The sequence below is a fragment of the Numenius arquata genome, chromosome Z, assembly GCF_964106895.1.
Source record: "Numenius arquata chromosome Z, bNumArq3.hap1.1, whole genome shotgun sequence".
Classification (NCBI taxonomy): Eukaryota; Metazoa; Chordata; class Aves; order Charadriiformes; family Scolopacidae; genus Numenius; species Numenius arquata.
In genome coordinates this window covers 48,680,237-48,824,415 of record NC_133616.1, presented here as the reverse complement: position 1 = coordinate 48,824,415, position 144,179 = coordinate 48,680,237, and the positions used below count along the sequence as shown (strand labels likewise).

Genomic DNA, 144,179 nt, shown 5'->3' with positions numbered 1-144,179 from the left:
ACGGGCACCAACTTCTCCTCCTTCTCCTGCCGTCGCCGCCGCCCTGCCCCCGCTGGGGCGGGGAGGAGGGGGCTGCGCCGACCCAGCTTGCCGCCGGGAAGGCGCCGAGGCGGGCGGGGGCCGGGCTGAGGGGAGCGCCGGCGGATCCCCGCAGGTAGGAGCGCCCAGCGGGGCGGGCCGGTCGCCGCTCGGGGACGGGGGAGGCCGTGGCGTCGGGGGAAGAAGCAGAAGGAGGAGGAAGAGGAGGAGGAGGAGGAGGCGGCGGAGGCGACGGCGGCGCCGCTGCTGCTGGTAGAGGCGGAGGCAGGGCAGTCGCCACCCGCGCCAGTGTCTGCCGTGCCGCCTCCCGCAAAGGTGGGTGCGGGGGCTGCCAGGGCAGCGGGAGGACACCCTGGAGGGGGTGGCGGCCGGTTTGGGGTCTGCTTCGCGGCGGGTGGTGCGGGCATACCTGCGGAGCGGGGTCTCCTGCCCGGCGGGGCCGAGCCCGCTGCTGGCTCCGCGGAGGGGACGCGGGCGGCGGCGGCCGGAGCAGGGCGGAGAGGAGGAGCCTCCCGCGGCAAACGAGCGAGGGCTGGCAGGTTTATCAACGTGCTTTTCCAGCTTCCCTCCCTTCCCCCCCTACCCTCCCCTCAGCCCCGCTGGCTCCGGCGGCAGCTCTCTGCCCGCGGCGGCTTCCGCAGGTGCGTCCCCGGGGCAGCGGGCCGGCGGCCGGGCCCCGCTCCGCGGTCGGCCCTGCCTGCACCTGCCGCGGCGGCGGAGCCGGGGCTCTCTGCGGGCGCGGTGAGGGCGGGTACGAGGCGATTTTTTCCCCAGCCCGGTCGTTTCCAAGCGGCAGCCCCGGTTGTCGTTTTCATGTGCCAGTACTCGAAGGGAGGCTGCTGCCTGCCTGGAACCGCTGTCCCGTACTCGACGAGCAGCAGGAGGCTGTGCTGGGTGCTTGCTGTTGGGAAACCGGCTGCGTATGTTTTGAAGAGCTGTTCCATGCGGTTCTATTTTTCAGCTGTCAGGAGAGTTTAAATCGGGTCTGCATAGAGGAGTGCTGCGTTTGCAAGGGATAGGTAAAGTATGACATGAGAGTTTTCCTGTTTGCCCTTCAGCTGTTCATAAGGGAATGCCTTGATTGTTCTGTGGAGGTGCGGTGCTGTTTGGCGGCGTTTTCTGCGTATAAGAAACCACACAGCGTCGGTGTTCAAGGGAGAAGGAATGAGTCGGTGAATGCAGTGATTGCAACTTTATTGTTGTAGCTGGTTACTCTTATGTGACTGCCATTAGCAGGGAGGGAAACAGGAGCTTGTTACTGCCCTGGTGTGGGAGAGTGTCTTACGGATCTGCAGGTTGAAGGGCTTTTTTATGTCTGCTCTTTGGTTTCACGCTGAAACATTTTCCTGCCTCCCTCTTGCCTCCTGTCTTTTATTACCACGTACCTCTTGCAAGGAGATACTTCAGCTGAAAAATGTGAAACATCACCTTTGAGTCTGTGACACCCAAGTATTTAGAATAGGCTCTGGAAATCAATGTAGTAGTAAAACTTCTTTTTAAAAAAAAAAACTATAATTCCTATAACAATTAGCCGTAGGCTGTTGATGGCTTTGTGACCATCAGGCTCAGAAATAGCTACTGATCTCATACTCCCTTTTGGATACCTATATGGAGGTTTTGTTAGAGATCTGTTTAATGACTCCTTTTATTAGGAGTATGAGCTGAGGCAGTTATGCAGTGCACCTAATGGAAGCCAGAGCTGCTGCCTGTGTGGATAGCAAATGCGGAGGCCGTGCTGGAGTGGGAGTATCATTTACAAATGTGGGTATTGTAAGAGAGAGAACTGAGTAGGGTGTAGGGCAAAGCCTTGCATGTACCATATTTCTTGCTGTGCCAGGGAAGTGTATGACTGCAGTGTGCTGTCTAGGGTAAGCAGGCTGTGGACAGGCACTCTGCATTCTTCCAGGTAGCAGAGATGAGGTGCAGGCAGCTCTTCTCCATTGAAAGCAAATGAATGGCTAGGGAATAGGTTTCTACATGTATGTTTGTCAAGGGGAAAAAAAAAAAAAGCTTTGTAATTGTGGAGCTGGATTGACAGATGAAGTCTGTCTCTACTGGGATCTCTTGGCCTACAGAGGAAATAATTTGCACCCTACACCCTCCCCTCCCCCTCCCCCCCCCCAAAGGAATTACTCTATGTACACTTTGTGATGGTCAGGGACTGCTACAGAGTCTGCTGACAAAAGCTGCTTGCAATCACACCTCTCAAAATAGGTCTATAGCTGTTTTGTGTTTGGTTGTTGCTTTTTTTTTTTTAATTTTTAAAGAGACAAAAGCCATTGTAGCTGATGGGGAGGGTTGTAGCTCCTTCCACAGAAAACAAAGCGTTGGATGTGAGTGGATTTATTTCAAAACTATAAGACTGGAGACTTTGTTTAATGTGCTGAGTTGCCCTCATGATTCAGGCCACCCTCCTCCCCCAGTATAAACAGCTGTTACATTAAACAGTTGATAACCTTTTGTTAACCTCTTCATGTTGGTACAGCTGTACCTTGCTGAAAGGGTATGGCGTTATACACCTTAGCGGTCTTGCAAGAAGGAGAGATGATGCGGATGCCATGGCGCTTCCCTTGCTGGCCTCCTGAGCTCCCGAGTTACCTGCTTGGTGCAGCCCCTTACTGGGGAGGAGCTGGAGATCTCTTGAGGGGTCTGTGATCTGATGGGTAGTTGGAGCATGCACTGTGATTGCTCTGCTGCACGCTCTCACACTCTCTCCCAGCCATCTTAGGGGTGTGTGTGTTTTGACTTAACATTTTGATGTTAAAATAGGTTGACTTAGATACTTTCTTGCAGTGAAGTAAGTGGAGGTCTCTTTCAGTCATGCCAAAATTAACTCTTGATCTGGGCTGCTAGCATTAGATTTAATACTTGCATATGCCCCCTAGTTTCCAAATGGTATTGGATAAATTGGTAGGTCGTTGTGCTTTAAGGATGACTTTCAAAGTGGGAGTGTCACTTAAATAAGTGGAAATAACTATGGTAGAAATGCTACAAGATTTTATGCTATCTCTGAACTCCTCAAATGTTTTGGTTTAGTTTTGTTTTCTCCAGGAATAAATGGAATCTCAAGCCACAGTTGTTGCAATAGGGATTTTGTGGATCATAAGGAAATAAAGTTTTTCCCCTGAATGTTTAGGGATGAGGTTTTTTATCCCGCTTTTTGCTGTGCAAAGGTATCTTGAAATGAGTAGTGACAGGGAAGGAAATTGCCAAGGTTGACTAACATTTCTTGTAAGCTTTCAGTGCTTGTAAGTATTGGATCTTGTAAATATTCATATTATTCTATGATGTAAACGAGTTGAAAAGTAGTTTTCTGGAGGTGCATGAAGTGTTATTCATGAATGGATGCTGATCTGCTACGCTTCCCACTAAACTGAGGTTTAATTACTTGTAGACATGATTGAGAGAAATTTTCACAATGTTTTAATCTTAGAAAAATGCACAAAACAGTAATATATTCCAGGTAGCATGTGACAATAAGGATGGACACTTAAAGGTGACAACAGAAAGAAGCAAAGAAGGTCATAAACTTCCCTGAGTTATCCTTTTAAGGTTCTTTTTTTTTTTTTACACCTATGTATAAATTACTGTGTTGGAAGTTTAAAATAAGAATTCGGATTTTCATTATTGTGGTAATATTCAACAGTTTTGGGGTGTTCTTTGTGCTTAATCCTTAGTTGCTATATGCCATGTTTAGTTAGCTGAAGAAAGGTGTGCCCAGTTGGGAGGTTGTATTATAAACAAGGATCTGGGAAGTGCTTTTGGCCATTTTATTTCATTTTTCTTTCCCTGAAGTTTTCCCCCTCCTCCCATCTCACTGGTCACTTCTCCAATAATAAAGCAGCATTTTAAAAGGCCTCCTTCATATGTCTTTGCATAGTCCTGTGCTTCAGTGTCTACGTAGATAGGTGAAGTGTATTAAAAAGAATGAGTAAAGCCCCACTTATTTTACTGGGGTCTTGAGATGCAGGAAGGTAAAGTAGCTGCAGAGTTGCTTTTTGGTTCAGCACACAAGTGGTTGTGTACCAAAGAGGAGCCTTTGAACGCCAAAAGGATGCTGCTGCAGCTGCCATTTGTAGAGTTAACTCACCTGTGTGTTTGTGTAACTGTACAGGCTGGGTGGAAGCTGTTTTAATTGTTTTCTTTCTGATATGAAGGTTTTGTCTTTGTTACTTGGATGAGTTAATGAAAGGAAAGAAAATGTTCCCACAACTGTTCAGTTACAAAGCAAAAAGTAGCACCTCATATTTCAAGCTAATATGTGCCATCTTGAATGGGGAGGTTACAGGTCTTGCTGTCCAGAACTGGATTAACCAGGTCTTGAATTTAGTTGTGTTCTGGCCAAAAAGCTTTTATGTTCTGTCTTTTATCCACCTGTAAAGTTCCAGGAATGCAAAAGGCTGCTCAGCTTTCTGGAGGTATTGCTGCAGCCTGCCTTTGCTGGAAGGGAGGTTAGTGCCTGTCCGAAGAAGGGTTTTGGGCTCCACTTCTGCTGACCTAGGGTGTCTGGAAGGCACTCAGTCCCCTCCTGCTCACCCCTTACACCAAGCTGTGCTGCGTTAGGCTTCCGGGTACCTGAACATGTTTCTGAAAATGGCGTGAGTAAATAAGAAAAAACTTATTTTTAGTATTGTTAGTGCTCTATTTTTTTTATGATGGGGTGGAGGAGGGAAAAAGCCAAAAAGCCTTTTTTCAATGAGGAGGCATGCATGGTGTTTGCAGTCCTGCGACTGAGATTTTTTGACAAGTGTTTAAAAGCACCAAACAGCAGCCTTCAAGCCTTCATTCTTACAATGCCTGAGGGGGAAACAAAACAGATGGCAAATTAATAAAAGCTTGGACTGTATATGTGAGCAGATAAGGAACTTTTCTAAGAACAATAAATAAAGTTAATTGAAGCCCACATATGAAGTTTAGAACAAGTTTGTTGGTTATCTAGAAATAATACTGATTTCCTGTCTTTCCCTCCTCTTCTACCTATTTCTTTTTCTTTCTGTTCATGTACAGCAGTGAACTTCTAATCCACCAAGCATTTTCTGCATTGATCCTCTTAAAAAATTAGTATTAGCCTATATATGAGGCAGGCCAAAGAGGATTGAACACTGTGCTGCAAAATTAGTACCCGTTGGCCTCATTGCAAGGACAGGCAGGTTCCCTCTCTGTGGAGGGTTCTTTTGGCACTGTGGTGCAGCAGGGGCTTGGGAGGAGAGTATGTGATGGAGCATTTCAAGGAGCTTGACTTGTGTGTTCCTGTGCGGGGTTGTGCGTGCTGAGCAGATGTGTAGGTGATGGAGCACTGATATGAGAGTGTCTAGGAAATGTATGTTAGCAGGCTGGGAAATCATGACATCCTTAATGCACCTGATTACTCAACTGAGCTGGGAGACAGAAGAGGATATGCAAAGCAGGGGAAAGTTTATGGAGACAGGCATTTCTGCTGGGAAAGTAGGCAGGAGAGTAGAAGCTTCTGCAAGCTCTGTTAGCTCTTTGCTGGTATGTAACAGATACCAACTGGTGTCTGGAAGCTAAAGCAGATCTGCTGCGACTGCAGCGAGGTGAGACAGAGTGGGGAGGCTGGTGTTCCCCTGTGCTTGAATATGGACAGATTTGCATGCATTGCAAGTGGCAGAGCGGGAGGAAAAGGGGGAAAAATGCATGAAATGTGATTATAGTTCTTGCTTTGTTCAAGAGTAGTTTCAAGGGCAGGCTTTAACTGTGCTTCCCCTGATATAAAGCAGGCATTCTTCTTGCCCCAAATAATTATTTTTTATATGTATGTGCTTGATTGTGCTTGATTTTTTTTTTTTTAAATAAACAAATGAATCTTTGTGAACTTTCTCTTAATATATATAAAGAGGTACATAGAAAAGCTGAGGCTATTTTTTTCAAAAAAGAATGTCTTCGTTATTTCCACTGAAAGAGAAAATGCATTATGATTGCTTTTTACTGGAAAAACAATGCAGGATGTGGGGAAGAGACCTAGAGATGTGGATGTTCTTGGATTTGTGTTTGAATTCTCGTTCAGTGCAAATTAGTGCATTCTGGGGAGAATGGAACTATACAGACTTCTTTTTTTAAAGGTAAGTGTGATATGAATTTATGTCTTAAACCAGGTAATTGAGATTATGCTTGGCTTTGCTTAGGTTTGTTGTGGTTAAACTCTCAAGTTTGAAATACTTCAGGAGGAACTAGCTGTCTCTTTCATTGTTTAGCATAAAATTGGCTGGGTAAAGTTTGTGCGAGGACATGTTGAACTTGGTAATTTATCTCTGTAAACTGTGTTATTGTACCTTCCTGGTTTGCAAGTCGTCTCTCCTGACAGTAGGAAAGAATGAACCAGCTATGCCTTGTGGTGTTGGAGACTGCCATGTGCACGTGGGCAACACTGGTTTGTTTGAGTTATAGTAACTTCTAAGAATGTACATTGATATTTTACAGATACCCTTCTCTGTGCTTTTACCTCATTCAGTAATGATTGAATTTATTCAGAAGATGTTTATTAAATCACATTGAAGAAATAAAATTCCGGTTGCTAACGCAAGCCTGTTCAGTGAAACCAGCTAAGATTCCTTCCACTAACTGGGAATGTAAGGAAGACAGAGTTTATGGGAAGATGCTATATCGTTTATTGGGCCAACTGGACCATTTGGTACAACTGGGAAAGTGATAGGAATATAGACAGGCTGTTGGAATATAGACAGGTAGTGTGAGCTGTGTGTAAATCTGTACTTAATTTGAATATGGTAAGAATTATCTACAAAGCATTTAAAAACCATGGAGTATTCTGCACACAGAAGTTAATAATCAGGGCCCTGACCTTGCTAGCAGGTTTGTGTGGGTGGGTTGGGGATGTGCCTGTACAGGTTTACCTGTAGGACAGGGGCCCTGCACAACCATGCTGTCATTACTTCTCAAAAAAAACCCCCAAAATCCAAACAAAAAAAAAAAATGCAGTAGTAAGAGGGCAGTAAAGCTTTAGTTTGTCCTTTTTATTATATATAGAAGTCTGCTGGAGCAGTGTTGTGCTAAAAGTTTTTTTTTTTCTCTCCCCCATCTCTGTTGTTTCTTTTAATGAAAAGTGTGTAAACCAGCCAGAGGCAAGAAATTACACATTCCTGTTTCCACAGAGCAATCGTATAATTACTAAGGATTTGCTAGAGATGCATATGTATGTGCACATAGATCCCCTTCCTGTTTGGGTGTGAATGTACCCTACCTGAAGAGTTCATTTGTCAGAAAATTAGTTGTCCATCAGAACTGTAGGTGTAAAGAAAATAAGTAACTTTGATAGAACTAATATCCACTCTCTCCGACAAGAACCCAAAACAACAACAACAACAAAAAAAAACCCTGCAAAGCCACTAAAAAGTACCTGACTTTTGCTAAGGAGTAAGAATTATTTTTTTTTCCTGTTAAAATCTAGTCATATTTAGATGAGAGAATGGCTGCCTTTTTCTTCTTGAAATTACTGGGATTGTTAAAAATCTACAGATACACGTTTAGATGCTTGGCCCTATTGAAATAAGCATATTATTCCGTTGGATCTGACTAGGTTTTTAATTGTGTTGGTGAAATCGATAAACTGTCTTGAAAGATCGTCCTGATTATCTGCTAGGTATGTGAGACATAATGGCCTTTTCATTTCACTTCTTTTGCACAGAAAGTAGTTGTGAGGGGTTGTATGATAAATATTAAAGACAGACCTTTTCATAGGCTTAACAGCTTTTTTCTCTGTGCAATTTTGTCTTCTCAAAGAATTAAAAAAACAAAAAGAAAGAACCAACTCATATGTATATGTTCACGGCATATTAATTCTTTAAAAATATTTGACTGGCTACTTTCAATGAGGGGGGATACTGCTGAAATAGTTTTGCCTTCAAATATGCAAATAAGTAATTCCAGGTATATCCTGAATCTCATATTTTATGTGTCTAAGGGATTTATTATTGCAAAGGCAGAGGGTGTGTGACATAAATCCCTGTTTCATAGAAACACATATGGCTGTGTAAATTAAATGTGTGTATTTGCTCACAGAATTAAGATGCTGATAATGAGGTGTTCTTAAGTGGTTGAATATGCCTATTTGGAATTGATTTTTTTTCTTTTTTTTTTTAAAAAAAAAAGGGATCTGCTTGCATGTGCCCTGAAATGGGCCCCCTACATGCATAAATTGATTGTGCCTCAAATGGTATATGCTAATACTCAGGAATTCTATGGAGGTTTAAAAACTTTGTCGTGCTTTAGTACTGACAGCCACCAGGGGAAAATGTAACCATTATTCAGAGCCTGTCTTCTGTTCTCTAATTTGATTGTTGACTTCTATGAGAGTTCAGTTCCTGTCGCTGCATGTCTGCCTCTGTTTTTCTTCATAACTATGTATTCATCTTCTGGAACAGGATGCAGATTTACTATATGTCAATTGCTTTAGAAGAAGAAATTTCTTGACAGATTATGAAATGATGCTTTTGATCAGGTGAAGCATCTGATGGCCTTTGCACTCTCTGGTTTCTGTTTAGTGTTTGTCGAGAAGGCTGTATGCACTGAAGATCAGTTTGCTGCTGTCTGAAGGATGGTGCCGAAATAGGTCTGGGAGTGTGTCCAGGACAAGGGGCGAGTGCAGCAGAAAATTCGTTGAGCAGGAGTGTTTAATGTTTGTCTGTGGAAGGTGAATGGAGTCAACTATGCTAATTTATGCAATAAATGGGCTTTCAGAGTCAAAGGTGTTAATGTGACCCTGTCATTACACGGTGCTTGGTGGTGAGGGGAGCTTTGAGGTTCCCACAGAGAGATCTTGGTCTGCATATTTCCATGGCAACTGCCATCACTTATATATTTATAGCCTTTGATTAAAGATACAAAAAGGAGGGGAAAACCTTTTAAACATTACAAATGTAAAGCTTTAACTAGATCCTTCATTTTAACAATATCCCTTATTTACATTCCTTGGAGTGTGGAGATTTTATAGGGAATGAAACTGTCCCTTCCCCATTTGGTAGACTTTTAGATGACATTTTGGGGCAAATGTGTTGTTCTGGAGATAGCTATATGACTTTGATCATAGTCACACTGACATCACTCTACCAATTTAGTTGCTATTTATTTACATTATTGTATTTTGTACCAAAATTATACTTGAAGTCTATTATGCAAGGAGATTTGTGTCTCTGCTAGAAGGGTTTCAGAAAAAAAGCTAACTCTCTGTTGAATAAAACTTACTTTTAAAGATGAGGAACGTGAGATGTACCCTAAATTATAGTCTCTTAAGCAGTTTAATGGCTGATGCACAAAAGTCTTATGCTAGTGGGGAGAGCCCGCTGTTCCTGCAGAAACTCAGGCTTGCCGTTGGCTTGCAAACTGTGTGGAAGAGCATGTTTATGCTTGGTGCATCTTCCCATCTCTCCCTCCTCTGCCCCTCCTGGGTGTTCTTGAAGGTATTTTACTTCATGCTGTGGTGGCCAGGTAGCGGTGCTGTGAAAAACGCTCTCTGTTCAGGTCAGGTATTACCACATCTAATGTAGTTTAAGTGGACAGGGCTGGCTATGGCTGCCAAAACAGAGAGTTTCATTGCTACAGATGTACTGTTCCATCTGAATTTCTAAGGCTGAACATACTGTATGGTTATTAGTAGCTTTATGTGCTGCTTCTGTTGGGACCACGAAGGGCCCTTCGTGCTGCTCTTGTATAAACTCTTAACATTCCTTGAGGAAGTTTTTAGTACTGAAAGACCTAGTTAGTTACTGTGAGAAGTTCATAATGACTATGCAAACACAACTGGAAAGTTATGTTACTGGGATATTTATAAGGATGTTCTCCATTGTAAAAGAGAAAGTAAAAAAGAAAACTTGGAGGAAAAATTAAAAGGCATTGTGAAATAATCGAGGCTAGCTATGAATATTGATGCTGTTCTTAATCCACACAATTTTGGGTTGGGAATGGTTTTCAAGTAGCTGTTGTGATATGAGTAAGTGCTTCTGGCTACCCTGTGAGATAAGAGAAATAACTGTTGCCTGCTTGGGATCTAAATATGTTTTTGAAAAGCAGCAGTATACAGAGGTCATCCTGATGGCATGCCTGTATGTCAAATGGACTTCTTGGCACAGTTACAGCATTCTCCATCATTTTCATGAATCAGAAAGGTGGGGGTTGGGATTAGTTAGTCTTTTTTTTTTTTTTTTTTTTCCTTCTCTTAATAGTCAGAGGATGAAGCATTGTTTTGGCAACTTTTCTTTTTAGCCAGAGTTAAACAACTGCATGTTAAGGCTGAAGCAACTATTGGATTGAGTTTCCTTACCACCTGGATACAAGACATGCTGCTACTGTATCCAGTTACACCCATGAAGAGGGTGGTCATTTGTCTTCTGATGGAAGAAGATGATCTGATGAAGATCATAAGAAGCTGATTCTCATGGCTACAAAGATAATCAAGGGAATGCAGCACCTCTTATGAGGAAAGGCTGAGAGATCTATTCCTGTTCAGCCTGGAGAGCAGAAGACTGAGACAGGATCTCATCAATGCTTATGAAAAATGGTGGGTGTCAAGAGGAGGGGCCAGACTCTTTTCAGTGGTGCCCAGCAACAGGACAAGAGGCAACGGGCAGAAACTGGAACACAGGAAATTCCATCTCAACATGAGGAAAAACAGCTTTACTTTGAGGGTGACAGAGCACTGAGACAGGCTGTCCAGAGAGGTTGTGGAGCCTACTACTCTGGAGATATTCAAGACCCACCTGGATGTGCACCTGTCCAGCCTGCTCTAGATGAACCTGCTTTGTCAGGGGAGTTGGACTAGATGACCTCTGAAGGTCCCTTGCAACCCCTACCATTCTGTGAATGCTCTCAGAGAAGTGCCAGAATCACAACCCTGCCTTTCTAAGGGGGTTTTGTTCTAGCGGTTACTTGCCAGAGAAGAAAACCAGTGAAGTTTTCGCCAGCTTCTGTGATGGGGTGGAAGAGCACTCCCATACCTGTCATACAGTGTAGGGAGTTGATTGGATCAGTGCTTGAAGAAAGAAAACCTTATTTGTTAGCTTGCTTCTTTATAATTTACAACTAAAATTTTAACCACTGTTTAGGGTCCTGGAAACTTGTTTTGGAGCTTTGTGAGGTTTTATATCCTGTTTCATCAATGAGAGAATAACAACAAGCAAACTCCAGATAAATAATATTATTGCAAACTTCCTAAAAGGCAGGCAGAGTTGTCAAAAATTAAGGATCTTGAAAGAGCATGTTGAAGTTTGACGATGGTTACGTAAAATGGGGGACAGGCCCTGATGATCTGAACACATGGCTCCAGTTGGAAAGGTGCTGCAGCAGCTCTGAACTTGAGCGTTCAGACCATGATGTCTGGGGAGTCTTGGCAGTCAGTTCATCCAGACCCTGAAGTGTTTGCCTGGGTAAAGCTCAGCTGGAATAGGTATGTACATAGGAGATAATATTATAGCCTTTGTTCAGAGTTTGCATGCTTTTATGTTGACTTCTGAAAAATGTTTTAGTGGTTTCACTAAGAGTGGCGTGGATTTGTAATGTAGTACTTTCATTGCAGCCAGTAGCACCGTGAACATGTTTATTTAGATTTCCATATAGGGTTGTGATTGCTGCAGTGACTTCAAAAGTTCTTCAGATGTGATCAAATAACTCCAGTAGGCTTTTTAGAGATCCTTTCTGTGGTGCTGAAAATCGTTTGTGATTACATGAGTTCAAGATGTTCAAGCCTTGAGTTTACACTTGACTTTATACGCTTTAAAATTGTGAATGTGGTGTTAATACTGAGATGCTACATTTAGTTTCCTGGCAACATGCGGTTACTTTTTTCTTTGCACATTGCCACCTGTGAGTGTGCCTTCCCTTAACAGACGGTGGAACTTTTGTTTAGGGTTAAAATTAATCAAATTTTGACAGTAAAGCCATAAACATTTTGTAGACCATACTATCTAATACTGGTATACGTTAATGTTCTTGTGGGAAGCATGAAAAAATAAAGTTTTATTGTTGACATACTGACAATAATGATGCCTACCAATTTCAGCATTCAAAGAGGAAAAATACAGAGTTCTGAGGCACTGTATTTGATGCAGTCCTGAGTAGTGTGCTCTAGGCAATCCTGCTTTAGCAGGGGAGTTGGACTAGATGATCTCTAGAGGTCCCTTCCAACTCTGACAATTCTGTGATTCTGTGATTTTTTTGAAAATGTATTGATGGAACTATTTGTACTATTGTGAACCAGAACAATGTCAGGTGGGTACTGCCTGTATTGGAACAAGCAACTTTATTGTTTCCTGAATCATCCTGACAATAGGAATGTGAAGGCCAAAACAATAATGCAATGGGAGGATTATTTCTTTTCACTCAAAGAGAAAGAGAAAAGCTGTAGCTAAAATTCAAATTAGTTTTAAACCTGGATGTTTCATTTCCTAAAGGAAAAAAAAAAAAAAGCAGTTGATAAAAACATACTTGATACTTTGCTTTTAAAGGCAAGTGTATTCCATGGGGCTTAGAATTCAGGATTCATTAAAACTAAAACCACTTTAGTCAAAATCTTGATATCAAACTGCTTACGTATTTACATGGGTAGAGCAAAGTTGGTATTTTAGTTAGTTTTTAGTGACTGGTTAGTATATGTAGGTTATGTAAATCAGGTTATACGTGTAGCATTTCTTGCACCTAGGACAAAGAAGAATTGTACATAAAGTTTGCTTTTTGGCTGCCTAAAATTCCCAATGCTGTCATGTACAACAAATGTACACATAGCCATCTGTTCTCTTTCCAAATGATGTGCTACAGATAGCCACATTGGCACAGATTTTCCAGACTCGTCACACTGAACCAACAGCAGGATGTGTGCCAGAGGGTTAAGTGTGCAGAATAAGAGGCAGGGCATGCAATATTCAGCACAGTGCCAGCAGTGTAACAATTGTCTTTTTTGGGGCTCTGTTATGCTTTCTAAAGTTTGTGCAACAATCGTTCAAAACCTTGGATTTATATTACGACTTTCAGTGCTTGGGTTTGTGGCAGAGGCAGGGAGCAGGAGGGTGAAAGCTGTTTGCTTTCATAAAATGCGCAGCAAAATGCAGAATTCAGCAGAGGATGTGTCCTGTTAGCCCAGCTGTCAGTCAGTGGGCTACTCATAGGAGTAAAGTACTGTGCTTGTCTCGGAATTGGGCTTTGTGGCGGGTGGATGTTGGAGTTCACTGAAACAGCTGAGTGTTAGCTGCAGTAGTTGTGAAACTCCTCTGCACTGTGGCTGTAATCCCCTGCTCAGCTCTTTGGCAGGAGGACAGGGCGATTTGGTCCAGAGCCTGAGGTCAGCAACTCAGGCTTTCAGATCTCGGAGAGACGTGTGAAACAGCCTGTCTCTGAAGTTGGTAAAGGGGAAGAAACTGTGATAGCAGTGAAGGTCAGTAAAGAAGCTTTACGTTTGTCGTGGCAATCTGTGGAGTCAAAAATGTGTTTGTGAGCTTTAATGTGTAGTGTGTAGTGTGTCATGTATGGGGGTCACATAGACATGCATTTTACAGGAATACGTTGATTAATCAAGGAAGTGGTCTAGTTGAACAGGAAACTCTTAAAAATGTGGGCTTTTCAGTAGCATTTCCCCATTTCACCTGTCTACTGAAATAATGCAGTTTTATTTGCTTCTTGACTTGAATGTTTTAAGCACTCAGCAAAACTTACTTGCAGCCAAGCTTTCTTTACTTTACATTGTTGCTGTGTTTTTTCCATTTCTTAAATTGCTTCGTGCCTATGATCATTTCAAGTATATAAAGCACTTCTTATTTTGGATTTCCCAAAGCAAGGATTGCTTTCTCCATTTTCAAAACTCCTTAATTTACTTTTAGTACCTAATTATAGTTGTTTTTCAAAGTTTGTGTGAAGAGGTTTAAAGATTTCTGTGTGACTGTGATGTGAATGACCAAAGGCAGTTTAGTCTTCTATAGTTGATGGAAATGTGAGCTTTGAAAAATGTTCAGGAAGCAGAGAAGAAAGCAACCAGAGATTTAACTGAATCTTTTGAGAGGTTGTGAAGGAGATTATGAAGGCTCCTGAAACTTTCATCCCAACAATCAAACATTGTCTAATATAGCCAAATTAGGTAGTTTCCTTTGTGTGGAAAGGAGAAGCTTGAGGGTTGGGAAAGGACAGGGTTTGTCCCTTCCTCAATTAATGATTTCCATTTCCTGAAAAATCTGAAGACCCTAGACTTAAGTGTAATTGATGGTTTTATGGTACTACCAGGGCTGTTGTATCCTGGTGGCATTTGAGGGCCTCAAGCAGAGCTTTGGTGTGTTAAAAGTTTATGATACATAAACATGTGTGGGAGACGCAGTCCTTTCCTAGGGAAGTTTATAGATAGTTCAAATCAAGGAGAAAGCCATGTGGATGGACAAGAAGCAGAATCTGGAAGAGCAGTTTAAAGATAACTTGTGTGGTCCTGCTGCATCCAGCCACTGAGCTGTGCCTTTGGCTGTTGTACCTGAAAATTACTTCCTGTGAGTCTTGCTGCAGTTACGGATCCCAAATGCACGGGAGAGAGAAAGGAGGCAGTAGCTGTTACTAGTGTATTGAACAAACTGCAAAATGAAATGGGTGTGAGGCAGGGAATATGAGCGTCAGCCACAGGTCTGAGCTGTCTGGCTGTGTGTCAAACTTCAAGAGCGGATAACTAGCAATGGCGGAGAGTTGGGAAGGACGGAAAACTGGATAAAAAGAAACAACAATCGGATTTCAGTGTCCTCAGAGAAAAGATGATTTTGGTGGCTCTTTGAGAATGAGGGTGGTGGGGAGACCTTATAATGGCCTTCCAGTGCCTGAAGCGGGCCTACAGGAGAGATGGGGAGGGACTCTTTGTGAAGGAGTGTAGTGATAGGATAAAGGGTAATGGTTTTAAATTGAGAGAGGGGAGATTGAGATTAGATACTAGAAAAATTCTTTACTCTGAGGGTGGTGAGACACTGGAACAGGTTGCCCAGAGAAGTTGTGGATGCCCCATCCCTGGAACCATTCAAGACCAGGCTGGATGGGGCTTTGAGCAACCTGTTCTAGTGGGAGGTGTCCCTGCCCATGGCAGGGGGGTTGGAACTCAATGATCTTTAAGATCCCTTCCAGCTCTAACCATTCTATGATTCTATGATCATATCTAGATTTTCTTTTTCAAGTAATGTGTGATGTGGGGAAGAGAAGATGACTTGTTTTGAAGAAACATACCTGTGCAATTTCTAGATGTTGATGTTTTGTTTTAGTGTGAAACTATATCATGTGTTACTGATCTGATGAAAGCTGAAATTTGGATTATTCAGGTTCACACATTTCCTTCTTGGTATACCCATTGCAAGTGTATTAGAAAAGCCCACATGCATGTTTTTTCCTCTCCATCTCTCCAATCTAGTTTTATTTTCTAAAGTATTTGTGCAGAGAGGTAAATTAATCCCATTTCGTAAATCTAGTGTAACTTTATTGGTATCCTTCCTCTACTAGGGCATGAGAACTTGCAAATTTACTGCTGCTTCTTACCATGTTCACCCTGTGATAAAAATTTGAAAATAACACAATTGATTATTGCTTGCTTATATGTATCTAGGTACACCAAAAGTGTTGTGAGTTCATTTCTACAAATGGATTTTCCCTGCGGTTTGTATGCAGGCTACACTGATCGATCCTTGGTGATAGCTGTATCGATAGCTTAGTCCTAATAGGCAGCTGGTGTAGTAGTGTGAAGTGGATTTTTGGAGGGCAGCCTTGTTGGAATATGGTTCTCATTAGCGGAGAGCATGACATTTTAAGTCATTTTAGTTCTTGCTGTTGCAGTAGTGCCTTGTGCAGACTCCAGGGGAAAGGTGGAAACGCCTTGCATCACTCAGCTGTCCTCCTGCTGATTAAGGAGTGACACTGTCTGAGATGCCTTTCGGAGGCAAGCAATTATTTTCAGCTGGAGAGATGTTAACCAAGAACTGAAGCCTTAGGGGAGGAAAGGGTGAGCAGGGCTGGAGACAGAGGGGGGCACTCACAAAACGTGTAGCATTTATTTTGCTGCTTCTAAGTATTGGTCTCTCTTTAGGAAGCTTTCACGACTTGCATGGTGAAGCGTTTAACGCTTGCATCTGACTGCATAGAGCTAAGTGTTCTCTGTTCTATATTCTTATTTTTACACTTGCTTAAATATAAAATGACTTGATATTAATTTGCATCCTGCTGTGTAGTTAGTGAGACCAGCACTGATGCTTTTTGTTCTTGCCACTCTTTTCAGATAGTATTGGCATTTTTGTTTTAATGTTGATCCAAAATCTAGTTTTAATCAGCAAAGGGCTTTATATCTAGCAGGCTACTGCCATGCAGTCATTATTTTTGTGGCAGCCTCATTACTTGATGACTAAATTCAGGCCATTGCCAACTGCTTAAGGCAACCTTTTGCTACGGTCTTTGTGAGAGAGTTGTGAGAACAGCCGTGCAGCTTGGGTTGCAGGTAAGAAATTAATTTTTTAGATGTTTTGTAAGACAGCATAAATTGAAAGCTCATTTAAAGGTTCTTTATCAAGTAAATTCATTGTTACAATAGGGAATAATTTAGTAGCAGCAGAAAATAATTGTCTTAACTTGCAAAATGATGTAATCTAGGCTCCAAATCAGAGGTGTCACTGTAGACTGACTGATCTCATCATATCACAGCTAACATTGAAGCTGTTTGAATTACTTAGCAGATTGGAACTTGAATCATATTGCCTATGTGGAGATTAATTGTAAATGATCTTATGTTTATGTGTACATTTGAGAGGGATCTCTTTTCTCTGGCTAGTCTTCTTAATTTCTATAATAGCCTTGGTCTAGCTTGAAAGTACTCAGACACACACACGTGAATGTCGTCCCCATGAACAGCAATGCCTGAGCAAGTGACACAGTGGTGTTGTGATACAAACTATTGGGAAGCTGTCTTTTTTGTTGTATATAAATTCTGTATGTTTCCTATTGTCATACGGCTGAAATACGAAGAATTAATGAAAAAACCCTTTGAGTGTATTGTGTAAATTGTTGCTGAACAGGCAGCTGCTTTGTTTACAATGAGTTTACAAAACTAGTTTAAAACTTGAGGTCTATTTTGAAGACTTTAAAGTGATCTGTATTAGTGTATGCAGAATAATCTGTGTTTATGTAAGTAACTGGCGGTTGAATATCAATATTTTTCTCCCAAAGAACAGCCATGCTGAAATGAGAAGAATAAATGATGGGCAGAAGGGACAGGGACAGATCCCAGTTGTGGTTGTGCTCTGGAAAGTATTACTAGGTTTTCTGGTTAAATCTAAATTTCTATTAAATCGTGATGATGCTTTTGTTTTTTATTAAAACTTAGGGTATGTGTTGCATAACTAGTATATGCTTTTTCTGGTTATGCTCTTTTTAAATTTAACTGTACCTTGATTATCAGCATCACTGAAGTTTGCTTGAATAAATGAGTGGGACTCACTCCACACAAATCCAAAATCAGTAGGATCTTGTTTGCAAATATGTGCAAAACAAACAAATTTGCTTTTTAGGAGACATCAAAATAATCTTTTATGCTTCTAAAAATTCTGTAAGTATAAGCAAGAGCCTCTCTGCATACTATTCCTTGGCATGAAGTACAACATTGGTCTTATCACTCTGAGCAGTTTTCTCCACAATGTGCCATTAATTTCAGAGAGTTAGGCCTAGCTAAGATGTAAAATTACTGAACAGAAAGTTGGTTCTGTTTTACCTCAAACCAGGACAGGGTTGCTTTGTGGTGACTAGGCATGTAGTGCTGTCTGAGGCTTGATGTGTTGAAATTACTTTTCCCATTTTACTATAAAAAAATAGATGTGTATATATATATTTATATCTGAGGAGATGAACAGCTAGCAGACACGGCAAGAGCTGAGGATGTAGAGTGCAGAATGGGGAAGGCTTTTACAGTAAGTGAGACCATGGTGTGGACGAAGAATTGGATACCTCACTTGAGGAAGATCACCTTTGTTGAGAAGGGAGTTTTTAATGCAAAATGTCATGACTGAGTAAATGGTGGCTGTGGGTGGAGGCACAGTGAGCGCACGATGGGTGCAGGCAGGAGAGCAGCATTTGGCTTGGAGGTGCTAGCTCCCTCAGAAAGAGTTCGCCATAACAGGGTTTTCTTGGTTTTGGTTTGGCTTTCAGGGCTGCTGGGAGATGAGATTTGTTTTCATGTGTGCAGTTTGCTTTTCTCTGCACTCAGCCTGAGTGATTCAAGGGGGTGGTCCCATCTATTGGCAGGAGATGTGTATGATACAGACCTGCTTTTCTCCTGAATGGCTGAAAACTAACACATGGCATAATTTTGGGGAAAGGTACAGTTCATATTTCTGATCCAGAGTAGCTGTCTTTTGTGTCTCCCTCTTCGGTTGGTGCTGCTCTCCCCATTTTCTCTCTGGGTATGTAGCTGTGTCTGCTTTTTCCTTTTTCTCTTTTTTTTTTTTCTTAAGCTAATCAGATGCCACGTGACTGTCTTGTGTAACTCACTCTTTCTAGGGCCTGGTGTATTAATGCAATTACCTCAGTACAGATTACCCTGCCTTTGCTTTTGTACCTGTCCCTGACGTAATTAGTTTTCTCCTGAGCTGTGCAGGCTCTGGAAGCCAGGGGCAAAGGTTCCAGTGTTGCAGGGCAGCTCAGCAGGTCCTCTGCCCACGTAGTAGTGGTGGCTGCTGCCCTGGGAGCCTCGCTGGGGCTCCTGTCTGCTGTTGGTGGGCTCTTCTCCCTGCCTGCTGATGGGCTGTCTGCCATCAAGCCTTCGCAAAGAGACCTGCTGGGCTGCCCAGGGCGTCAAGGGGGAAACCACAAGGGGAGGTACCCTTCCCCTGCTTCTCTCTTTTTACACGAAGCATGTTTTGCTGGAGCTTTTTTTTTTTTTTTTAACAAGCCCTCATATTTGCAAAGTATTTTTTGTGATGCAATTTTCATTTGTGTACTGAGAATTACTGCTTTTTGGTGGCAGAGTTGTGCTGGAAGTGTAAGCTGAAGAAATGTAGCTGCAGATTTGGAGTGGACAGTGTTCAGATTTCCTTTCTTCATTTTTCTGTCGAGAGCTAAATGGTTAAAACAATGAAGAGTTGATTATGTTGTTTTCTTATTAATGAAATGTGGCTAATCAAGTAGTTGGCAACTGCTGTAAGAGAGGCTGAATGGAAGAGGGAAATATCAAAGATCACTTTTATGACTTTGCTTTGTATACGAGCTTTTTAGCGTAGTGCAGTAAAATGTAGCAATTTCAGCAGTTCAGAAAGATCCTGACAGTTTCACATTGTGTTAACAAAGTAGCTATTATTCTCTTGGTTATTGCTGTTTGCCTTCATCAGTGTAAAATAAGGTCCACAAGAACTTGCTGTGAAATTTAACAATCTCTTTTGAAAGAGTCACAAGCATTTGGGATTAGCCCGGCACTGTTTCAAGCAGCAAGGACAAGGACCAGATGGGGGTATATAGCACAACATGCCAGAGCAGGAGCCAGTGGTGCATGCTGGCTTTCGCAGTTAAAATGTTTTGTAAAAATAATGCTGACAAAGTCGTCCCAGTGTGTTAGCTTCCAGGGATGCAATCATTGGGGAGGGCTGCCTTGGCTGAAGTGCCACATTTTGTGTGGCCTCTGGGAGAGCTGTGGCATAACCAAATACAAAATGAAGAAGCTTGTTTTTAAGAGCTTTATGGGGCTTTGGGTGATAGCCTCGTGATTGTGAAATTAAGTTACGTGGAAAACAGAAATCTGCAGTTTGAATCTTACAACGGGGGGGAATTTTTCAAAAAGCTCAATAAGAGAGCTTTAAGTGCTAAGACAAAGTAAAATGAGTGCATAAGCTGACTTTCATGCCTGTTACATTTTCTCCTTTTATATTAAAAGTTGCTTTAAACTTTAAAGGCATCGGTCAATTAAAATGTCTGTACCTTTCAAAAATGTTTTTTTTTTAATAAATATAATTACATTACTTTATTAATATGTATTATAGTACCAAGCATATACTATATAATAATATATATTATTATAAGTAATTATAGTAATTACATTATTAATAGTGTAAATACAAATTTTCTTGTCTGGAAATATAGTGGAGGACAGGATCCTGAAGGGCCCTATTTGCTTGAAGTTCAGATGTTACTCTGAGGACACATGAGGAACTTTGAGAAGAAATAACAGGTTATACCTGTTTCTTTGATTTGAGAAGCTACTAATTACAAGCTCAGGAATCTTACAGCTCTTATTATAGGATCTGCCTTCTTGCTTGGCGTTTGTGGATGACAGAAGCAGACAAGGTATTTCAGGAAGTAGTCAAGGATGGAGAAGGAAGGCTGCTTGAGCTCAGTGCCAACTGCTCAAGTTTTGTGCATCTTTCTAGGTGATGGGTATTAATTATTTCTTAAGGGACCACCTGTGCCTTCAGAGGCTCAAGGCCTGCAGGGGTCCTGAGGAGTATGTTTAACTGTATGTTAAGAGTAGTGCTTCCGTACCAGGCAGTCCTACTCTGCTTGAGAATTAGCAGTCTTGTGGAGGGAAAGACTGTCTGGGTAAGAAAGATCCTTATGTTGTGCTGGCATATGCTGTTGGCTTCGCCCTAGTAGATGATTTCCAGAGCAATGGATTCTGCTAGTGTATTTTCAATAACACTTGCGTCTTCATCAGGTTATTAACAGTGGGAGCGCAAATGCTCTAGTGGAATGATAATTTGGGCAGAGATGTGTGGTACCAAGAGGAATGAGAGTTCCTCCAAACCATGTTGCTACCACAGGCAAAACACCATATACTGCTGCTCTCCTTTTGCTCCAGGTCGTCCCAGACAGTTTCAGATCCTGTCTCAAGTTTTAAGAGAAAGTTTTCTGAGGTCTGGTATGTGGGCAGAACACACAATCTCTTGAGGCTGAAGTTTAGTTTCCCGATAATTTGATTTTTAAAGTCTTTTGCTTTTCTAGCCTACGATGAGATTTTTCTCCATGTGGGATTTCTCATGAAGGCTCTGAATTAACCATGTGCAATTTGGGGAGTTCTCATTGTGCCTACATTCAGCTGATGTTCTGTCAGTGTACTTACATTGTAATTTATATTGTTTTATAATTGCTGTTTGTGAATTGTAGCTGCACTATGCTAGAGGTTATCTAGAAATTGAGAAGTAAATGGTGTAGTACAATGTAAGCATAGAGTATGAAATGTGTACTGAGACACTGCCTTTGCACTACTGTGAAATGTCTCTCAGTTAAATACACACAAATATGCAGAGAGAACGTTTGTAATAATGCCATGCAAAGTTGAAGGAGTTAATACAGAGAACTTCTATTGAAATGATTCATGGTAAATAAGAGCAGGCTTACAGGAGTGTGGCTTTGTGACAGAAGCTTTTTAAAATCTAGGTGAGATTTTTCAAAGTTGTGTATACAACGAAAGAGAAATTAAGAAGATTTCTTCAAAGGAATTTTCAGATGGATGACTGAGTCGAGCTTTACTCCATAATGACTAGACATCGTATTTCCAAAGCACGTATGTACTGGTGCCTGGGTTCAGCTTACAACTTGGTTATGGGTTGGGTAGTGTCATAATGAGAAAAATCTGTGTTGTAATGATGAATCCTTTTTTTTTTTCTTTTGGTGGAAAAATAGATAAATGTATTCAATAGAGCCAGAAGACTGAATGGCTGCCTTGATCTCTCTCCGAGGCATATGCATGAACTCTTCCTGAGCACTGCATGGGATTGTGAGGTTTCCTCTTTTTAAGGGCGTAGCAGTTAGAGCAGCAGGCAGTTGAGTGGATTGCTGCACTGAAAAAGAGGCTGCGCTGCAGAGGCATGCATGTTACTGTTGCAGCCGTGCTGCTGGTTTCACTGCTTCTGGATCTTGTAGCTACAGCTGCATTGTTGACATACTCAGCAAAAATGTAGAAAGTTAGGAACAGTCTTGGTAAAGTCAGGCAAACATCCGGGGGAAAACAGTTGTCTTGTATCATTCCACAATTAAGGCAGCTGCCTGTCCCTTCAGTGCCCTCTCTCTTGCCTGAGACAGAGGGTGGTGAGGCGGGGTGGTAAATTTCAGCTTCTCAGAGGTGAGAAGATAACCTGATAAAAAAAGTAACCTGGTAGTTCCCTGAAGAAAAGCAAATTAACGATGTTACCTTAGCTCCTCAGTAACATCTGGAATGATTGGGTGAAACTCTGTATCAAGCCCTGGAGTTTGTCCACTATTCTCATTTTCCCCATCCATAAAATGGATCTCTCCTCATCTTGTTTCTAATGATTGCAAATCCCCCATGTCATCTTATTACCAATGGTTAATTACTCTCTGCCTTGAGAGTCTGCACATTTTATTGTTGATCTTCAGTTTCTGGCTGCTGGATCTTTTCAGTACTTTACTAAATGAAAGACTGTGCTATTCAATATCACATTGTCCTATAACCATAAGCTGTAAGTTGCTTGCATGTTGCTTAGACTTTAAGTGGGGTTTTTTCTTAAGCAAATGGTTTACTGTTGAAATTGTTGATCTCTGTGTTCAGAGAGATCTATAAATGTCTGTTGTTTGTACTGTTAAAATTCCAGAATATAGTGTTTCAAAGCTGGAAGTCTCCAAATATTGTAAAATGAGATTATAAAAAAAGAATAAATGACTGAGCAAAATCTGTAATAAATCTAGATTATTTTTTTTTCTGTTGGCTTATTAAATGTTTTAAATACAATGCTATGTAGCTCACCACCTGAAAGCACAGCCCTAGAACAATCAACCTGATGATTTGGTTTTAGGTAAATAATTAATTTTTCTTCTTTATCTGACTGAGAGGTCTGGAGGGAAGGATGTTATTGAGTGAACTAGTTAAATAATCTAGGCTCTTTACCCTGTAACTAATATTAATGCCAAATAACTCTGGGACTTAATTTGTTTTTACTTTGTGTGCATAGAGTGCTGTAGTAGTTGCATGCTATATTAAACATCAAAACAGTGTTTAAATACAGGTGGAGTAGGAATTTCTTTACCAGCAAGAGCAGCAAAACTTGAAACTCCTTGTTCAATTGTTTGTTGGTAAGTGTACCCGAACCTGTGAGCTGGAGCCATGTGGTCTGCTGCCTCTCCTCCTGGTAAAAATAAAAGGAACATGTGCCTTTAGCAAACTTGGCCCCCAAACTCTGCTTTAAGTCATACTTTTGCTAGCAAGTGGGAGGGGGGAGTGTTTTAAAGAAAAAAAAAAAAAAGTGCCAAGGGGAACAGCAATTGACCTGTCATGGGCAGCTGGGGCTGGAGGCAGTGCAGTTGACGGGGTATTTGGTCGTTGGAGTCAGGATTAGAGTCCTCAAAGACGTGAGGTGGGGCAAAAGCTGCTTGGTGCATCACATGAAGGTATGCTTTGGCAGTGAAGCCGAAGGCCTAATTCTGGAGCAATAACCTTTTATTAAGTTTTTCTAGAATATTTATTTTCCATAGGGAACAGTTGCTTTGCTTCCAATTGCAGTGTTTTTTGGTTTTAATTTATCTTACCTTGAAGTGTGTTTCTGAACCTGGAACCAACCTTGGTTACTTCTTGAAAAGCTTCGCAGAGAATTATGTATAAAATCAGTTTAGGAGTAATAAACTATTCCTAGCAGTTATATGAAACTGGTAATGCAGATGATGCTGACTTGCAGTGGAAACATGCGCTCCCATATTTATACCCTTAACTCCATGGTGCTGATGTGCTTAGGTGGTGATTCTGATGAGATGTACATATGCAGTCTCAAGTGTCTTCCTTCACGGTAGCTTTTTGTGGCATACAGTCTGTTTTTCAGTGCAATTTACCTCGATGTCTACTCAAGCAGGGTTTTTTGTTGAAAACGGTATTTTAGCTATCTTATTGTAAGGTTTACAAAGCAGTTGCATTCAATTGATCACATTGAAGTGCTCACCCCTCCCTGCTTGCACACACTCTGCCCGTGAAATGTGTTAATCCCCTCCTGCCCTCACCCCATTGAAGAAGCCAGATACATTTCCTTTTGCATTAGTTAGGCCTTCTGGGAAATACATGCAGGAATAAAAGGCTTTTCTATAGCCTTTTCTCCCTCAGGAATGCATATAAATGAGCTCCTTGGATCTGGCCCACAAACTTGAGACTTGATTTTAGGGGAAAAAAAAATAATCTATAACCCTGTGTACATATTACTGAGAGAGTCCTAATTACAAATTGAGATAGTTACAGGATCTCATAAGATCTCATGGTACTGTAAAAAAAACCCCAAAACTAAAACAAAAAAAAACCCAAACATGGTCCTTATTTGCAATCTGTATGTTGTGCTGAGGTTTGTTTCCAAAGCAGGTATTTAAAGCTCTGTGACCCTTTAGAAGTTTTGTGACCCTTGTTTGTCCTTCATCTTTATTAGCAGTGTGTATGTACCCAGACAGCCTAGGTAGAAGAGGCTTATTTTGTTTACAAAGATTACTCAAGTGTGGTGATAGTTTCTCAACTACCAGTAGTACTCAGACATTTTATCTTGGCTATAGCAAGAAGTGGGCCCTTTGCCTTGGGATAACTGTTTGTTAGTTTCTAGTTACAGATGCTTGAAAACCCATGAGAAAAGGTACTGCAGGTTTTTACAGTAATGTTGATATATTGATAATTGATATCACTACTGTACCACAGGCAGAAGGACCAAGCTGAGCTTGGTGTAGTCTCTACCCCACTGTGCACTGGAACTTACAGGAATGCCTGCAGCTTGGGGTGGGCTGACCGTAACATTATGAAGGACCCTGAGCTTTGAGCTACCTATGCATCTCCATGGCTCTTGGGGCTCATAGGTGCTGAGTCTTCCTAAGAAAGACCTTGTGAGGAGCTAGCCTGGAGTTAGCCATGGGGGCATAGTGGGTCCTGCCAGGGTAGGGGGAATACACAGTGATGTGATGGCTTAGGCCCGTGGCCTGTCCATGTCACTGGTCATATGCTGGTGTCCATGCTTTCCTCTTCCCACCTAAAACAGATGTAAGCATGGTTTGAGGCATGAGAAGCATCAACGCAAGCCCTTAATTGGCAGGACAGTGTGGTTGTTCCAAACATATGCTTGACTGTGGGTTTATCTTTGCCACAGGCAAAAATAGAGTTGCCTTTTTCTCTGCCATGATTATATGTGTTATTTGAATGTAGCTTGAAAATTGCACAAGAAAACTGTTTTATTGTGAATATATATGCAAATACTGAATTCACGGCTTGCTCATTAGAGTAACGAGAGAGCAGTAGTGGTGGTGTTTTACATTGTTCAGGTGGTAATCGCATTCATGGACGCTTGTGCTTCTTGGTGTATCATTGCCATTGTGTATGCCAGAAAAGCCAGCCTAAAATTTTTTATCCAATTCCCACTCCATCTCACTGTGCTAATGCAACCTCTCCAGAAGTGGTGGTGCAGCTGCTTGGAGGCCTGATACATCAGTGCTGCTTTCTGTATAATTGCCTGTGCAGTATGGCCCCACCAGCAGTGAAGCAGCACCACTACAGCGGCAGGAGATGCTTCAGCTGGTTTTGCCAGCAGGGGGAGTGTTGGTGAAACAGTGGTGTGATCCATGCTGTGGTGAGCTGGAGCATGAAAATGGGCATCAACAAATTAGGAATGAGTCTGACTTGACTGAAGTGACAGTTTCTTTCAGTTGATAAAAATATTTCATAAATACAAGCTTTCTTTCAGTTGTTACCTAGTGTGGAATTGTAGGTCATGTTCCTTGGCAGCCACTAAAGGAGAAAATTATTTTAATTTTCCCTGAAGTGAGAGATTATGATCTCTGTGATGACAGGTTGTCAGGTTATTTTTTTTTCTCCCCCAGGTTTTAGGGTGGAATTCCAGGGCACAAGGTGTAGGAGACCTATTGCACAATGTCCTCCTCCTTTTGATGCTGATGTCTTTGCCTTACAGCTCGGTGATCTCTGCTCCTTGACTTCTGTTATCACCTGGTTTAATAACGGCATCTAGCACCCTAGTATTTCCTGCTGATAGTTTCTTAGAGCAGGCTGCCTGTTTTGTTTTCTCTCCAATTTTAATTTCAGGTTAGCAATTGATCTTGTTTGTTCAAGCACAGATTTTTGCCCTCTTCTTTTCTCTCAGTAAGTAGCATTTTGTTCTGCAGGCTGTCTTGGTTTAAAAAAGGACCTTCATCATAGAGGAGGACTCTCCATAAGGTGAGCGGAATGGTGTAATCTGGTCCATAGGCTTTTGAGTACGCAGTCCAACACTGACTAGCTTGCTGCAATTAATTGCTTTGCTACCAGTGAATTGGGGGGTATTTACCATCTTTGTGTTGTTGTTGGTGGGGCAGTGCTTTTTCACAGCTCAGATTCTGCTGCTTAAGTAGTTTCCCCAAGATTTAATATGCTGCTTCCAACCTATATTTTTTAATTATGTTGAGCAAGTTGCTGAATTTAATAGGGAATAGTCATTCAGTAATGACTTTGCAGGCAGTAGGCAGTGGTTTGCTACAAAACTATCATGCTTTACTCACTCTTGTGTGACAGTCGCCATGAAGTTTGTTGGTCCAGCTGACTTAACACCAGACTACTTCTTAGGTGAGAAGGCTGAAAACAGAAGTTCTTGTTTTAATTTGAAAACTGTTAACTTTCTGTGGACTGATACTTTTCGTAGAATTGCATAGTAGATAAGTATCATGTGGTTAGTCTTACTTGGGAGCATTGTTTTCTTTTGAATGGCGGAAAAATTCTAAGAAAAATGTGTTAGAAACCACAGCTGTGTAATGATGGAGGGCGTTAATCTACTCCTTGAGTTGAAGTTTTTATTTTTAGGTATACAGAAACCTTACTGTATCAAAACTTGCATCATAGGGACAGGGTGGTGTGCAGCTTCTTCACTTTAGTCATCTTCTTGAAGGGATGCTATAGGCATGATGAGTCTTGAATCTATTTGTTGAAGAGTGTCTGGAGAATGAAGTGTACTTAATCAAATGGAGTATGTAACTCCTAATTTGCTAGGTTTGTATTCTTTAGACTGGTTTTATTTCAAGTAATATGTGTCTGTGGAATAGGTTTTGGGAATGAGGAATGTACCTCCTCTTTTTACAAGGGGTACAGCATTATTTTGTGTTTATGGGTCAGAAGAATGTGTAGATCAGCTGGTTTTCTGCAAAGCTGGAACTGGGTAACAGTTTGGGGGTTTTTAGTTGTGGTTTGTGGTTGGTTTGTTTTTGCCTTTTGGGTTTTTTTTGCCTTTTTTTTTAAATTCTAGTTAAAGTGTTTGTCAGTCAGGTTCTAGGTGAAAAACTTAGGCAAGAGTTTAGAGGTATAAAATGGGAATTGGTAAAAGCTGTCTTATGTGCCTTAAGAAAAGAGGGTTGACCCTTAACATGAAACAAATTGATCAGTTAATGAATTCAGCATTGATAAGATGCCTTTTAAGAGTCCGGAAATTCAGTTGCGTGGTTGAACATTGAACAAAGCTCCTTTTTAAAATAATAAAACTGCCTGATACTGTGCCTCTAGATGATGGTTGTATATCTCCTTCCTTCTTCTGCAAGGTATTTTAATGTCTGTCGCATAGGGAACCTAGCTGTTGCAACAGTGTTGGCCAGTGGGTAGTGGCTCAGAGTGGCCAGAGTCCTCTGGGGCAGCTAAAGGCTGATTGGGGATGTGAGTTGCAATGAAGATCCACAGAGAATCCTCTTTGACCCAGACTCTTCACTGAACCGAAACATAGCAGGGCATCCATTACAGAGGGAATAATTACTGCTGTGATGGCAGGGTCTTCAAGTTTGTATCATCTGAGGATTTTTTTTGAAGAGCTTGTATTTCATTTTCTTTCTAAATTAGGTGTGGTTTTATTTACCCTTCCTGTGTTTGACAGTGACTCTTCTTTTTAATATCTTGGTGCTATTTTTTTGTCCCACCTTGTAAGTATGTGGAGTCCTGATGTAGCAATGCCTGCCTGGTGCCCATTGGGCTGGCCTCTGTGGCCTTTCTGCCCTTCTCGCAGGCATGGAGGGTTGGGGAGGAGCAGCCACCAGCCCTTGCCTGCCTGTGGGTGCTGTGCCACTGCAGCGCTGTCTCTCTGTAGTGATGGCCTTTGTGAAGCGCTGCTGGAGCCAAACGAGGCCAGAACGAACCTGCTGTGACGGAGGATGGGCAGCAGGCATGTTGTTTTTCTTTCCCCATGGTTAATGATTGAGAGAGGTGTAGTGCTGCCACAGGTCCTCTCAGCACCATGACAGAAATGGCCTCCCTTTCTATTAACTTATGCCTCATACCAAGTTTTTACAGGTCACAGTGTTTCCCTTGTCATGAGCGCTGACTGGCTTGACAGTTTCCTTCCGGCTCCCCCCACAGCTTCCCTCAGGCTGCCACCGCCTGCCAGAGGGAACAAGCCCTGAAAGTCTGGGAAGATGCCTTCTCGGAGGATATGTGTTTGGTATCAGGTGGTGACAGGGCTTGCTGTGAGAGTTGGGCTCTGTTGCTTTTGGGTAATGGTGCCATTAATGAGGTTTTCTCCTCTGTAAAAAGTATTCTTTTTCCAAACAGACGTGTGTTTTCTGAATGGTAACTTTTGCCATCTGGGCCATCAGATTTCTGCTGTTTGCTGGGCTCACTTACAACGCAGCATTGTATTGGATTTTATTTCTGCATTTCCCATTTTGGTGTTGCCGAGCTTTTTCCTGAAATCCTTTGGGTTCTGCAGTCTATTTTTTAAGTAGCTATTTTTACCTGTATTATTGAGGAGCTACCAGAGTAGATATGGTAGCCACTACCTTAAATCCCCATGGTCACTGCTTTCCTGATGCACTGGAGTAGCAAACTGAGAGGACATCAGTTACTTCTTAATAAGTCAAATTCTAAACAAAAATGGTCCCTCAGACCAGAAAGCCAACTGGTGGAAAACACAATGGCCTTTCTCTTCTGTCCTTGTTGTCACCACTCTGTTTTCCTCCCTGTGCCAGGGAGGCAGGTTGAAGGGAAGTATGTGTATTCCTCCCAGGTTGAAGGGAAGTATGTGTATTCCTCCCAGGTTGAAGGGAAGTATGTGTATTCCTCCCAGGTTGAAGGGAAGTATGTGTATTCCTCCCAGGTTGAAAGGAAGTATGTGTATTCCTCCCAGGTTGAAAGGAAGTATGTGTATTCCTCCCAGGTTGAAGGGAAGTATGTGTATTCATGGTATCTCAAGGTTGTGGGGCAAGAAGAATCTGTTGTGACTGTCTTGGTAGCTTATCCCATGTCCTTAATTAGGCAGAAGGATTTCTGTTTCTTGACTTACCCACATGAAGTGGTGTACCTAGAGTCAAAAAAATTATGCAGAAGTGCCCTAAACCTACTTTTTGCTTTCCCACCCTAGGAGCGCTCTTTTCTCCTTCCAGTATCTTGTTTGCCTGTGGACAAGTGCAGGACCTCCAAGTCTGGAGGGTTGATAAGTGCTAGAAAATATGCTTATAGCACGACAAATTCAAGAAGCACTACCTGTGTAGCTTTCCAAAGAAAAGGTAATGGCCATAAATTGACGAATACAAATAATGGGGAGGAGAAATTTAGTTGACTCCTCATGAGGTACTTAGGACCCTGATATTTGGAAGCTGAAGGCAGGCATTTCAGGCCAGTAATAAAGCACACTTGCGTAACGGAAAACTGGTCATGCAGAGAAAAAACTGTGTCTGCAAGAGGCTGTGTGTTGAGGACTGTCTCCTTTTCTAAGAGCAGACTTTCACTTCAGCTAACTTATGGTGAGGTTTAGCAGCCTCTGTTACCAGGAGCGCAAACCAATTTTCAGTTGCAACTTTTTGGCTTTGTAGCTGCACGTTTTTTCTGTGTGTATTTTCCGTCCTATAAATGCTTAACGTGTATTAATTTTTCTTTGCTGTTTTGTTTCATTGCTTACAGGCTTCTCTCCCTCTGGTTCATAGCTGTTGTGTTACTTGCATCTGTTTCAGCTCCATGCATTATTTCATCTGTATCCTAATTTAGAAGCAGAGATGGTTGAAGTAACAGAAATGGTGGTACTTGGGAGAATTACAGTTTACAGCTACTGTTCTAACTTCTTTTCGTTTATTTTGAAGATAACATTAAAACAAGGTTCATAAAAAGTAATGAAATTTAAGTCACTGTTTATAGTCTTCACTTGTCATTTTCACAAGACTATCACTTACAGGCACTTGACATCAGCCAACCCAGATCCATATTGCTAATTGAAAAACATTTTCTCCATATATGAATTCCTAAATCATGTGGGCTCATTACATAACCTGACACTAGCAGGGTATGATAGAATAAATCAATACCATTAGAGGCCCTTTACTTGTCTTACTCTGTTACTTATTTTTGTTCAGAGATTTCTTTCTTTGCTTGTTTCTGAAGCTTTGGACATTCTTTCATCTGTTTTGGCCTTCTTGAGAAAATTGGGATGCAAGTATTTGTTTTGCTCTTTTGAGTTGGTCTTCACATTATGCCAGCTGTGATTGCTATTTATAGTTAGTGTGGTTGATAAAACATCACAGTATAGAAACAATAATGATATGAATATGAATCTATTTTGGTTTTTAAATGTGTTGAACAAATTCATGGAATACCACAAGTTCAAAATTCCCCTTACATTCCTTTATGCAGCAAACCTCCTTAGCTGCTTCTTTGGGCAAGTGTTCTGCAACTTCTTGTTATGTCTATTTTTAATTGAAGAATAACTCTGTCCAATCACAAATGTTTTGGAAGAAGTGGATATGTTGTTTTTTGAGACATTTGTCTCATATTCAAATGTCAAAATGTCGTATTGTATTTATATGTTTGAAAACTTGCAAAAGAACACTAAATGTGACAACTTGGGAGGAGAGAAGGACAGTAAACTGTCCTTCTTTGGGAAGCATTTTGTGCTATCTTTTCTAGCTAATGATAGTGGCTAAGTGATACAATGTTGAACTTAAAAAAACTGATAGCACCTATGAAAGGGTGCTGTTCGGTGAAAAATTGAAAATTGTAATGGAAAGCTTTCCTTTTTACTTGTTGCAGTGAAAGATCTTTTTTTACTGTTGAGGTTGTTGTTGACAAGCAATGCTACCTGCAGAAGTTCAATCCTTGTTGACTGTACAGCAATCACCTTTTGTTCTGCAGTTGAACATGTAAAGGAAAGACTAACATTGGTTTCATTATGTGATGGCTTCTGAATGTGCTGTCGCCTGATGGGCAAAGAAGTGTCAGCTTTAATGAACATTCTTTTAGTACGGTTTGTTTGTTTGAACTGTGCTAGCAGGCCCATTGCTCAGTGATACACTAACCTACACGAATATTTAGTCCTCTGCCTTAGAAACCTTTCAGACTGGTGTATGAATTGCAACATCAGAAATCTGTTGATAGGCAGAAAAGTTATGCTTACGCCAGTAGCTGTGAATTATGATTTATCTGCTCTGAAGTTCCACTTTTGAGTGACAGGTTTAGCCTCCAGCTCTTCTGAGAGGGAAGTGAATGGGTGCCATCCACCCTTAGACAGAACGGTTTAATCCCAGGCCTCCTCGTTCTACTTCTCAAGATGGTCATACTGACATAAATTGATCTAGTAACTGTAATGCTTTCTCTTTGGGAATCCCTGGTGCAGTACATTTATAGTGAGGTAGACATACCTTTTAGAATGAAGTATCACGTAATTCACTACTCAGGGGTGCATAGCATGAAAAGCAAAGGTTAATGAAATGCTTGTGTGTGAAGGTCTCAGTTCTATGTTAACTTTTTCTCTGGTAGCTTTAAGCTTTCCTGGCTTTAGCTTTTGGTAGAAAGCAATGCTTTCTGTCTGCTCCTTTGTCATGGCTATACCATGTGTCTTGGTCAGTCCATCACTGTTCATTGATCTGGACAGGGCAGCTATTGATTACTCATTTCACTACCTGTTTCTCTAGCAGTTTTGCGTTTAGGAACTTCTGATGAGAATATGAGTCTTAACTTTGATAGAGTGAGATGTAAGTACTTGATTAAACATTAGTTTATTTCAAATCAGGAAATTTAAAATAGTTTCTTTGAAGAATTGTGTCTTTCAGATTGATTTTTTTTGGTTTTGCACTCTTTGCTTGCTGCCTGAAATTGCAACGAGCTGAGGGCTGTGAAATTTGTATAACTATAATACAGATAGATTGCATGTTTGCTGTACTGATTGCTTTGATTTTGTACATGATTCTTTATGGTATATTCTCGGTCTTCAATGTGTGGCAAGTAAGGTTTAAACATGCAAACAGTATTTGTTCATACTTTTTTGTGATATCCAAATAGTGAAACCAACTTGTGTTAGAAATTGCACTTGCTAAGCTTGTGGTTCAGGGGTTTATCTGCTTTGTCTCACACCACTCAAATGGCTTTTGGCATTCTGAAATCAGTGAAGTTGCAAGACAGATAAAAGTAAGTAAACAGGCTTGAGCCCAGGTGACTTGTTCGTCTCTCTTCCTCCTCAGTGGTCCTTTTTGGGTCCTTCTGCTGTCCATTTTGAAGCATTATGTTCCTGCCACAGGCTCGTAGCTTTCATCAGCATGGGAACGGAAGAGGACTGTGGGAGAGCTGCTGTTCAACTGAAGCCCATGCTGTCTGTCCACTTAAGGGGTTGAAACAGTCTGGGATGGGAAGAGAGCAAAGGTGGCGTGATCTGCATTAAGTGCTGCTGTTCTGATCTTCCACTTTTTAGTACATAACGTGTTACAGGCTTTGTTGTGTTGTAGATCAGAAGCCGTTAGCTGTGTGTAGCAAGTGTGAATGCATTTCAGTGGTGCTCAAGTTGGTGTTTTTAAAGTGCATTCCTGTCCATGTGTCGCATAAGCATAGCTCGTGCATTTGCACTTGGGTTTATTCAGTCCTCTGGCATCAACATGGGGATTTTGTCATGGTCCAGCCTTCCTGTATGCTTCTCACCTTCACTGGAGCTCAAAGACAAGTTTACACAGAGTTCAAATTAAATAGGTTGGTGTTTGGCAGCACTTTCTCACTTGGTTAAGAAGAGCGCCCTAGGAGCTGATTAACCCTGTGTGTGCTGTAAGCCAAAGAAGCATGCTTCAGAGTTCATGTCAAGTCTCTGGAGTAAATGTTAGAAGGAAAATTATATACAAGAGACTCAAAAGATAGCCTCGTGCAAGTACAAGTTAAGGAGACAGGTGGATCAGTGGAAACCCCAACTCGTGAGGAAAGCATTAAAGATGCTTTGTTCCATGGCAGCAACTGGTCTGGTAGCTTCCAGTCTATTTTCTTTGGTTGGCAGAATTTCAGTCAAAACCTTAATGTTTTCCAAAACTGCAGTTCTGCACAGTGAAAGACACGGAGCATATTTTTCTTTAAAATCTGCAGTTAAATGAGCTATTACTTGTTTCCTTGTACTAATATTAAAACTCGTCTGGCTGTACAGTGAGTTACATTCAGAAACTGATCTGGCTGAAAAGTGACATGTCACAACCTCCATTTCTCCCCATAAAAGCAAATGCTTTGGTTTGTCAGCTGTATAAGTTTCTTGAACCAACGTAAACTTTTTAAATTTAGTATTTTCATTTATATTTAAGAGCAAGGAAAAAAAAAACCTGTGCACTTTCTGCATCTCTCATACTAGCATATAGGTTACATATTTTCTGCTGCTGAAGTGTCGTTCCGGGTGCTGTTGGCCTGGTGCTTGTATAAAGTTTGCTTAGAATTTTTCTGCTTGTGTACCTGGTCCTGTTCTTCTGGTCCCTTGGGTGGTGACATTCTGTCCCTAGTTGTGGAGGTGGAGAGGAGATTATGTCTGCTGCTGGCATGTCTCTGCATCTCCATTAATGCTCTGCTAATATTTGTTCAAATTCGCTTCCCTCTCTGGCCCAACACACTTGAAACAAGTGAGCTTTAGGGCTTTTTGGACCGAGCAAACTTCAAGCGGTTGGTAGGTTACAACCTCTTTAATCCTTGTTAAATAAGGATCAGACACCAGAGAAGAATAGGAGGGAGAATTTGCATATGCAGATGTGATTCTAGGACTAGCCTGCAAAATACATTTTTTTAACTTTTTTGTGTATGTCCCAGAAGGATATTCCCTAGAACATGTCAGGTGTGACAAGTGCTAAAACTAGTAGCAGTACGGGTTCCTGCCTTTATCCTTTTAGCTAGGATCCCTGGTTAAAAAGGAGGTGTGTCTGGGGGAGGACTGTTTCTCTTTTTGCTGTGTTGGTAAAGCAAGCCAGCTTTCTCCCCATGTAGCCTAGGCTGGTACAGTATGCAGCTGGTGATGATGCTGGGATCTTCCCTTGTGTGTGTAAGAGGAAAAGGAGTTGGATAAAAGTACAGTTTGAGCAGTAACTTGGTAAGTAGCCACTGACTACCAAGCACAGGCTCCGGTGCCACAGGATGATCTTTTGCTTCCCTTTTGCACACAGAGATGTGGTTTTGATTGCCTGTTTCCCGGCCTGAAACCAGGAGTCTTTAGGGCCCGTTTCATGGAAACGGAGAGCACAGTGTTGCTAGACGCATTTGCAGTGCTGGTGTCCAGATGATTTGCAGCAAGGCCCATCCTGCCATTGGTCTGTGAGATGTGCCTTACCAGGCAGAGGGTGAGGCTGAAGTGGGTCAGTTAGTAAAGCTTTTGCCATCAGGGCATAATTTTTCAGGCCAGTGCAGAGGAGGAGAGGTGTGTGTTAGTGTTTTTTAAATCAGCGAGTGTAGCAAACACCCTACTTAAACCATTTCCCTCTGAATTATGGGGTGGTTTTGCTTCTTAGAACAGGAGATGCTTTGTGTCTTCAACACTAGTGGCACCCTGTTGGTGCTTTCTGCTTTGGTTTTCATGAATCTCGTGTTTCAACCACTTAACGTGCAGAATGAGGAAATGACTCTTGGCAATGGGAGAACTGGCTTCTTGTGGAAGTTCAGTTTTGGGCTTATGAAGTTCCTTTGGCAGCTTTGGCCTAGTTTGGGAGCCACATGTTATTTCAGACGAGTTAGCTATGCCTCTGACAGTAGCAGCACCCTTGCTTTTGGAGAATCCAAGCACTGGAAAAATAAATTTATATCTTAGTTACTGCAGTACCATTTCTACTTCTGCTTCTCCCTGGTATGAAATCCAAAAGTGACAGCCTTGTTTTCATTGCTCTATGAATGTGAAAAAGTCAGATTTCTAAGGCACGCTTTTTTAATGAATGCAAGTCAAGGACTGTTTTTTGGTAGAGAGATCTGGGATAAAAAATGTAAATCAAGATAATTTTTTTGTTTTCTTCATGCTACAAGAGACTTGGCTCTGTGAAGAAGCAGCTATTTGACAAAATGTTCTGAACTGTGAGCGCAGAACTGGGATTTTGTAACTCAGTGCTGCAACACCAGAGCAACTGTTCACACTCAAGTTTTGGTGTGGAATTTTGCTGAATTTTTCATAGCCACTTTGCTGTGATTTTTTTGCCTTTCCTGTGCTACTGCTGTAACTCTCCTGGGCACCAGATGATTACAGAAGTTTTGAATGTGCAGTCTTAGTATGCTAGATGTGACTCCCACTATGCCTTTTGAAAACTGCCATTAAAAATGTTTGGAAGAGGCATTCTTCTCACTTCCTGTCCTTTGCCTCCAGAAAGGCAAATGAATGCTATGAAAGCAGTGAAACCTGAAACATGCATTTTGTATATTCAGGTCTTGCTCTGTTCTGGTATCTGTAGGCTCTGCTCCCCTACAAATAAAGTTCTTGTTTTTATTATGCCCCTGACAATTTTTTGGTGTTTTTTGGCTATGATGTTTTGTTTGTAACTGAACACAATGATTAATTGTGGTGGAAAGTGATCTAGAAGTGCCAGGCAAAACTTAACGCTCCATTGTGCTTGGTACTATGATGAATGTATTTTCTATTCCTAAATGACTTGCAGCACTATTAATTTCAGAGTCATCTTGGAAACACAATAAAACAGGTTTTTACCTTTTTGAACTTGCATTGTGAGAAAAAGGTGTATTTTTCAGTTGGAAAACACACTTATTATTTATACTGCCAGGTGGAGCAGAAGTTAATCCCACGCTGCAATATATCTCCTTGAAAAATCACATTTTAAGTCTGCTGCCAGAGGGGTGCTAACAGACAGGAAAGTGGAGAAATGTACCTCTAATTATGGAAGTGTTAAAAGTCAATATGTGTTAGGTATCTCTGCTGTATGTAAAAGCAGTAACTTCATGTAGGACACCTACCTGTGCTCAGGGTTTGTTCTTACCAGGGTGTGCCTCTTTCAGTACTCTTGTCCCATACATGCCTGAAGGATAGGCCACATCCTGACAGCTGAAACTGGGCCGCTGCAGGTGTGTGGCAGTGAAGTCATATGAGAGTCCTTTCCTTTAGTCTGCACAGCAGTTGTTTGAAATCTGTATCTCCTGATTGGCATTTTACAGATGGTTTGGATAGAGTTTTTGGAAACTAAATGAACATAAGTTCTTCATTACTTGGTTATGCTTATATGAGGCTGTAGCACTGAGGTATTTTAAAATTCTGGATCAGTTAGCTTCCTTAATTTGACATTTGTTTACTTTACCAAATAACATATTCAAATACTTCAAAGCAAGAGTGGCCATATTCAATTTTATATGCGCATTGCAATTTACTACTCTATCATCTTTCTTTAAAACACAAATATTGCCAAAAATGTTGTCAGTAATATGGTATGTGCACGTGTTATATGAATATACTGAAGTATTTTAGACATATGTATAAGCAAAATGTTTTCAGTAATATTTCTTTCTGCTTCTTGCTTTGCTTTTTGCTAAGGTTGTAGACTTGGGATTTTAGCCAGGCTTTGAACTGCAAAAGGGAGCATAAAGAATGCAGGATGTTTTTAGAGTAGTCTCAACCGCGAGCAGATGGCTTCATTAAATTCTCTTTAGGAGCAAGGAGAGTAATTGCTGCTTTTGGAAGAAAATTGGCTGGAGCAAGTCTTTTACATTGCCATCCCAAGTGTGTGGCAGATAGCAAGAATATTTGTACAACAATTTTATGTAAAGCAATTGGCCCATGTACCTTCAAAAAGGTGTAGGAAAGTGGTGCCTCTATTCTGTAAACTGATAGGTGCAAATTAGAACTGAAGACTGAATATTGAGAGCAACAGACATCACCTACGTGGACTTATGCAAAGTGTTTGACACTGTCCCACACAACATCCTGGTCTCAAAATTGGAACGTCGTGGATTTGATGGATGGACCACTTGGTGGATAAGGAACTGGCTGGCTGGCTGCACTGAAAGGGTTGTGGTCAACGGCTCAACGTCCAAGTGGAAGCCGGTGATCAGTGGTGTTCCTCAGGGGTCAGTACTGGGACCCATGCTGTTTAACATCTTTGTCAGAGACATGGACAGTGGGATAGAGTGCACCCTCAGCAAGTTTGCAGACGGCACCAAGCTCTGTGGTGCAGTCCACATGCTGAGGGGAAGGGATGCCATCCAGAGGGACCTGGACAGGCTTGTGAGGTAGGCTTGTGCAAACCTCATGAAGTTCAGCCAGGCCAAGTGCAAGGTCCTGTACCTGGGTCATGGCAATCCCAGGCACAAATACAGGTTGGGCAGAGAATGGCTGAAGAGCAGCCCTGAGGAGAAGGACTTGGGGGTGTCGGTGGATGAGAAGCTCAACATGAGCCGCCAATGTGCACTGGCAGCCCAGAAAGCCAACTGCATCCCGGGCTGCACCAAAAGAAGCATTGCCAGCAGGTCGCGGGAGGTGATTCTACCCCTCTACTCTGCACTCGTGAGACCCCACCTGGAGTACTGTGTCCAGCTCTGGAGTCCTCAACACAGGAAGAACATTGACCTGTTGGAACAAGTGCAGCAGAGGGCCACGAAAATGACCAGAAGGATGGAGCACCTCCCCTATGAAGACAGGCTGAGAGTGTTGGGGCTGTTCAGCCTGGAGAAGAGAAGGCTCCGGGGCGACCTTACAGCGGCCTTCCAGTGCCTGAAGGGGGTCTACAGGAGAGATGGGGAGGGACTCTTTATGAGGGAGTGTAGCAGTAGGATGAGGGGTAATGGTTTTAAACTGTAAGATGGGAGGTTTAGATTCGATACCAGAAAGAAATTCTTTACTGTGAGTGTGGTGAGGCACTGGAACAGGTTTCCCAGAGAAGTTGTAGATGTCCCATCCCTGAAAGTGTTCAAGACCAAGCTGGATGGGGGTTTGAGCAACCTGTTCTAGTGGGAGGTGTCCCTGGCCGTGGTGTGGGGGTTGGTACTCGGTGATCTTTAAGATCCCTTCCAGCTCTAACCATTCTATGATTTCATCATTAAACTTGCTGCATGTGTTTTAAATCTTGGGCAGAGGAAACACTGCTAGTTGCTTCACTTCGTGCTCCTCAGCCCTAAACATTTCCTATAGTTCTGTTCTTTGCCACAAAATCTTCTGGTTTGTTTTACTTTTTTGCCACCTTTTCTGGAGAACACTGAGGAAAACTACATTCATAACTAAATAAGGAGGAGAGTGAAAGAAAGTGGTATATAAAAGGTAGTTTTCTTCCTGTAGAATATGTAGACTTGCAGCAGAAGCGTATCGAGTCTGGTTGCCCAGGGTTTCAATGTTCTTGTGTTGATCAAAGTTAAGCATGGACATTGCAAGCAAATTTTTCCTTTGCTTGGACCTAAGCCGTAATTAAGTGCTTTAGGCTTGATTTGCTCCCTACCCTTCCACCCCGAAGTTAAAAACTGAACTTCTGAGGTTTCAGTCAAGGCAAATACTCTCAGGTTACAATATCTTCTTTTTGAGGCTGAATAGCCTGCTAAAAGCAGAATAAAGTCTGTTGGGCTTTAAAGATGGGGATGGATTTAAGGAGGAGAATGTGAAGCTGGCTTTTGTTCTTGTAGATGAGAAGTCAGAGATGTGCAAAGATGTAGCTTTCAGAATTGTGTTTCCTTTAATTTTTTTTTAAATTAAATTTGGAGGCAATAGGTTGGTAGCAGGGAAGACAGTGTCCTGCTGTAATGGTAGATTTTATTCGTATTGACTGTTGCATACTCATTTTTTTGCCTCTATTACAAATTAGATATTAGCCTGTCTTATTAGCAGGGGACTGGTGGGTCTGCTGCTGGCAGGTCTGAACTCCTGTGTTAAGGCTTTGCTGTTGGTATATGTTATATTCTGTGGAAGACTTGGCCTCTAACCAGACTGCTTGGCTGGTTTCTGCTCTATAGTCTGTTGAGATGCAGGTAATCTGGGACAGTGACATTGAGACGTTTTTGTTGTTTGAGATCACTAAGTGAGGGGAATGCCTTTATTTATGAAAGTGGTCATGAATCAGTTTGTTTCACCATATTGAACCAAATACTTTTATGTAATAGTTGTGCAGAAATGCATACTTGCATGTTTACACACATTTCCATAATACAACAAGTCTGTGTTTTTTCCCCAAGTTGCTTTTTAAGGTGTTGTGGTTTTGGCCAGATAGGCCAATCAGAATGACAAAAGTCCCTCCCCCTCTTCAAAGAGAGAAGAGGAAGAGATAAAGAGACATGAGTTTAGGAAAAAACTAGTCTGCTTTAATGAAAATAGTAATAAATAATGAAATAATAAGAAGAAAATTTTTTAAAAAGTAAAAAAAAAAAAAGTATACAGTATATACAAAACCATCTCAAGCTCCCAGGATGATGATCATGTCACCAGCAGGCACAGGGAAAAGTCCCAGACTGGACTTGGCAGCGGACAAGAGCTGGTTTCCGGATCTGGAGTCAGGACCGCATGGATCGGGATCAAAGGCAGATCAACAGACAGGGTCCTCCTTGGGCATCGGCCATTGAAGAAAGAGAGTTGAAGAGCTGACCCTTTCATCTGTAAGCTTTTATATTGAGCGTGATGCAGATGAGATGGAATACTCCGTCAGTTTTGGGTCACCTGTCCTGTCCACTCCTCCCTGCAGGTGTCACACCTCGACGCTTTTCCACTTCCGACCCTCTAATGCGACAAAGTTACGAAGTTACCTCCTTGGTTGTTCTAGCAATAAGGATAAGCAAGAGCCTCTCTGCATACCATTCCTTGGTATAATCAGGTCTCATCACTGTGGGAGAACAGTTTCTGAACAATATGCTGTTAATTTCATAGTTTAGTTAGTTAGAAGAGGCCCAGCTAAAAAAGTAAAATTACTGAACAGAAAATTGGTTCTGTTTTGCCCTAAACTAGGACATAAGGGTAAATTTGCAATCTACACATGTTGCAAAAACTGTCTGAACCAGACATCATATTAACCACTAGCACTGCAGGATAATTTGTGCTTAATTAGAACCAATACATTCCACAGTGAGAGAAGAAAATGACCTTGTATTTGGAAGGATGAATTACTGGCATGTTAGTGGCCTTGTTCCGAGGTTTTTCCTGCATTATTCTCACCCTGAATTCTTCTGTTAAGTTCTGTACATCTGTGGTTGTTGCTTCTAAAGTATTATCTTCTGTATGTGTTCTCTAGTACCAAGTGGTGCTGAGAGGAGCTGGATGGTACTATTATTTTGATAGAATTAGGAGAACGGATCCACTGTAAATTCTGGCCCTAGTTGTCTCGTACCTGCCACTGTCTGCAAGATAAACTTTTCAGACTTATCTTGGTACACCTTTATCAAACTTGAGTATCTGTATCAAGACTGTAAGCGGAACATACTCCCCAACCCCAGGGTGTATCAGATATGCTGCCAATTCTAAGCATCTTGGAAAATTTTTTGTATCTCATTTCTCTGCTCCATCTCTTTGCTGCTGACAGGTGCAGCAGTGCTGCATGGGGTGAGGGGACCCTAATGGGCAGGTGTTTTACAGCCCAGATCGTATCCTGTTTTCACCTTTCCTTTGAACAAGAGCTGGACATTGTATAACTACACTTGTGGTACATCAATGAGTTTTAGCAATATGTGCTACCAGGAATAGTCTTGTTAAACTCCAGGCCTTGCATATCCGCTGGACAGGAGCTCAGTCATGTAGCTCTGTCTGTCATTCCTTTTTTGGTGTTTTGCAAACATCTCACAACAGAGACTGCTAAGCCATTCACGCATCTGAGCAGAATCACATTTAACCAGCTTATGTTTCTACCCATTCACATAGTGAAATGTTCTGCTACAGAGATGAATGAATCAATGTGGTTATGATTAACTAAATTCACTCATCTTATTCTGACTCTGACTGTTTCCCAAAACAGCGGAAATGACTGCCATTTTGCAGTCTAAGTTTTTTAGATTTTTAGATCCATGGAAATATTCTACTTTTGTGCTTCCTCTGTTTAGCTCTCACTAGCCATAGAGCCTCTATAAGCAGAAGAAAAGGAAAGACTATCTGCTAACATATCACAGATCAGGCACCTCTTGTGTCTGGTCAGCCTTGGTTTGGACCAAATAATACACAACATCTGAAACATCTTTTATTAGTGATAATGATGTTTTTCTATGCTGGTGGAGTAAATTACCAGTTCCTTGAAACTGGAGCTGTAATAGTGGGCTATATGTTAAAAAGATAAAATGTCCACTAACACTGGAGTATAAATAATCCTTTGCTGGAGTTAGTCTGCCTTGTTTCCAGAACTTTCCTAATATGCAGCAAAGGAAAATGGACTGGTGTTCTCATATTCACTCCAGCAGCTCAGAGCCAGTTGTCAGCCCTGGAGCTCACATGTGGGAACAGCTTCGTGCCCCTCTGAGCCGCTGCAGGAAGTGGCCCAGGAGTGGGACAGGAAGAAGGCCAGTCCTTCAAGCATGCAGCCTTAAGTTGTGGCTTCAGGTTATACTTAGTTCAATAACTGCAATTGCCTGTTCCTTGTTCTGTTCCTTCCTTCCCCAACCTCCTGTGCTGCAGCTGCTTCCTTTGAATGAGATCTTAATGATGATGGGACTGTAAAGTATCTTGGTTAAAAATGTATTATTTGTCTCGTTCCCCTGAAATAGCTTCCCACTGAAATAGCTTGCTGGTTTTTTTGTTGTTTTTTTTTTTAACTTCAATTTTTACTTTTTATCTCCACCATACACTGTGACTAATGCTGTGTGGTGCATTACTTGCCCAAGCCAGTTGTGCTTATTCTGGTTTTGTATTGCAGTGTCCTCTTTAGTGCTGAATGCAAATCCTGCTATTCGGCAAGGAGCTGTTTACTGTCCAGGTAAAAAAATCAAAGCAGTTTTACTGTGGCTTCATCAAGTCCTAGTTGACAGGCAGCATCCTCTGTGTAGATTGAAAGCCTGAACTGAGGCCTGTGCTCCTTGTCCTGGATGCTGTCTAAATCCTAGCTTGACTATAGTCTTGTCTGCAAGAATTGACTAATATTTGACTTTCCGGCCTGTAGACTTGCCTTATCCTCCCTCTGCTGGTCATCAGCCTCCCGCAGTCTTGTGGATATAGTCTGTCCTGGTTTGGGGTGGAACAGAGCCAACTTTCTGTTAGGTGAGAGAGGCTCTTACTCTTGTTGCTGTAGCAACCAGGGTCAGCTGACTTGGTTGTTTACCCTGTGGAGGTGTTGCACCTGTGAGGAGGTGTGGACAGGTCAGGTGACCCAAACTGACCAATAGGGTGTTCCATCCCATCTGCCATGCTCAGTATAGAAGCTGAGGGAATAAAGGGGCTAGGCTGGCTCCTCTTTTTTGGCTCTTCTTCAATGAGGAGGACCCTGTGAGTTTGTCTACCTTTGATCCCCATCAGAGTGTTCTGGAATCTGGTTCCCATCTGTCACTGAGACCAGTCTGGGACTTTCCTAGTGTCTGCCGGTGACATCTCCCTGGGAGCTCGATACGATTTTGTATATATATTTTTATATATTGTATCTATTTCATTATTTCCTTTTTATGCTATTATTACTGTTTCATTAAATTAGTTTAGGTTTTTTCCTAAACTCATAACTCTATCTCTCTTCTTCCTCTCTTTGGAGCGAGAGGTGGGGTAGAGCATCTGTCGTCGTGTCATTGGCCAACCCAGCCCAAACCACAATGTTATCACAGCCAGACTTTTCTGAAAGTGATATGTTACCCTTACTAATCTAATAAAGTTTAATCTTTTGGGCTATGAAAAATTGACATTATTGAAATACGGTTTGACAGTAATATATGTTCTCTAAGCATTTTTGTTTGCTATTTTCCATTTAAATTTGTCAAACCAAGAGCAGAAACAACCCCATGCTCCTCTGTCGTACTCCGAAGCTCTGGAGACCTCTTTGTTTGGGAAGCAAGATTTGTGTTTTGGTCACATCTTCCAGCTTGCTGCAAGTAACACAATGAAGTATATGCTTCATTTACTTTAATAGATCACTTAAGGTCTTGCAATCTTATTTCTTTCAATTTCACTGCTGTTGAGGGCAAGGAATGGAGGACTACAGTATTTTTATTTCATGAGCCTTTCACCTGAGAAACGTAGTGCAGCTCTAGATTTTGTAATGCCTTTGTCCTGAACAGGCAGTGAGGTGATCCAAATGATCATGCATTCATTTCTTGAAATTGTATGTCTTTGCCTGTTAAAGACAGCAGGTGTCCCAGAATAGGCCATGAGCTTTGCTGTCTGAGAGACTGTGCATGTCGTTGCTTGCCAGTCTTAAAACTTATCACCCATCCAGGAGTCAAAATGATGAAACAAGACCCTGCATAGCAGTGGGAGAGAGAGTTGCCCACCTGGCCCTTGGCTCTTCTGGCAGTGTGGGAGGCGGTGGAGGGGCTGGCATGGGGCCCTTGCTTGCACCTGCGTCTCTCACTTACCACAAGTGCGTGGAGATGGGTTTATTTAGGGCACAGGGGAAGTCTGAGGATGCAATTTTTGCTTCAGTTCCTTGGGAAGCAGATACCCTGCTGCCTTAGCCACTCCTTTTAATATGTGTTATACAGATGAGTTGAGAAGAAGGTAGATGGTAGCCCTTCTTGTAAGGTGGTGGCAGAATTTAATTGTTGCTGCTGCTGTGATATTTTTGTATGTGGTGCAATGTTAGTCTACTTGATTTCCGCATGCAAGCTGTTAAAGACTAGATAGGGTGATGCTGTGAGAACAGGTGCTTTTTCAAACATGCTTGTATTCATACGTGTAAGACTTAGACTGTAATGTCTCTCCTGATGGTGTTTTCTAACCTTGTTTGTAAATACTGAAAGTATGGTGGCACAGCCCCATGGCAGGCATTGGTCATTGGATGCAGTTGGAAGAGAGCCCTGTGGTGGCGAATGAGGAGTGGCTGCTAGGATGACACAGTGAAGAGTGGAGGAGGATGGCAAGCAACTGGGAGACCCTTACAGAGAGGGATGGCAAGCAGTAGGAGATCCTCATGGGCTTTGCTGTCAATTTCTTAGCCTGTTAAACTTTATTTTTCTGGCTCTTTATTAAACTTGTTTCCCCCCCTGAAAACTTATAAAGTGGCTTAGATGTAGGGGAAAGCTGTTTGGTGAGTGACATAAGCATTAAGATGTTTGAGCTCAAACTGTATGGTGCAGACTTTCACTGAAAGGTGCAAATTGTAATTTTTATAAGTGACACAAGAATCCTTATTACAGTGCTGTGGATCTCAGTAGGCAGGATCTGACTAACCTGATAGCCTTCTACGATGGCATGACTGGATGGATAGATGAGGGGAGGGCAGTGCGTGTTGTCTACCTTGACTTCAGCAAGGCTTTCGACACCATCTCCCACAGCATCCTCATAGGGAAGCTTAGGAAGTGTGGATTAGATGAATGGACAGTGAGGTGGATTGAAAACTAGCTGAAAGACAGAGCTCAGAGGGTCATGATTAGTGGCACAGAATCTAGTTGGAGGTCCATAACTAGTGGTGTTTCCCAGGGGTCAGTCCTGGGTCCAGTCCTCTTCAATATATTCATCAATGACCTGGATGAAGGAATGGAATGTACCCTCAGCAAGTTTGCTGACGATACAAAAATGGGAGGGGTGGCTGACACACCAGAAGGCTGTGCTGCCATATAGTGAGACCTGGACAGGCTGGAGAGTTGGGCAGAGAGGAACCTGATAAAATTCAACAAAGGCAAGTGTAGGGTGCTGTACCTGGGGGGGAATAACCACATGCACCAGTACAGGTTAGGGGCTAACCTGCTGGAGGGCAGCTCTGAGGAAAAAGACCTGTGAGTCCTGGTGGACAACAGGATGACCATGAGCCAGCAATGTGCCCTTGTAGACAAGAAGGCCAATGGCATCCTGGGGTACATCAGGAAGAGTGTGACCAGCAGGTCGAGAGAGGTTATTCTCCCTTCTACTCTGCCCTGATGAGGCCCCATGTGGAATACTGTGTCCAGTTCTGGGCTCCCCAGTCCAAGAAGGACAGGCAACTGCTGGACAGGGTACAGCAGAGGGCTACAAAGATGATTAGGGGCCTAGAACATCTCTCTTACAAAGAAAGCCTGAAGGACTTGGGTCTTTTTAGTCTAGAGAAGAGAAGACTGAGGGGGGGATCTGATCAATGCTTAAAGAGTGGGTGTAAAGAGGATGGGTCTTTTCTCAGTGGTGCCCAGTGACAGGACAAGAGGTAATGGGCACAAACTTTAACATAAGAAGTTCCATCTAAACATGAGGAGGAACTTCTTTACTTTGAGGGTGGCAGAGCACTGGAATAGGCTGCCCAGAGAGGTGGTGAAGTCTCTGAGACATTCAAAACCCACCTGGACATGTTCCTGTGCAACCTGCTCTAGGTGGACCTGCTTTGGCAGGGGGGCTTGGACTAGATGATCTCCAGAGGTCCCTTCCAACACCACATCATTCTGTGATCTCAGAGGCCTCAGAAGGCCTCTCACCGTCTTTCTATCGGAGTTGCTGAAGACTTTTCAAGTCTTCCTGATAAACTTTTTTGTGTTTGAACTTTTCTTCCTGTGCTCTACTAAGAAGAGCCTTTCCTCGAGTCCATTGTGACACTTCTCTTGGCTTCCTGGGCTTGGCTTTCACCAGGAGCCTTAGCCTGCATGAGCTTGTGGGGCTCTCTCTGCTGAGCAGCTGTTTTCCAGACACGGTCAGCTTCTTCTGGTTGTGCAGTTACTGTGTCCTTCGGGGGTGAAGTAGTTGATCCCAGGCTTTTGCACTCTTTCTCAGGCATGGAACTGACAACTGCACTGGCATGTGTTGGGGAAGGTTAAACCTAACATATGTCCATGAGAGCTGGAAACATACCAGAGCCCTGGACAGGAGACAAATGCCATTGAGAAGTTCTGGGCGTTGGATGGAAAGACCCATCACCCACAGAGAGGTCTGAGAGATTGTTAGCAGCTCATCTTGGCCAGGATCTGACGAGTTTGTCTTTAGGACATGCTTTCTTAGGAAGTGTCCTGTGAAACCTCAGACAGGAAGGAAGCAAAAAATCCTGTAGTAGGGAGAATGAAGGAACCTGTTTTCATACCCTGAGAAGCAGCAGGAGGTATGAGATCTTTGGTTCCCTGTGCATCAGGAGTGGTGTGGTGAACCTAGGTGAATGTCAAGTAGATGATGCATCTCAAATATGTTACAGCACTGATATAAATAAACCTAAATTTTAGGTTTTCACTAGTTTGTCGTTGTCTTGCAGAAGGTTTAATTTTGAGCAGTACTTTCAAACTTTAACATTTTAATTCCTCGTTTCATGCCAAGAAAAAGATAAGTAAGCAAGGGCTCCTTTCCTGCTGACGAGTGATGTCAGTTTCTATGATCTGAGACAACCCTCAGTGTGACAGTGTTTTGCTAGAAGTCTTGAGGGAGGGGTCAGCTGTACTGAAATTGTGTAGCAGTTGGCTGTCACTTAAATGTTGGATGTGCCACTAGTCTATTAAAGCATGTTAGAATTTACAAATCTTTAACCTTTTCAGGTATTTTTAAAGAGCTAATGGTAAAATGTGTGATACCATGTTAGAAAGGCAGAAACTGTTTGAGCATAGATACTCAGGTATCTATGTTTTTTCTGCAGAATTACTATTAGTTTGGGGCTTTCTCAGGGGGGAGTCATGGAAGTTCTGAGATCGATAAGGAGCAACTTGTTTTGTGCCTTGGTATGCAGTCATCTGACCTTGTTGATGGACTTCTTAGACCATTGCACGCAAACTAGCACAGTTTTTTGTGTGTCACTGAACAGCGACTGTGTTGTTAGAGATGATAAGTGTTTCTGCAAAGCAGAACTGTCTGCAGCCTTTGAGAACAAGGAAGTTTAAACGAAGCTTTCTATTTAAAATCTGGTGTAATAAGTGAGGACGATCAGCAAACAATCTGACAGGAGGCAAATTGCTTAGCAACAAAAATAATGAAAACTCTCATTCAGTCTTTGTAGAAGAGCAGTAGCAAAACAGCTAATAAATGGTTGTTAATCTGGAGTACTGATACGCAGTTTGTAGTTTAGGTACTCCTGGGTACCATGGATGACTTCTAAGAGATCTGCAAAAGCAACTTAAGAAAAGCAAGCTGATTGTTAGAATAAATTCTCAATGCAAGTCTGCATCTCCCATAGGGAAACTTGAAAGTTAGTGTTTTTCAATTTCTAAGTAAAAATTTTCTAGACTTAAGTCTAAAGTTTGCTGAAATGGAGACTGTATGTGAGAAGTTCCTCTGTTAGTAAATAAATAATACTACCTAGCTAAGCTTTCATTTTAATACAGGGGCATTGTTTTGTTTTGCTGTTACATACTCTTGCAGTAGTTTAAAGCTAGTATTCCAATTACAGAAAATCGAGGGAAGCATTGAGTGAGAAGGAAACTAATGCTTAGTAAGAATCATTGTTTTGTTTACTGCATTAAACCTGCCCTTATTAAAAGAACAAACCACAAGCAAAACAGCAAACTTTTAGCAAGTAAGCTGCATAACAGTTGAAATTTACTATATCCTCAGGGAACTCTGAACTTAAAAATTTAATTGTTTTGAATTAATATGGAATAATTATATCTTTATAGAAATGACCCGTGTATTTTACAGGCTGTATGGGGACTTTGGTTTGTTTCTTGCTCTATTAAGCGTGCTTTGGAAGAGAAGGGTATTTTGCAATGCAGAAAGACACTTGGAATATAGATAACAGTGGTGTTTTCTTGAGTCCTGTCTCTGCCTATTCTGGGTTATGCAGCAGGAAACAGGATATAACTGGCTCAAGAATGTTTTTTTTCTTTGTATCTTTTGGTAATGCGATACCTGTAGCTGCTGACCTCAGAAGGTTATAAACGGATACAGGGTTGCAGCTAACAGCTTGAGCACCTTTACAGAATCTGTTTCACAAGTACCATTAATTGCCAGTGAATTCTCTACCATATCTTTCTATGCTGGGATTAATTTTTGCATACGGCTGAGGTTAACCTAGTTTTTCCACCGTTTCATTTGAAATATGAAAGCTGTGAGAGCTCTGGGTTGGGGATCTCTGGTTTGAGATAAGATGTGGATGGCTGCTGCTGCAGCATTTGGAGGTCAGCTTCAGTGAGGAAGGCTTTGTGTTTCACTGTTGAGCCCTAAACCTTGAAGAAAGCATATAAATCTTCTCTTGCCTCTAATGCCTTCATATACTCTTACAGTTCTGCTCTTCTGTAATGCTAAAAAACACTGAAATTTAGTGTTCTAGGGCTGGAAACTTGCAGTAATTATCTGTTTTGTCAAGAAACTTTGTGGCAGAAACTCTGTATTTGTAGCTCTCATATCTACCTTTCCCTTTCATATTGTCCTTAATGACAGTGCAAACAAGATTCTTAAAAGTTAATCATCAACTGTAATAATAACACTCTGCTACGTTTCATTTGACATAAGAAAAAGCTCTTTTTAGGCCTGGCAGGACTTAAAATCCCAGCAATGCTCATGAGAATGTTCTGCAAGCAAAGCTTCTGTTAATCCTGTTTCTGACATGCTCACACATAATTTGATGTGAAATCTGAAGCACTTACACTGAAAGATCTGCACCTGTGTTTTTGAATGTACAGAAAGCGGTAATATGGGTGCAAACTGATACCCAGTTACTAACTAAAGGTCAAACTGACCTTGGCATTGTTAATATCAACACAAGGGTTGTATTAAGGCAGGAGCAGGTATGATTGATGCTCTACAACCTCATAAAGTGGATGTAGCAACATGTGATAAATCACTGCATTTGTGTAAGTTCTCCCAAAAGCAAAGTTGTTTTCTCAAACTCCAGAGCTAGCCATTGCTAATTGAGTTGTTGCTAACCAAATTCTGCAATGAAACTCCTATGTTTAACAAGTTTTTCTGCACAAACTTTTTTGTAGTTGCTGGTATGTATAATTTCTTTCTATATCTTACAGAAGTGTCCAGACTCCCTGGCTGTACACAGTTAGTTTAAAAAATAGCAAAGGTTTGTTAGTGATAATATAATAATCTAATGATGGTTAGTAAAATCTGTGCCTGTGCTATCTGTGAAAAGCACTAGCAGCTTTTTTCAAAAGTATGGTCATGTTACTTTTCAGCATAAAAAATGCCAGGGTTGCTGTAGAGGTTTTAACGTGGGGAAAAAAGGGTAACTCTTTTCTGAGCTATAATAACCTTAAACACAGCAAAACGCCAAATGTTTTAAAATCCTTGCCATTGAAGCTGGTTGCATTACGTGTTTTTGTTATGGTGAAATGATGATTTCTTAAATTTTAAAGCTATTTTACTGTATTTCCATGGTGCTTGCCAAGAAAACATGAGTTACAGCCTGCAACTGGAGATTAAACTCCTATCAAGATCTCGTGTATTTAAAATGATCTTTGTAGTGTGGTGTCAGTTCTGGATTTTGACCCTAAAACCATGGTATATCCTGATTTGCATGGGGTTGGCAGGGACATGCCATTGTCCCATCATACGTGCTCTTTGCAAGTCCTTCAGAGACAGTCAAGTACCTTGCATGTGCAAGTAAATATAAGGGTAACACCCTTGTGGCCAGGGTTTAGCTGATGAGAAGGAACTGTAGTTTGTTACTCACCACTGGCAGAATAAATGAAATTGCTTTCCTAATAATGCTGCAGCAGGACTAGAGCAATGTTTTCCATCAGAGACATGGCCCTATCCTCGAGTAGTTCTGACTTATGTCTTTTCAAGCTCTTTTTCAGCAAGGAGTCCTGCAGAAAGCTCAGTCCCCTGGCGGGTGCTGTGCAGCATCAGAGGGGCAAGCTACATCATGTCCATCACAGGCCTAATCCCAGACAGCCCTCAGTCCTTCAGGGTTTTCTTTTTCAGGCCAGGATCCCGCAGCTCTTCCTTGCTTTTTCTTACTTTGGCCCTGAGGTGAGGCTGGGAGGACTCAGAGTGAGCCCACTTACTGGGCTTCCCATTCCTTCCCCACCCCGCAAGGAAGGCTCAGACTTAGTGTCTCCAATGGTGTTGCACATGCATTTCATCTGACACAAGCTAGCACTGCTACTGAAAGAGGCATTGTGGGTGGATTTAAACTACCCTGACCCTTCCCCTCCCCAAAGTAGGTTAAGCTGTGGAAGTTGGTCACTCAACCTCCCTAATCAGTTGCACAGCTACACAAGTTTGGACTGGGAGATGAGGATGAACGGAGACCAGGGGACACAGAAGTGGCCAGAGGTAGCAGGTAGGCAGGACAACTGAAGTAACCAGGCTGGACCCCTTGTAACTGCAAGGGGGAGAGCAATTATCTAGCTTGTTTCTTCCAGCCCCATTTTTGGGGATCCAGGGGACGATTTTTAAGCCATCCACCCTGTCACATTGTTAAATTTCTGATGTGTGTCTTAAAACTAAGATGTTTGCAGAATTTCTTATCAGTGCACAGTTGCTATCTGTGACCTATAAAGCCTAAATGTGCTGTAATTAAATAGGAGTATGGATAGAAGAGTGGGCTGCCACATATTACAAGTGGAATACTGCAGGGGAAAGAGGAAAACAGCAGTGACCTGGTGACAGGCCAGATGTGGCAGCCAGGCATGTCAAACTGTGCTACTGTCAGTGCAGGAAAAACTGTGTTGCTGCTTGGTCCTATTGATGCTGTACCCGAAAATAAATCTTAATGTTTGTTGTCCAAGGATCAGATACCAAAGAATGGGAATGGAAGGTAAAAATAAAATGTCTCTACCTTTTTTCCATTATTATGGGGATGAGCAGACCTGAGGGAAATTATCAGGTTTAGGGGGTTTTTTTTGTTTCTTTAATCTTTAACCTGTAGCACATTCTCAGTGGAAATAAATTTGCAAACTAGACTGGTTTTAGTTTGAGAAGATTTACTGTGCAACTTCCATCCCACAACTTGTTGATGGAGAGGAAGGAATTGATGTTCTGTTTGACTCAAAAAGCCTCTTTCTTTTGTACTAAAATACAAGTGTTGAAATGCTGCAGAAAAACCAGCTTACAAAAACAACAGCACCTGCATGGAGGCACTGACTTGGGCGCGCTATTTGTGAAAGAGAATGGACAGCACTTGATGGTGACTCTTCAAGTAGCTGACATACAAATACAATATGTGTTTTTCTTAATCAAGAAAAAAATCTGGCATTTTGAAAGAGGGCTTTACTGCACCACCTTGAACATATGTACATGCTTGATATAAGACAAATTGCAAAGCTTTTCCTGTTTAGCCGGGATGATTGACATCAAACGCAAAGCTGGTTGTGTGTAGAGGGCAGCAGAAGCAGCTCTGTGGAGTAACAGGTGAAGCATTGGAAGCAACGACGCTGCGATCTCCTTGCTGCATCTGAACCTGGAAATTCAAAATTATTATCATAGATTCATTTGCCAGTTGAATGTTGTAGTTCTTTGTCCCAAATAAAACTGGGAATGCAATACAGAAGGATTCAGGAACGTATGAATTTCCTGCCATCTGTTCTGGTTGTTTTGCTATTGAGTGGGCATGTTTTTAGCATGAAGTATCACCCTAACCAGTCTAATGACATTCTCATTATGTTATGACTTTTTGCAACTGGACAGGAGGGAGAGGAAGGTAATTTTAAAGGGGTGCAACTGATAAGGGAGTTGTAATGCATGATCAGTAAGATAAGGTTATTAGGAAGCACAACAAATTTTACCTGTGTTCGTAAGTCAGAGATGTCCTTACATAACTTGTAAAGCTTGAGGAAATCCCTTTTTATAGCTTTTTTAGGGTTTTTTTGGATATGAACAGTTTTGTTTTGTTTTTACAAAACAAACCGGTAAATTCCACCTGTGAATTTTAATTGTTTTTTAATAGTAAATACTGCTGCAAGCTTTAACTTCTGAATTTCATACAGCCAAACACAGTGAAGTTTTGTTTTTGTTATTTCTCTGCTATTTTGAATAACTTAGTTCAAATCCCTTACTTCAGCAACCTCATGCAGCTCCCTTGGGGAGGCTGTGCTATGACTTACACAACCAGGGGACTGACTCTCTGACTCCTGAACTGAAGTCGCCTGTTTTCTGAGCCCAGAAACCTTTACTCAGGATGGACAGGTTACCTCTACCAAGGCTTCTCTTTAGTAAGTTGCAAAATGTTTTGCTGTGCAGGTTGGAGGTGTGCTGAGATGAAAATTACTCTTCCTCCTCCTCCACCTAATGCCACTTCATTTCAGGGAGAAAAAAAAAAAAGAAAGAGAAAGGCAGTGATTCAGATGTGCTTTTAAGGTTTGCTTAAAAGGTGTCTTTGCATTTTGCCTTCTCGCTGTAGGTGCCCCAGATCAGTGCATGCCGTTCACAGTGCATAGTGCATCCAACTTAATAAGCTGGATGTTTTCAGTTGGGCCAACTGGCTGAGGATGTTTTCGTACTGAAAACCTCTGCTATGTGGACAAGGTGGCTTTTATATTTGCCTTCTCTGAGAGTTGAGAAACTTCAGGGTCTGACACCTGTCAGTAACTGACATAGTTTGTTGAACTGACTGAAAGCCTGAAAAGCCTGAATCTGTTACTGAATAATAGGGTTTTTCTACACTATTATGATGGTAAAATACTCTGTTCTTTATGCATTAAAGACTCACTTCCATGTCTTCTCATTACCTGTGTTTTTTGGAAGAGGCCATGCATTTCTCAAGGCAAGAGTGAGAAAGAAAAATGTCAAGACAGCATTGAAAAATGCTAAATATGGAACACGGTGAAGTTAACACCTGGGTGTTTTCTAATCTCAATGTTGAGAGAACTCTCTTGAATATATCCAGACTGTCATCTGTAAACAGTGGTAAATGCAGTTTATATAAGGAGTCAGAGAATGGAAAAAAAGGAAATGCTGGAGTAATAAATAGTTGAAAAGTGACAAAAGGCATTCTTGAACGTGACAAGATGTGATCCATGAAGTTCTTAAGAAGTGAGGTGGTATAATACAGCATGCTGATTTTTAGCTTTAGCTTTTCTGGGTTGCTCTATTGTCACAGCAAATATCGAAATACATGACATTCATTCACTTCTCTTTAATATGAGGCGTTTCCACATAATTGGCAGTGGATAGTCTTTTGGGTAAGACACATCTGTGAAGCAAAGCTTGTAGTACAGTCTTCCTGGTTGTTGTGAGGTGGCTTTTGGTTTTGTGTGTGTGTGTGTTTTAAACTCTGAATTTCTTGCATGCTTCATTCATTCTGTTAAAGAACATTAGCCAAAAATATGGGTAGAATGTAGGCTTTGTTTTCTATTATTTTTCATTGAATACTTAGAGTAAGATTTGGAGGCTCATCTGCTGTTTCTTGTTCGGATTTTAGCACCAGCAAATCATTTTCTGGATTGTTTCTTTTCTGCTAGAAGGAGAAGGAGACCTTGTAGGTTAATAAGAGATGATGCTTGTGCGGTGAGAGGAGAGGTAATTGTCTCCTTTGTACCGATCTTGTAGAAGTAAAAATGTGTTGAATATAGGGATGCTCCTAATGACCTCTGCTTTTCAAAGACTGTTATTATTAACCAAAAATATTCTAATGCTGCTTCTGAAAGAACATTTGCTTCTCTAAGCAAGTGCACCCTGTTGCGAGTACATACAAATTTTGTATGTTCCCAAAGTGGTTGTTTAAAACCTTAAATGTGAAGGCAAAGTGCTGGTATTTGCTATTTTCTTTGTGCAGCTGCGCATCCTCCTTTCCTTTCTCTAGTGCTTTATGACACTTTTTCTCAAACAGTTGTAGTGCTGGTACACTCTGTCTTTATTGGAATTTGATTCAGAACCACTACTGTTTTTTTGATTTATTAAAATAATCTTGTGTTGATATTTTATAATATGGTAACTGTAGGAAAGTTAGAATTGTGAAATACTCATGTTCTTTCCTGAAGAAGGCTAGGGATGCATAGAGAATATCATAAATGCTCCCATCTGGTTTTGTGGAAGTTAAGTTGCTTAATTACAGTCTCTTTTAACATCGTTAAAAAAGGAGGAACCTCCACTCTCAGCAGTAGCTGGCCCAACCTTGGTATTCCTATTTTGTCATTGGGATGCAGGAGACATTCATAGCAGTCCCGGGCTCTCTGGCTCCGTGATAGTCTCTATGTTGTTCTTGGCTTTTTTGAGAGTGCTTGTGATTCAGAGGAATGGAAAGCTGAAGATCCCAGTCCAATTTGTACTAAATTTATGACTGAGACATAAGAGGGCTTTTCTACTTTGTTCCAAAACATGGTGTCGTGGTTTTGACTGGATTGACCAATCAGAATGACAGATGGCCCCTCCCTCCCCCCTCTAAGGAAAAGAGAGGACAGGAAGAGAGAAAAGAGATTTATGAGTTTAGGAAAAAATGCTCAGATCAGGATCAAAGGCAGACGAACAGACAGGGTTCTCCTCAGACGTCAGCCATTGAAAGAAGAGAGTTGACCCTTTGATCCCTCAGCTTTTATACTGAGCATGATGCAGATGGGATGGAATACCCTGTTGGTCAGTTTCGGGTCACCTCTCCTGTCCCTTCCTCCCTACAGGTGTGACCCCTCTACGCTTTTTGGCTTCCGACCCTCCAATGGGGCAAATAAACAAATTTACGTGACCTTGGTTGTTCTAGCAATAAGTATGAGCAAGGACCTCTCTGCATACCATTCCTTGATATAATCAGGTCTTACCACTATGAGAGCGAACAGTTTCTGAGCAATATGCTGTTAATTTTCATAGTTTAGTTAGTTAGAAGAGGCCCAGCTAAAAAGGTAAAATTACTGAACAGAAAATTAGTTCTGTTTTACCTCAAACCAGGACATTCCACCCCTTACTCCATACCATTTGCATCATACTCTGATTATTATTACTTCTTATCCATCAAATACATACAAATATATGTATACATAAGTCCCTTATTTGTGATTTATCTTTATACACAAAAGTTCATTGAGTTGTTTTAGTCCGTAATTGCAGGTTTTCGTCATAGGGCAGTTTCGTCAGACTCTCAGGGCAGAAAAGATGATGTGAAATTCATTGTGGTCCATATCCACAGGTAGCATATCCATCTTGAAGAGTTTGCTGGACATCACTTGAAGAAGGTAGCTCAGGTTTCATCACCACTATTTATCCTGAAAAACACTTACTGAATAATGTTAGTATTATATAACAATTAACATCATACAGCTCAGAATTGAGTATTCTCACCTAGGGTTAAATTTCCTTGAGGTACACATTGAATTTCTCCGTTTTCCAGCATCACCCACAAAGTAGATCCAGGTCCTTGGGCAAAAACAGTCCCATGAATGGGTTTGTCTTTGCTTGAAGTAGGAAAAACCCAAACAGTTTTCCCCAACATATTCCTGTCATGCACCACAGGGACTTTATCCCCTTCTATATTATGTAAAATGTCTGATTGAGCAGGACCAGCTAGATTGATGGATCCCCTGGTGTTAACTAACAAGGTAGCTTGCGCTAAATGCTTGTCCTGATTTTTAAAGGTTCAACCCCCCATTGCTTTCAGGGTGGTTTTCAATAATCCATTGTATCTCTCAATTTTGCCAGAAGCTGGTGCGTGATAGGGGATGTGATATACCAACTCAATGCCATGTTCTTTTGCCCAAGTACTTATTGTTTTTGAAATGAGTCCCATTGTCTGACTCAATTCTTTCTGGAGTGCCATGTCACCACAAGACTTGCTTTTCAAAGCCCAGGATGGTATTCCGGGCAGTGGCATGGGGTATGGCATAGGTTTCCAACCATCTGGTGCTTTCTTCCACCATTGTAAGCACGTAACGCTTACCCTGGCGTGTTTGAGGGAGTGTGATGTAGTCTATTTGTCAAGCCTCTCCGTACTTATATTTCAGCCATCGTCCCCCATACCACAAAGGTTTTAACCTTTTTGCTTGTTTGATTTCGGCGCACGTTTCACAATCGTGGATAACCTGTGCAATAGGGTCCATGGTTAAATCCACCCCTCGGTTCCAGGCCCATTTGTATGTTGCATCCCTTCTTTGATGACCTGAAGTGTCATGGGCCTACCGAGCTAAAAATAGTTCACCTTTATGTTCCCAGTCCAAATCTGTCTGGAAAATCTTAGCAGCCTGGTCCACTCGCTGATTGTTTTGATGTTCCTCAGTGGCTCGACTCATGGGTACATGAGCATCTACATGACATACCTTTATGACTAGTTTCTCTAGCCGTTCGGCAATATTTTGCCACAATTCAGCAGCCCAGGTGGGTTTACCTCTGTGCTGCCAGTTGCTCTGCTTCCACTGTTTTAACCATCCCCACAGAGCATTGCCACCATCCATGAGTCAGTATAGAGATAGAGTACTGGCCACTTTTCTCGTTAGCAATATCTAGGGCCAGCTGGATAGCTTTTACCTCTGCAAGTTGACTTGATTCACCTTCTCCTTCAGTTGCTTCTGCAACTAGTCATGTAGGACTCCATACAGTAGCTTTCCACTTCCAATGTTTTCCTACAATAGGAAAAGATCTATCAGTGAACAAAACATACTGTTTCTCATTATCTGAGAGTTACTATATGGTGGGGACCTCCTCAGCACGTGTTGCCACCTTGTCTAGTGGCATTGTGAAGTCTCTGCCTTCAGGCCAGTTTGTGATCGCTTCTACATCTCTCCTGGATGATTTGGGTTTCCTATTTGAACTTGCTGTGTGATTAAGGCAACCCACTTACTCGAGGTAGCATCGGTGGCCTGATGAGTAGAAGGAACTTTACCTTTGGACATCCAGCCCAACACTGGTAATCGGGGTGCCAGGAGGAGCTATACTTCAGTTCCTTCATATGCTGCCAGTATTTCTTTCTCAGTTGGAGTATAGTTGGCTTCAGATCCTCTGTGTCCCTGACTCCAAAATCCTAGGGGTTGACCTCAAGTTTCCCCTGGTGCTTTTTGCCAGAGGCTCCAGGTAGGGCCATTATCTCCAGCTGCAGTATAGAGGACATTTTTAATGACCTGTCCTCTTCGGACTGGTCCAAGTGCTACTGCACGCACAATCTCTTGTTTAATTTGCTCAAAGGCTTGTCGTTGCTCGGGTCTCCACACAAACTCATTTTTCCATTCAAGTCACTTCATAGAGAGGTTTCACAATCTGACTATAACCGGGAATATGGATTCTCCAGAAACCCACAATGCCTAAGAAGGCTTGTGTTTCTTTTTGTTAGTAGGTGGGGACATAGCTGTTATTTTGTTAATCACATCCATTGAGATCTGGCAACGACCATCTTGCCATTTCATTCCTAAGAACTGGATCTCTTGTGCAAGTCCCTTGACCTTACCTCTTTTTACAGCAAAACCTGCTTTCAGAAGAATCTCAATTATTTCCTTACCTTTCTTGAAAACTTCTTCTGCTGTATTACCCCACACAATGATGTCATCAATGTATTGCAGGTGTTCTGGAGCTCCATCCTTCTCCAGTGCAGTCTGGATCAGTCCGTGGCAAATAGTAGGGCTGTGTTTCCACCCCTGGGGCAGTCAATTCCAGGTGTACTGGACACCCCTCCAGGTGAAAGCAAACTGTGGCCTGCACTCTGCTGCCAAAGGAATAGAGAAAAATGCATTAGCAATGTCAATTGTGGCATACCGCTTGGCTGCCTTTGACTCTAGTTCATATTGCAGTTCTAGAATGTCTGGCACAGGAGCACTCAGTGGTGGTGTGACTTCATTCAGGCCACTATAGTCTACTGTTAGCCTCCAGTCTCCATCAGACTTTCACGCTAGCCGTATCGGGCTGTAAAAGGGCAAGCAAGTCTTGCTGATCACTCCTTGGGTCTCCAGCTGACAAATCAGGTTCTGAATGGGAATCAGGGAGTCTCGGTTAGTGTGATACTGTCGCTGATGCACTGTGGCAGTAGCAATTGGCACCTGCTGTTCTTTAACCCTCAGCAATCCCACAGCAGAAGGGTCATCTGAAAGGCCACGTAAGGTAGGCGGCTGTGTAATGTCCTCAGTCTCCACAGCTGCTATACCAAAAGCCCATTGATACCCTTTTATGTCTTTGAAATACCCTCTTGAGAAAGTCTATGCCGAGGATGCACAGAGCATCTGGGCCAGTGATAATGGGGTGCTTCTCCCATTCATTCCCAGTTAGGCTCAATTCAGCCTCCAGTACAGTCAGTTCTTGAGACCCACCAGTCACACCAGAAATAGTAACAGATTCTGTCCCTCTATGATTCGATGGAAGTAGGGTACACTGTGCACCTGTGTCCACCAGGGCTCTATACTTTTGTGGCTCTAATGTGCCAGGCCATCGAATCCACACAGTCCAATAAACTCGATTATCCCTCTCCTTCTCCTGGCTGGAGGCAGGGCACCTCTAACGTCTATAATTGGCAGATGAGTTTCTACCTGGACCAGAGAACTGCCCCCTACGAACTGGAGCAGCAGTCCTCCTGGAATAATTCTGTCTTCTATCTGCTATACCTTGCAACTCACTTACTTGTGCCTGCAGGGCTGAGGTGGGTTTTTTATCCCACTTACTCATGTCCTCTCCATAGTCACAGAGGCAAAACCACAGGATATTTCATAGTGTGTTCTGTCTCCTCTGAGTCGGTCTCATAGGAAGGCATCTTCTCCTGACAGCTGCAACATTGGTCCATGGGGGGAAGAATAGGATCTTTCCTCCATCCTAGACAGTTTATCAGTTTATCAAACAGTTTCTCATTTTTCTCAATAATTTTCTCAGTTTTATCAGTCAATTTTTCTACAGTTGCTACAGTTAGGGGACGAGAGAGACTGTCGTCATACTGTCACATTCTGCTAGCCACTTCACTTACAGTTAATGAATCATCATCAACTCCTGCCCAAATCAGTACTGACAAAGTGTGGGAATACATTGGTGGTGCACTCCATGAAAACTTCCACAACATAGGTTGTCTGCATGACGTTTCATTAGGATTTACAGTTTTATCCCATTCACCATAAATCACCTCTTTCACAGCCAGTTCTCTCGGATACTTAATACTGTTCTCTACGTTGGTCAGCAGCTCTGACTTGGGCAGCATTCAATATCATCCTTAAAGGGGTATCTGTCCTTTACAGCTGATATGAATCACCTCCAGAGACTGAGAGTCTGTGACTTTTCGCCAAGAGCTTTATCTATACCAGCCTCTTTGGACAGGTTTCCTAACTGCCTAGCTTCTGCACCGTCTAATTCCATGCAACCAGCTCCATTATCCCAGCATTGGAGCAACTAGGAGACAAGTGTCTCACCATCATTATGGCTAAAATCCTTTCTAATATTTTGCAAATCCTTCATAGAGAAGGATTTAATAATTATCACTGTATCTGAGTCCTCCTCCTTTGCCGGCACAGGAGCCTCTCCCTTATCAGCTTTAGAAGGACCCTTTCCTGCATCTTCATCAGAAGAGTCCTCTCCCCTGCTATCTGGCTTTACTTGGTCTTTGTCACAAGGCACAGAGGGCTGAGCTGACCTCCTCCTTTTCCTTCTGGTCACTAGAGCAACTTGTACCAGTGCCTGAGTAAGTCAGTGTCAGTGCATACCGTATTTCTGCACTGAGATTTAAAGAGAAACCACCCCTGCAGCCCATTCAGCAATATCAACACTAAAATAATGATTTTAAGAATGCAGCTGTCATTCACACTAGCCAAAGGGGCTGCATCCTCTGTCTCTGATGGTGACAGTTTCTCCTGAGCAGTAAAGGGTGAAGTAAACGTTACCAAGGTAAAATTTGAAGTATAATTTTAGTATAAATTAGCAACATAATTCAGTATGAAATGCCCGAGGAATCTAGGTAAAGAAACCAGCCATTCAATCACAGTATGGATCAGAATCAAACATGGTATCAGAATACCACGTTTGAACCACTGCATACAGACACAAAGAGCAAGTAACTTATACAACACATAAGGCAAATGATACAGTGCCAAATCAAGTAATCTGGAAGAAATTCCCATCAAGATATGATACAATATTCTGTCTAAAAACATGATGTGAGCTTTCTGTTTTAATCTCTGAGCAAGCTGGAATTCAAACTATTCAGACAATCTACCAGAGCTCTAGTCATACCACAGTCGAGCCCCACGTTGGGCACCAATAAATCTGTCATGGTTTTGACCAGATTGACCAATCAGAACAACAGATGGCCCCTTCCCTCTAAGGAAAAGAGAGGAGAGGAAGAGATAAAAGAGATTTATGAGTTTAGAAAAAAACTACTTTAATGAAAATATTAATAAATAATGAAATAATAAATAATAAGACGAAAAGAAAAAAAAAAAAGGAAAAAAGTATACAGTATATACAAAACCATGTCAAGCTCCCAGGATGATGATCACGTCACCAGCAGGCACAGGGGAAAGTCCCAGGCTGGACTCTGTGATGGACAGGAGCTGGATTCCGCATCTGGAGCCAGGAATGCTCGGATCGGGATCAAAGGCAGACGAACAGACAGTGTCCTCCTCGGACGTCAGCCATTGAAGGAAGAGAGTTGACCCTTTGATCCCTCAGCTTTTATACTGAGCATGATGCAGATGGGATGGAATACCCTGTTGGTCAGTTTCGGGTCACCTCTCCTGTCCCTTCCTCCCTACAGGTGTGACCCCTCTACGCTTTTTGGCTTCCGACCCTCCAATGGGGCAAATAAACAAATTTACGTGACCTTGGTTGTTCTAGCAATAAGTATGAGCAAGGGCCTCTCTGCATACCATTCCTTGATATAATCAGGTCTTACCACTATGAGAGCGAACAGTTTCTGAGCAATATGCTGTTAATTTTCATAGTTTAGTTAGTTAGAAGAGGCCCAGCTAAAAAGGTAAAATTACTGAACAGAAAATTAGTTCTGTTTTACCTCAAACCAGGACACATGGTTTAGCACAGGTCTCTGCTGCAAGTTAAAACTCATGCACATTAACTCAGGCCCAAGGCAAACCTACCTTTCCTTTATCATAATGTTTAGAAAAAGTTGGGGGATGTTGATAGGCCAGTAAATTGTTCTGTGAAATAAATATGTTTTTATGAAAAGTGAAACTTCACAAGTGGAAAAGAGGAAAAACATCTGAGGCTTTGCTGTGTGTTATTTGACTTTTTCCCCTTGAATGCCTTGCATGGGTGGTTAGCAGGTTACCAGTCCTGTCGAGGGTGGGAGGGAGCTATGGGAATTGCTACAGTCAGCAACACATATTTTAATATGTCAAATACCCAATTATTAAAATAAAGTGCTGCTAATATACACAGTTCTTGAATTTTGTAGTCTAGCCTACCTTTTTGTATAATTACTTCATTTTAAAACTCTTAAAACCACACGTAGCATTCACAGGAACATTTTTAGCGTGCTGTCTATGGGCAGCGTGCACAGCCTTAGTTATTCGTAGCTATATATTGGCTTTACCTGTGGCTTCCTTACAAGCATTTTAAGTAGTTTTTCTAAGAAAGCTAGCACATATGTACAGGTTGTGGCTGACTTGAGATACGGGTAGCAAATATATCTTTAGCTGCAATCATCAAGGTATTGATCTCAAAATTGTATTTCTATAATGCCAGTGAATAGTGCTGTAAGACTACAAATATTCCAAAACTTAAAGTTTGCCTCCATGGTCTGACAAAGAGTTCTCTGAGAAATTAAAATTCACTTATAAGCTAGTTTCTTAAGTATTTCCTTTCTTCTTCTCATTTAAAATCCCTGGGACTTGTTTACTGCCTGAATAGAATATTAAAGAAATGCTTCTGATCTCGATTGCAATTGATACGCAGAATGAAGTAGTGCAAGTTATATGTTGGGTTTTGGGGTTGGGTTTTTTTTTATTTTTTTTACGGTACAAGTAGCTTATGACAACCAGAAGTACCTTGTAATAGATTAATGTGCTTTGGAATTTGACAGATAAGAAGAAGGTCCTCAATGAAATAAAATATATGCAAACACACATACATGAAGGATTACAGCTCTTTTATGAAAAATTTCCTTAAGGTGACTATCGTGTTACTCTACATAATATATTCCAGGCTTCTTTCCTTTATAATCCCATAGGTGTTTTCTTTAAGCTTTTAGGGTTTAGTCACAGTTGTCAAAATAATGAGCTTTTCATGCTGTAATTTTTTGTTTTCCTGTACCCTCCCCCCAAGCTTAAGTAATTGTTACCAGAAGAAACAGTTGGGTTTTTTTCCCCTTAAATTTTACACTGAAGTACAGTTTTCACTCTTAATAAACCTTATATTCTGTCGAGTTTTTGGGAGCTCCTGTAGTGCCTGCTTCAAAGAATCACCTGCAAGACTTGCGTCAAACTAAAGGACCTGAATGGTGCCTGCAAACTTGCAATGCTTACATGGATATTGATTTGGTTGGATTAAATGTTTAATTATGGCATAGCTTTTGACACGGTGTGAGTAGTGTGACTACAGGTGTTGTCCATACAGGCAGCCAGTGGTGGCTGATCAAAGGAGAAGAATCAGCCCCTACTTGCAAGCCACCCTTCACCTGAGCCCAGCTGCCCTCATACCTGTCCCCATTTCTGTGGGCTTCTCTGCCAGAAACAGCTATGGTTAGTGGCCCCTTCCCAAGGGGCAGAGTGAGGAGGGATGCACTGCTCCTGGAAGATGAGTTCTTGAGCTGAGGTGCTGCAACTTCAAAGTCCTTGCGGTGCTTCTGTCTCTACCCACCCCAGTGGAGATGCAGGGGCTGACCAAGAGCTGACCTGGGCTCCAGCCACCTGCCCACCTGGCTTTTAGATCCCCAGTGGCCTCAGACCCTAGTTTAGAAACCTGTAACCACTTGTGGAGTCATGGAAATCACTGTGGCAGGCCATTTTGAGACCTAGTGAAGTCTGTGGGTCAGCTGCAAGGGTTTTTGGGAGCAGTTTGACACCTACTGTAGCTATTTAGATGCAAGTGCTTCATTAGAATGAAAGTGCTTGCACAAGCCACAGGCTTCTCTACAAGTCCTTTCTCAGCAGAGGCATAAGAGAATTTTCTTTTGCCTTTTAGATACCCACAGCTAAAATAGATGATTATACCTTTGTTTGCTCTGCAAGCAGTAAGCTGTAAGGAAGCATGCTGGGATGTGAAAAATCTGGTTAGTGATAGTGACTGTAGTGATCGATGGCCTGTTGTGGCAAGCAGTAATTTTTGTAAACTTGAAATCTCCACTTAAATATTGAGGAGGTACAGCCATAGAGATAATCTGGTGTAAGCTGGTTCATGGAGAGCTTTGTAACTGGGTGGATAATTCACAGTTTGACTGGTCTGTTTTCTCCAGCGGAATGAAAGGTTTTTACAGAAAAAATACTAGTGCTTGTGAAAAATATCCAGCAGGTACAGCATAGATGGGCAATAGATATACATGGGTGATCTTGTTGAAAAAACATTGTGGGGAGACTCAGACTAGATTACCTTCTCTATAACGCAAAAGATCCAAAATATTTTGAAAAGATTTTTTTTTTCTAAGCAAAAATGTGTTTGATGTACTTGTTTGATGCCTGCTACTATACTGGCAGCCACAAAATGTGCACTGTTGAAGGACAGAGCAGACGCTGTGCCTTTGAGAAGACCCTATATAGACTCTTTCTTTAAAGACCTGCAATATTGAGCAGTTTCTTGTAATTCTATTTGGCCTGTTTCTTTTGTGGCCTTCTGTCTTGTGAGCCTTTCATTAGAATTTTCTGGATCAGGAATGAGACCTTCAGATGAGCAGTGGAAGTTTTTTTTGGGTTTTTTGTTTTGTTTTTTTTTTAGGTGCACCCTCTTCCCATTTGGATCTGTGGGAACCCTCTATCTATTGACTTCAGTGAAATCCAGATCAGACACATAGTGACTTGCATTTAAAAATACTATACCTTCAGGTAGCCTGCACCCATCTAAATGCAGTTGGGTGAGCAGTAGGAAGTATATATGCTAAATACAAGCTGAGGTAACAGTATTATAGGTGTGCATATTTAGAAGTATGTTACCTAGAATAGTTTTGGGGTAAATACATCGTGTGCCCTGTTGTGATTGCTTGGAGTGGCCCACTGTTCTGAACTTTGATTACACCAAAATAAATATGAATGTGCAAGGTTTCATCGTAAATATCCAGATATACTTGTTCTAAGCTTATGCATAATACAGTTGTTCAGTAATGCAGGAGAATGTTGGAACTGCATTATATGGATTTAGTAAAGGTAATTGTGGGGCTGGCTGGTGTCTAACCTGTCTGACCTTTCTGTATTCATCCCGTATCAGTGTAAGAGGGTTCCCAGACTTTTAACAGGATCAATAATTGCTACTGCAGTACAAATGCTGAATGATTTTATGCTGAGTAGTTACTGGCCAGCTTGGGGTAGAGAAAACAAATTGAGTTTTAAAAGGGCTGATGTGTATGCTTTTTATCAGGACTGCTTAAAATAGTTTTTTGTGTTAAGTGCAGCACCAGGATCTTGGCTCATTGGATGCAAATGTTTAAGTTCTGGTTTCTGTCAGAAGTGGTCTGCCCTGTTAATGTGGGAAATAACAGCCAAACTTTTGGGGGAGGATTTAGTATACTTCTCATATCAGAACTTGCACTTCAGGTTTATGTGGTAACGATGCCAAGCCCTGTTTCTTATCTCTTATCCTTCTTATCTTCTCATCTGTGCAGAAGGGACGTGTTTCTGACAGCTCCCAGCTCCAGGGGTGTGCTGGAGGCTCCAAGAGACAGCAGGTACGTACAGCGAAACTAGGGTAACCCCTGCAGCAAGTGGGCTGTGGTGTATCTGTGGTGGCCGTGTTACGGGTATCTTTGTTAGTAAAACAAATAAATACACTGCAAGAACACTAGGGCCTTAATTCATACAGAAAAACATAAATAAGGATTTTATGAGAAGCTTGATTTATTATTAGTTTTGTTTTGCTTCAGAATCAAAATAGTTCTAAAGAAACGTAGCAGAAAAGAGACTTCTTTTAGTCAGGAACACAATGTATGTTTACTTGTGCTCTAGTTACCACTGAAAGGTCGCATTCAGGATTGTAGGTCTCCTGTGTTACACAGTATATGTGTGTGAGGGTGTACTGGGCTTGCTTTCAGAGACGTTTGAATCTTTGAAAGTGTTGTTGGACACTTAGGATAGTTTTCTAAAATCACATATGCCTCTTAATTTGGACATGCTGGTACTTTCGTGAGTGCTGTTAGTTGCCAGTAGGCATCTTCAAATAACTTTGGATGACTGACTCAGTCCTATAAGCCTGAGAAAATATGAAGAAGCAGCTGAGCAGTATGTGAGGGTATGTTTAAGTATTAGGGGAAGATGGACTTGGAATTTCAGGGACTTTATCTCTTGATCATTTGAACAGGTTTCACTGCAGCACTGTCACAACTTAGGTTCAGTATCTGGGAGAACCCAGTGAGGCAGAAAAGAATCTTAAAACGATCTCTCCCCTGGGCAGCTCTTGAATTCTGGATTTGGGATAGCTCAACATCCAAGTTTGCAAAAGGTGCTGGCATTGCAGCTGTGGTTGAGTCGCACTGTTCATCCATGTAGTTTTACATTAGTAATTTCTGTTTAGTTTGCTTCTATGCAGCCAGGCACAGGACCCACAACAGTACCTATAGCCACTGATAGCTCAGAGGTTGACTTGGCCAAGTTTATCTATCTATCCACCCATAATAATCTGAAAAACAAGAACTTTAATCTCCTATATGTTGTTTTGTAATCTTTTTTTTTTTTTTTTAAATTTTTGGCATAATACTTTGCTGCCTTGTAATCTTTGCCCCCCAAAAAAGCACGTAGTAGTAAAGAAAAGAACAGCAATGTGAATTAAACAAAAAAAGGATCGCTTCAATTATTCTACTGAAGATTATAAATATCTTGTGCTTTTAAGCTCAAGCATTAGTTTTCTGCTTGATGTCATATTTGTCATGCAGAATCAGGAAAATATTAAATTTCTGTCTTCATAGAAGGTTTCAACCTAAAACTGGGGATTTCAGTTTCCTCAGAATTTTTGTCCTCTTCTAGCACTTGTGCACCTCCTCCAGCAACTTTCTGGTGGAGGTAGAGACCACATCAAATTGTCTTAAAAAGCTTTATCTAATTTGTAAGCACCTAGCAACTACAAAGTATTTTGGTTGCAGTTTGAAATGTAAATAATCCCATGCTCTACATGTATGTTTATGTTAGTCGTAGAGGGCTACTGGGTCTGCTAGTTGGAGGTTTTAACTTACCTCAGCAGAAAATTAGTCCCTACACAGTATATAGTAAAAAAAAAGATTATAAAAATGATGTTTTTCATGAGACAGTCTAAAAATGGCACTGTGCTTGAGGTTTAGAAAGAGTGAGGACTAAACCAAAGGATATATCCAGCCTGTCCTTACCTGTCCAAAATAAGAGAACTATGTAAATAAAACTCAGCTGCCAGAGGTAAATGTAGACTTTTTATTGTGTAATTTTGATTACTTTAAATGCAAGCATTGCTAACTTTTTCTATAACTTTTGGAAACAAAACTTTGGGCAAACTAAAAGCATCAGGTTTAAGCAAAATATCACAGTGGGAGTTCTGTGGTTTGTTTTTTTCATGTATGAAGTCTTGAAATCTTCGTTATCAAATAGGCATCAATAAACCTTGAAGCAGGTCTGTATTCTGTTAAAGCTTTCAAAAGCCTTTGAAGAACGTTATTTTGGGAGAACTTGCAATTTATGCTCTCTGATAGACAAATCCTTTAACCCCTCCTTTTCTGCTGGAGGAAGCAATTCACTCGTAAATTTGCCTATCTCTGTGTATTAAGCTTCTTATTCCTCACCATAGTAACTTGCAAGTTTTACAAACACATAATTTTATTATTTTTTTTTTAAATCTAAAAGTAGCAGGGTAGGCTGCCTGGGAAACCTGCTATGTTATTTTGCCCCTGGTGGCAGGAAGGGAGGGTGCCTTGGAGTCAGTTGTCGCTTACTGTGAGGCTCTCATTTGCTGTGCTTGGGCAGTGAGAGAGTGGTGTGAAAGTGATTTCATGGAGACGTAGAGAAGTATATATTGTAGAAGGTCTTCCTTCTAGCCCAAAGTAAGGTCGTCTTTTGTCTGACACTGTCACCGGGGCTTGCATCACCTGTGGTCATGCAGTTGTGCACTGCTTGTGTTGGGGAGGAGGAGGTGACAGCAGCATGGATGGGAGTGTAAGCACAGAGTAGGTGGGGGATTGCAAGAAAAGATAACCCCGAGGATGACAATAAAGTCCAATACAAAATGGGAGGAAAATGATGTGGACACTTGGTGTGCCTGGGGAGTCACGAAAAGAGTGATAGGATTAGGCCAGGAGGGCCAGTGCATGTTTGACTTTCTGCAGGAGGCAGCTGGATACTTTGTAATACTAACCCATCTTTTCTTGGGAATCGCAAAGATCCTAGCTATAATGTGACTGCTGCAGGTGTGTCAGTAAATTCTCATATGGTTTTAACATTCATAGAGAAGAAGGTTACACCATTTAGCAATTGGTGTAATACTGAACATAATTCAGAAGTTGCATGATGCAACCAAGTATTTATTAGAAGAAAAAAAGATTTCAAAACCAGGGTTGCAAAATTGGGCATTTCCTAACTTTGAAATGCTGACTGGGGAAGAAGACACTGATCTCTGGGTTCTATATGTTGTGTTTTACTACTTATAAAAAAATTAATTCGGTACTGATAAGGGTGGCTGAATTGACATCTGTGAAAGATGAAATTATTTTTATTTAAAATTTTTATTTTAAAATTTATTTTCATAGATACATCTTTGTGCTTACTTTGCCTCTACATCCGGGAGGATGGGAATGATGGCAGGCTCCTTCCCATTGTTGGTTTTTCAGCTACTCCCATGACAAGGCTAGCAATTTGCATTTTTCTAGGAGATGGACTGGAGCAGTGTTTCTTTGCTGCCCGCTGACACAGGCGGTGTGGGAGCCAGATGTTTTTCAATCTTGGAAACAGTCAAGATAAGCCATCGCAACTCCATCCTTTCATAATTTGTGCAAGTATTCCCTATTAGCACTTAGGCAGCCTGAAATTTTTCTTTCTAATGGTTTTGATTTTCTGTCCTTTGAGAAAGCAGAAGCTTGTCTCTTCCCATTTCTCTGCCTGTGCGGTAAAATTATGCATATCAATGAGAGTGTTCAAAGCTCTGAACTTCCAGCTGTGCTCTGCCAAACTGACAGCTCTGTTAGTTGTTTCTTCTTCTACAGTTGCCCTGTTTTTTGTCACCGTAGATAAAAGCATTATGGAAATCTCATGCTAGTAACATACATATTACTTTGCTGCAGCTAGTTATTATACATTGATTTAAAATCATCATCAACACACTGCCTAAATTAAAATTACTGGTTTAAATTTACCTCAGAAAACTTTCAGCAGTTTTACAGAAAACAGAGAAGTAGACCTGTGGTCACTTTAATTAGAGTTTAATTAGGTACCAAAACATTTCAAGATTCTTTCTGCTTTACTTCTTAAGTGTTCTTATTTTCAAGCAAATCATGGCTCATTTTTAGGAGTAAAACTTAAAGCATTAGGAGACCTAACTTTTCAGAAATGCAAAGCACTCAAATCTAATCAAAGCCAGTGAACAATGATGGAACTGAGCTAATTTGGAAATTAGGCCATTGTCTGGTGGCTTTTTTTTTCTTTTTTCTTCTCTTTGTACCTTTTGTGTTATAAAAAAACAGGTTCATATTAGCCTATGGATGACTTCCCAGTGGATGTCAGTAAAGGAGTTATTCCAGATAATTTTCAGCACAGGGAAGGGAGCAGAGGGGAGAGTAATTAAATTGAAGGCTAAATTAAAGGGCAAGGTCCTGAGTGCATTTTCATTTCTATTTAAACTAATAAGATTGAGAACAAAGTGGATCTTGCACGACTGGGCACGTAATGTTCACTGTAGTCTGCAAAGTTTTATCTTAGATTGACAATTAATGTCCCGTAAGTCAAACTTATTAGTGTGAAAAAGGGCCTGTGATGCAAAACTATACAGTGGGAATGAAATCATTATGCTTTTTGTGGCCAGAACAATTCTCCAGCCACACAGCAAATTAGGCACTAATGCACGCAACCAGACTTTTTGTCCTTTCCAGAAGGTAATGTAATTTGTTTCAGATTTTGTTGTCATTTTGCATTTTCTGAGGTAGATGAGCCAGGCTGGAAGTGTAACCATGGCTGTAGGGAGACTCAAGATTTTTCTTTACAAGGGCATAGATTTGCTAATCCTGTTTCAAAGTCCAGAAAATTTACAGAACTTCAGAAGTCTTCTCTGGAGACATCTCTACAGTACATAAATATTTGTATTGTACATAAATAATTGTTTATTGTTGAGACAGGTACTGAATAATGATGCGTTGGCTGTCTCTATTTAAAAAACCCCCAAGAGTTAATGGGGAATTGATTATGTGGAGTCTTTTCAGTAACAAAAGGTGGCATGAAAAAAAGAATTAGCAGTGTGTAGAAATAATGGCCCAAAGATCTCTCTGCAAACTTCTGCTTTTCCCCTTGCATTTCCATTAAAATGAAATTGCGAAACTGTTTTGAACTTAATCATTGAACTACTGTTTACTAAATACTTACCTGTAAAGCTATTTGCCTCAGAATACACTTGTGTGATACCTTGCAACTCTGAGTGGAATTGCTTGTATAAGATGATAAGCAGGAAGAGTGCAAGATAGACAAACAAGCCTACTAAGCTTAACTGAAAATACAATGCCTCAAAAAACAGCTTTATATGATCCGTTACAAATAGTTGGATCTGATCCAAAGTGCTTACCAAAACTAAAAATAATACAAAAAGTTATTTAAGTCACAGGTTCATCTTGAGCAACTTGTGGTTTTATGTGGGTTTTTCCTTAGTGGACAAAAGATTTGTGGGAATAGAAGAGTTCTTTATTTTTTTTTTAGCCTTGCCTGTGATCATTTAGTAAAGCAGGTATAAAAGCTTCTGATGTATTTGTCCATCTTCTACTCAGCCACATTATCTTTGTGTTTGTAACAGATCTGCAGGCTGCACTTCCCAGAGGTTCCTTGCCTTTGCCTGCTTAAACCCAGGCTCTCTCCCTTCCAAAGAGGCTATTGGCATCACATTTGTCCTTGGAGATGTTCTTGCTGCAGCTTTACCTTTGTTTTTTGCTTCTGTTCTCAAGTGCTGCTCCTTTCTCTTGAACGCTACTAAGGATTTTGTAGCCCTCCTTTCCCTCATGCTGAATAACCTTTAGGTATGTCACTTCTCTTTGTTTGTGGTGTGTCTCTTAGTAGTGTCACACTAGTGTCTCAGGCTATGGCGTGGTGTAAATCTAACACTTTCTGTGCCCTGCTGCAAAGCACAATGTGCATCTCTCACAGCCACACCCCCCTGAGTGTACAGCCCTCAAAATTTATCCATATGCAGTAATGTAGTCATTGATGAATGCACTTTTTTCTGCTAAATACTTAAATGAGCCTCGACCTATGAGTGGTTGTGGGAAGATGGGAGCAGTGAAGACTTGTGGAAGATGGTGTAGAAAGCAGTGAATAACTGGTTCTGATTGCTGAAAAGAGTCTTTTCTGGGCCTGAGAGTAGTGTGGTGGCTTAGAGACAGAATGACTTTCATAGGACCGTCTAGCAGTTTTAGTATTTAGGCATTTTCTCCTTTTATTTCTGTATGCAGTGCATTAGCTCTTTGTTTCCGTTGCTGTATTTCTTTCTACCCCCTCACGCCTTGAGTGCATTAGTAGCATGAAAGACTTTGCAGAAAATGACGCTTCTGTTCTTAAGATCCCAAGGATGGGAGGTGCGGCAGGCTTGTGTAACCAACACTTAAGATGAATGCTGCACTTCTCATGTCCTTTGCTCTCTGAACTTAGTGATTTTTGTTATCTTTGTTTATCGTTTGTGAGAGAGGTGGGATTTTTTTCAACTCGCTATTTAAAGTAAGAAAATACGTAAACTAGAGTTGAGTTTTGGGCATTAAACTTAAGTGGCAGTTCAAAACATTTATACTTGCCATTCTAAATTTAAATGATTGCTTTCATTTATTGTCTGTTTGCTGTGTAATGTATGGCTGTTTTCCAGAATTGTAATTTCACCAATTAATGTACTCTTTATCCAAACTAAGTTATGCAGACAGCTGTAGAAGTGTTGCAGGATCAGTGCATATGATATGCTACTTCTCTCAGTACTCAGTTTGCTCTCTCTTCTACTTCTTGCTCCCCTCCTCTCTGCACAGCATCATTTATTTCGGCAACGAAACAGAAGAATGTGCTCAGATGCGCTTCTCAGCAGCTCTGCATCCTGTGGATAGTGTGGGCAGTTTCTGTATGCAGCATCCTAGAAGTGTGCATTCCCTTGAAGAAGTGATCTGCTGAAAAGCACGAACTTGTACAGTTGGTCCAGCCTGCCTTGTTGCACTGCTCTCAAGGTCTGAAATGCCTGGTCTCTAGTATTCCCTAGGATTTGCATTTCTTCTGCTGAAGAAACGCTACCTGCTGCAGTTATCCAAGGAGCCCCAAAGAGCAAGGATACTGAAGATGGCTCTGTGTGCTTTTTATGCAGTTTGGGGTTTGTTACTGGAGGTGACAGTAGCATTTGGCCCAGTACCTAGGATCACTTGGGAACACAGAGGTAAGAGGACAAAAGTAAGTAGTGTAATATGGGATGTTGCCACAATCTCAGGGTTTCTGTGGGATCTGAAACTCATTGAAGCTGTATGTGCTTCCAGCCTCCTTGCTCTGAGTTTGGTCAGGTCTTCCTGGCTTTGGTCAGCTTATGAAGTGCTTAGGACCAGAATATTAGAAAGTGACTCAGGCACTGGGTTAATAGATTTCAGATTCTTCAATCAGTTCTGAAAACAAAACTTTTTAAAGGAGGAATTCCAAATTTGGCTTTCTCAGCTGAAGGATCTTGCAGCTGAAGTTTGGTTAAAGACAAAAACCCAATAGATATGTTTTGGTTTAATAATTTTTACTCTCAGTCTGAACATACTAGCAAAATGCACCTCTCCAGCTAATAATCTTTCATATGCTTTTTCAGACTGAGAGGTATTTTGACACTGAGCTATCCTGTGCACTACATAAATCACCAAGTGAAGGAAGGATAAGCATTTGGCCCTCTTCTGACAAGGTTATATGGTGCCTATAGTTGAAGCAATATTTCACAAAACACTGCTTTTCCTGTATTGTATTGCAGGAAATATTCATAACCTCCCAATACAATTAACAGGACTCAGCAAATTTGGCACAAAGAGAAGTAATTGGGATCAGAGAATCCTTTTTAGCTTTTAGTTTAATAATTTAGTCTGGGTCTGAAGAGAACTCTGGAGCAGGGGCTAAAAAGTAGTTATTTGCTGCTGTTTGTTAATATAGATAAATTTGTTTTATTTTCTCCCCCTGCACCTCCATGTGTCATGGATGCTTTAGGTTTTACAAGATTTTATGTTTGGGTCCTCCTTTACTACTACTTACTTAGAAAGGATTACTTACCCAAGTGTGCTGTAACTGAACAAAACCAAAGTAGTATATAGGCAGTATGAAGAAGCAGCCTTAAGTAAGGATGTTAAATACTGAGCAGTCATAGTGTCAGAAAAGATAGATGGAGATTAAGAATGTAGTAACAATAAGCTGATTTATGAGATGACTGTAGGATGTGTTTTTCCTGTTTATTGGTATACAAGTTAGTGAGGTGCTGAGCTTTTCAGAAAGAATGTCTACAGAAGGCTTGTAGTTCCTGGTTAGACTTCTTGATGCTGCAGTTTTGTATAATAGTTAAAATTTGGCAAGCTGTTTAATGGTATTATGGTATTGCACTGCAAACTCACATCAAAATTACTCAAAATAAATGGTATTTTCATTCCTGCTATTTCCCCCTATCTCTCTCTGCTAAAAATTGTTGCATTTAAATATGCAAAGCTACGTTGAATAGGCCAGGGAATTTAGTTCAGTGGAGGAATGAACATGGGATGTTGTATGAACCAGTTCATCCATTTGGGGAAAACTTTCCTGCCAAGTAAAAGATTTCAAAATGACATGCTTGTGAACCTAGTTTAAAATGAATATTTGAATGCTTCCAGAGTATTATAGTTGAAAATGTGCAATTTTTAATGTTAGAATTGGGAGCAATAATACATTGCTTTCTGCCTGTATCTTAAAAATCCATGCTTAATTAATCTTGTGGTAGTCTCTTGCACAAAATACAGCTTCCCAAGCTTTCAGTCATTTTTCCATTTTGGTTTTACGCAGAGAAAAAATATTCATGTATATTAGTCATTTTGTGTCATCTTTCTTCAAGTCCTTCTGTTCCAGTCTGCATGCTTCCTCATTCCACTCCCTGTGTCTCCCTCTTTCTCTCATCATCTTCCTTTTAATCTTGTTTTTCCCCCATGTTATTTCCTTCTATCATGTACAGTTTGTTTCATCTCTGGTCTACACTTCAAAATCAGCTTATTGACCCTCTGTAAATTGTTCCTTTTTAGCTTTAGTATGTCTTCTTTCTGCTATGGTAATAAGCTGAAGTGTTGTATTTCAAGGTGCGGGATTTTTTAGTGAGATTTTTTGGGGCAGTTGCAAGGGAGGTGGGGACTCATCTGATTTTCCACAGTAGTTGAGTATGTGGAAGCAAAAATGTGAGGCGGGACCTGACAGTATAATGGAAGGTTATAAAAACAGCAACTAACAGGTACTAAAAAGGGAAGGAAGACTTGAGTGTTAGGGATCACTACAAGAGAAAATATTTAGGCATTTGAAATTGAATGAGAAAGTGGGGACCAGTGACTTTGATGTTGATGATGCAAGCTGCTGTTTCTGCTGAACCAAGCTTCTGGGGGGTCTCTTGTCTATTACATGGGCTGTCCGAACTAACCTTTGTTGTTTTCAAGATATCCAACAGCTGTTAGACAGCTTAGAAAAATGGCCCACAAATTTGACCATAAGTGATTGTGTTTCTTCATGTGTTGCTATTTTTCTTCAATTTCAACAGAGGTCCAGCTAATACATTTTCATGAATCAGAGGTGTCAAACTATTCAACCTTGCTGTTAAGTGAAGACAAAGATGTTCTATATGTAGGAGCCAGAGAAGTGATCTTTGCACTAAACGCAATGAATATTGATGAAAAGCAGCATGAGGTATGCATTTTGAAAGATTATCCTCCATGTAAAAATCATACTCCAAATTTGACTTAATTTCCTGATATCAGTAGCAGTACGAGTACTTTAGGTACCTAAAGCAGAAAATTCTGTGTGGGCTGTTCCTGTGTTACTTCTGGAAGATGCTATAGAGTAAAACATGCCATCAAATGAGAGGAAGAAAAGAGAACTTGGATGTAAACAAGTAATTGGAACTCTCCTTAGGTATTTTCTTCTTGAGGACAGGATGCTGGACTGGAGGGACTTTGGGTATCATCTCAAATGGTGGTTCTCATACCTATTTTTATTATCAGGAGTGGGCCATCTCCTGTTAATCTGAATCAGAAGGTAATCTTATCTGAAACTGAAGCAAAGTTGGAGCTTGCTCAGGAGTGGTAGGCTGCAGACATGCTTCAGATGAAAAGAAGGCCCTGACCTTTCAGATTCAGCTTCTGTTTTGTGTCTTTAGGTGTGTGTGCACAGAAGGTGGTGGTGCAGACAGGTCTGATCTAGCTTGCTCAGAAAAGCACTCTGGATGTGCTGATGCTGGCTTCTAAGAATAGATTAGCTCATGCAGAAGCCTGCTAACATTGTATTGCTTCCAGTCCTTCCCTGGCTCCTGCTTCTCATCCCATCAGCAGCACAGGCTGACGTGAGGGATGGTATGGAGTCCCACCCAGGATGCTTTGGAAGATGCTCATATGATTTTTGATCTGTAGTAGTTGAGTATGTGGAAGCGAAAATGTGAGGCAGGACCTGACAGTATAATGGAAGGTTAGAAAAACAGGAACTAACAGGTACTAAAAAGGGAAGGAAGACTTGAGTGTTAGGGATCACTATAAGAGAAAATATTTAGGCATTTGAAATTGAATGAGAAAGTGGGGACTACATTTTGAACAAAATGTTCACGGGTGACAGTGGGCAATTTCACCAGCATATAAAACTTGTTTTATGAGTGCATGTAGCTGTCAAAGCTGTACTTCTCCATACAATGTAAATTGGTGCAATGAGTGTTCTCTGATTCCGTCCCCACTGTCCCCAAGTGCTTTTTCATTCAAGTGTGAATGAAATTGAGAAGTACTTAAAATTGAGAAGTCGTTCAATTAGTTAGTTACATTTCCCTAATGCATATGGTAGTGGAAATTTCATTAGAAATTTGAGGGTAAACATGATAATGAACCCAAAAGACAATAGCAGTTATTTAGCCCCTCTTAAGTCACATGCATTTGGAAGTGTCACCTCCCTAGGAGACAATGGCTTTGAACCGTGGAAAGCTACTTGCAAAATGGCTTGCATTTGCTGCAGATAGTCTTAGGGTTGCCTTTTATAGTGTGTTATTGCAAGATTTTCAGACCTTGCATTGAATTAAAGTGCTTTGAATGTGTCTTTTTGCTGCTTGTTTTTTCACTTAGTTACACTGGAAGGTCACTGAAGATAAAAGGACTAAATGTGCAGTCAAGGGCAAATCAGAACAGGTATGTACTTTTGTTAAACTTTCAGAAGTTCAGATGCTACACACTTCAAGAGGAACAATGTTAAAAGAAGAAAGGCTTAAACTGTCTGAAATAATTTTCAAATAATCATCTAAATTCTTTAATTAACTTGAGCTTTAGGAACTGCAGCATGCTTAGTCTTTTTTTTTTTTAATTCTTAGTTCATTATTTCTTGCTAGTGAATATAATTCAAATGTTTGAAAAATCTGAACACACCCTGATGTATGCTTAGCTTTACAAGTTTTTCCATTCAAATAATAAACCAGTATTATTTTCACTGCGGTAATTGATAGTAACTGTTCTGTTCTGTTACTGCAATAATTCCACCCCATCATTTGATTTTACAAAATGACTGAAAATTTTTTTACTTTGCTTCAAGGCATAGGGTTTTTTTTATTATTAGGCCAGTGCTGTTCTACCAGTATTTCACTAACTGCATATATCCTTATTGTGGTAACTTGGTGGATGTGCCCCTTGCGATAGCGCCTTGCTGGTGTGACTGCTTAGACAGCTCCCCATTTCCCCTTGTGTAGTGCCACTTCATTTAATGATACTTCACAGTGAGCATATGCTGGGCGAGACTGAAGGTCAGGCTTTTAGCACAGGTCTGCTAGTGGAAGTCTGCAAATGCTGCAAATACAAAAAGCAGTCCCACTTGCAGGGATTTGACATTGGCATCCCTGAACCCTGTAGCCTCTTTTGGTTCAAAATGTTATAAAGCCCCAGGTGCTGCGTCCAGGGCTGAGAGACATCCTGCATTCATGGGACTTCTTGAGGTGGGAGTGGGCTCTCTCTCCCTTGGCTCAACTTACTGCCTTTCCTTCTACTGACAACATCAGTACATTATTCTAGCACCCATTTCCTCCTTGTCTGCCTCTTCAGGATGCATTCAGAGAGTGTTATTTTTGTTCTTCAGGTTCAGTTGTAGTTAGCAGTAATAACCATCACATACAGCCATGATGAATATGAGAGGTGTGAATTTCTTGCATGTGCATACAGTTTAGCAGACGCAGCGTGCATCTCCACTAGTCTTCTGCAGAGATTATTGGTCTTAGTTAGAAGGGATATTAAACCAAATAAATAAGTACTTTGCCAAAGCTCCAACCTTCGCTTCCTTTTCTTCTTTTCCTGCCCCCAGTTTAGCAAGTCACACTTACTGCCAGCCATGCTTTTTCCTCACTGCACTCATAACCTTTACTAGTCACACTTAAATTGTAGCTGTGATGTTTTGCGTGGTGCAATAGTTTCAAAAAGCTCAAGATATTAAGCCACTACTGCTATTTCTTACACTAAAATGGGCAGTCCGTTCCCCAGCTCATCACCAGTATGCTGTTTAGGGCCAGCAAAAAGCATCTATTTAAGGACTTCATCTGGCAGAAAAATAGTTTTGCTCTATTTTCCTCTGGTTTTTGTTGGTTGTATTTGGGTTTTTTTCCATACCTAACCCATCATGCAATCTCAGAAATACCTGGTTTGGCTTATAAGAAGGACAAGTAGGAGCAGTGCTTGTCCTTTTTTAAGTAGTTTATGGAACTACATTATAGTGATGATATCTGGCTGTGCACTAGCAAGAATTAAGGGATATTGTTGATACTGGTTTTTTCCCCTCACTCTAAATGGCTGTATAGAGTTGTTTTTCTTGGTTATTATTCTGAAACTTTATGGTATCCTTTATTCAAGGCTTTACTCAAACTCCTTGTTCTATTTCAGAGCCAAAGGAATTTAGAAGCTTCCTTGGATGAAACAGCAATTGATATCAAGGACTGAAAAAAAAAAAGACAGATATAAGTTACAAAGCTTTGTAGCTGATTTAATGGTATTAAAGGTTTCTGTCAAGAAACAACCTTGACTATTACTTACTGTTTCATCTAGGCTTACAAGGGATGACAAAGTCTAAACCTTACTCTATATTTAACGAATTGTTCCTGTGGATTGGATGTGTCTTTGAAGTGTGTTTTCATGGGACAACTTGAGATGCACCCTACTGAGCATATGGTACTTGGTCATGCTACCCTAATAGGTATAATAAGGCAGCTGTGCACTGCTGGCTGTAGAAAACCAAGTGCTGTAGGACTAGAGCTCCTGGAGATTGTAGGTAGGTGGTGTCCCAGTGGTGATTGTATCACCCAGACTTACTGGTGTGGTGTGGCATAAGTAGCGGCAACAGATGAGCTGCCAGCACAACTTCAATTGTTTATTTATAATCGGAATGTGGAAGCTATGGTTTATCAGACCAGTCCTTTTCTCATCCTCTGTTACAGACAGAGTGTCGTAATTATGTGCGTGTCTTGCAACAGCTGAACAGTACTTTTCTCTACGTGTGTGGAACTAATGCGTTTCAGCCAACATGTGATTACCTGGTAAGAATGTACCTGTTTTGACCCAGTAACAGCTGTAATTTAAAAACAGCTCATTTAAACAGTGAGTTAATCTCTATTCCCAAAGACTGTTGCAATTTCAGTGCTGGTCATAACATTTGGAGCGTTTATTGCACTGTCCCATAGTAATGATAGAGTAGGGAAATAAACCATGCTGTTCCTTTTTCAAAGCACTGTCTGAACTATTGTTTCATCTTGTTTAACTGTGGGTTTTCTTTTTCTTAGCTTTCATAATTCTTTGTGTATTGTGCATTAGCATAAAAACAATTTCTAAAACTGAAATTACATTCTACATGAGTTCCATCCATTACCAGATCTCCCTGAAGTTTCTCAGATTCCTGTCTCTGCTTGTCTTGTCTCTGTTCCTGGCTATGCCACAGCTTCATAGTGCTGAATGCCTCAGAGTGAAGTCTTGGTGCAAAATCAACTCTCTTTTTTTTGCTGTTGACTCTTGTATCGTTTTCCTTACTGTGGCTCTTAACAATTCTGAAATTGAGAAATCTTGTAATTATTTGTTCTTTTTTGTCTCCCCTGCCTGCAAGTCTGCCTGCAATCACTTCTGGAGCATTGCCAGAAGTCATTTCACCTAGCCTCCAATGTCTTCATTACACAGTATAACTGATCACTTCCCCACTACTGTGGCTACAGTTCTCCTGTTCCCTTGTCCTCATTCCCTCTGTTTTTAAGGGATTTATAAAGTAGATGCCAAAGTACTCTGTTGCTTTTTAAAATTCAGTTGGATTATTCACCATTTCACAATTGTAACATGGTCTCAAAAATTGCTGAATTCACTTCAGAAAGCATTCTTGATTTCAAACACTCCATTCTTATGCAGGCTAATTCAGTAATTGCCAGCTCTTTCCATATATCAATTAACTTCTCTGCCTTTCCTACTTTCCTGTCTTGCTTTTTTTGTGTGCTCTTTCTTGAGGTCTGTCTAGATTTAATTTTTTGTCTTCTGTTCTTTTCTGCTCCCACCCTCACAAGTCATAGGATCACATTTCCTCTCTGTCTGCTGGACTCAATAAGATTTTTTGAAATGCATATGCATTTTATAATCTTACAAAAAATGACTTTGATGCTGAAAGTTGATGATGTAGTCCATTATTTAGTGTTAATTTTTCAGTTACCTTTGCACAAGCCAAGTGTCAGAAAAAGTGCGAACAGTTGTTTTGCAGTTTTCAACTTAATTTTTTGCAGAATTTAATTTCCTTTGAACTTGGAGGTAAAAATGAAGATGGTAAGGGCAGATGTCCATTTGATCCTGCTCAAAGCTACACATCTGTTATGGTTGGTAAGTTCAGACTTTGCATTCATCATTGTTATCTATAAAAATTGTTCTTTTCTGCTGCCATTCTCCAGTCTCTCAATATAAGATGGTAGATTACATCCATGTTTTTTCATCTTTACTGTCAATCTAGATAGATGTTAAAATACGTACGTCTAAAATACGTACGTCTAAAATACGTACGTCTAAAATACGTACGTCTAAAATACGTACGTCTAAAATACGTACGTCTAAAATACGTACGTCTAAAATACGTACGTCTAAAATACGTACGTCTAAAATACGTACGTCTAAAAAACCACGTCTAAAATACGTCTAAAATACTTAGTTGACCGTAGCATGTTTCTTAAAAGGAGAATTTAAAATTCTAGGTCGTTTTGGAAACACCTTCTAAAATACTAATTTTTAAACTATATTTTTGGGTGTTTAACATATTTAGTCCAGGTAATCTGAATGTACTTTGGCTGCCTTTGTAGTATCACTTACTGTAATTTCAGTAAATTTAACAAGTATATTTTTTAGCTGTCCTGAAGACAGAATAAGGAGAATGTGACAGAATAAGGAAGCGAAATATTTATTGCAAGTATATTGTTGCATGATTGGACACCACTGAATCTTGATTTGGTAAAACCAGAGTTCATGGCAGTACCCTGGTGTCACAAGATCATAAATGAGAAGCTAAAAGTAACATGAAACAGGAAATAAGAAAGAAAAGAACGAACTCCCTGCATTGTTGTCCAAATTCTTAAAAGTTGAGTTTGAATAATGGTGGTATAGAAAGATAGTAAAATAATTACTTCCAAACTTCTGTGGCATTTCTTAAGTAAATTTGCATGTTTGTACATAAACTGTAGGTTTACATGTTAAGTGTTGATGTACCACAAAAACAATGCTGACTTTTGCCAGTTGCTTGTGTTAGGGCAGTAATAAACCCGAGTGAGGAAGTTTTAGTCTTGAGAATGGTCAGCAGAAATGTAAACTTGGAAGACATGTCTGGGGCAATTTGGAGGAAATCCTTGTCTATCTTTTCTTGTGGGAAGTTCAAGCTTACATAGTCTCCTGAAATATTTATGTACCCTTTTTGGTATCCAGTGCATAAGAAAGTCTAAAATATTTGGTTTTGTGTTAAAGATGAGGAGCTTTATTCTGGGACTTCTTACAATTTCTTGGGAAGTGAACCTATCATTTCACGGCACTCTCATCAGAGCCCTCTGAGAACAGAGTATGCAATACCTTGGCTTAATGGTAAGTGGGCATGAGAACTGGCCCAACCTTCTTCAGTGTCATGCTTACAGATAAAGAGCTTAAGTTTCTTACCTAGGGTAAGGTGCAATTGTCTAATATCTCATAGAGAATGGATTATATTATACTGGCGTACACTTATGTGTGAGTGTGTGCCATCAAGAGATTTTATTTTGAAATTTAAGTATTTTTATCAGCATTGACAAGGGAAACAGCTTCAAGACATACAGGCTTCAACTTGACATTAAAGGGCTACAGTTTTTATATCTACTTGTTCATCCTTGCAATAATGCAGAATAGTTATGATACACTAAGGAAGAGAATGGCTTTGGTCTGATGGGTTTTCAAATTGAGCATCAGCTCATGGTTCCTGATGATTTCAGTTCCTGAATTTTAAAATTCACCAAGTTTTGCGAATGCTCAGAGGTTGGTGGCTTTCTGCCAAAAAGGACCAAAATAATGAAGTTAACGTATTCCAAAAGATGCATTTGGTCCAAAAAGTACAGGATACCGTGTTTCGTGATAAATGTTGTAATGCCATTTTTTTGGTGTTTAAGCTAGTAGCTGAATAGGGGATGGTACCTCTCCAGGCCCGTAAGAAAACCATGCTTGAATGTGGAAGTAATGACATATTAGACCATAGAGGTCTCTCAGGTACCTTAGTGCTTTCACATAGGGTTTGTGGTTTTGTTTTTTTCTCTACTTCTATTTTTTAAGAAATGCTATCCTTACTATGAACAACAAACTATGTAGGCAAGTCAGTGACAGAAGAAGAAGGTAAGTGCAGTGTGAGGATTGGGCAAAAGAAGACTCCTAGAGGGTCTTTGAGGAAATCAAGTTATTAGTCTCATAGATGATATACAATTCTTCTCTTTCTATCTGTAGAGCCCAGTTTTGTTTTTGCTGATGTGATAAGAGCAGATCAAAACAGCACAGATGGAGAAGATGACAAGATATACTTCTTTTTCACTGAGGTGTCTGTGGAGTATGAATTTGTTGGAAAACTCATGATTCCAAGAATAGCTAGAGTGTGCAAGGTGGGGCATAGTTCAGTTTACTTTTACAAATCCAACTAGAATTGTGTGTGTGTGTGTATGTGTTTAAAAGTATTTATTATTGTGGACTTTTGCCAATTAAATGGAAGTAGTTGAACTTAGTTGAATCTTGGTGAATCAGCAATTTCAATCAGTTCTTTAGAACTGAGAAAGGGTTTGGGAAAAAATAATTGATTTAATTTTGCACAGCGGTGAAATTTCTGTACCTCTGAGGATTCTGCCTACCCCTTGGAAAAAAAAAACACCCACCACAAAACCCAACAACAGAAAAAGTGTGTCGTCTCTGGCTTTCATTTTTATTTTTCTTTAAACAACTCTAAGTACAGGTCCCTGGGAAGAACTGACTTTAGTTGGAGCTGAGCGGATAGGGTGTTTGTCAAGTTACTTTCAAGTAGCTGTATGCAAACAAAACTGTAGCTGTGTCCACAGCAGAGTAGCTCTTGATTGTGGCACAGCAGATCAGACTTCGGTGAAGCTGTTAGAGCTGCCAGAGCCTCAAAGAAAATGGTCACCAGCAGCCTAATTCTGTCATGCTTGCTGTGTTTAAGCCTCAGTTTTTTAAGCTGATTCAACTAAGTACTTGGAGTGTTCGTTAAAAATCTTATGCTGAAAGAGTTTTTTCCAGTAGAAAATGTTGATTTAACAAAAACTTTTCCAGTGGAATGTATCAATTTCCTCAGGATTTTTTCTTCCAACAGGAAATTTATCTAGCTGTTTCATTTTGATGACATTGAAATGTTTTATTTTGACTTTACTGCTTTATATTTAAACATGGAAGTCAAAATGTCAATAACAAGTTAGTGCCCTTGGGATTTCCATTAAACAAGCAGCTGGAGGCAGGTTTACATTGGGCTTATTGCTTATGGCTCTCTTCCCACTCACAGCTTGTGTATGCTTTAAAAGGGGAGTATCGTGGAATAGAAGAGCTTTATTGCTACTGTTTGTTTGAAATAGGAATCAATGGCAGGTTGCAAATCTATAAGCATTTATACTTACTGCTTTCATAAATTTTGCAGATTTCCTGTAGAACTTTGCGTAACAGCATTGGATAATGAGTGGGAAATATTAATGATGTTCAAATGTGCCCTGCTTTTTGAAGAGAAGTAGCAGAGCTACAGCTTGAGTATCAAATATTTTGAAATATTTCTAGTCAGTATACCTTGGCTTCTTTAAGCCTTGGTATTGCAAATCCTTAATAAAGGTGGTAGCTGCTTGCAGGATTAAGCCATTCCTGCGTTGTTTCTAATGAAATTATTAATATTGGGCAAGTTTAAGTGCATATTGAAACATTAGAACTTAAGTCAGTTTAGATGTCACAGAATAAATGCAATGTTACTTATATCTCTGAAGTATAATACTTCCATGCTTATTTCACTTATTCTAATACGCAGATTTTTTCTCAGGGTATATTGCTCATCTCAATTTTTCAAGTGTTGCTGAAGTATTGTTCTTTTATAGGTCTCATATCTCATCTTACCTCTTCATTTTGATAGAAACCATTCTATTTTTTTGAATCAGCTAATTTTTCTGTGGCTTCCTTACTTTTCTGTTTGTAAATGTGTTAACATTTATTGATGTTGCTATAGGTCAAATGTTAGAAAAGAGCAGGGCTCAGTAATTTCATGCTCTATAGCAGTAGTTCTTACATGCAAAAATGCTGCTAATTCTCCTGACAAACACGTTTTTATTTTTTTAATATCAAAAGAGGGACCAAGGAGGATTAAGGACCTTGCAGAAAAAATGGACTTCCTTTCTCAAGGCCAGATTGATTTGTACCATCCCTGATAAGAATTTAATTTTCAATATTATCAATGATGTTTTTATTCTCAAATCTCCAACTTTGAAGGAACCAGTGATATATGGAGTCTTCACCCCACAACTGTAAGTGTGGTATAGCCTTTTCCTGGTTAAGTACTTCTAATCTCAGCTGGCTACTACAACAAGTAATATTTACTGCTATGATTTTATTTTTCTTTTTTCCTGAACTTTTAGGAATAATGTGGGGCTGTCAGCAGTGTGTGCATACAATCTGTCTACTGTAGAAGAGGTTTTCTCAAAAGGAAAATATATGCAGAGTGCTACAGTAGAACAGTCTCATACAAAGTGGGTACGATACAATGGGGAAATTCCTAATCCTCGACCTGGTGCAGTAAGTTTCTGTAATCTTGGATCTGATGACTAGTCTTTTTTTAATGCTCAGGAGTAAAGAAAATAGAAAATATTAGGTAACATACTAAAGCTTAATTTTAGTTTGCCCTGATGTGGATGCTTTCTCCTGTAAAGATTTTGTAGAAAAACACTCAAATGATTTATTCTGAACTTTGTATCTGGGAATTGAAGTGGATTTTTTTAATTTATAATTGAGTTATTTGCTAGTTTTCTATTTTCATTATTTTGTTACTAATTTTCAAGTGGTGAAATAGATGACAGTATACACTAAGCATCACATACTTTTTACTTCAGGTGAGCAGAAGTATAGCAATCTTTGCATTGTCTCAGTAGGCTCAGCAGGTTTATTCAATGCAGTGCATTGCTCTGCAAACTAAAATGTTCATAGTTGGTCTCTGACACACTTCTCTTTCTCATGTTCCCTGAAGTAATTTTATGGTTACTGTTGAATGAGGTGACAGTTAAAAGCAGTTAAGAAGCATAAGAGTCCAGAAGAAGTATTTTCCTAAAATGTATTTTGACCCAAACAAAAATGTAGTCTGAAGAGCTTCTTTACTTTGAGGGTGGCAGAACATTGAAACAGGCTGCCCAGAGAGTTGGTGGAGTCCCCGTCTCTGGAGACGTTCAGAACCTGCCTGGACACGTTCCTGTGCTCTAGGTGGACCTGCTTTGGCAGGGGGCTTGGACTAGATGATCTCAGAGGTCCTTTCCAACCCCATATCATTCTGTGATTCTGTGATTAGTGTATCACGGAAGCCAAAGTGAGAGACCTGAGGACCTTCCTTGGTAGAACGTGTATAATGTAAGGGTGTGCTTACTGCCCAAAATAACGCAGAGAGGAAAATGCATGTGGCTGCTGTTAATTGTCTCTATTTTGTACAAGTAAATGATACCATGCGCTTGTCTCTTTTTGTTTGTTCCCTCCACCCCTGCTAGTGTATAAACAAGGAAGCCAGAGCATCAAACTACATGAGTTCTCTGAATTTACCAGACAAAACATTGCAGTTTGTTAAAGATCATCCTCTAATGGATGACTCAGTGACTCCAGTGGGAGACAGACCTCGACTAGTAAAACGAGATGTGAAGTATACCCAGATTGTAGTGGATAGAGTCAGAGCACTCAATAGCACTCTGTATGATGTTATGTTCATCAGTACAGGTGAGTTCTGCAAAACACTTTTTTTTAATGATGCACTGATTCCTTAGGCTGACATATGTTCTAAGCGAAAGTCTTGAAATTTTTATGTTTACAGTCCTTGTACACCAGCTGGTGTTTTCATTAAGTGTAAAGGGCTATGGTGAGTAAGTGGAGAATCTTACATCCTTTGAAAAAGTATTTCAGGAAAATAACTGCAAAACTGTAATACGTGCAGCAAAAACACACATAAGATAATCCCTAAATTGTCATTATTTGTCCCACAATGTTGTTTCTTGCTTAGAGCTCCTTATGATGGCATGTTTAATGGTTTCCATTGGCACAAAGTTACATGAAGTCTTCAGCTGAACAGCAAGTAGATTATTGGGACAACTTACAGCAATTGTGCATTTTTTCCCCTGCCTTTTTATTTTAAGGATCTTAATTAAATATATTACTTTGTTGTTTCAGATCAAGGAGCCCTGCACAAAGCTATCAGCTATGAAAATGGAATGCATATTATTGAAGAAACACAGCTTTTTCCAAATTTTGAGCCAGTTCAAACTTTATTGCTTTTGTCCAAAAAAGTAAGTGCTATAAGCATCACAGCATTCATCTCATTTTGCTTTTCCACAAAACTTTTTTTATTACCACCTTGTAACCTTGTCATGATGAAAGAAGACAGTCCACAGAACCAAAAGCTGCATCTGTAACTCCTCGCACAGCATCAGTAGCAGGTATTGCCTGCTGCATTTCAGTGTATTTGGTAGGTGGCAAGCTTCTGGAAGTATGTAGATATGGTGGTGGGTGGTGCATCACAGGTGTGCAGGTCTTCACTTGGATTCCTTGGGTGTAAGCTGAAGGCTGTAACATGTTTTAAGGTACCAGTTTTCAGGTTGAGTTGTGTAAAAATCCTGACCCCTCGTCAAAGATTGCAAACCTGTGAGGAAAAAATCCTCGGGGGTTTAGCAGAGGAGTGGAATATCTTTCTGAGGAAATAGACCTAAGAAGAGAGAACAGTGTTGTCTAGCAGAGAGACTCATTATTGTGTAACTAATTGGTTTCTGCTGTCTCAAATCTTGCAGGCTACTGCATGGTAGATATATCATGCAAGCAGTCATGTTGGTGCAGCTCGGGGTCAGGACCTCTGGTGATGTCCTGTATACTCAGTACAGCACCAGCTGCAGCTGGGGGACGCAAGCCTTGCTGCAGGCTCCAAACCCAGTTGTTCTGCACTATTAATCAGCTGCTCAATTTAACCCTGAAATGGTTTTGTGACAGTAGGAGGATAAACACTGTGTGCATTTTGTACGCTAGTTAGGCTTGTGGCATTATTACCCTAAGCAGTGGCTTGTAGCATCACACCTCTCACATGGCAAAATTTTGGCATTTCCTAGGGAAAAAGTTACTCTTTTGAAGTGTCTGGTAGTAATACCATACTAGCTATGTAGTGTTCAATAAGTGCTCTGCAGCTAGGGATTTAGGAATACTGGCAAGATGTCTTAGAAACAGGTTTTATTTTTGTGTGATTATTAAATAAAACTTTGCATTCCAACATGAGAGAAGAGAGAGCTTTATGGTATAATTCTTTCATGCTCCTTTTGCACGCTTATTTGTCCTTTCATCCTTATAATAGAAAGAAGTCTTGAGGACACAGGCATTTGTCTTTTGACAGACAAATGAAAATCAGTGACTAAAAACTTCTGTGCTCAGAACCCAGTACCTTCCCATAAAAGCAGCAATTCTGTTCTTTTCTGAGGAGTAGGAGGTTGGGTCACATACCAGAGTCATGAAAGCTGTTTCTGATGTCAAGACCAAAAGTCTGCACCACAAACATGAGTTTTAGATTTCTACTAGAGAAACACTCTTCTTTCTTGGAATTCTGCCCTTCACTTTGTGACCATATTCGTCCTGCCGGAGTCAAGCAGTCTCACTGCAGACACGACCCCAGAGTACATTTCTACATATCAAGATCCATACAGCTGCAGTACAGGAAAAGCCAGTCTATGCTTGGATCTGGCTCATTTGCCATGACAACTGTGGTAGGGTGCTGATAAATTAACTCGATATTCTGCTCAGGATGAAGCCACACACTGCCAAGAGGAGGTGTGCTGTTTGGCTTTGTATGCACAGCCTCCCAAAAGGACTAGAATATCGATCACTGGTGGTTTTCAATTACGATGCAGGCCCCTTTCTTGAGGCTTTGCATAATAATATGTACATTCACAGTGTACCTTTAGCCTTGAAACAGATGAATGAAATAAGGCAGCTGTCTACCTTTTATGAGAAGAGTGTTCAGGATGTGATCTCTTCCTGTCATTCTCAGAGTGAAACTTGTTTGGGATCCCCAGCAACAGTGGGTCAAACAGCTGTTCTGTTTATACCCCCCTCTTCCTAGGTGTCATACCAGAGCTGTTTCCTTTGAATGCAATCCAGTGTTCCACCTTGAGTAGCAAGTAGGCAGCTGCATTTTACTCATGTAAGAAGGATGCTGATGTGGCTGCAGAGACCTGACTGGTAGAAGAGCTGAAAGTAGCAGGACTGCTTTGGGTTAACAGGGGCAGGAGCAAGTTCTACATACAGCAACCCTTACCTGTTCAGGCTTGTGTGTTATTGCTACAGCCATGTCATCAGCACAGGCTTACCTTGCCTCCCCTCATACAAGGATTATTGTGCATTCATATTTGTGGAAAAACTGTGTGATAAAGCCATGGTTAGACATGGTTACTTTCCATTTTCATAAACTGTATCTAATTCAGGTTTTTGTTCTTTTGTCCTTTTGCACTTCCAGCATTGCTGAATATTTTCAAGATAAGTCTCCTTTCCTTTCTAGAAATAAAAGTTAATAAAAATGCTTATTACCCTCATGCTCTGGTTTTTACAAACATGGCTCTATGTATGCTTCTCTTTACTTTTAACCATTTTTAAATGATTTCATGAAATGGATTATTCAGCTTTGGGAAAATGATTGGCAGTGGTTTTTTTGTTGTACTTCGTTTTATTTTAGGGCAGAAGATACCTCTATGCTGGTTCAAATTCTGGTGTGGTTCAGTCTCCAGTGGCATTCTGTGACAAGTATACAACTTGCGTTGACTGTGTTTTAGCAAGGGATCCTTACTGTGCTTGGAAACCCCTTGAAGCTTCCTGCATTGATATTTTTAAAGAAAGTGAAATTGAAAGGTAATGGTAGCCTTTGATTACCTTACAGCTACAGTCAGTACTGCATCAGTCTTGCCCCTTGCTGATTGGCATTTTTTTAACTGAATGTTTTCAAATGCAGACTTTTTCATATCCGTCTGTGTCTGCTTGTGCTATTTGGATAAGATGAATCTTACTTAATACAAGAGCATGGGCGGGCTGTAGGAAACAAGATTTGAAGTTGTAATACTTGGACTTCCTTTTACAGGAACTGGATTCAGAACATAGGTGGAGATGCATCATCTTGTTCTGGTGAGTTAGTCTTTGAAGAGCTCTTTCACATGTCTAGATGGAGTAGTGAAAGAGTTGTGTTTAGTTCAGCTTGTTTTTTTGTGGTTATCTGGACATTCATTTATATTTTAATAGGTATGAGATTCTGCTTTTGGATAAGCTCAAGCATCTGTCCAGCCTGCCTGACTTAAAATGTCTGTGTTTGTATACATTCCAGTATGCAGTGCACAAACCCCTGAAATGAACGGGGGTATCTCAACAGCGACTTCTGAATGAAAGCAGTATTTACCACAAGTACTTCTATTGCAGAGACCACTGTCTCTGTTATACAGTATTTGACATTCTGCTGTGAGCCTTGATAAGTGCTTGGTTATTGCTGTTGGATCAGATGAAACGATCCTGATAAAAGCTGATTTCATGGTGAGAGGGAAGGGGGACTCAGAACATGATACAGAGCAGCTGAAGTACGCTCCATAGTCCTTTAAGGCAAGTAACCACAGGTCCGTCCTTTATCCTGTGTGCTGCTGCCACCAGATCAAGGAGATCTTAAAGAGTAGTAGCATTACAGGAGATTTGTACTGCAGTAAAAATGGTTTTAAGAGTTTGATGTACTTCATTTTTATTTCTAATCCTAGCAAGGCATGGACCATGATGAGAGTTTAGCTTGTTAGGTTTTTTTGTTAATTTATAGTGTTGTACTGTGGGTGTGCCATAAATGTTATTTTTTTAGAAGAGAGTTTAAGTTGAATTAACAGCACTTTGTTCAATTTATTCTTGGATATTTTGTAGTTGCTGATTTACTTAAAATGCACTAATTGCATATAAAGTGATACCAAGTTCAGCCACTGGTTTCAAACAATGATTGGTTTCAAATAATGGCTGGTTTCAAACAATGACTGGTCTCAGATGCATGCTCAGTTGTGGATCAACAAGGTCTCATTTTTAGAAGTGGAGGCTGTCTTTGACTTGTCCTATCTCATTGTCTGTCTTGATGTCTTGCATGCAGCTGTAGCTTGGTATTTCACTGAGATTCTTGCATGCTGTTGTCTTGGTTTTGTGAGGTAAAATCTGAAGTCATAAGTTTTACATTTCTGTTAAGACTATTGTACAGTCTCGTGAGACTGTGCAATTTAGAGCAAATGGGAATCATTGCTGATGCTCTGCATGTTTATTTTGATGTTCCAGATAAAGTAAGAGAGAATTCCCTACAGCATACATTCAAGCATGGGAGCACAGCAGAACTCAAGTGTTCTCAAAAGTCCAATCTGGCACAGGTAGTTTGGAAGTTCAAAGATGATGTACTGAGAGTGGAGAGTCCCAAGTACCGTCTGCTGGAAAAAGCGCTGCTCATCTTCAATTTATCAGAAGGAGACAGCGGTGTTTACCAGTGTTTGTCAGAAGAAAAAGTGAAGAATAAGAAATTTTCTCAAGTGCTGGCTAAGCATGTTTTGGAACTGAAAAAGATCCAGCATTCCACGGTGGGTCCCACCGCAGCAGCTTCACCTACAGAAGGTAATAGAGATGTGCCAAAAGTGTCAGCTGTATCAACCGAGGGGTCTACTGATCACACCTCAACCACACATATGGTACCAGTTACGACAGCAAGGGTAGTAACAAAGCCCATTGGCCCTGTCCTAACAAGTGCAGCCTCTAACACAGAGCCCTTCAATTCAATTCCTGATGCGGTCCCAGAAAAGACAATGTTCCTCAAGTCAAATGATAACTTCCTGTTGATGTTCCTCTTCCTCTTCTTTTTTATTCTCTTCTTGTGCCTCCTCTCCTACAACTGTTACAAAGGGTACTTGCCAGGGCAGTGCTTGAAATTTCGCTCTGTCATGCTACTTGGTAAGAAAAAAAACAAGTCAGATTTTTCTGATTGCGAGCAAAGTGTGAAGGAGACGCTGGTGGAGCAAGGCAGTGTCAGCCACCAGAGTGGGGAGCAGCTGAAGCCGGCACATGACACCGGCTATGAGACTGAGCCTGACTGTGGGAACAGCCAGCGGCAGCCTGGGGATTTGCAGGCATCCCGAGAGGCCAAGGACAAGCCCTTCGATGTCAAGTGTGAGCTCAAGTACGCCGACTCAGACGCGGAGGGGGACTGAAGGACTCAATCGTCCGTTTCAGTGGTGGAGATCAGCTGCAGTCTTGTAGCTAGCTATTTGAGCACAGAGAGCATAGGTGTGACAGCTGAGCTGTAGTGGGGATTACATGCCTAAACTGTACAGCAAACCAATTTGCATTCAGCTTTCACCGGATTGGAGAAGCAGTGTTCTGTCGGCAGACTGTAGCATCTTGTGTTGTACTGTCTTTTTTCTTTTTTTTTTTTTAAATGGCCAGTTTCAGATCACCATTTGTTTGTTCCCAGTTTTTCCCCCACCAAGCACTTCACTCTAGTGAACAATTATTTGCTTGTTCTTCCATAGGATAAAAGTAGCTTTCTAATTCAGTTGGCTTTAAAAAGTACTTCAGTCATATTAGCTTCCATTAAATTAGACACATATTAGCTTCCATTAAAAAAAGACCTAGTTTCATTTTAATTCCAAATTGGAAATAAAGTTTAGTTTTATCAGATTGGTAAATTATAGACTTTTGTCCAGATTGGGACATTTTTTTGTTCCTTCTAGTGATTATTTTTAGTTTTATGCTTTGTGTTTTGGCACACTAGGTCTCTCTAGTTGGTTGAAGTTATTTTTTTAACTGCTTTTTAAGTATCTTAAATCTTAAGGTATAATGGGGATAGCATTGGCTTGATTTGTGTAAGATTCTCAGGGATAATCTTGTTTAAAGGCTTTTTTCTTTGCTGCTTTCTAGAAATTTAGGTACAACAATACCAGTACAAAACATGGAGTAAGTTAGGGGGGAGGGTGAAAGTAATATCTTTAGGAATGCTTTTCCTTTTTCTTGCCCACACACACAACTCCACCCCCACAAGCTGAACATATTCACATTCTATTTTCTATACAAAACTGGATTTTTTTTTGTTTTCTTTTTTCCTTTTTTTTTGGGGGGGGGGGAATGAAACAGTACAGGCAAGCAGATGTTAGTTAGCAGTGACACAGAGAGAGATTTTTTGCATTGTGGAAGCAAAACAGGAATCAAGAAGAATTAACTACAATAATTCAGCTAGTGACTCACTGGAATGGACTGTTAGGATACAGCCTGATGAGAAAACATTGCCGATTTTATTTTTTTTTTTCAGATTCAGAAATAACTCAACTTCTTTTTGTGACAAATCTTTGCAGCGTCACCTTTTCTGGATGACGCCTTCCAATCTCATATGCAACTGGAGACTGAAACTGGAGCTGCTCAATCAATCAGTCATTTGAACTGTTTATGTGAATCATGCCTGCAAATGTGAAAGTGTGCATTTGTTCTGCCTGGTTCACAGCAGTGCTGTTTGTCTGTAAAAGCATTTTGTGTGGTAGAGTCCTGAAGAATTCCTGAAGAATTGTTCCTCTCGCTGTATCTTTTTGTAAATATTGCTAGAAGTAGAGTATGTTTTAACAGTATATGCCTGGGCTGCTTTTCTATGTTGAACTTTGATGCGAACGTAATTTAGACCATTTTAGTGTAAACAGTTTATATTTTATAAGATTCCGTTTGGTTTATTTTTCTATTTTTAATTATGTACATATAACAGAATAAATATTAAAATAAATTGTATTATATCTTGACTTTTGTGAAACTTGACGCAATGTCACTGCAAATCCCTAATGTTTCTTGTGGTTTCCTTTAAGGGGGAAAATGTGAAAACTTTTGTAATTAATTTGAAGCAGATTATCTTCTCAGCTTTAGTTGAATGGGTTATAGCCTGGGGGTCGGGGAGGGGCAGAGATTCAAAGGATGAAGAAAGAAACATGGGTGAAGGAGGAAAGCGTTCTTCTCTAGGGGCCTTGGGACACTTCCTCTTATTACCCTTTTAAAATCCATTTGTCTTTCTGCATTATTTCTTCAGTGTGTGATGTATTTCTTACAACTTTTTTCCTTAGTACCCTCTTTTTTTTTTTTCTCTTCTGTCCTCTTCTGTCACACAGCCTCATCTCCTATACCTTTCCCTCCTACTGGTACCTCCTTTTTATCATGTGTGGGAAGTGATTCACCTTCTTCACCCACCAGTACCCAGCCTGATGTTTGGTCTAGCACAGACCCTGGAAAGGTCATGTTGTTGCCACCTTTCCTAAGTGACCAGGCACAGCATGTTGGTGTCCAAGGACCCTTTCACCTCTTCTGCCAAGCCACAGGTAAGTTGGAGGACCCATGTATAAAGTAACATTTTCTGCATTAAAGGTTTAGATAAGTCACCATATACTGTGTGTGTTTTACTTTTTGAATGTTAAAAAAAAAAAAAAGAAAGAAAAAGACCCATTTCAAGATGTATTGGCAACACACAACCCCTGTATAAAGTAGCATTTTCTGCATTAAAGGTTTAGATATGTCACCATGTACTGTGTATGTTTTACTTTTTGAATGTTAAAAAAAAAAAAAGACCCGTTTCAAGATGTATTGGCAACATACTGTAACCAAGAATCTGGCACTGCAAATACTGTACTGTAAAATGTAGGCTCTGATGTAGCAGCCTACTGTAGTATATTAATAGTGAATTGACTTTAGTAGGCTCACTTGCATGCTGCAAGAGTTCAGAGAATCGTGATTGCATATGGATATTCAGCAGGTAAATATTTTCACTGTCAGTATGTATGCAATTTAAGAAATATACTTGGCATATTCTGGACCAGGTCAGTTACTCCTTTTACATCTTAACTTACTTCAAATGGCAAAGTACTTACAGTAATGGCAATTTCCATTTTTTGAAGAATATATTATCTGAGGTGTACAGGAGAAGAACAAAACTGTCTTTTCTATAGAAATTCAACATTTGTCTTTCAGCTTTTTTTTCCAGGTACTAGTTGCCTGTTTAAGCTAAGTGAGATTTAATGGCTCTAACCAGGTTTTAAAATGTAACCATAGTCCTTAAAAGAAAAGAATATAGATATAGATAAATTTTAAAAAGTAGTATTTTTTCATATTGCTCTGTGAGTCAGTGTATGTTAGTGTTGCATGGAATCAGATCAAAAGGCATAAATCTTTTAGAGTAGGCCCTAGCAAAGGCATGATTTGTATTTCCATGTCTAAAAAGACCAACAGCAGGATCAGGGTTCTTTCAGCAATAAACAGTTTGATAATTGTGCTCCAGAGCTGGAATTTATTTTAAAATTTTTTCATCCAGCAATGTCTGTTTTAATGTGATACTCATGTTGCTTTTTAAAAATTGTCAGTAATTGCAATTGCCTTGGTAGTGAAGTTAAGAAAGAAGCAGCAGTATCCTAAAGTCAGCCTGTGGAATTCACTCCTGAGGAGATAGGGATGAGTAGGGGACAAAACTGTAACGAGAGTCAGACAATCAAGAGATGCAGTAGTGACACAAGCAGGGGCAAGGTGAGCCACCTTAGGAAGTGTTTCTGACTTCTCTCCAAAAGCACTGAAGGACTGGACTTTGTGTTACACCCTTTGGGAAACAAGACAGTTGGCTGATACATCACAGCCTTCTCTTGCCCAGAATTACAACTTTATTCCATTGACTTAAAAAAAAAATCCAACTAATGCAAACCAGCTTACAAAACTGATTTAGATTATTTGCATGCTTCTGGGATCTGCATGTGAGGACACATAAATTTTTCATGGGTGGGGGGTGGCTAAGCAAGTGTTTTTACTATGAAGCTCTCTAGTTGGGTTTATTCACATTCGTTCAGTGCCTGTAGATATTTCTTTATATACTCATAGCTGTAATGGAACTTTATTTCCCTCAGCTATGAATACAATGTAAAATGTGTTTGCAAGGAGTAGAAGGGTAAAATGAGAGTGGCAAAGAGTTAAATGTTATACCTGGTCTTCTGCATAAAGGATATGGTATCAGCAAGTGTGTGATGCAAATACATAGATTGCCTCATCATCCAGTCAAAAACCTGCAGCTTAGTTTTAATTAAGTTTCTAACTTTATTTCCGTGACAATTACTGAATCTCTTCCTTTTTTTAATTGTAAGTATCTGCTTCAAGCTGTCTGGAATCTCAGCAGGAGTTGGTGAGTTCTTACCCGTCTCTTACTCATTCCACATGTTCTGACCCAAAGGCTCGCCTAAGGATAATACTTTACAACCTTATAACTGCCTGATTTCAGCAACCTTAAGTTAAAGTGGATACAGCACAAACAGCCACTTGTCATGTATTGTTATCTTTTTCTGGAAAATGAGATTTTTCAAGAGTGGAATACTCCCACCCTTCTGAAAAGGAAGAAATACATCCCCCTTCACAAATTGCCTCCCAGTTTCTCTGCTCCCCCGAAGAGTCTCACATCTTCATATTTCTCCGAAGACTTGCCTGCTAGATATGCACTGGGAAACATTAGGTTTTCTATATACTTTCTCTAATAGAACTTTTCTCTCCACTTACAGAATTTTTAAACCCTTTAAAGACATTTGAGGCAGGTTTCAAATAAATTGAACAAAATACTACACCATCTGGTAAGGGAAGAGGCAGTGAGGTGATGATGTATGCATCTGCTTTACATTTTCTCTGCTGTGCTCTGTTGAATTTAGGTATACTAGTAACAGGCTTTTTTTAGCAGTTCTGGTTCTGCTTGAAGATGTTTTATTGACACCTCCCCCAGCTGTAGAGTAGTATATCCTTGACCTTAGCTTCATAGCTTAATGAGATACTAGAATATCCTGAGTATGTTGAGCAACAATTTAAATGTATTTATAATCAGAAATGGTGCAAAGCATTACACTTCATATTTGTATTTCTGGCCTGCAGTTTCAGACTGCCAAGTTTCCACGGTGTCAAGAAGTCTTACCCCTCCCTTAATTTGTCTGAAGCTGGAGTTTTTCCGTAACAGTTTCTTAACTTCTTGGTCTCATTAAAATAGCCTTGGGAGTGTGAACGTAGAAGTTCTGCAAACTCAGCAATATACTTCAAAGGAGTTGTTACTTCATGGAGATACTGAGATGCGGTATATCTGATAACGCCCATGTTCCCTGTGGTTACGCTGTTTTCAAGGGGGTACAAGAAAGCTTCCTACATCCATGCAGGAAAAGATCCATAACTTGCAAGAATCGGAATCACAAGTGATTCACTACAGTTTTTCACTGTTTGGTGACGCTTGAAGTTGCACTGAAAGGCATGCAGAAAGGTGTGGAAAATATGATGCGCTGTACTTTTACCAAGTGCTGCTGCAGACAGAGTGAAACTCTAGACAAACCGCCTGCCGAGTGAGTTCAAATCAGACCTCCCCCAAGTCTGTGTCCAGATATCTAAGGGTTGGCTGTATTTGTGTCACCAAATGCTCATGCAACACGGGTCTTGGCAGTAGGGCTCAAAAGTGCCTACACCCCAAGGGTGTGCCTGATTAGACCCCAGGAGGAGGAGCTTGTTTGTCAGAGACTGACTTACCCATGGAAATGAGTAAGCTTTTCCCCTGGAAGTGGCTTCATAAGTCATTCTTGAGTGAGATTTTTAGATGAATTGCATCACACGTGATGCCTCATGATGGTCTGTTTGGTTGGTGTGGTGGAATGCATGGAGGTGTGCACCACCCAGAGCAGAATGAGCCTGCATAGGAAAGTGCTTTCTGGTAGACAACAAAATATCTAGCACTGCAAATTACAGCCTTTAAATGACAACATGTCAGTATTTTAAAATGGAGGTTACTTTGGTTGTTACATTGTTCTACTCTAACAGGAACACAAATATCAAATAGCAGTTTTCCATGAACCTAAACTTGTGGTTTATAACCTGTTGCAGTTTCCCAGCTTTTTATTCTTGTTGTGAACTGTTGTATAAAATAATCCTCAGAACATCTCCTCTTCCTGCCTTTGTTAATGAGTGTTAATAATTATGCCTGTGGACAAACATATCATCAGTTTTTGAACTACAACTGAACATGTTTTAACTGGTAGCCTAGAGAGGAAGAGCTCTGCATCTCCCAGTACAATTCAATCCACTGCACAAATATTTTACATTTTCTATAATTTTTAAATTTTTATGCTGTATATTTTGAGGTTTATAAGGTGATGCTTTGTTGAAGCAATACCTTTGACTTTAATCTGTATGGTTGCTTAGTAACCTCTGGTTTATCCTTACACAGGAATGCTAAATTTGTCCTTTGTTAAACAGTTCCATATCCCTCTTTATTAATTAGTTTCTCCATAGACCTTTGGTGTTTTATCTCATGCTGTCTGTCTGTAACTCAGTTTCAGCATCTTTGGCTACAGTAATTTGATAGTAGCTGTTAATTTGTAATTTTGTAGTTTTATACCACTTCTTTCAGTGATTTCTGTACTTACTGAATATTCATCACTTAAAGGCATCTTGGTACAATAAAACCATTCCTTCTTGTGGATCAGTGATATGCCACTTGTTTTATTATTTGAGATGCATCTGGAAGATAACTTGAAAAATTAAGATTGTTCCTTTAATATATTAAAAAAAAAAAAAAAAAAAAAAAGGACTTTAAAGTCTTAAGGTTATAAAATCAAGTAAATATTGTAGATCCATTTTCCATAAAAATCACAGACACTAAAAGTATCCTTCTTGTTACTTTAGATTGCAATATCTTAGGGCTGCAATCATCTTCCTGTAACGTTGGCATTTCTTTTTTCAGACATCAGGGCCTGCTGGGGCCCTCTTACATCTGACTCTGCATGCAAAACCAACAGTGTTAAACCACTCTGTAAGTGTTGGTGTTATCCTCACTGATGGCTTCCTCCAAAGTGACTTCTATAAGACAATTGAAAATTAATTCCTGTAAGGACTATGACATGGACACTACATTCATAAATTCTGGCATTGACAGCAGGTTTTGAAATATTTCTGTAGAAATTCCTTCTGCTGTGCACTTTAATATGTAAAGGCTATGGTCACACTAAGAAATTTGTGGAAAGGCGTGCAGGAAGAACATCTTTTTCCATTTTTTTATATATATTTTCTTGTAAGCGCTGGAACAAATTCAATGTGAACATAATTTAAGCATAAGGCACATCAAGTTAAAAAAGGGGAGAGTAAGGACAAGAAGTACAACTGTCTTGTTAATTCTTCTTCAAAAGATTTACTTCACCTTTTTTTTTTTTTCTGCTGAGTAGAATCTTACCTTTCACAGTGTGCAGCAGACTGCTTTCATACAGGTTTTTCCCGTGCCATGAATAATAAGGTGCAGTCGGGAAATTTCTTCTTGTGTGACTTATGTTTTAAGCATTTATAAATTATCATAAGAAGAGACACTAAATTATCTTTCTCCCCATGAGGAAATCACTCCGGTTAGGACTAGTAGTTGTAGCCCGCAAATAATTTTTACTGTTCTAATGTGCTTAAAACATTTCAAACTGTGTGTATGTTGTAGTGTGTCCCATATATACCAGTAAGTGTTCTTGTATACTCAATGGTAAATTTTATCAGTTGCATCATTTGTCAGCAGAGCGCTTAGGTAAATTAAGCCCATTGCATGGTTTTGAAAGTTGGTATCTGCACAGTTTGAATAAGCCATCCTTTTGAGAAAGCAATTTTTCAAAAACTCTCTTGAGACTAAGGAAAACACCTGGCACCTATATGAAGGAGTACCTCTGTGAAGCAGCAGCCTTGCTGCTGTTTAGTTCCAGCTTACTTCTGGAATCAGGTGCTGCATGGGCCATTTGCAGACACAAACTGATTTGGTCACAAAACAGGCAGTATTCACCATCTGAATTTAATATACATGTGATTATAGGGTGACTACAAAAGTGCAAGAAAAAGAGGTATTATAGGATCCATGGCAGCTTTTATAGTATGACTAGGTATGTATAAAAGTAGTTTGCTTCGTATTAGGTTCTTTGAGATACAAATGTAATTTCTAAATTACTTTTGGCATGTGTCCTCTCTCAGGAGAGGGATTCACTGCTGTATATTTGCCTCTATGTACACTTTGCTTCCAAGATTTTACTTGACCTCCCATCTTAGCCTTTCTTCTTTTGCAATTCAACGTAAATATTTAAACTGTTTTTCTCCTTGCTAATATGCAACTCTGATTCAGTAATGTCTCAGCTTGGAGCAGTACACTGGCTATGATTTGAGAAGCTGGATTTCCCGGTCCTGCCTAGTGAGAAGTGGTGGGTTTGGACTGGTGTCGGAGTCTCTGGAGCATGACCCCCGCTTTGTGCTCTTTTCCTCAGAGCACCCACACCAGCCCTGTTTGCAAACGAGCTATCTGTACACTTATTTTTCTTGTCTTCACCACGAGAGCTAAAACCTGTAGATTTGTAATAATTAATCCCTCAGTGTGATGGCTGATTAACTGGGTACTGATTTGGAACATGGCTGTCACTGTTTGTTAACTATTTCAGCAGAAATTGTTTACCAGAGCTGCTTCAGTATGTTGTGTGCATTGCCCCCTCAGTGGAGATGAAAAATCTTATTTCCATCTCTTCCAGTCATCTTTGTGTTAGATCTGTCTGGCAAACAAAGGAGCAAAAGCAGTAGCTCGTGCTCTCTGGAGAGCAGGAGTGATTTCTGGAGGGCATGCTACTCCCTAAAACATGTTCTCCAGTTTTATTCACTTTATTTTAAAACAACGTAGTAGCCTTGTTAGCTGATGGGAGGGCCAAAAATAAGTAAGCAAACTCAAACTGGAAACTGATTTTTTTTCTGCTAGTCCCTAGTTCTAGCTTGCTAGTGCTTCATTTATTCTTCATGGGCAATTATACGGGTTCCAAATCAAAACCTTTTTTTGAACCCACTCAGAGGATATCTAAATAAGTGCTGTTCATGTTGGGAAACATGAACAGTTATGATTTGCATTTTCATATCATAGGTGAGTCAGACATTTCCCCAATCTGCTTTTAAATTGCATTCTGAGAAAGCACAAGCCATGTCCTATTTTCATCTGCATGCACTGTGCATTGCCGCCTCTGGTGACTTCTTCCAGCTTTTATGTGGTTCACAGTGCACAGGAAGCATTTCCTTGCTTTAATCTGCCTTGATAAGGCTGCATCAGTTTGCAGTGATGATGTTAACACAAATGGACTAGTAATTTAACAAAGGCAACAGGTTTTTGAAGGAGTATATGTCATGCGTTCTTCAGTATGAATTATTTGGTGTTTGAAGTAATATTCTTTGTTGGCATTTCAGAGAGATCTGTTTTCCTTGACTTTTTAAGTGGTTTTGTTTTTTTTTTTTACTTCGTTGATGTCAAGCTGTTTCTAGTTTGTTTTCTAGAATATACTGCCCCTATTTTAAAAAAGTAAAAAGAAACCAACCAAAAATAACTGAAAAACAAAAGTAAAAAAAACCAAAACCACCTGTTATCTGAGATATAGGCTGTACATATAACCATGTATACTGTTTTCAGAAAACTGCAAAGTTGCTTGTCTCAATTTAAAGAGTCTTTCTTTCCCTGCTTTTCCAATCTGTAACCCTCCCGATTTCTTCATTTACTATTTGTTAGTTTGCTAGCTTGTCAGCAAGTGTTACTCAGGCACCTACAACTCAAGAAACTGTGACCAGCCTTAAATGTAACTTTCGTTCACATACTGGGTAGTGCTGGTGGCTGTTTCCCATATTGATTAACCTTTTCCTGTGCTAACTTTGATCTCTGATTTAAAATAATCTTCCTGCACCCAGAATATAATATCTTTTTAAAACTTAAATCCCTGCTCTGGATGAGAGCTTCCTTATATGATCTTGGTTTTCTGAAATCTCGGGTGTTTAGTTCAGTAGCATTCAGTACAAGCCAAAGCTGCAGGTTAGATAGCAAGCATTAAAATCCAGATGCCTCTATTTTTGTTAAAATTAACTTTTTTTTTTTTTTTTAAATAAATTTGCTGCATGTCATGAGCTTTCAAAGGGGTTTTGGTGTATATTGGGAAATACAGGGGAATGTTTCCAAAACCTGAACTTTGTATTGCCTAGATGATAGGAATTTGTGAAAAAGACTTTTTGTTACCCTGCTAGAATTTCTCTGTGGGATACCCGTCAGTTATCTTCACTGGATTTCAATTTGCTGTCAACTTTCAGAGATTAGTTTAGCTGGGGAAACCTTTAAGAGATTTAGGCTTGCTGATGGCTCATGCTTTGTTTTACCCAACTCACCTCTCTTTAGCTTGGAAGTGTTTCTCTGAATAATGTATAAGGAAGGCTTTTTAATGTTACCCTTCAAGAACCATGTTAAAAATGAGGAAAACCAGTGTGCTAATCCAACAGCAATGGGGTAGCACTTCTGAGTGTTTCACTGTACAGCTTCATTGCGTAGCTTTTGAAATGTCTATGCAGCTCTGCAAGCTGCCGCATTTAGCAGAAAGAGCTAGCTTGGCCAGTTCTCCCTCTTGCTCCTCCACCTCAGCCTTATGTCAGCAAGCTCTACTTAATCCATAATCTCTTGCCTTTAAATTAGTATCTCCAAGTTTCTTGAAAGCCAAATGTTACTAGGTTTTGATGTGTATATGGCAAATACCTAATTTGGTACAGTTCAGCAGGGCACATTAGCCTGCTGCTCTGATTCTGTAGCTGTATACTTCATTTTTTTAAATTTGGATTTATTTATCAATTTGTTTCAACCTAAAATCAAATTTACACCAGTAATTTAGTGAATATCATGGGTAGAATTTTACAAGCAGCTGCACTGTTGTAAGTTTTTAATGCTACCTACAGCTGCTGAAATTTTTACTTGTCAAAAATCTTGAGGCAAACTCATCTGGCTATTAAATACATGATTTGTGCAAACCTGCCTCATATGATTAGGGAGAACCCATTTTACCAGCAGAAACTACCTGGACAGTTCCCATCTGGGCAGTTCCAATTCACTCTAAGTGCTGAAAGCAGAGGTATGGAAAATAAAATCTATATGGAAAAGTAGCAAACACTGACACAGGTAATTTTGAAGCGTTTACACAGAGCAAAAGGGTAGTTCAGACAGTGCACCAAGGTTTTTTTATTTTGATAATTGTTAGCCTTTCCCCTTATAAAATCATTAAGGTGGTGAAGCTGATTATTAATAATATATCTACTGAAACCGAAGGAATGCTTTCAAAGTTAACTGAAATATCTTTCATTGTTGCTTAAACATAGCTACTTACGTATCTAGACTGATTTGCTGTTCGTTTCTCTGCTGAATGTTGTTTTATTAAGATGACTTTTTTAAATCTTTCAAGCAGTCTTAAAACGGATGGCAAAGTGAGTAGATCAAACGTGTTATAAATTCACATTTCAAAGTTTGCATTAGACATACAATTAATTTGTATTATAGGAACAGTAGCAAATACCAAGTGGATGTTCAGAGTAATCTCCTTTATCTTCAAAAATACTTCTCTATTACATATGTCTGAATTTATCTCACTCTAGAGTTGTAGAAAATTTGCATTTAATAATTGTGATTCAACATTTTTGCAGGTGAAACTGTTTTACAATGTAGTTTTTCTATTGCTCAACCATGAGAAGGAAATAAAAGTAGAGAAAGTAACAGCACAGTGCCTGAAATGCAGAAATAAACTGTAGTGAAACACTAAGATCAGTAAAATACCTGACTAGTGCTTGAACCTAGATTTTGCTGTCAACTAATTCATATGAGTATTACTCTGTGGGGATTTCCAATGCTTCTGACTGTACAGAAAACAAAGATAGGGCAAAATTGCCCAGTTGCAACTTGTTAAGAGTTGACCTGAAACAACACAGCTTGCAAAAATTCCCATATAAGGAAATTGTTGGATTTAAGTCTTTTGGTGAAATGTGTGTGTAAATTGAGCTTTTGGCAGTTTTCTGGAACAATAGTGATCTTTAGCACCAGAAAGTACAGCAGGTTCTCTGGAGTGAACAGTAACATCTGAAATAAGGTTAGGGAAGTGTCCTGCACTGAACGTGCCACTTCCTTGCATGGCCCTAAAATGGCATTTTTCAAGTTCATGGTTTTAGGTAATGGCCCTATTCACACATGTTAGGGATTGAATTACAACAAATAATACTTTTGAGCTTGTGGCTTCACTTGAGCACTGGGCTTTTAGCTTTACAATGCTAGAGTGGTAACTCTTCTACACTTGGAAAAGTTCATCCTGAGGTTTCTGCCACAGCATTCTCTCTTCTTCACTGTGGTCAAGTTGGTCTTAAATTTTCCAAGTCAGCTTGACCTCTGTGAACACTATCACTTAATTTCATTTCTGTATTAATGCTGTGTCAGATTTATTGGGGCATCTGTTAGAAATTATAATCCAGAGCAGTTCTGAAAGCAGGTTTCTACTCTTCAAAGCCTATTTTTTTCCTTAAAGATTTCTATTTTTTCTGCCATGCTTGTATTGACTTTCTCTTCCTCCCATTTGTCCAAATTCCAATTTCAGCCTTAGTTTCCTGAAATAATTTGTCCTGGGTTCCAGAATTCCCATGATTTTAGCAACATGCAACCTATCTACTGTTACTTGTAGAATGACAGTCATCCATGAAACACTTTTTTTTTTTTTAGTGAGTGTGTGCTAGGCTGTTTTCAGTTCTTCTTGAGAGATTGTGTCACTTCCCTCCCTCAGATTTAAACTCTACCAGGCTTTCACTAGATCATGTTCTCTACCATTCACCCTTTCTCTCTGTATTTATAGTATATTAGTCTTATTTCTAAATTATTTAAGAATTTAATGCTGAGGGAGTGCACAATGTTACCTTTTTTTTTGTCTGCCTATTTAATTAGTTTTCAGGACAGTGGCTGAGAATCAAATCTTTTTATAGAGAAAATGCCAATCTGTCTTCCAATCTGAAATGCTTATAGTAAAAACCTCTGCAGTAGGTTACCTGTTCTCTCAAGAGATACTTGTAAAAAGTTTATTTACTTTTTTTTTACCCCAAATTTCTCTTTTTGTTGTCTCTTGCTAAGGCTAGTCTGCATTATAGGCCCTGAGGGAGAAATAGGCATGTTTTAAACATCAGAATTACTGCAAAGTTCTTAGCTTGGCCCAGATGTCTGTCTTTTAAATGAAAAAGCTCTGATACAGTGAAGTGCACTTCAGCCAAACTTGCTAATTTTCTGGGAACAGCTGTTCTGTCCTCTGGGCTACCGTCGATCTTTCGTTTATTCAAATTCTGTCTTCACAGGTTAAGACAAATAATAGCAACAAGGCTAAAGGATTAGATTGCTCTTTGTTGTTGATCCAAGCTTCTTCCAAGTTGTGTCTTGCCTAACTGCCTCCTGTGACTAATGGTTCTGTGCTTTTTCCAATTCTGCTTCTTCATTAGTTCCAGCATCTTTGACACACTGAGATCTTTAACTTTTTCCCCTCCTGGCCTTTATTTCAGATTTTGCAAGGCATGTCTCTGATGGTTTCAGCTTTGTACCAGAAGATAGTTTGATCAGCAGTAGGTAACATGATCTAGTTCTACAGTAAATCACAAAGGCAGATAGTGCCGATGTTCATCATCTGCTCTATCATGTTTGTGGGCTAAGTTCCCCCTTGTAAGAATCCAGAAAAAATTCCTTTATACATATAAACTGATTTACAGCTTTGGCTTGAACCTAAATTACCAGTGCTAGCTCCTTCTTATGCCAGGTTTTTGTTTCCCAGAATTTCATCTGAAGAAACCTAAGAAACATTACAATCAACCATCTATGCTTCTGAGCCTAATCTTGAGGTCCTTTAGGCTTTTGTTTTCTTTTCAAAGACTCATTTTGTATTTTCTTACAAAGTAAGATGACTGGTGTTTTCACAGGTCCAGGTGACTCCTATTTTGTCTGGAAGAAGAAAGGACAGAAGATGAAGGCATGTATCACTGAACAATCTCATACGCTGTTTGATGGCAGAGTGCATGTTCTGAGTTGGGTGAAAGATTCGGTATCAGAAAATACAGAATATAAATGTACATTCATCTCAAAAGTTGGGAACACAACATCAGAAGTGCACATCACAGTGGAAGATAAAGGTAGGCTGGTTTTGAACGTATGCTGTGTTTGGCCTGACCCTGATATGCGTAAAGGTCTGTAATTTTCACCCATAAAACTTGCGCATATCTGAAGATGGTACCACTTCAATTGTTTATGAAAAGGTTTTAGAGCCACAAAAATTCTTTCTTCCACACCATTGCACAAAGGATTAACTTGCAAATTAGCAGTTATGATCTAGAAATGAAACCAAAACTGCTAAACTCATACACACAAACCAAAAGTCAGATAAGTACTAGAGTTAAAAATAGGTACTCTGCCAGAACATTACAGGGTAATGTAGAAAAGTGCTTTAATGCCAAGGAAGTCAGATGGTAAAGTGAAACCCCCACCACCCAGGATTTTAAAAAATCAGGTGATTTGTAAACCACCTGTAGTTGGGTGAGGTTAGTTCCCACCTCTTCACTTGGACACTAACTGGGCAGGAGAGTCTAACTTCAGCAGCTGTGCAAGATCTTTGGGTAGCCAGAAATGATCAATGCAACTTGAAAATCATTTGCAACTAGCCTTTGAGAACTTATCCAGGCCTGGAAAAGGTCTAAATATTCTTCAAAAAGACAGCAAGAGCAATGAAGATCATATAGTATGGATTTTCTTGGCAGAGTGAAGGAAAAAATTAATTAGCTGGTTAATAGCAAACATGAATTTGTCAAGAACAGCTCAACCCTTCTTTTTTCAGTGACAGAGAAAAGCAGTAGGAATTACACAAGTTATTTTGCCATTCCTCCAGTTACTTTAAAATCTGCCTCAGAGGCAGAATGAAGAACATCTCGATGGAACTACTGTAAATCTAAAACAAAGGGAGGCCTTCACTGTGGTCCTAAAGCATTATATACTGTTGCTAGTGTCCTGAAGGATAAATAGTGTTACATCTGTGTATGTCACCTCCAGTGCTACGTTCTGCCAGAAAAAAACTGGCTGACAGAATTAGAACTAGAATTTTATCAAGACGCAGTAAAATAGCTTGAGAATTACATTACTGAAAAAAAAAATGGGGAAATTACAGCTGGACATAATAGCTCTACCACATCATTCTTCTCTCCAAGCTTGGTGTGATCTAACTGAACATTCCTGTGCTTCTTAGATGGGTTTGAACTTTAACATGTAGGTCGTATTTTCCAGACCTCAAATCACAGACAAAGGCACTGAATCTGTTTACCCTAGAGGCTATAAAGTTTGCTGCAGATGGGAAGAAACATGACCACTTGAATAGAACTTACTTCCAAAATAACATGAGAGTACATAGAGCAAAATGAAGCACAAGATGGTAGCTTTTGTTCCTTCTAGCTCAGTCCTCCACAGGAAGTATGGCAGCTGAACAGATATCGACCTACTTCATTATTATGTAGTTATATAATCATCCCATGTACAATTCTCAGATAGTGCTGGTCAGGATGGATGGACCAAAGAATTTGATACCTGGAGAAGTGCCATCAGCAAACATGACAAGATGATGCAAAACTGGAAGAAAACATGGGTAAGAATTTTTGGAGAAGGTATCTCCTACAGTGCTTTCTCCATGAGGTACTACAGTCCCAGTTTTATGAATAGCCTTTCATATTTCTGCAACCAAATGTATTTAAGTAACAAAAGTATATTTACATAGCAAAAACCATAAAATGTATTTTTGTACATGTCATCATTCCTGACCCCCTCAGCAGTAAAATCTGCTCTATGACATATATTACGGTTATGTCATCTTGCTTCTTCAGTTCATTAACCAAGTGCTAATCAGTCAGTAGCTCTCATCTTGCCCAAAACGTTAAGTCTATGTGTACTGAATATAGTAGATTAACTTCATCCCATCTGTTGACTAACTGGATTGCAGAGACTACTGGACTTAAATCATACTGTCCACCAAAGCTGGCCTGCCTTTAAAAAAAAATACATCATACTTAGCTTTTAATGTTTTTCTCCAACAGTTACAACAAAGATTACTTTTGATAACTTTTGGATATGACACATGCTTGTTGCACTTCGAACAGTTAGTATATATGGAACAGTTATATATATATACAGTATATATAACAGTTATATATATAAAACCCCATTTTAATTTTTAAAGCAATAGTAACACATCATTCTGAACTTTTTCTTCTTCAGGAGAGCTGCAATAAGAAAAACAGCCTCTAATGGATAAAGGAATGAAGAGGCTAGAAGGAGAAATGTATGCAAGCTAGAGTACCCAGTATTCTTAATACTACAGCATTTAAAGAGGTATTTGCAAGTGCTACTGCTGGCATTAAAATTGATATTAAGCTTGAGGTAGAAGAGAATATCCTTATTGCATCAAAGGATAACTAAATTACATGCTACAAGAAAGGCCACCCATTCCATGCTGGAACTATCACTGATTTTTTGATGCCAGTTATTTCAGCTTAATGAAGAACAGAAGTGGTCTCAGTAAGACTTGCGCTGCTTAAACAATATAATGATGATGTATGGCTTCTGTTTTGAGTTCATTAAGCACACACATTAATTTTGGGCTTGATGATCTTGGCATACGATCTAGAGATTAATAATAAGATGCGGATCACATTTATTTAAAGACACTTCAACTCCTCCATTTATTTTCTTTTAATGTGTTTATCTTTATACTCTGTTCCCAGTGTTTTGAAGAGCATTCCTTTCCGGTGTCAGCAAGCTCATTTGTTCAAACACATTTCCTTTGGCAATAAAGTTTCTGTACCAAATAAAGAACCTTTGACTAATTCTCAAAATACAGATGGATTACAAAGCACCCAAGTTAAAGCAGACTCTTTTAGTTTTTCCAAATTATTCTTCTATATTTGAGAAAATTGTGGCAGCTTTAAAAAATTCTATGTTGAATTCTACAATTGCATCAAGTTCACCTATTCCTAGAGAACTGCAAACTGAAAATGTGAGGATCTACTTAATCCACAGTGAAATTATTTTACTGCATTGCTGTTCAGAGTTTTGTCCTTCTGCATCTAATAAACAAAAGTATGAGGCATAATTCAAGTGTTCTGTCTTACCTTCTCAATGGTTTTTAACATTCTGGAAGCAAGTAAAATGGTACCTAAGAATCACTATAGCTTGAGTCCATGGGGACAGCTGCTCCTAGCATAGCAGAAAGCTTTGTATTTATCCCTAAATTATCCCCTAACTGGTAAGACTTAAGTTAGATAAGAGTGAAGAGAATGCTTTCTTCAATGTAGGAAACTAAGACCTTCCTCAATGACCCTTTTCACACATGAATGACCGATGTCACACATACAGGATGAAAATTCTTATATACAAACCATTTTCCCAATTTTTCACATTGAAAATCATAAATTAATGCTGATATACTCTTCTGACACTAATGTTCAAAAGAAATTTTTTCCCCATTATGTTTCTCTTATGACATCTTTTATGGCTAATGGACAACTTATAAAAAGACTTTTCTTGAATTGTCCCTGATGTATTTGTTCATTAGATTTAGAGTAGAGTTCAGTTTAGTTCTGGGGTGCTGGGTGGGAAGGTAAGGCTTTTTAAGATTAAGGTCTGTGTTTTAGATGAGCGTAGCTAAGCTTCACCTTGTCTTTGAAGCAAAGTACTGTAAGTAGTACAAAAAGATTGCCAGATTTTTTGTTTAGATCAACTCTGTGAAAAAAACATTTGTATAACAGAATTAGGGAACACAGCTATGATCCCTTATAAGTGATTTTTTTTGCTATATTCTAAGAACAGGAAATAACTCCCTAAGACTTTGAACAACCTATAATGTTTCCAAAGTAACTTTCCATGCTCTTCTTTATAGTGACTAGGGTTAGCAGTTTCAGAATTTTAGATGTGTATCAAAGTGATATAAATATAAATAAAGCAGAACTTACCTCTGGATCAAGGATAGCTGCTAGCTGAAACCATCTTTCATCACTGGGATCTTTTAACCTCAATTTCCACTTAAGATTAGAAGAAACTAATACAAAAAGATCATCATCATAATTTGTGACCAACTGTGCATTTCAGCTTAAGGCTGGCTTCCCTTACCAACGTTCTTCCTCAAAATTGACATTTCAAGTATCATGAAGTGCCCACAAGAAGACTTGAGTCACAGCCATACATCATAGAATCAATATATTGTAACATTTTATACAATTTACATTCTACAAAATTGTTTGAAATTTCAAAGTTATTTAAAGCTTTTTTATAACTTCTAACTTCACCAGGTAGTTACTTTCCAAAGTATTGCTCTACGAATGTTCAGTGTGGTGAAGCACTTACAGTCACATTTCAGAGATGCTGGCAGCAGCACACAGCATCTATATAATCTTTCAGAACAGCTGACATAAGTTCCATGTGCATCTTCCAATTCCTTTCTTTAGGCTTGTCCTCTTATGTCTGCAACTTGTGTAAAGAATGGTATTTATATAGGACATTTCCACTAAGACGCTCCAGCACCATTATAAGCACATTTTATTTTTAAAATTTTATCTACTGTGTTTTCCCTATCTTTGATACAAATTGAGACTGATCAAGAACTCCTACATATATACACCAACACAACCCCAAAGTGAAGGAATGAGGAGTCTGTCAGCACAGAGAAGGTACAGATAGGATAGCAGGATGGCACAGTTGTTGTTCTTCAAGGACCTATGATAAACTAGTCTCAGTAGCAGCAGAAACATCATCATTGTACACTTAATCAACTTTGTAAAATTTCTAAACAAAGTGTTTTCATGTCAGGAATTTCAGACTTTTGTAGTCAATGCTCTCTCCATTACACCAGCTGTATGATCCCAGAAGAACAAAATATCACACAGAAGAGCTAATTGGGAAACTTTGTCATCCTGGCCTTCCGTTGTCAGTTTCAATCAAGTTGCCTGCCCAGAATTAATTTCTTGCAGACTGGAAGAAAGGGACATTGATGCCAGCCTGCCCACCTAAGCAGGTTTATTTAGAAGAAAAAAACAAAATCAAACCCACAACCAAATAAGAGTTGAAGTTCTTTAAACAAGAGTTAAAAATAAAAAGCTACTCTCTGCAAGCCCCAATCTTCTGGCTCATGGAATCTCTTCCCAAATAAATTTATCTTTCTAGAAAGTTCTTTTGGTCTACTGTATCACTAACAAATCAATGCTAGTCCATAAAACCACTGAAGTATGTCAAGCCAGTTTAAGCGGTTTGGGGGTAAGACAATTTGCTGTTGTCATCTGCTATAGTAATCAACGAAATACATAGAATGTAAGAGCATTAGCCAGTGCCTCATGTGCTCCAGTGTGTATTTTACTTAAAGGGATTCAGAACATATATTTCTTAATTTTTTAAAATTTTGCTACTCTCTTCCTAGGGATCTAATAAAATCATATTAAAAGCCCAACAGGTCTTTATTTACTGATGCTCTTCCGAATTCACTATCACCATGTCAGCAGTTGCACTCTTTTCCAGTTCCAGTGCATATGGGTTATACTCTTCTTCAAGTTTTCTCTTCCAGATTTTAACTAGGGAATATTAGAGAGAAAAAAAAAACACAAACAAACAAACAACAAATAAACAAGTTACTGTATAATACTTGAGGAAAAACTTAAAATGAAAAGTCACACTGATTCTCTACTTCCTCCTCAAAGGAAGTGCTGAGATAAGTTGGCATAGGGGCATGCTGCCGTGTACACCACATGACATCAGATGGCACATGAAAGAATACTTTAGAAGCAATGGGATCCATTGACGTCCAATTGTCCAGCTCTCTACTCAAGCAAGCCTAACTCTGAAGATGGATCCAAATTTAAAAAAACTCAGAAGTTTTCAAAACTTTCAAAGAAGTTTTGAATTGCCTAGTATCTGTGATTACTGTCGTTGTCTGGTGACTATATGAGCAGGACTAGAGGAATGTGTTTCTAGAAGTAAGCGGCCTTTACAAAACATGAACAGTTTCAGAACAGGAAGATGCACCTCAAACAGGCTTCAATACAAAACATAAGTCTGCCATGCTTATATAATATGCACTTCTAGATAAAAACTTAAGAGTTTTTTTAACAAATAGAAATATTAAGGAGCTCTGTTAAACCTCCTTGGACAAAGCAATGAATACTACTTGCCATCAGTGGATTTCAGAGAATAATTTTCTCTAAGACATCTTAAGAGCTGACCTCAGGTTTACAAAATTAGAGGGGTGGGGGGAACTCACAGAAAAACAGAATTTCCCCCCTTGCTAACCACTTAAGTGTCAGGTGTCATTTGTTTCAAATGGTAAAATTGAAATGCACTTTGAATGAAAACTGAACCAAAAACAAGTCAGTAAATACTCACTATAATTTGGTACATCCTCATCAGAGTCCTTGGAAGATGTTTTACCAGTTTCTGATATGCCATTTTTTTCACATTCAGTGGTTAAGATGTTGGGTTGGGTTTCTCTTAATCCTCCTTCAGCTTCTTCCTCTAAAGCTGCTATCATATCTTTGTAGGCCTTCCTGGCCTCTGTTGTCAGTTGTACCATTCTATGAAAATGGTCCTATGGAAACAAAATATTCAGAGATTAAATCATACATTAAGTTTTAACATCTCTGTGAAAATCTGTAATGAATATTCCTTACTCAGAACATGTATGTTCATATATAAAAGTTGAACAGCTAAGTATGTGTAAACAGATGAAAAACAAACCATTTATAAGAATGTATAAAAACACAAATTATCTTAAAAAAAAAAATAAAAATTTGGAAAAAGATCTAGATAGAGAGGATGTCAGGAAGAGATGGCCAACTACCTTTTTGAACAGTGCTGAGTGACTGTACTTCCAAAATCAAATTTTCATATAAGCCACTGACCTGGCATAAAGAGTGTAAGCGTGCAAAAGCAAAGCAAACAAAAAAAACCTTAAAGTCAGAGTACTTTTTTTTCCCTTACAGGTAAAAAGTAAAGCTAAACAAAAACAGGAACTTACATATTTAGCTTACCTGAGCACCATCATAGCTAAAAATCCCCACCACGCTCACAGGCACTGCTTTGTTCACACAGCGGCCTAGGGTCTTGCGATTAAGGGCAAAAACAAACGGGATATTTTGTTCACAGGCGCAGTCGATAATGTTGTGTAGAGTCTCATCCAACCCACCTGAAGCAGACAACAGAATTCGCAAAGAATGACACTATTCAAGGTGATTGAAACTGAAGCCCAGTACTGTTAAATGACAGCAAAAAATACCCCAAGATTACAGGTGCATTTTGAAACTACAGAAGTTTATAGGAAAAAAATACAAGGATCTCAGTAAGTGTTTGATCTCCATTTTCAAAGCAGAATTTGACATTTTTTTCTTAATTTTTAATTAGCAGTATTCTTAGACTGCTAGTATTCCATATTTTGTTATATGTGTAGTATAGTCTTATGTAGTATTAAAAAGAAGAGCCAGCTTCTAAAAAGTTATTTAAAACTTAGTAGAAAGTAAAGACAATAATTACAACAAATTTTAAATAAACTATAACTGACAACTTATTGTCAATCTGTGGCCTAAAAGACTGAAACAACAGGACTTCTTGTGGTGGCAAAGCTGACATCAGTGACCTTTGTGTCTTCTCAGCTGTGCTAGTACAATCTTTTGCACAGATGCACTGCAAATTGATAAGTAAACAAATTCTAGTTTCATATAATTTCCCCATCCCAGATAGTTTGACTCAGCTCACACTTCAGCTATGCACCAGTAAACAAATCTGAAGAAGGAAGGCATCTCTATATGACTGGATTTTAAAGGCTACTCAAATAAGTTCTTCTTCTTTGCTATTATACTAAGTCTGCTTTATCGCATTTCTTTTATTAAACAAACATATATATTTTTAAACTTATTTACCCTTTGACTTAATCTTTTCACAGTTAGGAGAGATGATGACGCACTTCAGTTTTTTCAGCTTCAGATGTTTCAAAACTTCTCTAAGACCCATAACAAGTCTGCGTTTTATCTTGGCCTTTACTGGGTCTTTCTGATACAAGCGATCTTGGAAACGAACCAGTTCTTTTAAGAGATCTGTCACGCAACTGTCAACTTCTTTACTAAGTACTTGGCTGCAATAACTGGAAGAAAGGATCGACTAAATGTTAAACCCCTAAAATTACTAATATATAACACATAAATATGTAATATGTAAAATAGAAACAGTTTACCTTCTATTCTACGTCTTTGTCTTTTTTCCATTTTCACTCCAAACACACTTGTTATATCATGAAAACACAAATTTACTTAACATTTTTTTCAGTAACTGAGAACTTTATACATAAAGTTTTGTTACTTGTTTTATCTGGCTCCCCTATCAAACAATACTAAAAATACATACACACATGTACAATAAACCTACATATATGTTTTATACGGATTTGTATGTACGTACATGTTTTTCTGTTGAAGCATTTTTCTGAGGGCATTTATTTTGACCTATATAAATCAAAGAACAGCAAACAAAGTACAAAATTCTGATATATTTCCTAACAAAGACAGAAATATGGATCAAATTCCTTCTCCCCAGGTTCCTAGTTTTTGTCTATCATCCTCTTTCACTTATCAACTACAGCCTTATGGTGTTCATAAGGAAAGGTTAAAAACAGACGTACTTTGTACTTCTAGTGTTCCCTGGGGAAGATCAGGGTTCCAAATTATTTTTCTCCCCAGATTTTACCCAAAAAATCGTTCAGTAAAGAAGGGTCTCAATGAGAAAAACTAAAGATATCTCAACTGCACAGTCAACAACGTCAACTGGCCTGTCACATTCTTTACTTTTTTGCCATTGGGTCTGGCAGAAGAAAACCAAAGTACACACTGAAAATAAATTGTACTACTCTTTTCCTTAAATATTAAGATGGCACTCCATTTATTTAAAATACACTTTAACAGCAGCTCCTTATCCTTCCTTAGCCTCTAATGAATTTAATGAATTTCTGATCTTTTTTTTCAAGGAACATGCATTTTGAAGTGAGAATTACAACTATGTACAGACTATTTATCTGGATATCATTTCTTTGCTTGTGTGTCAGCTTACAGAAAAACTGAAAAAAAATTTAGAACCTTCAGTCTAAACTCCAGTTAGTGTTGCACAGAATGCAGTTGAAACATCTTGCTTGAGAAATGCTGTATCAGTGGTACTGTGGAAAACCAGACATCAACACAATTGATACTTACTCTCTAAACTTCCTACTATGGATTTTTGGAAGATTGGAGGTTAACTGCTTTGAATTCATAGAACCTTCTGTAGATTCCTTGATCCCTGTGTTTTCCGGAAACCCTTCAGCAACTTGCGTTACAGGAACAGCTATCAGGTAAATAAAGATTTTTTTTCAATAAATTTTTTTGACTAACTTGTCAAGTATGTCTTGAAGAGTCATTACTTCAGTATTACAAGTCTGTGGTAGTAGGGGAACACGTCGTACATTTTTTATCTCTTAGTTTTTATTATTATATCTCTTTTTAAACAGATTGCCAAAGAGATGCAGGGACTCTCATTACAACATATAATAAATCTAACAGGCATAAAAGTATGGAACAGTAATCAGACTCCCAATTACTCAACTACATTAATTATCAGCTTTGGCACACTTTAAAATCTAGATAAGCCCAAGCTGAATCTTAGAAAATTCTGAAGTTACAGTTTTCATTTGGTACACATTTTTGAAAGTACTAAGTGTGCTCACTCTAAAACCTGCATTTACATACTTGTCCTGGTTTGAGCAATACAGGACTAATTTATCTTCTAATGCTTGGGAAAACTGCATGTTTAGAAGACTCTAGTGTCTGAATTTGTGAAAATATTTACTTTATAGCCCACTATGGTATGCAGATTTCAAGGTCTCAGGGTTTTCAAGTTAGTCAAGTGCAGGGATGAAGAGTGAGACCCAGGCATTTGACCCAATCTGGCCAACAGGACTATTTCATACCATGAACATTACATTCAACATATAAATTAGAAAGTTTGCTGTGAAGTTCTCTCTTCCTTGATGGCAGTGGTTCAGAGAACTTCTTACCCCTGTGCCAGACCCCTGAGGCCTTCCATTCCTCCTGCAGCCACAGCACTTGCAGTGTCCAACATTTGCTGTCCACGGCTGGGAGTGCACAGCTTCCTACAGATAGAATTGGCTGAGTATAATCCTTATAAATTTTATATTGGTATTGGGATCAATATTGGTTCTTTAGTGTTATGTTATCTATCTAGTCTTATTCTATTAAATCTGTTTATATTTCAACCCTTGGGTTTCCTTGTTTTCTCCTGATTGCCTTTCTTGGGTGGGGAGGGGTCATTAAGTGATAGAGTAATTGTCCAAACAAAAATAAATTGTTGTGGGTTTCTCAAACCATAACAATACTGTATGATAACCTTTGAAAGATACCTGCTTGACCATGCTGTAAAAGCATTTCATCTTCAGTAATATTTTCTGCAGACTGACAAATATTATCTTCATCTTTTGGTACTGCAGTCTGTTCTAACAAGTGTTGCTGTTTTCGTTGTTCTCTTTCTTTCAGAATAATCTAAAAAATGTATTTATAAAAAACCAAATCAATTCAATGTCACATAGAGTAAGAGAAACTGGTTTGTTATAAGTGTTTACATACAGGCCATAAAGAACTTTGGCACTGTCATTTAAGTTTAAAATATTTTGGGGTTTTTTTAATTTGCACAAAAAAAGAAGGAAAGATAGTCCCTACATCTACATAGAATAGGACGTATTCCTTGATTACCAGTGTCTGGGTGGAGAAAATAACTACTAAGGATCAACTACAAAGGCAGAACCAAAGTTAAAGCGATTAATTGCTTCAATGCAGAGAAGCAGGTGAAAAAGTCTCCCTCTTTATCTTTATTCTTCAGACCATCAATTCGTAGCAATTCAGCCAAACGCTCAAGTACTTACATATATATGCATATATATATGCACAGTTACTCCTCCCCTTTATTCCCCTGTTCAAAATCTTGAGTGAGTCTAATAGATCACTGTCTCTGAATTTGCTGGTTGAAGAAAAAGAGACAAAATTACCATGGACAGCTAAGCCATACGGTACATAGAAGGAAGGAAAGCAGAACATACCCTGGATCCATACATGCTACTGTAGCTGAAAGCAATAATCAGTTTCCTGAAACTCATCTTCCCTTGCTGCTTTCATAACTACTAAGGAGTATATAGCAGTATATATGACCACTAGCTCAGCTAATCTACCCAAAATCTGTAATTAATTACACCATAGAATCTAATTGCAAAAATAAATTTCTCCTTTTGTATTTGTCATAGATAAACGAAGAACAAAAATAAGCTCCCTACCATATTCAGAACACAACTATTACACACACAAAGCAATCTTTGTCTTCTCAAACCTACTTTGGAAAATAGATGGCATGAAGATAGAACAGCCAGAAGACACAGGAATTAGTATCACTCGCCAGAGTTTGTTATATATGTGGTTTATATTGTACAGTTCTGAAATTCAACTAAGCAGCACAGAATGACCACTAAACTACCTTCACTACCTCTGTAAGAATGGTTCTAGGCCAAAAAGTGATCTAGTGATGGAGTGGTACCTCAAAATCCTCTGTACTGAAGACATGTTAGGAAGCAACACAAATAGGCAAAGAGAAGATACAAGAGAAATCACCAGGTGGATCTAACACTAGTTATTGCAGAATCAACTAAAATTCTGGCTTGTAAGAACACAGAAACACTACCTTTGTTTGATCCATTCTCTCCAGTCCTGCAAACTAGCATATCTTAGCCAAACCAAAGAAGATTTCTTTGGATGTACCCCTAAATGGTACGTGGACACTTTTGTATTGGGACTGCTTCAGGTACCAAGTGACTTAAGTGAGAAAATATCTTTTGGGAGAATCTGTATATGCTACTTAGCAAGACTCCCCTGCCTCTCCTCCCCTTCTTTAAGCCAAGGAAAGCTAAAATTGAATTTACACAACTGGATGCTGATCTCTATATCGGAAGGTTTAACAGGTTCACAGAGTAATACTGAAGTTACATTAGCTTGTATTGTCCTATTTAAGGTAAAAAAATATGAGCACCTTTTTAAGACGTGTTGGTCTCTTTGCTTTAGGGACTTCTCTCTGTTTCCCTTTCTTTATCAAAGGAGCGCTGGAATCCAAAGGGTTATGAGGCATCTTTCCTTGATTTATCCAGTGACTTTTTGTGGCTGTAGCAGGTTCTTTAGAAAGCAATGGTATGGCACCACCAACTGAGATAAAAAAAGTCTGCATCAGACAACTATAGCAAAAATCTAAACTAGAATCCAATGCAAGTTTAATGACTGGATTAGAACTAGCATAAAATCATTAAAATTGTCTTGTGTTGCTATTAAGAATATTTACAGGCAATCCTGTGTCATTAAGTGATGCTATTTAATAAAGGTACTCCTCCCAAAAGACTCACATGTCCTCTATTTCTATTATAGAACTAAAATAACAAGCTCTGTCCCTGAACTCCCAAAGTCGTGTTTGGCAAAACACTGAACTCCAAGCTACCTTCAACACCACACCATGCCAGCTTGGTAAACCTTCAGGAATCTCCATGTTTCATAGTAATGGCATCTTCTCCTCCACAGATTCTGTACTTTGTTAAGATAAATACATAGCTGCCGTATTACAGATTTTAGATTTAACTGCAGTACATTATCTGGAGCACTTACTCCTACCATTTGTTATGTCTTAAGGAAGTGGATGAAGTTAATTTGCAGATGGGTAATGAGTAATGCAAAGCTACTGCTAAGTCTCTTTTGCTTAACCAGCACAGCTCTCAGGAGATGTCTATTTCATTTGCATTTTTCAGAGGGTTTAGAACACAGAAGCTTTAAATGACAGGTCAAATCACTGAACCTGAACCTTCCAAACCATGACTTCACACCCTAAAAACTAGTCTGCTTTTTCAATTCACTATCAGTAGGAACTGCCATATCATGTGAGAGCACTTTGTCGAACTTCAGTTACCTGCAATATAAATGAGGTTACATTAGCAAGACAATGAAGAGGATGTCATAAGTATCAGTGGAATGTGCTTGACACCTTTGTGCCTCAGGCAACCTCTCTCCCCTAAAAAACACCCAAAGCTTCTGGCAGCTTGTCTTAAGTCATCTTCAGTTACTGCTTCCAAAGTATTTATATGCCGATCCTCCAATACCACACACAGTACTATTAGCATAGTTTATATATACAAACACATACAGTAACAGTTTACTTCATAAACTGTTCATAAAAAAAGAGATCTGGAGAAAAAGAATTTTAAAAAGCATCTTACAAGTTTTCTCAGTTAGTGAAGGAAAACCTCATCAACGCTTCATGTTTTGAGCTTCTTTTTAAAAAGCTGTTATCACATTAAACATTGGAGATGAATTATCTTGTGATTAGCTCTTTTTCTGACATAATTTTTTGAAAAAGTTCCTTATTGAAATAAGGAGAGAAATTTTATCATCATTTAATTCTAGCAAACATACGCTTCCTTTTGCAAACTATACTGCACTAACATAGCCAAGATTAAATTTTGAGCCACAATGAAACAGACACAAAACTATTTGTTTCTGCTTCTTGGTTATGCATCCATAAGGTCCAAAAGATTCTCTCCTTCCAAAATCTAGCATTTTGTTAAGGGCAATTATTTCACAATTATCAGGCATGGCAGAACTCATCTTTTGGCTTGGGCTGATTGACCGGTGTTTGCAAAAGGAGCTTTTCCACTCTAGGAATTCCAGCAAAAGTAAATTTCTAGAGGACTTCTAGCTTCAGAGGAGCTTAAGAATGCCTTTGTTATTGTGCAGCCCCTTCCTGCAGGTGCACATCACAACAGTAATACACATATTTAAGACAAAGCAAAAATGTCCACAAACGTTAGTATCAAAGCTAAATTTCAATTTCATCTTTATATAAGGTATTCTTTTACAAATCATTGTCCTGAAGATTTTTCTTTCCCCAAGTCTTCCTCCAAACAATTCAGAATGCTATGCTTTTTAAATTTTTTAAGAACCTTCATTTTCTCTTGTATCTTGTGAACTGTGCTCCTGTCTGCATATTCAGATATCATTACAGATCAGAAATCAGACTATATTTCATGTTTGAATACTAAAAAACAATTCAAGTTGAAAGAAAGGAAATTTCATCATAACCAATACCTGAAAACACCACAGGTTTAGAAGACTGTTTTGACTTCTCTGTTTGCTGCTTCTGCTCCAAGACTGCCAGCATGCCACCCAAATCCAATTGCATGGGAATTTGACTCTTCTTACCAGTGCTCCTGGATGTTTCCTGAACAAGTTCAGTACCAATTAGTAACACTCTCCATTTCAGACGTAAAGGCTCTTTTTATATGGTGTGTAATACGCTCCTAACATCTTCATCCATTATACTTTTGATTTTTAACTTGATTCAATGAAAGTATTTTTATCTTTAAACAGACATCAACTTTAATGTGAAAAATAAAAAAACAGAAAGAGTTCAAATAACTTTTGAACAGCCATTGGAATAAAGCATAGACATATAAAGCATTTAATAAAAGAGGTGTTTTATGTCAGTTTCCCACTTTGGTCAGACTGCCACCTATCACTGAAAAAGAAAAAAGGCTTACCAGAATTGAAAGTTTTGTTAAAAGTACAGAAAAACTACTTGTTTTTTAAACTAATCTTCCAGGTTATGTGGCTGCAATACACATATATCATTATCTTCAAGGCCTTATTAAAAAGGGAGGTCATTGTCTTTAAACATCACTGCCTCATAAGCAGTAACCTTTCTATCTGCTTTGAAGAGAAGGCAAAAGTGGTGTCCCCCATTTGGCGCGACATTTAATGATTTGGAATATAAAAAGATTACAAATGCTTCAGCATTCCTGCTTCAGCAGGGGAGTTGGACTAGATGATCTTTATGGTCCCTTCCAACTCTAAAAAAATTCAGTGAAATTCAGTGAAATTCAGTGAATAGTCTAGCAAAGACTATGAAAGGGCAAACTACAATGGCAGAACATGCTAAGGAAATGACTCTCGGAATTTGTACTTTCAGAAGCCTTATCCTGGAGGTTCAATTCATTATATCTTCTGTTACAATATGATTAAGGAATGTGACCTCCTCCTTCTGAGTCTAGGATCTCATCTTGCATCAGAGCTATGCCAGAACCTACTCACCAACATGGAATTACTTACTGACCTCACTGTTGGTCTGTATTTCTCCTCCCTGACCCAAACTAAGTGGATTTCCTTGCCTTCTTGTCCTAATCTGGCAGAACCACTTTTAAGAGGTTCCCAACTCCTTAAGACAATCAGTTTGGACTGGATTTACACCATGATCAAATAAGGTAGAGGAAAGAAAAATTTCTGATATCTGAAACTTGCAGACATTAATGAAAAGCTAGTACTTCTCCCTAAACACTGTATCATAAACTGGGGGCTAGCAACTACTACCACTGACTGCTTCTAATCAAGGGGATCTTGTCACTTATCTCAAAGTACGAACACAATTGCAGAAAAGCTTGGATTTAGTCTTATATTTAAATATGCTAATTTTCTTTGTCATTTTGAGTTGTAAACTTCTTTTGAAACATTAATTAATTTACCTGCATTTTCTTTCTTTCTAATATAGAAGATGAAGCTTGTTTCCCTAACAGTCCATCCACCTTGGGAGTTCCATCCACTGCACAAGACCGACTATCCAAAGGCTCTTTGGGGAGACGGATCTTTGAAATTTAGAAACAAAAGGTGACACAGAGGAAAAAAAATGTTTAAAGAAACATGGAAAAGGGGAAGTGAAGATGATTTTAAATTCAAATAGATATATAGACAGTGGGATTGAGTCTACCCTCAGCAAGTTTGTGAATGACACCAAGCAGAGTAGTACAGACAATATACTTCAGGGACAGGATGTCATCCAGAGGGACCTTGGCAGGCTTGAGGAGTGGGCCTGTGTGAACCTCATGAAGTTCAACATGGCCAAGTCCAAGGTTCTGGACCTGGGCTGGGGCAATCCCCAGTATCAATACAGACTGGGTGATGAATGGATTGAGGGCAGCCCTGCAGAGAAGATCTTGCAGATGCTGGTGGACGAAAAATTGAACATGAACCAGCAACATGTGCTCACAGCCCAGAAAACCAATTCTGTCCTGGGCTGTGTAAAAAGAATTTTGGCCAGCAGGTCGAGGAAGTGATTCTCCCCCTCTACTCTGCTCTGATGTGTCCCCACCTGGAGTACTGTGTGCAGTTCTGTGGTCCCCGGCACAAGACAGATATGAAGCCATTAGAGCAGGTCCAGAGGAGGCCCACAAAACTGGTCAGAGGGCTGGAGCACCTCTGCTGTGAAGACAGGCTTAGAGAGATGATGTTGTTCAGCCTGGAGAAGAGAAGGCTCCGGGGGAACCTTACTGTGGCCTACTAGAAGTGCAATCATTTATTGGCTACCATACTACTTAGACTCATTATCTCCTCCTTTTTCTCAGATTTGGAAGAAAAAAAACCAGCAAGGCAGTTTCATCTTCAAACATTTGTTACAGAGGAGTGTAAGTGGCTTAATGATCACACGTCTCTACAATTTATGTAAACTTTGAGAGGCTATATCCCACTTGTGCCTGCAAAGCTAAAAGGTTTCTCTCATTTGAGGTGCAAGTCCGTATAGCACTTTCTTTATAACAGATCTGACTTGAGCAATTACTGTGCCTTTTGCTGCTCACTCCTCCTTGTTAATTCAATTTACTGCCTCAAACAAAGCAAACAAAGGGTTTGGTTGTGTTTTGTTTTTTCTTTAAACCACTAATATTCACAGTGAAACAAAACCAAGGACAAAAATTTCTAGCAGCAAAACTAGATTAAAAGAAACAGAAACCTGGAATTTCACCTTTATTACTTATGTTATTTGCTTTGTAAGGGAGGATTTATAATTAAACTCAAATTCTTACCCTTGCACAGCTTGAGAATGAAGGGTTACACTGTTCAGATGCCCTTGAAATTTGATTATATGAACAAACACCAAAGACAAAAATTGAAAGAGTCTTAGTATTATTTTTAAGAAATACAAAATTAAACCAGAACACTACCTGTAGGAAAATAAACTACATAAACAGAATTCACCTCAACTAACTTCGAGTGCCCACAGCAGAGGTGTCTATATTGGAATTAGCCCAGAATTTAGGCCCAGTTCAGAGGCCAAAAAGGTATCTCCTTTGGAATGATATGAATCTATTGAATACAGTGAGCAGCTCTTCACTGTCCACACAGTACCTAAGAAGACTGCCATGGGCAGAGCCCCACATCATAACCACCTACATTTAATCAAAAGAATTCCACCTTTAGTGTCATTTAAAACTTGCAGTCTTTTTGCTTATTTTCTTAACATCACATAATGTCATAACATTACTTACTTCAGTCTGCTTTCTGACAGCAGGAGTAAATGATGATTTCTGAGATCCTAGTCTGTTTCTCCTATCAGAAGAGGCTGCCAGATCAGGAAACTCCTCAGCATCCTAAATGAGTCAATGAGAAGATGATTTTACAAAAAATATCAAGACCATATTCTCAAAACTGAATTTTCCTACATTGAAACAACTTTCTCCCTGCTTATCAAGCATTCATCATAATTTGTTTCACATACAAAAATTCAGAAGCTAAGCGCAGTACCACCAACTATAATCAGCACTACAATGGTTGTCATCTATGCAGCAGTTCATTCAGGGCCAAAAGAGCTTACAAGAGAAATGCTTCCAACAGCAGCTTGTCATTGCTCCCAGCTGACACAAATAATTAGAGGTAAATGGCTCCTAAAGGACTGTTTTTCAGATCATTTAACAGCTTTGCAAACAACTTCCCTCTTCTCCCAGTACAGTCTCCAGCTGTACAATTCTGCCTTAAACATGTGAGTGGTGAAGAACAAAAAGGGGGAGCCAAAGGGTATTAACTCTTGACTACAGTATGGAAATAAACAGATAAATCATTCAAGTGATTGTGTAGGCTTAGACACAAGAGTAAATTTTACTAGCACAGGATACATTACCCAGACTCCGAATTAATTAAGTGCAGACATTAATTAATGTGGAGCTTGCTCTCCATTAGTCAACTTATATCCAATACCTCAATCATAATAAACATGATCCACCAGCTTGGTTTTCATTCAGTAGCTACTCCTCCCACTGCTTCTCCTCTGAGAGGCCTTTTCAGCTGTGATACAACAGAATCACAGAATGGTTAGAGTTGGAAGGGACATTAAAGATCATCGAGTTCCAACCCCCCTGCCATGGGCAGGGACACCTCCACTAGACCAGGTTGCTCAAAGCCCCAGTCAGCCTGGCCTTAAACACTTCTAGGGATGGGGCATCCACAACTTCTCTGGGCAACCTGTTCCAGTGTCTCACCACCCTCACAGTAAAGAATTTACTCCTAATATCTAATCTAAATCTCCCCTCTTCCAATTTAAAACCATTATCCCTTGTCCTGTCACTACATTTCCTGAAAAAGAGTCCTTCTCTGGCTCTCCTGTAGGTTCCCTTCAGATATTGGAAGGCTGCTATGAGGTCTGCCCGGAGCCTTCTCTTCTCCAGGCTGAACAACCCCAGCTCTCTCAGCTTGTCTTCATAGGGGAGGTGCTCCAGCCCCCTGATCATCTTTGTGGCCCTCCGCTGGACCTGTTCCAACAGGTCCATGTCCTTCCTGTGTTGAGGACTCCACAAAGCTGGACATAGTACTCCAGGTGGGGTCTCACGAGCGCAGAGTAGAGGGGTAGAATCACCTCCTGCGACCTGCTGGCCACACTTCTCTTAATGCAGCCCAGGATGCAGTTGGCTTTCTGGGCTGCCAGTGCACATTGCCGGCTCATGTTGAGCTTCTCATCCACCAACACCCCCAAGTCCTTCTCCTCAGGGCTGCTGTCTAGCAATTCTCTGCCCAACCTGTATTTGTGCCTGGGATTGCCACGTCCCAGGTGCAGGACCCTGCACTTGGCCTGGTTGAACTTCATGCGGTTTGCACGGGCCCACCTCTCCAGCCTGTCCAGGTCCCTCTGGATGGCATCCCTTCCTTCCAGCATGTCAACCACACCACCAAGCTTGGTGTCATCGGCAAACTTGCTGAGGGTGCACTCTATCCCACTGTCTATGTCTCCGACAAAGAGGCTGAACAGCACTGGTGCCAGTACCGACCCCTGAGGAACACCACTCATCACTGGCTGCCACTTGGACATTGAACCATTGACCACAACCCTTTGAGTGCAGCCATTCAGCCAGTTCCTTATCCACCGAGTCGTCCATCCATCAAACTCACAACTTCCCAGTTTTGAGACCAGGATACTACTGAACACACCAACACTTCTTGTCCAGCCGGAAAGATTTCATTTGAACAGCCCAAGCTAGGAAGCTCTAGCATAAGGACAGTCACACCTCACTAATTAATTATTTTTAAAGAAGCTTGGAAGTAGAAGATGACTGCAAGAAAGGGAAAAATATTTCACAAACACACTATTCCAGCTTTGGACTGGAACCAGAGGTGGTACTTCCACATTTAAATAGCCCTCACTAGAATAAATTTTAATTTCAGTCTGTCTAAACACTTCCTGAATTTAAATAAATTTCTGGCATTTCCTATAGCAAAATGAGTAACTAAAACCCAGCACTCAGTGTAATGTTACACCTCCTTATAATTGCTCTTAAATCATAACCTATAGGAAACAGAGGACAGCAAACAAAATTAGAAGAAAGATCAAATAATTTCCTTTTTATTTCCCTGTCACTTCTGATTCCCACTTAGCCATCTATTTTACAGACTGAGAAGTCCTAGTTTATTCAGTCTTGCCTCCTACAGAAATTGCTTCATACCTTTGATTATTTTTGGAGCCTTCTATGTATCTTTTTTAGTTCAAATATGTATTTTTTTTAACAAGTGGGGGAAACACAAGAAACCAAAATCCTCACTATATTTAGATAGGACACATACTGGATTTATGTGTGGTCATAATTAATTTTCTTTTCTATTTACCTAATAAGTCTCAGCACCCCCCTCAGAGAAAATACCTAACTTGGGGCCTATCACTGTGTATGGAAAAACAGGATTACTTTTCCCAAATACATTCGTTTATGCTCATTAACAGTATCTATAAATTGAGTGACTTTTACAAAACTAGTAAATGATCCGATATATTGCTCCAGTAAGCTGCTGCACATAGCAGAATCTTTTTAAATCCCCTGAGTGCCCAGAAGTTCCATCTGTATAATCCTTTCATGCTCTTCTATTTCAAGAGTATCATACAAGCTCACCCATTTTACAAACTGATGAGCACAGAAGCATTTCCAGCAAACCAGGAGGGTCTGAAAGCTGTCTCCCACTGCCACAACAGATGCAGCACCCATGTAATGGATTTCAGTGCAATGCACACATCATGTTTCACAATTCTATGCCTTTTTTTGGGGGGGGCTTCAATAGTCCCATTATCTTCCTACTACTTCCCATGACTCCTGTCATTCTCTATCCGTTCAGATAAGTCATCCACACATCAGACACTGTGTAGTAGCATATAGTAAAAATGGGGACGTTCTCATGAAGGAAAGAACCTGCGGATCTTTGCTTCTACCCATAATTCTCTAACAAAGAGGTCTGTAAACAGTAATTTCTTGTGCTGTTCCAGGACAATGAACCACACAATGAAAAGAATGTGTAGCCACAATTCTGCTCCATGTTCCACATTAAAACGTACAAAATAGAAGCCAGCTAGGAAGGCTTCTTTGTGCTGTCATTTCAAAGACTGAACATTACGTACACTAAATTAAATGTATATACAAACACACATACATAGTGGTTTCAACAAATTGGGCTTTCAATGAAGCACTGTTAAACCATGGACCATACAACAAGCCTCTAATGTGGGAGAGTCTAAAGTCTTCTGATATGCAGAACTATCAAAATACTAATACACATATTACAGCTATATGAATTTGCAAAAAACTGGAACTAGCAATCAGGAACATAAGCAGTGACAACTGTGTTCCATAGAAATTGCCTCCAAATGTGAAACAGGTAGAACTGTAATACCACTACCACATTCTTTAAAACGTGGCACGCTATAGTACCCAGTATATTCCTCGTTCCTTGTTCGCTTCGCTTTCTGCAACAATTTCTACAGAATATTTTTAATTTAGGAAAGTTGACTTTTATTGTCGTCTGTTAACATTCAGACTCTCAGATGCATCACTCCAAATTTGCTTGTATGTCTCTTCTGCACTCCTCTGCACTCACTGAATACCCAGTAAGTCAAAAGGCATAACTGTTCCCTACCAGTACCTTCTGATAAACATCTCAATTGAACTGGACCTGAACCAATATCATCTACTAATGCCATCTGAATTTAAATTTGTACAAAGCTATGTTAACATCTGGTCTTCCAATACACTCATAACACTTAAAAGAACAACAACAAACCCCTCTTCTGTGTACCTCAATCCTTGGTGGTTCCTGTATTACAGTAGATTCATTTTGAGGTTTGTCTACATCAGTGGGTGACTTTGTTTTTCTCTTCTTTTTTTTCTTTTTTTTCTTCTTTTCTGACCCTTCTTCAGGCTCAGTTTCACTAGCATCATTTTTTGTTTCTGACTGCTGAAAAAATTCATGAGGTGTGACCATTAGAAAATTATTCCTTTCAATACCACCCACCAAAATAAACACAAGTGACCATAACCACACTTACATAACTAAAGGGTATCTTAATCAATCCAGGCTAGGACATTAACTGGACAAGGAAAATTCAAGTTCTCTTAGAAATTCAGAACTACTGCAAAACCTCTTCATTTGAAGCACACTGTATGATTATCAGAATGCATCAGGACTACTGAGATAGGAAATATTCACACAAATAAGGCAAGGGTTCCAAGTTTCATGCCTCGTTCTGAGGGTCAGGAATTTGAAAAAAGTCCAGCCTAAAAGTAATGTATTCAAATCAGCGATTTTGGAATTTCGTGTTGCTGGAGTAGCACTGTCTTTTTGACATCTTGTTATTCTTTTCCACTACAAGAGAAGAAAAATTCTAATAAGGACAAGGTAACAATATTAATTCTTAAAAGCTATTTTAGGTGTGGACACTGTACAGAGCCTAGAATAAAAATAAAAATGGCAATGTCACACATTAAGAGACACAAAGTAACAAAAATTAGTTTAGAGCAGACAATTCTCAAGTACCTTTGCTTTACCATTCTGCTTCCCTTTGCCTCTGGAAAGACCTTCAGATGCTGGTGATGACACAATTTTCTTTGGGGGCTGTGAAAGTACCATGGCCCAAGACACATGTGGCTGAGTAGAGCCATCTGCAGGCATTTCAGGAAATGCCATTGGGAAAAAAAGTGATATACAAAGATGTCTCAAACATATTTCTCAAATGTTCAAAAGAAAAAGGATCAGCAATGAATTAATCGAGGACTAGCAGGTACAGCACAGATCATATTCCTTCTGAGGAAGGACTGAAATAAGACGCTCGCACATCTTGCTTCTCCAGAAAGTTTTCTGGAATTGTAACTACTCCATATATTGTTCAGCACTATAGATATATATTTAGCCCAATTAAATTATAAATGGAAATCTATACTGTGTCATACGAACTACATACAAATAATTCCATGCTCATTTTCTAAGCTATTTTTCTTTAAAACAACAAACTTCTGCTATACTTATATACAAAATTCTTTTAATATTTATTGTACTCGGTCATACAGCTTTCATGTACAAGGCCCCATCACTACTTTCTCAAAAAATTTCCCACTTTTACAGACATATAAACCAGCTGAAACACTTCCTAGATGATTCTATGATTCTAATATGCCTCAGTGTACAAGAATTTCACTCGCTCACACTGAAAGACATCAATGTTTTGAAAGAATTCACACTTAATTAATTTTGGCAATATTCCAAACACACAACAAATACAGAACAAAATCTAGTATTTTTTTTAAGAATGAGGAAAACTTTCATTGAACAATTACATAGCATAATGGTTTTGGTAGCTGGGAGAGGCAAGGTTTTGATAGCAGGGAGAGGCTGCAGGTGTGGCCTCAGTGAGAAGTTGGACACCGCCAGTCCCAGCCAGCTCCAAGACAGACCCAGACTGGTGCATGTCTGTGTATACACAGAAATCCAGTGAGAATCACTAAGACAATTCAACGCATAACGCACGTGATGCCTCCGAGACAAAGTCCTGCTGAACAGAACCTTTTTTTGCACAATTATAGATTTAAGTATTCCAATTAAGTTACAAGACTTACTTGAAACTAGCCACCTGATAGTTTGTGGCAATCAAAAAAAAAAAAAAGTTCTGCATCCCACAGCCAGACAACAAAACAAAACAAAAGCATATTTCAGCACCACAGTTCTCACAGCTATCCTTTGTTTAACAGAGTTGACAGAAATAACATATGCTACAGAATAATTTTTAGGTACATCCTAGAACCTAGACTGCCAGCTTTTAAAAACAAATCTGTTTATCAAGACTGATCAAATATTTACCTCTCATTCTTGAAAAAAACCTGAAAATTACTCAAAAGACTTCTAATAATCAACATGCATTATGTTCTCTCCTCTTAAACAACACGGGAGGCAACTACAGCACTACTTGCCCTTGAGTGGCTATGAAACAGCAGAGAAGGAAGATAATCCCAGTTTTGATCTGCTGATGAAATCTATAAGCAAGAATGAGCTACAAGTGGTCACCTCATCTTAAAGAAACGGATACAGTTTTATTTGTTTGGTTTTTTCTTTTGCAGTGAGCTTGCTGTTTAATTCCTTTTTTACTTCAAACACCAACAGCTCCTCAGAACACTTGTTTTCCAAATTGATGAAATGCAAACAGTTAAAATACAGGGAAATAATTTGGCTGAAGCACTTACCCCTACCACCAAATGAAGAGGGAATTAAGCTGGCTACTGTTTCATCTAAAGTTGTTGATGAAGCTTTGCTTTCCACAGAAGTATCTTCCTGTAAAATAGGCAGCCAGGTATCATAAAAGTAGAAACAAAATCACTGACTTAAACAGAGCTAAAGATAAAACCCCCCCATAAATTAAAAATATCCTCAACTCGTGCACAGATAAAGGCGTAGGGAATTTTGTAAGCTGACGTTTTTCTAAGTAGCCTGACGTTGCTTTTCTAAGTGCAACCATCATTTTGACCCTATAGCATTACAAATATAAGCAGATGCCTCTCCACCGTTGTACAAGCAAGATGATGCCTTCTTGTATTTTACAAAAGAATCTAAACAATGACTCTAAGAACAAACAAGGAAAAGTTTCAACGTTCCAAGTACATTGAAAACAAAGTTCATCATCAAATTCAAACTAGCAATGACAAAGGATACTCAAGTAACAGGAGCAAGGTCTTTTTTTCCGTCACAGGCAGTTTTCTACTGAGAGGCACTGGAGATATTATGCTGTTTCATAGAATCATAAAATTGCCCAGGTTAGAATCATAGAACGGTTAGGGTTGGAAGGGACCTTAAAGATTGAGTTCCAACCCCCATACCATGGGCAGAGACACCTCCCACTAGACCAGGTTGCTCAAAGCCCCATCCAGCCTGGTCTTGAACACTTTCAGCGATGGGGCAGGAAGAGACCTTTCAGATCATCTAGTCCAACTGCCAACCTAACAGTGACAAAATCCATCACTAAACTGTATCTCTAAGCACCATGTCTACCTGTCTTTTAAATACTGCCAGGGATGGTGACTCAACCTGGGCAGCCTGTTCCAATGCTTAGTAATACTTTCAGTGTAAAAATTTTTCCTAATATCCAATCGAAACCGCCCCTGGTGCAGGGGAGGCCATTTCCTCTTGTCCTATCACCTGTTACTTGGGAGAAGAGACCGATCCCCACCTTTCTAAAACCTTCTTTAAGGTAGTTGTAGAGAGCGATAAGGTCTCCCCTCAGCCTCCTTCTTTTGTCTAGGCTAAACAACCCCAGTTCCCTCAGTCAGTCCTCATAAGGCTTGTTCTCCAGACCCACCACCATCCTAGTGATCCATCTGGATCCTTCAAAATTATTCATCTTTAATCACCATGACATACTACTGAAGGTTTCAGTACCAGTAGGAAAACAAGGAAATCAAGAAAAAGAATAAAGGTAAATGGTGATGTCTTAGTAATATTTTTCCTTCTTCTAGAATTCAGTTTCTTATTTTCATGCTTTAGCACAAAGCAATTAAGTACAATATTAGACACTTTTTTTTTTAAAATCTGTTAAAAGTATTGGATAAGTGACTGCTTACCTGTTATTTCCTGGCGAGAGAGAAAACAAGAAGCTGTTAAGAAACCTGAGGAACATACGCGCTCTGTATAGGCAAGACAGAAGTCTAGACCACAGCAGTACTAATCTACATTCTAACTGTACTTGACTTTCCCGTATCTACTGGCAGCAGAGACAAGGAAAGAGTGAGAAAGGATAAAAGAGGAGACAGTAAGCACTGACACCACCACCTACAAAAAGAACCATAAAACCTCTAGCTAGGAAATTCCTTGCTTGCAAGGTACTTAAACAGGTCTTTAACTACCATACTGAATGCAAAGTACTTGCATTCAGAAATGCTTGAACTTTAAACTAAAGTTTTATTTTTATGAGTTCTGCAACATGAAAGCATTAGCTAACCTCTGTGTTCAACACAAGGAACATCTGTGGTTGACTAAGGCACGTAATGGCCCTTTCCGATGAACATACAGGTCCACTTTTATGCTGTACATTCAATATCTCACTGCTTCCCAAACTCTGTGACTTGCGGAAATCCAAAACGGTAGCTTCAAATGCGTGTACAGGAAGAGACTCTGGTTTTGGAGTTTGAGTTGATTTCTTGTTTGTAGTTTTATTGAACCTGTCTGAATAAAGCATGTAAACTCTAGATAATTACACTTGCTTGTGATCATTTCTAGGTATGTTTTATAGTACACTAATTGACATAACTACAGTAACTGACACAGGAACTATTGCAATGCATAGGTCATCAAAAAAAACAACCTAGCAACTCTAACTGATGTGTATACATAACACGGACTCAACAGGCAACTGTAAATTCAGACACTTGCTTAGGAAATTTTTCATATCAGGTCACATGAATGTCTTCAATCAGCAAAAAAGACATTAAGTTAACATCCCCTGTCAAGAAGTCACACAGGAAAAATCTTGTTCCTTAATTATTCTAGATTTAGACACATCGTCACAAACTGAAGGCTACAGCACAGTAAACCACTTTATGTCTATTTGATGTATTACTAACCAAACAACACATCTGTACCTGGCTTCATGGAATCTCTGCTGCATGTGGAAGTCTGGAACGAAGTCCTGTTCAAAATTCTGAGAGAAGAGTCCTCTCCACCATGCCTTTTCTTGTCTAATTTTTTCTCACCCTCTTTTGATCTCATCTGCTGCAAGTATTTGTGACATATTTAGTTGATTTTAGTTGAACTTTGTAAAGTCATCAAGTTTGCCGCAACTACCTCTGCATCTGGAGCTTGACCATCAAGTTAATATAACACAAATAGTTAGTATACCATAACCACAAATAACCAATAAAAATAGGAACAGCCAGAGATGCATTATTTAATTTTATCTACCTTGTTAACCATGCCATTTTTACCACATACTGTAGCCCAAGCAAGACATTATGCAATTATTCCATATGTTTTATGCAATTATTCCATATGTTTCTCAACAACTATACTTTTAAGATCTTGTTAGCAGAGCATTTCCAATAGTTTTTTGTTTGGTCTTAAATCATCCAGTCTGATTTTCTAAAACCGAGTTTCTTCTAGAACAGAGCTAAAAATCTTAAAAGCATTCCCATCTTTTGACTAAACTACATATTCTGTGCAAAACTAGGCAAGACTGATGTCAGCACAACCAAAACACTTGGAGCAGAGAGAAAGTAACAAGAAAAGAGACACCTATGTGATCCCAGTAAAGGAAACACATTAATCTATACTGTAAAGTCCTGAAAGCCTTGTGATCCTTGCAAGAAACACAGTTTGGCAAAGCTGGACTCAGGAATCAGAATGGCAGGCAAGGAACAAGCATTAGGCTTGCATCTATGCAAAGTATATTGTATCGATCTAGACAAGTAGCTTAACTTGATTACAGATGTTGGACTAAGTTGAAAGTAAATCTGGCAGCAACATTATTTTCTTGGATGGGAGGACAAGGCATTTCCTGACCTCCAAAGCTAAACTGTTAAAGTTTTAGGAGATGTGAACGCAAAGCTGCGGAAGTCAACCATTTCTCTTCAAGCTCACGAAAAAATAAGTGACAGGGAGCAATGACAAAAAGACCATAAAACCATACACAGTTGAGCCCAAGCCCCAACAAACATCACAGAACTCCTCCCAGAAGCAAAACTAAGTTTCTTCATATTATATTACCTATGCTAACACTGAGCTAATCACCTCCCCAGACAGCTTCAGTGTTTGATTTTTCTCTCAGCAAGAAAACTACTAATTTTGGGTCTACAGCCTCTGCATCTCATCTCTAGTATTGCATGCTTAGGACCTAATCTTACAACTGCCTCTACAGAGGCTTGACCACAGTGAAGTTACCAGGTCTCTGCCTAGGGAGTAAGGTCCACCAGAAGAATGTGACTGCAGAAAGAGATTACTTGAACCTGTTGGAAACAATAACAGCCTTACAAATCCAAGAGACACAATGTCTAACCATAGAGGGAAGGGGTTAATAATACATTTGATTTATTCCCTGATTTTTATATTTTGAGGAGTCTATTTTTTGTTTGAAAATATTATCCAAGTTTCAGGAAATTCATCCCCAAACAGGCACATACACACAAAATGACAGATGATGTTTAGCGAGTATTTGTTTTACCTTTGATTGAAAGAGATCCTTTCTAACGTGAACCTCTCCTCCCTCTCCACACCAATACAAGTTCCTACTCTCTTGTGGATTGTTTTCTACCTGTAGCAGGTCTTGGAAATCCTTCAACAATAGATGTGGTCTCATTACTTATCAGCCACATAGCTGATTACAGCCACCAGTTGTCTGTTAACTCAGGTTCATGGAAGTATCACCAGGCTCAAAGAAAGCCCTTCCTCCCTCCCCCCAAGTCCAAACAGTGAACAAAGGTAAGCATAACTCACAAATGAATGGTCCTTTCTTCTCCTCTGCCCCCAGATACTGTTTTCTGAGGAAAAAGAACTAAATTCCCCACATGTTCCAAAAATAGTGCTTGAAAAACTGAATTAATTTGAACTGTAGAATCCCATGAACTTTTTTGAAATCTGAAGTTTGGAACATTACTATCATTCTCTCTAAATGCTATTAATTATCACTACAAGAACAGAGAGTGATCATTCACTTTAAAAAATGAAGCAAATATTTAGAAAGATTGATTTAAAATAAGAATTTAATTTTAATTTTAAAAAAATCATAAACACGTATTTGCCCACCTTTGAAAAAGATTCTTACTTTCTTGTTTGACTGGATACCTTTGCTCAGCAGATTCACTGACTATTCCTGAACCATTATAGCGTGCTGAGTTGTTAGAATGCTACTGTAAGCCAGCTACTGGATATACATTTGAAAAAACATCAGGTGAGTAAGAGTAGCTGGAGTATTCACAGAAGGTAGCATCTCCCAGAACACTATGTGACGGACATTAAGAAAGAGATAAGAAGTCATCCCAGGGCAGATCTGCAGCATATACTTGCTGCCTAGATAAACATATCATCCCTTGGCTGAAGAATTTGTTTAACAAAAAAGATATATTTTGAGAGAAAACTATTCCATATTACTTCAATTAAGTATTTACCTACTGCTATAGCCTGCTTTAAAAAGAATTAATTTTGTTTTGGGAAAACATGCAGTTAAGCAAATATTTTAAAACACAGATGCTATCTGCTTCCAGGTTTCAAAGCTAGTCTGCTTTGCAGTTACAGTCCTAATTTCTGTTTAAGGTGATCAAGATTCTTTGGGCTTATTTTTGGTAGGTTTTATCTTGTGAAACAAACCAAAAGCACAGCACAACTACATGATATGCATTAAACACCTGACTGCAAAAATACAAACATTTAAGTGTAAAACCTGTCTTGAAATGCCATAATAACAAAGTAGGAATATAGCACTTTATGGGGTATAAGACACGCATGAAATACAATACAGAACTATAATAATTAACCGACCTGCATTTAACCATCACAGTTTCTGAAAACACATGGGTGGGGCATACCTTTTTCCTTCAAATGTACACTCAAAGTTCCCTTCCAATTTCCTCCTACACTTTGTACAGAAACTATATGCTGAGATGCAAAATTGATTAGGAAGAAAGGAAACTTCTCAGCTTAAGTAAGTTGCATTTAGTTTTTAAAGCTGTTCACTGTGAAGCGGCCAACCTCCGAATCTTGGGCAGGTAATGAAAAACAGAGAAACTTTTCCATCAGAACAAGAGCCTGTTGCAATTCTGCTACACTTTAGTCAAAACTCTTACAATCACAGTTTACACCAAAAGAAAGATAACAAATGAGAGTCAAAAAAACCACCATGGCTCACTGCCAACAAGGCAAAACACTAATCAGAATATTGCTGCTGTCTGCTGGTTGTTTTTTTATTAAATGCCAATTGATTTAATGCTAATACTATGTTTTTTCTAATGCATAGATCAGGGCATACTCACCTCAACATTAAACTTCTATTACAAACCAAAATGGGTTGAAAATGCTGAGATTTCCCATAGATAAAATGAAGGCCTACAATGAGTGTGTTCACTAAGGCTCTAACTGAACTTGTTAGGGCACACCAATATGTTCGCAGTAATTGCAAAATTAATCCAGAATCCAGAGTTCTGAGAAGCAACTAGAGACCTAGGTAACATCACAAGACTCTTAGAAGACTCAATATTCTACCACATAGGCTTTTTCTAGCTTGCTCTGGGGTTAAGAATACTTTTATAAGTCTACCATAAATGTCTTTTTTTCAGGCCTTATTAGAAAAAAACTTTTAGAAACTTGTAGCATTCTTACTGAAACTGCCTTTCTGATGATGCAAGTGTTGTGGAGTGCAGATCCAGGAGGAGCCCCATACACTATTTAAATGTTTTACAGCATAAGAAATCTTCTTGAAGGATCTTCATCTTCCTTGTATGTGACTATATTTACCCCACCGCTGTCATAAAACAACCAGTCTTTCACCCAAGGACTGGATTCAGCTACTTCCAAAGCACAAACAAGTCAGATCAATCATTACAGACCAACAAATCCTCCTTAATGCTCCATAACAATACAGGCCCTTGAGAGCAAGGGACAAGGCACCAGACAGATAACCAAAGAACATAAATGCAAAAACTTAAGTCATGAAGACAACGCACAAGTGTTCCTACAGTTATAATGGTAATGTATCAGAGCTTTGACTCTGTAAGAGTATTCAGTATCTGAAACCGGAAGGTTAAATTCCCCCAAGAAATAAGATTCAGAAAATATACATACTTATCCAAAGATGGCTCCTGAACAAATGGGTAGTGTGTAGTTAAGTACCTAGGAAAGACACATGCTTCTGAGGGTTCTGACCATGCCACAGCTATCACATGTTTTGGAACAAATGGTTTGACCTCTGCTGACAACTTGACACCCTGAGAAACAAAATGTTTTTTGGCTACATGCATTTGGAGATTAATGTTATAAATGAAAAATACTCATCCTTGTGAACTTAACTGTCTTAGGAAAGTGTTAGTTTGCTCTCTTCTAACAAAACATGCACAATAAAGCTTACCGAAAGGAAATGGAAGAAGAGGGAGAAACAAAACCGCGGAATTCTAAGAGAAACGTGACTGCTCTGGAAAGCTATTTCCTTTAATACCCACATTTATCATGAAAGATGCAGCAAATGCTAATACACAAATTCTAATTTAGATTTGAACAATATAAGCTAAAGGTCATAAGACATACTAGCACTACTGTAAAATCAAACTCTGGAAGTATGTAACAATAACAGCCTTGTATACACCTGAATTTTAAGATAGTCTGTCTGAAAGCATTACTTAGTTATATAGCCTTGTCATTTCTGGCACAACACAAATCTAATAAGAAGAACTTTCCATTTGTTCTGAATTACCATCGACTTAGACTGGATATGTCTATATGGAAGGACACTGAAATGACACTCAAAGTATTTATTGCCACTACAGTATTACACAGCTTTATGCACCCTAATGCATGCCACAAAGCATTCCTCCAGTTGACTGTGCATTTCAGAGTACCTGACTTACTACATGAAAACTGGGATTTTTTCACTTGTCAAAACCAATTTAAACAATGAACACACAGAACTTTTAAAAATATTTGAATGGTTATGTCAATGCTTGAGCATATAAACTGGACTCCCTGCATCCTCTAGTGGCTCAGCAGTCACTTGTACAATTTAAAAAACTCTGACAGCCTAAAGTAAATTACAAGTAACTGCAAACTCTTCAGTTTCTGAATTTACCAAGCAGATCCAAATATACAAGGAATCCATTGTACCACAGACAAATAAAACGTGAAATTGGCACAATTAAGTACACAAATATATATCAAAAGCATAAATTTAGGTGGTACTTAAAGCAAAGCATTATTGAACAATTACTGAGAATACCTCATTCACTAAACACGTAGCGCATCACAGGAAGCAACTACGATTGCAGGCTAATCACTAACTTCAAAGACCCCCCAACTCTAACCAGGAAATAAGCCCACGTGCAATGCAATGCCACTGTTACTGGGCCGCATTTGTGCACCCATCTTTAAAGCAACTGGGACGTCCGCCTGTCCCTGCAACAGACTCTCAATTCTCTCAATACGAAGCCGGTTTTACGATTAATCTCGCTGGAGATTACGTCCGGGGTTCCCCTGTCCGAGCGGTGGGGAAGTGACTCGCTGCGCCTTCCCCAGCTCCAACCCTTCCCGAAGGACTCCTCTCCCCTAGCCCCAAGTGGAAACTGACTCAAGACGCAGAGCGAATTGCTCGCCCAGCCCCGGCGGAGGCCCGTGGGTAGCTGGATGGCTCGGCCCGGCGAGCAGACCCCGGCTTCCGCCGGCCAGGACGCCAGGCGAGAGAAAGGTGGCTCTCTATGCGGCCCCGGGGCACTGCGGGCCGCGGCTCACCACCCGCGGCCACTCCGCGCCACCGTTACACAACAGGCCGGGAGGAGTTGGGCAATGAGCGGGGGACTGTGGGCGCCGTTGCCCTTACCTCGCCACCTCGGCCGGGACTCGGCCGCCTCTCCGCGGACATGGCGCGAGCAGTCCCGCCGCCCCCAGCACAACCCGCTCCCCGCAGCCCCGCACAGCGGCGCGCTGCGATGACGTCTCCGGCCGGGGTCGGTCACATGACTTGCGGGAAAGCGTGGCAGCGCCTGCGCGGAGAGCAGCGCCCGAGCAGGCGGGGACCGACGGGTCTGCCGAGAGATCGGGCCTGCAGGTGATCCCAGTCCTGGCAGAGAAGGGCACAGAGGCTGCCACCTACAGGCGGCAGACCGGCAGAAAACCTTTAAGGAGCACCCAGTGGGACACCGCGGGACAACCGCCAGGACTCCAGGACTCAAGGGGATTGTTACCCACGGCTCTTTTCGTATCCACTGGGCCTGAGGAGAGCCCCAATCCAGGGGTAAGGCTATAGTCTTACATACACATCAGCATGCAGAGCCAGTTGGCCACCACCGAGATGGACATCTCTAGCAGCTTATTTTCCTCAAACTCAGCAGGTTACTTGCCTCTGTCTGTCATCATGAACACCTTCGTAGCACACACACATCACACAGGGAGAATACATGCTTTTAACCAGTTAAGATATACACAGATGTTCCTGGTTTTGTTGGCCCTCTAGATCCCTCACAGCTGTAATGCTAGGTTGCATTTGAAATGGACAACACAACTAGGTGCACAGGTACTATAGTTATTCAAACACCTAATATACTGAAGCCCTTTTTAAAACATCAGATTGCTTGGTTACTACTACATGGTCCCAAGATGCCAGTGACCATTTTGATGCAATTTATTACTTATCAGCAGCTCACCTTTGCTGACACACAGCTTGCTAAAAAAGGACTGATCAGAGTTGCACTTTTTCTGCTTTTATGAGGTGAAGAGCACTGTTTACTTTGACAACTCTTCCAAACCACTTCCGCTTACAGAGTACAAGCTGACTTCCCAGAAAAAAAAAAAAAAAAAAAAAAAACAAACAGGATGCAGGCTAAAACCCCAGGCTAAAAGGTTTGTAGCAGAAATATAAACTAGTACTACCAAAGTAAATCAAACAAGCATGAAAATATCCCTATTATTTATATCCCTCTATATCCTAAACTAAGTTTATACCAAGTCATTAAATATCCTGCATTGGAAGGGACCAACATGGATCGAGTTCAACTCCTGACTCCACATAAGGCATCCTCAAAGTTAAAACCCCTCTCAAAAGCATTGTCCAAACACCTCTTGAACACCCACGGGCTTGAGGCCATGACCACTGCCCCAGGGAGCCTGTTCCAGTGCTTGACCACCCTTCTCAGTGAGTAATTTTTTCCCAATATCCAACCTGAACTTCCCATGACACAGCATTAAGCCATTCCCTTGCATCCTGTCACCAGACTACAGCAGGACAAGTAGTCATTGCAGAATAATTAATCCCATTATAACCTACATCAACTAGAGTCCCATAATTTGAGCATGTCAGAAGCTAGTCTGAGCATTACCTGTCACTGCCAGCTTTCTTTTCACATTGCCTGCAGTTCCCAATTCCAATCAGGGTTAGGAACCTCGGCCTGCAGGGCAAAATAATTCTTGCAGAGAAACAAAATAGGTTCAACTAATTTTTTCCTGAAGTAGGTACTCTTAACATGTTAAACAATGAATATTCATCTGGTAAATTAGGACTCTAGAAACTTAGGTTTTATGTATCATTAAAACCAGTTTATTTATGCCTACTATAAAATAGGTGAGCCATTGAATTTGAACATGCTACACTTCAGCAGAAAAGTTGAGTGCAAAAGTTACTGAACACAGGTAAGAAGTGATCATGTAGTCAGAACACGCAATAAGTAAACTCTAATAGAAAAAATTCATTGAAAATTCAGGTAGGCACTTACATCAACAGTACAAAAGATAAGTTCATCACTCTTTGAACGCTACTAGAAGCCTACTTGGAATTGCATTTGACTGAGCTTTGTTGCTGTGAATAATACAGCTCATGCACAGGTATGGATGTAGGATTTGTACATTTTAAAGTATTCACTGAATACTACCAACATATATACACTCATATACACAGATCCAGAAGAGTTATAGAAAATGGTTCATTTCTGCTTATCCTTTGGAAGAGGTCTTCTGAAGAGAAGAATATGCGGTTCTGTGGAAATAAAATTGAACAAAGCATTAGTTTGTCATTTACGCCTTGATTACAGAAATTTCTTTTATTTAGGAAGTCTTGAACAATGGTTGAAGCTTGCTGTCAAATAATAAACAGATTAAGAAGTCAAGTCCACAAACAAGGCCCCATGAGTAATATTAGCAGACCAACTTTGCAGCAACCTTACAACAGTCAACAGTTTCATCCTAGATGTTGGCAGTATCATAAACCTAAGATACTTACAAGAAGGAACTACTGGAATTTTTACTTCGTAGTTTATATTATTTTTACGCAGTATTGGCATTGACATTACTGTTACTGTAACCTAGACTAACAAACTGCTGATGCTGTCCTTGTTAGTTACATAGTTTCAAGCATCAACAAAAGCCACTAGTATTGATCTCCTTTAACTGTAAACTCCTCCAAGAAAGCCTATAAAGTATTAAAGGTGACCAGGTAACGGAAACACTGGAAGGTTACACTCATTTCTTCACCTGGTTCTTCAGAAACTTGGAACACTATGCTGTTGCAATTCATCTGTCACCAGTTAACTTTCCATTGACAAGCCTGACTAAAAAGTATCTTGAATGGCTGTTCTCAGTACACTCTGGTTGATTAGAGTTTTCAGGCTTCACACCTCATTAACTGATAGACTGGTTATAAGTGCTGGTTATAACTACAGTTCAAACTATACCATAGACTTTTAAGAGCATTAATACAGGACATTGTCCTAAGTTTTTGTACAAAGAGTGTGTCAGCTTTATGATTTGAAGATATACTGCTATATAAACTTTGGTTCAGTCATTGAGATACTAACATGATTCAGGAGCTCACAAGAAGTCCCTTTCTTTTGGTAGAAGTAGGAACAGTTTCCAGTCTGGCATGTTTTGTCTACTGATAGGACATACATACCTAGGCCAAATCTAGCATTTTGCAGTTCTGGGAACAAGATATGAAAGTTTAAAATAGAGGCTGTTACATTGCCTTTGCTGACAAATGGCTAGAAAAGCAAGGAGATAAAGAGGAGTCTAAACATTCAGTAATTAATTCCAGCTGGATTCCACTGAAGGAGCAATTACGCGCTACACACTTCAGTTGAGCACCAGGCAATTGATATTTTAGCTTCTTTTGTTTGTTCATTTCATTCTGTCCAGATGTACTTACCTGGCTCATGGATCATGTAGTGAACCCAGCCAAGACTCTGCTGAACACCAAGTCGTCTCCACTCTTCTTCAGACATCAGGTGGGATTTTGGCACTTGTTTTGAAAGTTCTCTTGGCAGCATCACATGTCTGTAGAGGTTTAATTATTAAACACACACTATATACACTAATGCCTGTGTACACTAGAAAATTTGCCCAGATCTACACTGAAAGACAGTAAAGAAGTTCCGTTATCAATATGAGCATTCCCTACAAATGAGCCTAGGGTGCTGACTGATACCACTAACTTGATTATGAAGCATCTGTCCCAGAATCCAGTTTTAAAATCACTTTGTCTACTAGACACATCTGTATGCAACTGTATATTTTAACAGCCAGCCTACTTCCTAGAAGAAAGTAATTCCCCTGCACACTCTAATCATGCTACTTGTATAGAAATATGTGTTCCTAGCAATTGGTTGTCATATCAGCTATTTGAAAAAAATCAGGATTTTGGAGTTTTGGAATGATTGATAAAGTCGTTCTTATTTGCATTTTGCGTTTTTTAACTAACAATATATTTTCCAGAGACTACAGTGGTGGTTTAGAAAGACAGAACACTAACACTTTAAGAGTTTGATATATCAGCTGAGGAGAAACATAAAGCCTGCTCTCTACATTTGCATGTTCCTTTATCACTTACTGGAAAGAAAAGCATTCAATCTCAATTTTGAGATCATAGGAGTGACCTGGTAAGAGGGACACTTAGATCTCTACACAGAGGAAAAAACACCTGAGTTGTATTAGTGCTTTCAAGTAAGTCTAGAAGACTGAACTTCAACAGTATCAGTTATAATCCAGAACTGACTGCTGTTATAGCTTTGAAAACTAGCAGGTAGAACACTGTCTCTAAGGCTTTATGAACTACATTTATTAGTCCCTATGTTTCGACGTGGCCTTATGAACTGCCTTCAAATCTGATGCGTTAATCAAAATGCACACTTCATCCACATTCAGAGCTGGAAGTGAGAGAGTATAAGACGTTACTCTTTGGTACATAGAGCATTCTTAACACGTGGGTTTCAGTTCCCTGCCTCACTTCTTACGGCCTCTAACCGAGATAGGTGGCAGTGCCGGGGGCGGCGCCCCGCCTACACCACCTCACCCTCCAGGCATTCTGCGCCAGCGCCACCAGCAGGCGGGCGGGCTACCCGCCAGCGCTCCGCTGCGGTCGCCACCCCGGTTTCGTCAGCAGGGGCCGAGCGCTCCGCGCTGCCTCAGCCCAGCTCCGCCACGGCCGATTCTCCCCCCGCCTCCACTGTTTTCTTCGGCACCTTCTGGATGGGGCTTGCACTACCCGCTCATCAAACGATCGCCCCAGAAGAGGCCAGCTCAGGCCAGCGGTCGAATTGTCCAGACCAGCGCTCGAATCACCCCACACCCCCCCCCCCCCCCGGTAGAAAGCTACGCAACCCCCAGCCATGGGGAGCAAGGCACGGCCAGTCCCCCCGACACTTTAAGCCCCTCTGATCCCAGAGAAGATAAAGCCACGCTTACTATCGCCACCAACAGAGCTTATTCCCGGACGGCATCGCCCAAGGCCCGAGGAAGGCGGCGCCCAAACCACCCTGCCCCTCCCCACGAAAGGGCCGGCAAGAGCCCCTTCCTAATCCCTTCAACCGGCCCTCCCACGGCCTCATACCGGTACTCATACTGCTCATCAAAGTACTTGTCAGAATAGTAGATTTGCTTGTGGGCCATGGCGAGCGGCAGCAGGAGCAGCAGACACAGCTTTCCTCTCGGGCGACCCCGCAGACTAACCGCTCGCGTCCGCGCCGCCCTCGGTTTGAATCCAGCAGCTCAGCTCTCATTGGTCTTGCCGGGCCAGCCAATGGCGTGCCGCGTTGCCACGTGATTCGGGCGCTCGCCTTCCCACCCAATCCCCGGAAGCTGCAGGGGAGCCTTATGTAAGGGGGTGGTGGTTGGGAGATCGGTGAGGGTTTCGCGTACCTTGCCAGGGTGGGCGGGCGCGAGGTGCAGGGGTGCGGTGATTGGCCAGCCGCCAGCGGGGCTGAGCGGTTCCAGCAGTTTCTAGACTGCCCAGGCGGGGGAGCGGCCGTTGGGGCCGTTAGGGCCATTAGGGCGGTCAGTGAGCGCGGCCCGGCCCTGGTTTGCCCTGCACGCGGTCGGCTTGGCGCGGCCCTTGCGGCGGGGGCGGCTACGGCCCCGGGTGTCATGGCAGGCAGCAGGAGGGAGCCTCTGTTCTCTTCATGAAGCTTCGGACTTATATGGACTGTGCGCCGTGCCCTGGGGCACGAATCCCACGTTCTGGGGCGCTGTGGGCGTTGTGCACTGTTGGAATGCTGGGACATGACTGTTGCACAAACACGGTTGCTGGGACACGGCAGTTCTACAAACACGGTCGCTCCCCTGACTTGCAAGGCTGTTGTGTCGGTAGTAGTTGACGTGCTATTTGCTTAGAGTGCAAACAGACGGGGGGTGCAGGCACGTTTGGAGCGGTGTGCAGTTTATGGACAGGATTTCGGTTTACATTCTTACATAGCAAAATAGCACAGTGAATACTTTAATGGTAAAACATAAGTAGCAGCTTGCCAGGATTTGATAAGAGGCACTGCAGTTCCTGGGATATGGATATGAATGTTATTTTTGGCATCAGGCTTTTTTTGGTAGGTAAATGCTGAATTCTGTGCTTTCCTAAACTGCAGTGGTATTTCTTGGATATAGTTATCCTGTAAGATGAGATAAGCTTAGTGGGAATGTTGCGAGAAAGGATGATCTTGGTGTTGGTTTCTTCATGTTCTGTGCCCCCTGCTTGCCATGTGTTGCTGTCTCCTTGTTGGGTCTGTGTTGTAAAAGAAGACTAGACTAATTTTCTGGTTTCATGATGCTGCTAGAAACACGGGTATTGTCTGTGATCATGTAATATATCTGTCTGAAAACTGTTCTGGCAGGGAAAAAAAAGTCATTTGAGGCACAAGTGCTGACACAAATATGTGGGTAGGGATCATTGTTTTTAGCAGCATTGTTTTTACTGGTACTGCAGCCTGATGTCATACGTGTTGAAGTTTAAGCCAGGCTCACACCTTATAGGAGTGCTCATCATAATCTAGCAGTAGTATTTTTCTCTTAACTGGACTACATCTTAGGACATGTTGACACAGGTCATTTACAGGCAAAATGAAGTCAGTATTTTTGTACGTGTACAGTTAAATATGTGAAATACCTTTAATTAACAATTCTCAAGTGGAATAGCAATTCCAGTAAAATCATACAAGTACAAACCACCTGCAAGTTTTCTTAGGTATTGGTTGAATTATTCAAAACAGTATGGTTTTTTTGGCTTAGTTGCAGGCAGCACAACTGTTATTTTGGAATACTTAAGGCGGACAGTACACAAGAATTTGTGTTAGGAATGGCATTGTGTAATAATGGGGAAAAAAGATCAAACCACCATGACAGAAGAATTCATCTGGATGGGAGATGTTTAATTGGTGTGCCTTCTTTATAACCTTTCAGTTTATCTCATGCATATTGAACATGAGAGAAAATTGACCTTCATGGAAGCTGATGTTTAAGCCTCCTTTGAGTTCACTCAGAAGTGAAAGCCTGGAGTCCCTTTTAAAACAACTTTTCTTTCTATTGCAAACACTCAATATCAAAATGATTATACCAAATCATAATTTTGAAGAGGATTAAAAGTATTCTTAGACAGGTATACATCCAACTTTCTTTGAGATCCCTCAAAATTATTTTGAAAATTCTTGTTCATCAGGACTGAACAACTGTATTTGTCAGGCAATTGGTAGAGCTAACAAAACTAACATACTGGTTTTAGTAATGCAGGGTTAGGAGATCTTATTCAGTATCGGAGTGCTATTTCATCTGCTTCTTTCATCAGTTCTTTTCCCTGATGAGACTTTAAAACATGGATGAATAATATATAATGCAACAGGAATTTGTTAAGTACCAGTATTAATTTGATAACCTCTTTCCTAAAATGAAAACCTTAACCTTGTAAAATTACTGAAATAAATTAGTAATCCTGCTAACTGGTTAAGCTTGTTAAGTGTTTGTTGTGGAAGTGTGAGACCAACAAAATATGTTCCGAATATCAGTTTTAATGGTGTCAGGAAAAAGGGGAAATGGTCAAACTGAACAGAGATCTTACATTACAAACACCTCAGCAGACACAACTTACAGGTTCAGAATGTCAGTTGGTAACTAATACTGAACGGTGTGTAGCTAAATCTCAGCTTAGAATGAGGACTCAAAATGCCCAAGCCACTCACCTGTAAGTTGAGGACACTCAGTCCTGGAAAGTTACTTTGGACAGTGTCCTGATCAAAAGGATCCGATCACAGACCCACTACTCCAAGGAGAACCACTGCAAGGGGGTCTCCAGCAGGAGCCCCATTTTATAGCCTGATCACATCTGAACTCTCTGATCATCTGTTGGTCATGGTCACGTACAGCCCCATCGGCTGAGGGGTCTCCTCGGTAGGCTCGTTGACAAAGGTGTTATCTGGGGTGTGTGGCTGGGGACGCTTTGCACACGTGAC

The 144,179-nt window shown here is 40.1% G+C and overlaps 3 protein-coding genes across 5 annotated transcripts; 1 reads left to right on the top strand and 2 right to left on the bottom strand.

Moving 5' to 3' along the window:
* The first annotated feature begins 71,509 nt into the window (after positions 1-71,509).
* SEMA4D (semaphorin 4D) lies at positions 71,510-106,348 on the top strand. 2 transcript variants are annotated; one of them, XM_074166037.1, is made up of 17 exons: positions 71,510-71,603; positions 73,953-74,098; positions 75,511-75,573; positions 77,853-77,951; positions 79,170-79,263; positions 80,389-80,502; positions 81,385-81,536; positions 83,260-83,435; positions 83,547-83,703; positions 84,660-84,882; positions 85,330-85,445; positions 87,866-88,038; positions 88,265-88,308; positions 89,473-89,799; positions 103,987-104,196; positions 105,595-105,692; positions 106,319-106,348. In XM_074166037.1, exons 1-17 carry the CDS (start codon positions 71,510-71,512, stop codon positions 106,346-106,348), a joined length of 2,316 nt encoding a protein of 771 aa, XP_074022138.1. The 2 variants fall into 2 exon arrangements, with proteins under 2 accessions (XP_074022138.1, XP_074022137.1); XM_074166036.1 differs by lacking the exons at positions 103,987-104,196; positions 105,595-105,692; positions 106,319-106,348 and having other exon boundaries at positions 89,473-90,389.
* Positions 106,349-108,279: 1,931 nt separating this feature from the next.
* On the bottom strand, positions 108,280-136,423 carry SECISBP2 (SECIS binding protein 2). Of its 2 annotated transcripts, XM_074165657.1 has the most exons (16): positions 136,310-136,406; positions 130,383-130,512; positions 129,743-129,966; positions 127,995-128,082; positions 126,298-126,422; positions 125,560-125,718; positions 121,506-121,607; positions 119,712-119,831; positions 118,282-118,414; positions 116,189-116,358; positions 114,519-114,657; positions 113,317-113,446; positions 111,997-112,217; positions 111,112-111,266; positions 110,468-110,669; positions 108,280-109,659 (listed from the first exon to the last, which is right to left on the bottom strand). In XM_074165657.1, exons 1-16 carry the CDS (start codon positions 136,349-136,351, stop codon positions 109,550-109,552), a joined length of 2,250 nt encoding a protein of 749 aa, XP_074021758.1. In that variant the 5' UTR covers positions 136,352-136,406; the 3' UTR covers positions 108,280-109,549. The 2 variants fall into 2 exon arrangements, with proteins under 2 accessions (XP_074021758.1, XP_074021759.1); XM_074165658.1 differs by lacking the exons at positions 129,743-129,966; positions 130,383-130,512 and having other exon boundaries at positions 136,310-136,423.
* A 1,981-nt stretch (positions 136,424-138,404) lies between these two features.
* CKS2 (CDC28 protein kinase regulatory subunit 2) lies at positions 138,405-141,360 on the bottom strand. Its single transcript, XM_074165655.1, has 3 exons — positions 141,302-141,360; positions 139,622-139,749; positions 138,405-138,457 (listed from the first exon to the last, which is right to left on the bottom strand). Exons 1-3 carry the CDS (start codon positions 141,358-141,360, stop codon positions 138,405-138,407), a joined length of 240 nt encoding a protein of 79 aa, XP_074021756.1.
* Positions 141,361-144,179: the final 2,819 nt, after the last annotated feature.

Excerpts from the sequence above, each read along its gene's own strand:
- SEMA4D (XM_074166036.1), top strand. The coding sequence starts at position 71,510 with ATGGCTCTGTGTGCTTTTTATGCAGTTTGGGGTTTGTTACTGGAGGTG. Across the intron at positions 71,604-73,952 it reads GATCACTTGGGAACACAGAG|AGGTCCAGCTAATACATTTT; the intron begins GTAAGAGGACAA and ends CAATTTCAACAG. Across the intron at positions 88,309-89,472 it reads AGATGCATCATCTTGTTCTG|ATAAAGTAAGAGAGAATTCC; the intron begins GTGAGTTAGTCT and ends TTGATGTTCCAG.
- SECISBP2 (XM_074165657.1), bottom strand. The coding sequence starts at position 136,351 with ATGTCCGCGGAGAGGCGGCCGAGTCCCGGCCGAGGTGGCGAG. Across the intron at positions 125,719-126,297 it reads AGCAGAATGGTAAAGCAAAG|CAGTCAGAAACAAAAAATGA; the intron begins GTACTTGAGAAT and ends GAATTTTTTCAG. Across the intron at positions 118,415-119,711 it reads TAGAAAGAAAGAAAATGCAG|GAAACATCCAGGAGCACTGG; the intron begins GTAAATTAATTA and ends GAACTTGTTCAG.
- CKS2 (XM_074165655.1), bottom strand. The coding sequence starts at position 141,360 with ATGGCCCACAAGCAAATCTACTATTCTGACAAGTACTTTGATGAGCAG. Across the intron at positions 139,750-141,301 it reads GATGAGCAGTATGAGTACCG|ACATGTGATGCTGCCAAGAG; the intron begins GTATGAGGCCGT and ends AAACCTCTACAG. Across the intron at positions 138,458-139,621 it reads CTACATGATCCATGAGCCAG|AACCGCATATTCTTCTCTTC; the intron begins GTAAGTACATCT and ends TTATTTCCACAG.